We start from the raw sequence: 120372 nt of genomic DNA, 5'->3' as shown, positions 1-120372 counted from the left end.
ATTAGATTTAGAACATGTTGTCTTCATTGTCCAAATCCTCTATATAGGTAACGTGTTTTTCGGGCCGAGCTGTCTGGGAACGAGCTGGAGCAGCATTGACAACCTGGGTGAATATGGCAAGAGCCTGAGATGTAGGGTGAATGAATCACCAAATTATTTGTGGAATTCCCAGTGAGACAATGGCACTATCTACCAGTAGCAAAAATTGTGGGTGCACGTAACCCCAATATATTCTTTGAATTCCCAGTCAGACAATGGCACTGTATAGCAGTAGCAAAAATTGTGGGTGCACGTAACCCCAATATATTCTTTGAATTCCCAGTGAAACAATGGCACTGTATAGCAGTAGCAAAAATTGTGGGTGCACGTAACCCCAATATATTCTTTGAATGCCCAGTCAGACAATGGCACTATATACCAGTAGCAAAAATTGTGGGTGCACGTAACCCCAATATATTCTTTGAATTCACAGTCAGACAATGGCACTATATACCAGTAGCAAGAAATGAGGGTATTTGTAACCCCAATATATTCTTTGAATTCCCAGTCAGACAATGGCACTATATACCAGTAGCAAAAATTGTGGGTGCACGTAACCCCAATATATTCTTTGAATTACCAGTCAGAAACTGGCACTATATGGCAGTAGCAAGAAATGAGGGTATTTGTAACCCCAATATATTCTTTGAATTCCCAGTCAGACAATGGCACTATATACCAGTAGCAAAAATTGTGGGTGCACATAACCCCAATATATTCTTTGAATTCCCAGTGAGACAATGGCACTGTATAGCAGTAGCAAAAATTGTGGGTGCACGTAACCCCCATATATTCTTTGAATTCCCAGTCAGACAATGGCACTATATAGCAGTAGTAAAAATTGTGGGTGCACATAACCCCAATATATTCTTTGAATTCCCAGTGAGACAATGGCACTGTATAGCAGTAGCAAAAATTGTGGGTGCACGTAACCCCCATATATTCTTTGAATTCCCAGTCAGACAATGGCACTATATACCAGTAGCAAAAATTGTGGGTGCACGTAACCCCACTATATTCTTTGAATTCCCAGTGAGACAATGGCACTGTATAGCAGTAGCAAAAATTGTGGGTGCACGTAACCCCCATATATTCTTTGAATTCCCAGTCAGACAATGGCACTATATACCAGTAGCAAAAATTGTGGGTGCACGTAACCCCAATATATTCTTTGAATTACCAGTCAGAAACTGGCACTATATAGCAGTAGCAAAAATTGTGGGTGCACATAACCCCAATATATTCTTTGAATTCCCAGTGAGACAATGGCACTATATACCAGTAGCAAAAATTGTGGGTGAACGTAACCCCAATATATTCTTTGAATTCCCAGTGAGACAATGGCACTGTATAGCAGTAGCAAAAATTGTGGGTGCACGTAACCCCAATATATTCTTTGAATTCCCAGTGAGACAATGGCACTATATACCAGTAGCAAAAATTGTGGGTGCACGTGACCCCAATATATTCTTTGAATTCCCAGTCAGAAACTGGCACTATATGGCAGTAGCAAGAAATGAGGGTATTTGTAACCCCAATATATTCTTTGAATTCCCAGTCAGACAATGGCACTATATACCAGTAGCAAAAATTGTGGGTGCACATAACCCCAATATATTCTTTGAATTCCCAGTGAGACAATGGCACTGTATAGCAGTAGCAAAAATTGTGGGTGCACGTAACCCCCATATATTCTTTGAATTCCCAGTCAGACAATGGCACTATATAGCAGTAGTAAAAATTGTGGGTGCACATAACCCCAATATATTCTTTGAATTCCCAGTGAGACAATGGCACTGTATAGCAGTAGCAAAAATTGTGGGTGCACGTAACCCCCATATATTCTTTGAATTCCCAGTCAGACAATGGCGCTATATACCAGTAGCAAAAATTGTGGGTGCACATAACCCCAATATATTCTTTGAATTCCCAGTGAGACAATGGCACTGTATAGCAGTAGCAAAAATTGTGGGTGCACGTAACCCCCATATATTCTTTGAATTCCCAGTCAGACAATGGCACTATATACCAGTAGCAAAAATTGTGGGTGCACGTAACCCCAATATATTCTTTGAATTCCCAGTCAGACAATGGCACTATATACCAGTAGCAAAAATTGTGGGTGCACGTAACCCCAATATATTCTTTGAATTCCCAGTCAGACAATGGCACTATATACCAGTAGCAAAAATAGTGGGTGTATATAGGGGGGGCACACCGTTGGAACGGGGATTTGGGGTGTATATATGGGGTATACGGGAATACACTGTCAGTGTGTTCCATTCAGGATCCTGGGAAAGCTGGGTTGCGGCGAATGAGCCCGTCAGTGCCACGTTACACTGACAAGCTTCTCCCTGGAATTGAAGTTATATGTAAGCCCAATATATTCTTTGAATTCCCAGTGAGACAATGGCACTATATACCAGTAGCAAAAATTGTGGGTGCACGTAACCCCCATATATTCTTTGAATTCCCAGTCAGAAACTGGCACTATATACCAGTAGCAAAAATTGTGGGTGCACGTAACCCCAATATATTCTTTGAATTCCCAGTCAGACAATGGCACTATATACCAGTAGCAAGAAATGAGGGTATTTGTAACCCCAATATATTCTTTGAATTCCCAGTCAGACAATGGCACTATATACCAGTAGCAAAAATTGTGGGTGCACGTAACCCCAATATATTCTTTGAATTCCCAGTGAGACAATGGCACTATATACCAGTAGCCACAATTGTGGGTGCACGTAACCCCAATATATTCTTTGAATTCCCAGTCAGACAATGGCACTATATACCAGTAGCAAAAATAGTGGGTGTATATAGCCCCAATTCTATTGCTAGGGGACTTGCAGGGTATTTCTGAGGTGAAGGTGGGGGGGCACACCGTTGGAACGGGGATTTGGGGTGTATATATGGGGTATACGGGAATACACTGTCAGTGTGTTCCATTCAGGATCCTGGGAAAGCTGGGTTGCGGCGATTGAGCCCGTCAGTGCCACGTTACACTGACAAGCTTCTCCCTGGAATTGAAGTGATATGTAACCCCAATATATTCTTTGAATTCCCAGTGAGACAATGGCACTATATGGCAGTAGCAAAAATAGTGGGTGTATATAGCCCCAATTCTATTGCTAGGGAACTTGCAGGGTATTTCTGGGGTGAAGGTGGGGGGGCACACCATTGGAACGGGTATCGGGGGTATATATCGGGTATACGGGAATACACTGACAGTGTATTCCATTCAGGATCCTGGGAAAGCTGGGTTGCGGCGATTGAGCCCGTCAGTGCCACGTTACACTGACAAGCTTCTCCCTGGAATTTAGCTCTTATAAGAGCTGTTGGTTGTCTTCTCCTTCCTATCTAGCCTGTCCCTGCCTACCCAGAATCTAACCCCTAGCTAGCTGGACGGAAACCTCCGTCCCCGGTGAATTGCAAGCTCAGAATGACGCGAACCTGGGCGGCGCTGTTCTTTTAAATTAGAGGTCACATGTTTTCGGCAGCCAATGGGTTTTGCCTACTTTTTTCAACGTCACCGGTGTTGTAGTTCCTGTCCCACCTACCCTGCGCTGTTATTGGAGCAAAAAAGGCGCCAGGGAAGGTGGGAGGGGAATCGAGTAATGGCGCACTTTACCACGCGGTGTTCGATTCGATTCGAACATGCCGAACAGCCTAATATCCGATCGAACATGAGTTCGATAGAACACTGTTCGCTCATCTCTATTCCCTTGTGAATTCATGTCTCTGTTAGGCCAGTTGCAGCCGGTCTGCCGTGAAATAAAAAGTATGGGCTGCACGGAGGGGATATACCCATGTGCCGCTTGTGCACAGGCCATGCCTCTGCAGCTCATTTCATTAAACAAATAGGATATGTCCCATCTGATGCGGCCCAGACTGTGAGCCCGCATACAGGACCGTGAATACCAGGGTTGTGTGTACGGGCCCATACAGTGGCATGTGTGTACGTGTGTGCACAGGCCCATACAGTGGCTCCGTGGTGAACTTTTGACATGCCGTTGAAGACCCTGACCAACACCCCCCCTCATTCCTGCGTCGGCCTTCTTTAATGACGTCTGGGACGTCACATGACCGGGACCTGCGTTGCGGGTCATGTGACGTCAGGGAGCATCCAGAAGTAGGCCTGAACCTGCCCAGAGCATGGAAAGGTAAGTAACATGTTTTTTATGTTCTCTTACCTTTCCAGGACCTCCAATATGAAAAGACCGCTGAGTATAATAATGATGTTTTATGGGGCCCGTGGCATCACTTACCGATCCTGGCCACTGCCAGGATCGATAAGTAAATAGGGCCGTTACTGCCTGGAGTTACTCCAACCGGTAACGGGGAAAAAAACCTGCAGCAGTAGCGGCTGTCGCTGGGCCCCTAATGTCCCGGGCCCTGTGACAGCCGCCCCTGCTTCCCCGGTAGTTACGCCACTGGGCTCATAGAAAAGAATGGGTCAGTGTTCTATCCAGGAAATACACGGATTGCACACTGACCCACACCATGGTCGTCTGCATGGGGCCTAACCAAGATATCACCATTATAGCCATTATACAAATGAATTTTTTGAATCAATAAGGGTGTTACGGCTTTTCTCTTTGGCGTAATGGCAATGCCTTTGTTGCTCCATAAAGCACATTTGCGTATTGTAAAATGGCAATATCTCGGTAACCAAGGCACCAATTCACAAGGTGAGAAGAACTCTGTGCCCTTTTGTACCATATTCATGATCTGTTGCCTCCCAACCCATTTGGTCCACATAGTTCTTGAGAAATTTTGTCTCACTCTAAGGATAAGTTCACACAGGGTTTTTTGGACCAGAACCTGAGGTTCCTATCCAAAATACGGGCAGCTGCGACTGGATGTCGGTGCACTGCACCGGCATCCAGCCGCACACTCCACTCCGGATTAGGCCGAAATGAATGGGCCTAGTTGGGGTGGAGGAGGGAGTGTCTTCAGGCTGATGTCGCGAGGTGAATCCGCCTGAAGGAATGAGCACCTTACTTCTTTTTTTCTGGATGCTGGAACAAACAGCTCCAAGAAAAAAAGAACTGACCAGCTCCCATTGATTTCAATGGGAAACATCTTTTTGGTCAGGATTTTGATACTGATACGGACTCAAAATCCTGACCAAAACACCCCGTGTGAACTTTCCCTTACTATATGCCTTTCTCTGCTTCATCCTGTTGACATCTTCATCTAAACCTTTCTCAGATTTCACAGATAAATCCTTTCTGGACATCGTGTTCTCACACCGAATATACTGGTTGTACAAGTTCTCACACAAGACAACTAATCTCCCCACCCTGTGTAGACAGGTCTACTATTAGACACGGTGTAAAGCTGCTATTACATTACCTTTTATATATATTGGATCGTTCTTGGATTCTGAGAATTTAATTACAGGAATGCACAGATTAAATACTAAGAATTATTTGATATCATCACAATAAAGAGCTTATGGCGATTCTCACGTTGAGTACAGTCTTATGGTTACGCAACACAATAATAATTTGCTTGCCCATATTGATTCATAGCTTTGAAGGGTAACCAATGAGGGCACAATATTTGAATTGATTTTTAAATGGAGTCTGTCACCAGGTCTGACCATATGAAACCAATCCCACTACATTGCTCAGGCTCACATTCCTTTTGCAAAGCTCCTTTCTCAAGATATTCATTTATTTCCGAACATGCAAAGGAGCAGTTTGGAGGACCAAGGGTGTCAGTGTTCCTCTTGTTGCTCCAAAATGCTACTGTCCCTCTACTCAGGAATACCCTCCCTATCACTGCCTAACAGGCCCTACAAGCTGCACGCGGATCTCAAGTCTGTTCCCACGTTTGTGCTGCTGCAACAATTTTTTGGCACATGCATAATCCAGCTAAATCTGAAAGACTAACCTCAGAGCTTTTACGTGCATGCACCAAATGTCACTGTGTTGGCCTGAACACAAGAACACAGGCGCAGGTAAAATCCAAAGCTACCTGGTCCAGTTCCTGATCAGAGGGAAAATAGCTTTTTGGTTAAATGCCCTCAATTCTCCAAATTGCCTTAGCGGTTACCCTGGGAAAATGATGTCACAGAAGAGCGCCAAATGTTACCAGAAGGAGGACACAGAGTGAAAATAGGCCCAGAAGATGTAATGGATGTTTAATATAAATGTTTTATTTTATATCTGTCACCTCCCGTGGGGCTCCAGCTACTATATTCTGGGTACTGAAGAGACTATCCCCATAGCCTGTCCCCACAGATTGATTTCAATTTAGCATTGCCATTCTCGAATTTGCTTAAAAAAAATGTGTAGAGGAAAATCCTGCAAGTGGACCTGAAGAACGCAAAGTCGAAAGCTACTATGAACCTAGGGTCAAGATAAGCAATGGGAAGCTATATAGGGCCACTTTGTGTTTGGGCTACTAAACATGTCCTGTCTCTCTATAGGGACATTAAGGGAACTTTATCACTGTATAGGAGAATAAGGGACCACAAACACCATGTAGGGGGACTTAGGGAGCACTATCACTATGTAGGGGGACTTATGGAGCACTATCACTATGTAGGGGGATTTAGGGAGCACTATCACTATGTAGGGGACTTATGGAGCACTATCACTATGTAGGGGGACTTAGGGAGCATTATCACTATATAGGGGGACTTAGGGAGCACTATCACTATGTAGGGGGACTTAGGGAGCACTATCACTATGTAGGGGGACTTATGGAGCACTATCACTATGTAGGGGGACTTAGGGAGCATTATCACTATGTAGGGGGACTTAGGGAGAGGATGTGACTAATCTAACTCAGACTTCTTTAATGAAAGCTATGAGAACAGGGAGCATGCAAAGTGCAGACCCACCTGAGTTGAACTTGAGGGTGTTTAAAGTATTGCACATGTTTTCTTCACCTGTTTATCCAGTCTATACAATGAGGCATGCTGTAGAAAGGTGGAGCTAGAGTGTCAGTAAGGAGTCAGGCTTGCATTCCCTTGCCATATTCACCTTGTATCAGCTCTGGTCACAGCAATGGATTTACAGCTCTCTTTAGCTTCTTACTTTGTGCTCTTTTTGAGTCTTTTATATCTTCTTAATGTTCTAAAAAGTTGGAAGAAAAGGAACACGGCAGATTTCCCTCCTGGACCCAGAAGTTGGCCCCTTATTGGAAATTTACATATATTGAATTTTAAAAAGCCTCAGGAAACTTATTTTAAGGTAAGGACGTGCCATATCTGTAAGAATCTACTGGTTTTTATATGGAATAAGGCTTTCTTCACACTGTGTGTGGGTCCTAGTGGGAAAGATCTCAACTAGGGTTGAGCGATCGGGATTGGAAAAGATCGGATTCCGATCGGCGATCGAGTAAATTTCACGATCGCGATCGGAATTCCGACCCGATCTTTTCCAGTGGGATCAAGTTCGGAGGTTATCTCAGGATTGGCTCAACCCTAAAAGTGACTTTTCCCATAGAAAAGCATTGACTAGGGTTGAAGATCGGGATCGTAAAAGATCGGATTCCGATCGGCGATCGAGCAAATTTCATGATCGAGATCGGGATTGAGATCGGCTGGAAAATGATCGGAAATCGGATTTTAAAATCGATCTTGAAATCTCAAGATCGGCTCAACCCTAATCTCAACAAAAACATCAAAGGTTTCCATAGGACATGATACAAAAAGATTGTTGAGTGTTCTTTTGGCCTCAACTATATATCAGTATACCAGTTATTTTGACTCTATAGCAAAGAGTAGTCATCTTCAACCTTCTATACAGAAGAATAAAAAAAAATACTGAATAAAGTAGATTTCTTTAGACGGGAAGTTAATGGACAATATATACACCAAAACCTTCCATAAGAGGTGTATATAGCGCATTTATTCCTGAAATATATAGTACTGGGCAAGTGTTTTAGGCAGGTGTGGAAAAAATGCTGCAAACTAAAAACGCTCTAAAAAATTAAGTGATCTTGGATGGATTACATCGTGCAAGTCTGTGGGTCCATGAAAAAAGACTGTAGGGCATCCATGTGTCATCCATTCCTCAAAGAATAGGAAATAAAATTCAAGAAAAGTTGATCTGTTTTTCATAGATGTGAAAATGGATCAACATCCGCAAATACGTTGTTGGTAGCCCTCATTTAAAAACCCACAATGGGCACAGAAATAACTTGGATTTGACAAACTGGAATTTGCCAAACTACATATTGACAAGCCACAAAGCTTCTGGGAGAATGTCTTATGGACAGATGAGACAAAAATTAAACTTTTTGGAAGGCACATCATCTCTAGGTTCACAGATGGAAAAATGAAGCATATCTTGAAAAGAACACTGTCACTACTGTGAGACATGGAGGAGGCTCTGTAATGTTCTGGGGCTGCTTTGCTGCATCTGGCACAGGGTGTCTTGAATCTGTGCAGGGTACAATGAAATCTCAAGACTATCAAGGGATTCTAGAGAGTAATGTGCTGCCCAGTGGCAGGAAGCTTGGTCTCAGTCACAGGTCATGGGTCTTGCAACAGGATAATGACCAAAAACACACAGCTAAAAACACCCAAGAATGGCTAAGAGGAAAACATTGGACTATTCTGAAGTGGCCTTCTATGAGCCCCAACCTAAATCCTATTGAGCATCTTTGGAAGGAGCTGAAACATGCCGACCGGAAAAGGCCCTCTGCAAAACTGAGACAACTGGAGCAGTTTGCTCATGAGGAGGGGGCCAAAATATCTGCTGAGAGGTGCAGAAGTCTCATTGACAGTTAAAGGAATTGTCTGATCGCAGCGATTGCCTCAAAAGGTTGTGCATCAAAATATTAAGTTACAGGAACCATCATTTTTGTCCAGGCCGTGTCCTGAGGTTTATTTTTTTTAAAAAAAAATCATGTTGAAAAGCAAAGTCTGACTTTCAATTGTTCATTTTCATAGAATTTTTATTTATTATTACTTTTGTCAGATTCAAGTTATTTATGTGACCATTGTGGGTTTTCCTTTCTTTAAACGAGGAAACCAACAATTTTGTCCACGTGTGTATATAATGTTACAGTTGATGTGACTGTACAGTATTTAAAATATTGTATTTTAGCTTGCAGAGAAATATGGCCCAGTCTTCACTTTTCATATGGGACCCAAGAAAATGGTGGTTCTTGCTGGATATGAGACTGTGAAAGATGCTCTTGTCAACCATGCTGAAGAGTTTGGGGAAAGGGCAGGGGTCAAAATGTTCCAGAGCATGGACAAAGGAATGGGTAAGATATTGATATATTTTTGTTACAAGTATTGTTACATTTATATTTTACCAGCATTTTTATTGTGCTGCACAATTTTGTCCTCTAGGCATTGATTGATTTATTTTTTAGGAAAATAAAGACCTAAAATTGGAGCATGATCAGAGGTAACAGTAATACAGTATGGGTACATCTGCATTAAGTGAGTTATTTTTACTCCATCTCACAATTTTACACACGTGTTATGGAGGAGTAGGGTTGAGCCGATCTTGAGATTTCAGGATCGATTTTTAAAACCCGATTTCCAATAATTTTCCAGCCGATCCTGATCGTGAAATTTGCTTGATCGCCGATCGGAATCCGATCTTTCCCAATCCCGATCGCTCAACCCTATAGAGGAGGTATCAACATTAGAGATGAGCGAGTAGTACTCGATTGAGTAGGTATTCGATCCAATACTACGGTATTTGAAATACTCGTACTCGATCGAATGTAAAAGTTCGATGCAGAACCAGCATTGATTGGCCGAATGCTATACAGTCGGCCAATCAATACTGGTTCTTCTCCTATCTTTAGAAGTCTTCTCCGTGCAGCTTCCCCGCGGCGTCTTCCGGCTCTTCATTCACTCTGCCAGGCATCGGGCTTGGGCAGAGCCAACTGCTCATGTCTGCTTGTAGTGCGGACATGCGCAGTCGGCTCTACTCAGGCCCGATGCCTGGCAGAGTGAATTCAGAGCCGGAAGATGCCGCGAGGACGCTGCACGGAGAAGACTTCTCAGAGAATCCAACCCGACCCTCACTCGTGGACTTGGTAAGTATAATTTGATCGAACGTTGCCTACCCCTGAAACGAGCATTTTCCCCCCATAGACTATAATAGGGTTCAATATTCGATTAGAGTAGTCGAATATTGAGGGGCTACTCGAAACGAATATCGAACCTCGAACATTTTCCTGTTCGCTCATCTCTAATCAACATATATCCACACTGCACTTTTGTAATTTGGGCGTATCCTCTGGTCCTCTGTGCATCACAATCTGTAGTCTATGTTATCTGGGAGCTGGTGTAGATTTCATCTATTATTTCAGACTTCATTTTTGGCGTAAATTATAGTAAACTTATCAGGCTGTCGTGACCCCCGGCCAAGGAAGGAAATTGGGAGAAGGCACACTGGGGCAGATTTATCAAAACTGGTGCCAGTCTTCATAATCTCGGAGCTGGCATGGTTTTGACAAAACTCACATCTCTTCATAACTAAGGCGTATCCTCCCCGGGCAGTGCACCTTCTGGAAAAATCTATGCCAGTGTATATTTCCTGAACCATTTATGCAAGATATCTGGCATGGATAATGACAAAGCTGCCAGCTACCAGCTGAACGCCCTTGCCATAAATGTGGCTCAGAAATCAAAAAGTCCTGATTATTTTGTGCAATTTTATTATCTTTTTTTTTTTTTTTGCCATGTACTCCTGACATCTGGTGTATAAGGTGAACATAATTAATCTGCCCCACTGTTTATGCACAAATAGAACAAAAATTCTCAAACCACAGCTTTGCAACTTTTTGATTCCCGAAAACAAAGGGGGCATTCACATGATGTGATGATGCACAATAACTCGCGTAAGAATCTGCAAAACAGAATCCCATTGACTTCAATGGGTTCCGTTTAATGAGCATGACACATTGAAATCAATGGAAGGCTTTTTAACTAGTACGCGCTGATATCTATTTTTAACCCATCGATTTCAATGTGTTATGCACTTTAAACGGAACCCATTGAAGTCAATGGGATTCTGTTTTGCAGCGCTGATTCTTACCCGAGTTATCGTCCAAGAGCCAGTGCCTTACATCGTGTGAATGCACCCAAACATGTGCAAATGTTTAATCCCGTTGGCACAAAGGCTTTCAGAGGACTAAATATCTCAGATTTTGGAATGACATGATCCAGGGGTAAATAACAGAAAAAAAATGAAATATGCAAATTTATTTTCTATATTCTTGAGAATTTGATGTAATTATTTTATCTAATAAAGCAAACATTATAGCACAGTATAATGCTCTCATCCTGATGTGAATGGAAATACCACATAGCTGTGCTTTACCTAACTTACAGTACGGGGAACAAATCTTAGGCAGGAGTTGAAAGAATCCTGTAGATTAAGGCCCCACGGGCAGCGGCAAAGCATTGCGACTCTTCCCACAGCGCTTTAAACAGAAAGTTTTGCAAACTTTTCCTCCGTGGACTTTCTGTTACCATTATATCTATGGGAAACTGCCAGTGTTACCATAGATATAATTCACATGCTGCTATATCCAAAACTGCGCCGCTTTTGGAAATTACAGCGTGTCCGCATAGTGGTTTCTCCCGCAAAGTGGGCATGGTATTCAAGCAAATCCCATCCTCTTTGCCTGTTCTGTAAAACACCCTGATTTCTCCCATGGTGTTTCTACAGCGGGCAAATCGCGACGTTTCCAGCCCATGGGGCCCCGGCCATAAAGCAAAAATGTTTTTTAAAAAAATAGAAATGTTTAAAATTTATTTTTGTTAATAATTAGAGATGAGCGAGTAGTATTCGATTGAGTAGGTATTCGATCGAATACTACGGTATTCGAAATACTCGTACTCAATTGAATACTACTCGCTATTCGAATGTAAAAGTTCGATGCAGAACCAGCGTTGATTGGCCGAATGCTATACAGTCAGCCAATCAATGCTGGTTCTTCTCCTACCTTTAGAAGTCCTCTCCGTGCAGCGTCCCCGCGGCGTCTTCCGGCTCTGAATTCACTCTGCCAGGCATCGGGCCTGGGCAGAGCCGACTGCGCATGTCCGTGCTACAAGAAAATGGTCGCTTTGACTATAAGCGGCCATTTTCTTGTAGTGCGGGCATGCGCAGTCGGCTCTGCCCAGGCCCGGTGCCTGGCAGAGTGAATTCAGAGCCAGAAGACACCGCGGGGACGCTGCATGGAGAAGACTTCTCGGAGGATCCAGCCAGACCCTCACTCGTGGACTTGGTAAGTATAATTTGATCGAATGTTGCCTACCCCTGAAATGAGTATTTTCCCCCCATAGACTATAATAGAGTTCGATATTCGATTCGATTCGGGGCTACTCGAAACGAATATCGAACCTCGAACATTTTATTGTTCGCTCATCTCTATTAATAATAAATAGAGATGAGCGAACACTAAAATGTTCGAGGTTCGAAATTCGATTCGAACAGCCGCTCACTGTTCGAGTGTTCGAATGGGTTTCGAACCCCATTATAGTCTATGGGGAACATAAACTCGTTAAGGGGGAAACCCAAATTCGTGTCTGGAGGGTCACCAAGTCCACTATGACACCCCAGGAAATGATACCAACACCCTGGAATGACACTGGGACAGCAGGGGAAGCATGTCTGGGGGCATAAAAGTCACTTTATTTCATGGAAATCCCTGTCAGTTTGCGATTTTCGCAAGCTAACTTTTCCCCATAGAAATACATTGGCCAGTGCTGATTGGCCAGAATACGGAACTCGACCAATCAGCGCTGGCTCTTCTGGAGGAGGCGGAGTCTAAGATCGCTCCACACCAGTCTCCATTCAGGTCCGACCTTAGACTCCGCCTCCTCCGGCAGAGCCAGCGCTGATTGGCCGAAGGCTGGCCAATGCATTCCTATGTGAATGCAGAGACTTAGCAGTGCTGAGTCAGTTTTGCTCAACTACACATCTGATGCACACTCGGCACTGCTACATCAGATGTAGCAATCTGATGTAGCAGAGCCGAGGGTGCACTAGAACCCCTGTGCAAACTCAGTTCACGCTAATAGAATGCATTGGCCAGCGCTGATTGGCCAATGCATTCTATTAGCCCGATGAAGTAGAGCTGAATGTGTGTGCTAAGCACACACATTCAGCTCTACTTCATTGGGCTAATAGAATGCATTGGCCAGCGCTGATTGGCCAGAGTACGGAATTCGACCAATCAGCGCTGGCTCTGCTGGAGGAGGCGGAGTCTAAGGTCGGACCTGAATGGAGACTGGTGTGGAGCGATCTTAGACTCCGCCTCCTCCAGCAGAGCCAGCGCTGATTGGCCGAATTCCGTACTCTGGCCAATCAGCACTGGCTAATGCATTGTATTGGCGTGATGAAGCAGTGCTGAATGTGTGTGCTTAGCACACACATTCAGCTCTACTTCATTGGGCTAATAGAATGCATTGGCCAATCAGCGCTGGCCAATGCATTCTATTAGCTTGATGAAGCAGAGTGTGCACAAGGGTTCAAGCGCACCCTCGGCTCTGATGTAGCAGAGCCGAGGCTGCACAAGGGTTCAAGCGCACCATCGGCTCTGATGTAGCAGAGCCGAGGGTGCACTTGAACCCTTGTGCACCCTCGGCTCTGCTACATCAGAGCCGAGGGTGCGCTTGAACCCTTGTGCAGCCTCGGCTCTGCTACATCAGAGCCGAGGGTGCGCTTGAACCCTTGTGCAGCCTCGGCTCTGCTACATCAGAGCCGAGGGTGCGCTTGAACCCTTGTGCAGCCTCGGCTCTGCTACATCAGAGCCGAGGGTGCGCTTGAACCCTTGTGCAGCCTCGGCTCTGCTACATCAGAGCCGAGGGTGCGCTTGAACCCTTGTGCAGCCTCGGCTCTGCTACATCAGAGCCGAGGGTGCACTTGAACCCTTGTGCAGCCTCAGCTCTGCTACATCAGAGCCGAGGGTGCGCTTGAACCCTTGTGCACACTCTGCTTCATCAAGCTAATAGAATGCATTGGCCAGCACTGATTGGCCAGAGTACGGAATTCGGCCAATCAGCGCTGGCCAATGCATCCCTATGGGAAAAAGTTTATCTCACAAAAATCACAATTACACACCCGATAGAGCCCCAAAAAGTTATTTTTAATAACATTCCCCCCTAAATAAAGGTTATCCCTAGCTATCCCTGCCTGTACAGCTATCCCTGTCTCATAGTCACAAAGTTCACATTCTCATATGACCCGGATTTGAAATCCACTATTCGTCTAAAATGGAGGTCACCTGATTTCGGCAGCCAATGACTTTTTCCAATTTTTTTCAATGCCCCCGGTGTCGTAGTTCCTGTCCCACCTCCCCTGCGCTGTTATTGGTGCAAAAAAGGCGCCAGGGAAGGTGGGAGGGGAATCGAATTTTGGCGCACTTTACCACGCGGTGTTCGATTCGATTCGAACATGGCGAACACCCTGATATCCGATCGAACATGTGTTCGATAGAACACTGTTCGCTCATCTCTAATAATAAACATAAAACCAAAAATAATAGATACAAGATGAATCTAAGATGTGACCTCTGCCCTTTGCCTTCCATCAGTTCTTCTCAGGACTTGCAGACAGTTTTTGAAGGAACTCAGTAAGGAGGTTGTTCCCGCCATCTTGGAGAACTAAGCACAGATCTTCTGGGAATATAGGCTTGCTCCAATACTTATGTCCTCTCAGACAGACTGGTGTTGTTGAGATCAGGGATATATCTATGGGGGGACCATATCATCACTTTCAGAATTCCAAAGCGCACTTTTCTTCATTCATTTTGCATTTATTTATATTAACTCTTCTATTTCTGAAAGCATTCTTACTTTGCAGCATTTCTTCACATCTGCCTAAAACTATTGCAGAGCCTGAAACTTGAATAAATAATTTGGCCCATCCAGTTGATCCTATTATCCTGCATTATTGATCCAGAAAAAGGCTAACACTTCATTAGCATGAGTTGGAAGACAATTTTCATTATTTTAGCAAAAAATTCCTCTAACTCAAAATCTTACAGCCACAATAAATCCCTCGATCAATGTCCCAGCATCAAAAATTCAATGCCTATAACTAGAGAAGAGCAAGTAGTACTCGATCGAGTAGGTGTTCGATCGAATACTACGGTATTCAAAATACTCGTACTCGATCGAGTACTACTAGCTGTTCGAAGTTAAGATTCGATGCAGAACCAGCGTTGATTGGTAGAATGCTATACATTGCCAATCAATGCTGCTTCTTCTCTTACCTTTAGAAGTCTTCTCCCTGCGCAGCGTCCCCGAGTCCTCTTCTGGCTCTGCATTCACTCTGCGGGCATGCACAGTTGGCTCTGCCCAGGCACGATGCCTAGCAGAGTGAATTCAAGGCCAGAAGAGGACGCAGGGACGCTGCGCAGGGAGAAGAATCCAGTCCGACCCTCACTCATGGACTTGGTAAGTAGAATTTGATCGAATGTTGCCTACCCCTGAAACGAGCATTTCCCCCCCATAGACTATATTGGGGTTCGAAACTCGTTTAAACAGTCGAACAGTGTACGGCTATCCGAACATTTTAGTGTTCGCTCATCTCTACTCTTGACAGCTTCGTCTTGCAAAGAGTTCCGTTGTCTCGTTGCTCTTTTTGTAAAGAATCCCCTGTTTTGTCTATGTAAAAATCTTCTTGCCTCTAAGTGTACAAGATCCCCCTTTGTTGCAGTTATACTCCTGGGCATAAGGAGATCCTGGCAGAGATCTCTGTACAAGTCTTTGATATATTTAAACATAGTTATTAGGTCGCTCCTCAGTTGTATTTTTTCCACCCATTCGATTTATTTAGTTATTAATAGAGATGAGCGAACACTAAAATGTTCGAGGTTCGAAATTCGATTCGAACAGCCGCTCACTGTTCGAGTGTTCGAATGGGTTTCGAACCCCATTATAGTCTATGGGGAACATAAACTCGTTAAGGGGGAAACCCAAATTCGTGTCTGGAGGGTCACCAAGTCCACTATGACACCCCAGGAAATGATACCAACACCCTGGAATGACACTGGGACAGCAGGGGAAGCATGTCTGGGGGCATAAAAGTCACTTTATTTCATGGAAATCCCTGTCAGTTTGCGATTTTCGCAAGCTAACTTTTCCCCATAGAAATGCATTGGCCAGTGCTGATTGGCCAGAGTACGGAACTCGACCAATCGGCGCTGGCTCTGCTGGAGGAGGCGGAGTCTAAGATCGCTCCACACCAGTCTCCATTCAGGTCCGACCTTAGACTCCGCCTCCTCCGGCAGAGCCAGCGCTGATTGGCCGAAGGCTGGCCAATGCATTCCTATGTGAATGCAGAGACTTAGCAGTGCTGAGTCAGTTTTGCTCAACTACACATCTGATGCACACTCGGCACTGCTACATCAGATGTAGCAATCTGATGTAGCAGAGCCGAGGGTGCACTAGAACCCCTGTGCAAACTCAGTTCACGCTAATAGAATGCATTGGCCAGCGCTGATTGGCCAGAGTACGGAACTCGACCAATCAGCGCTGGCTCTGCTGGAGGAGGCGGAGTCTAAGGTCGGACCTGAATGGAGACTGGTGTGGAGCGATCTTAGACTCCGCCTCCTCCAGCAGAGCCAGCGCTGATTGGCCGAATTCCGTACTCTGGCCAATCAGCACTGGCTAATGCATTGTATTGGCGTGATGAAGCAGTGCTGAATGTGTGTGCTTAGCACACACATTCAGCTCTACTTCATCGGGCTAATAGAATGCATTGGCCAATCAGCGCTGGCCAATGCATTCTATTAGCTTGATGAAGCAGAGTGTGCACAAGGGTTCAAGCGCACCCTCGGCTCTGATGTAGCAGAGCCGAGGCTGCACAAGGGTTCAAGCGCACCATCGGCTCTGATGTAGCAGAGCCGAGGGTGCACTTGAACCCTTGTGCACCCTCGGCTCTGCTACATCAGAGCCGAGGGTGCGCTTGAACCCTTGTGCAGCCTCGGCTCTGCTACATCAGAGCCGAGGGTGCGCTTGAACCCTTGTGCAGCCTCGGCTCTGCTACATCAGAGCCGAGGGTGCGCTTGAACCCTTGTGCAGCCTCGGCTCTGCTACATCAGAGCCGAGGGTGCGCTTGAACCCTTGTGCAGCCTCGGCTCTGCTACATCAGAGCCGAGGGTGCGCTTGAACCCTTGTGCAGCCTCGGCTCTGCTACATCAGAGCCGAGGGTGCGCTTGAACCCTTGTGCACACTCTGCTTCATGCATTGGCCAGCGCTGATTGGCCAATGCATTCTATTAGCCCGATGAAGTAGAGCTGAATGTGTGTGCTAAGCACACACATTCAGCACTGCTTCATCACGCCAATACAATGCATTAGCCAGTGCTGATTGGCCAGAGTACGGAATTCGGCCAATCAGCGCTGGCTCTGTTGGAGGAGGCGGAGTCTAAGATCGCTCCACACCAGTCTCCATTCAGGTCCGACCTTAGACTCCGCCTCCTCCGGCAGAGCTAGCGCTGATTGGCCGAAGGCTGGCCAATGCATTCCTATGTGAATGCAGAGACTTAGCAGTGCTGAGTCAGTTTTGCTCAACTACACATCTGATGCACACTCGGCACTGCTACATCAGATGTAGCAATCTGATGTAGCAGAGCCGAGGGTGCACTAGAACCCCTGTGCAAACTCAGTTCACGCTAATAGAATGCATTGGCCAGCGCTGATTGGCCAATGCATTCTATTAGCCCGATGAAGTAGAGCTGAATGTGTTTGCTAAGCACACACATTCAGCTCTACTTCATCGGCTAATAGAATGCATTGGCCAGCGCTGATTGGCCAGAGTACGGAACTCGACCAATCAGCGCTGGCTCTGCTGGAGGAGGCGGAGTCTAAGGTCGGACCTGAATGGAGACTGGTGTGGAGCGATCTTAGACTCCGCCTCCTCCAGCAGAGCCAGCGCTGATTGGCCGAATTCCGTACTCTGGCCAATCAGCACTGGCTAATGCATTGTATTGGCGTGATGAAGCAGTGCTGAATGTGTGTGCTTACAATGTGACCATTGTGGGTTTTCCTTTCTTTAAACGAGGAAACCAACAATTTTGTCCACGTGTGTATATAATGTTACAGTTGATGTGACTGTACAGTATTTAAAATATTGTATTTTAGCTTGCAGAGAAATATGGCCCAGTCTTCACTTTTCATATGGGACCCAAGAAAATGGTGGTTCTTGCTGGATATGAGACTGTGAAAGATGCTCTTGTCAACCATGCTGAAGAGTTTGGGGAAAGGGCAGGGGTCAAAATGTTCCAGAGCATGGACAAAGGAATGGGTAAGATATTGATATATTTTTGTTACAAGTATTGTTACATTTATATTTTACCAGCATTTTTATTGTGCTGCACAATTTTGTCCTCTAGGCATTGATTGATTTATTTTTTAGGAAAATAAAGACCTAAAATTGGAGCATGATCAGAGGTAACAGTAATACAGTATGGGTACATCTGCATTAAGTGAGTTATTTTTACTCCATCTCACAATTTTACACACGTGTTATGGAGGAGTAGGGTTGAGCCGATCTTGAGATTTCAGGATCGATTTTTAAAACCCGATTTCCAATAATTTTCCAGCCGATCCTGATCGTGAAATTTGCTTGATCGCCGATCGGAATCCGATCTTTCCCAATCCCGATCGCTCAACCCTATAGAGGAGGTATCAACATTAGAGATGAGCGAGTAGTACTCGATTGAGTAGGTATTCGATCCAATACTACGGTATTTGAAATACTCGTACTCGATCGAATGTAAAAGTTCGATGCAGAACCAGCATTGATTGGCCGAATGCTATACAGTCGGCCAATCAATACTGGTTCTTCTCCTATCTTTAGAAGTCTTCTCCGTGCAGCTTCCCCGCGGCGTCTTCCGGCTCTTCATTCACTCTGCCAGGCATCGGGCTTGGGCAGAGCCAACTGCTCATGTCTGCTTGTAGTGCGGACATGCGCAGTCGGCTCTACTCAGGCCCGATGCCTGGCAGAGTGAATTCAGAGCCGGAAGATGCCGCGAGGACGCTGCACGGAGAAGACTTCTCAGAGAATCCAACCCGACCCTCACTCGTGGACTTGGTAAGTATAATTTGATCGAACGTTGCCTACCCCTGAAACGAGCATTTTCCCCCCATAGACTATAATAGGGTTCAATATTCGATTAGAGTAGTCGAATATTGAGGGGCTACTCGAAACGAATATCGAACCTCGAACATTTTCCTGTTCGCTCATCTCTAATCAACATATATCCACACTGCACTTTTGTAATTTGGGCGTATCCTCTGGTCCTCTGTGCATCACAATCTGTAGTCTATGTTATCTGGGAGCTGGTGTAGATTTCATCTATTATTTCAGACTTCATTTTTGGCGTAAATTATAGTAAACTTATCAGGCTGTCGTGACCCCCGGCCAAGGAAGGAAATTGGGAGAAGGCACACTGGGGCAGATTTATCAAAACTGGTGCCAGTCTTCATAATCTCGGAGCTGGCATGGTTTTGACAAAACTCACATCTCTTCATAACTAAGGCGTATCCTCCCCGGGCAGTGCACCTTCTGGAAAAATCTATGCCAGTGTATATTTCCTGAACCATTTATGCAAGATATCTGGCATGGATAATGACAAAGCTGCCAGCTACCAGCTGAACGCCCTTGCCATAAATGTGGCTCAGAAATCAAAAAGTCCTGATTATTTTGTGCAATTTTATTATCTTTTTTTTTTTTTTTGCCATGTACTCCTGACATCTGGTGTATAAGGTGAACATAATTAATCTGCCCCACTGTTTATGCACAAATAGAACAAAAATTCTCAAACCACAGCTTTGCAACTTTTTGATTCCCGAAAACAAAGGGGGCATTCACATGATGTGATGATGCACAATAACTCGCGTAAGAATCTGCAAAACAGAATCCCATTGACTTCAATGGGTTCCGTTTAATGAGCATGACACATTGAAATCAATGGAAGGCTTTTTAACTAGTACGCGCTGATATCTATTTTTAACCCATCGATTTCAATGTGTTATGCACTTTAAACGGAACCCATTGAAGTCAATGGGATTCTGTTTTGCAGCGCTGATTCTTACCCGAGTTATCGTCCAAGAGCCAGTGCCTTACATCGTGTGAATGCACCCAAACATGTGCAAATGTTTAATCCCGTTGGCACAAAGGCTTTCAGAGGACTAAATATCTCAGATTTTGGAATGACATGATCCAGGGGTAAATAACAGAAAAAAAATGAAATATGCAAATTTATTTTCTATATTCTTGAGAATTTGATGTAATTATTTTATCTAATAAAGCAAACATTATAGCACAGTATAATGCTCTCATCCTGATGTGAATGGAAATACCACATAGCTGTGCTTTACCTAACTTACAGTACGGGGAACAAATCTTAGGCAGGAGTTGAAAGAATCCTGTAGATTAAGGCCCCACGGGCAGCGGCAAAGCATTGCGACTCTTCCCACAGCGCTTTAAACAGAAAGTTTTGCAAACTTTTCCTCCGTGGACTTTCTGTTACCATTATATCTATGGGAAACTGCCAGTGTTACCATAGATATAATTCACATGCTGCTATATCCAAAACTGCGCCGCTTTTGGAAATTACAGCGTGTCCGCATAGTGGTTTCTCCCGCAAAGTGGGCATGGTATTCAAGCAAATCCCATCCTCTTTGCCTGTTCTGTAAAACACCCTGATTTCTCCCATGGTGTTTCTACAGCGGGCAAATCGCGACGTTTCCAGCCCATGGGGCCCCGGCCATAAAGCAAAAATGTTTTTTAAAAAAATAGAAATGTTTAAAATTTATTTTTGTTAATAATTAGAGATGAGCGAGTAGTATTCGATTGAGTAGGTATTCGATCGAATACTACGGTATTCGAAATACTCGTACTCAATTGAATACTACTCGCTATTCGAATGTAAAAGTTCGATGCAGAACCAGCGTTGATTGGCCGAATGCTATACAGTCAGCCAATCAATGCTGGTTCTTCTCCTACCTTTAGAAGTCCTCTCCGTGCAGCGTCCCCGCGGCGTCTTCCGGCTCTGAATTCACTCTGCCAGGCATCGGGCCTGGGCAGAGCCGACTGCGCATGTCCGTGCTACAAGAAAATGGTCGCTTTGACTATAAGCGGCCATTTTCTTGTAGTGCGGGCATGCGCAGTCGGCTCTGCCCAGGCCCGGTGCCTGGCAGAGTGAATTCAGAGCCAGAAGACACCGCGGGGACGCTGCATGGAGAAGACTTCTCGGAGGATCCAGCCAGACCCTCACTCGTGGACTTGGTAAGTATAATTTGATCGAATGTTGCCTACCCCTGAAATGAGTATTTTCCCCCCATAGACTATAATAGAGTTCGATATTCGATTCGATTCGGGGCTACTCGAAACGAATATCGAACCTCGAACATTTTATTGTTCGCTCATCTCTATTAATAATAAATAGAGATGAGCGAACACTAAAATGTTCGAGGTTCGAAATTCGATTCGAACAGCCGCTCACTGTTCGAGTGTTCGAATGGGTTTCGAACCCCATTATAGTCTATGGGGAACATAAACTCGTTAAGGGGGAAACCCAAATTCGTGTCTGGAGGGTCACCAAGTCCACTATGACACCCCAGGAAATGATACCAACACCCTGGAATGACACTGGGACAGCAGGGGAAGCATGTCTGGGGGCATAAAAGTCACTTTATTTCATGGAAATCCCTGTCAGTTTGCGATTTTCGCAAGCTAACTTTTCCCCATAGAAATACATTGGCCAGTGCTGATTGGCCAGAATACGGAACTCGACCAATCAGCGCTGGCTCTTCTGGAGGAGGCGGAGTCTAAGATCGCTCCACACCAGTCTCCATTCAGGTCCGACCTTAGACTCCGCCTCCTCCGGCAGAGCCAGCGCTGATTGGCCGAAGGCTGGCCAATGCATTCCTATGTGAATGCAGAGACTTAGCAGTGCTGAGTCAGTTTTGCTCAACTACACATCTGATGCACACTCGGCACTGCTACATCAGATGTAGCAATCTGATGTAGCAGAGCCGAGGGTGCACTAGAACCCCTGTGCAAACTCAGTTCACGCTAATAGAATGCATTGGCCAGCGCTGATTGGCCAATGCATTCTATTAGCCCGATGAAGTAGAGCTGAATGTGTGTGCTAAGCACACACATTCAGCTCTACTTCATTGGGCTAATAGAATGCATTGGCCAGCGCTGATTGGCCAGAGTACGGAACTCGACCAATCAGCGCTGGCTCTGCTGGAGGAGGCGGAGTCTAAGGTCGGACCTGAATGGAGACTGGTGTGGAGCGATCTTAGACTCCGCCTCCTCCAGCAGAGCCAGCGCTGATTGGCCGAATTCCGTACTCTGGCCAATCAGCACTGGCTAATGCATTGTATTGGCGTGATGAAGCAGTGCTGAATGTGTGTGCTTAGCACACACATTCAGCTCTACTTCATTGGGCTAATAGAATGCATTGGCCAATCAGCGCTGGCCAATGCATTCTATTAGCTTGATGAAGCAGAGTGTGCACAAGGGTTCAAGCGCACCCTCGGCTCTGATGTAGCAGAGCCGAGGCTGCACAAGGGTTCAAGCGCACCATCGGCTCTGATGTAGCAGAGCCGAGGGTGCACTTGAACCCTTGTGCACCCTCGGCTCTGCTACATCAGAGCCGAGGGTGCGCTTGAACCCTTGTGCAGCCTCGGCTCTGCTACATCAGAGCCGAGGGTGCGCTTGAACCCTTGTGCAGCCTCGGCTCTGCTACATCAGAGCCGAGGGTGCGCTTGAACCCTTGTGCAGCCTCGGCTCTGCTACATCAGAGCCGAGGGTGCGCTTGAACCCTTGTGCAGCCTCGGCTCTGCTACATCAGAGCCGAGGGTGCGCTTGAACCCTTGTGCAGCCTCGGCTCTGCTACATCAGAGCCGAGGGTGCGCTTGAACCCTTGTGCACACTCTGCTTCATGCATTGGCCAGCGCTGATTGGCCAATGCATTCTATTAGCCCGATGAAGTAGAGCTGAATGTGTGTGCTAAGCACACACATTCAGCACTGCTTCATCACGCCAATACAATGCATTAGCCAGTGCTGATTGGCCAGAGTACGGAATTCGGCCAATCAGCGCTGGCTCTGCTGGAGGAGGCGGAGTCTAAGATCGCTCCACACCAGTCTCCATTCAGGTCCGACCTTAGACTCCGCCTCCTCCGGCAGAGCTAGCGCTGATTGGCCGAAGGCTGGCCAATGCATTCCTATGTGAATGCAGAGACTTAGCAGTGCTGAGTCAGTTTTGCTCAACTACACATCTGATGCACACTCGGCACTGCTACATCAGATGTAGCAATCTGATGTAGCAGAGCTGAGGGTGCACTAGAACCCCTGTGCAAACTCAGTTCACGCTAATAGAATGCATTGGCCAGCGCTGATTGGCCAATGCATTCTATTAGCCCGATGAAGTAGAGCTGAATGTGTGTGCTAAGCACACACATTCAGCTCTACTTCATCGGCTAATAGAATGCATTGGCCAGCGCTGATTGGCCAGAGTACGGAACTCGACCAATCAGCGCTGGCTCTGCTGGAGGAGGCGGAGTCTAAGGTCGGACCTGAATGGAGACTGGTGTGGAGCGATCTTAGACTCCGCCTCCTCCAGCAGAGCCAGCGCTGATTGGCCGAATTCCGTACTCTGGCCAATCAGCACTGGCTAATGCATTGTATTGGCGTGATGAAGCAGTGCTGAATGTGTGTGCTTAGCACACACATTCAGCTCTACTTCATCGGGCTAATAGAATGCATTGGCCAATCAGCGCTGGCCAATGCATTCTATTAGCTTGATGAAGCAGAGTGTGCACAAGGGTTCAAGCGCACCCTCGGCTCTGATGTAGCAGAGCCGAGGCTGCACAAGGGTTCAAGCGCACCCTCGGCTCTGATGTAGCAGAGCCGAGGGTGCACAAGGGTTCAAGTGCACCCTCGGCTCTGCTACATCAGAGCCGAGGGTGCACTTGAACCCTTGTGCAGCCTCAGCTCTGCTACATCAGAGCCGAGGGTGCGCTTGAACCCTTGTGCACACTCTGCTTCATCAAGCTAATAGAATGCATTGGCCAGCACTAATTGGCCAGAGTACGGAATTCGGCCAATCAGCGCTGGCCAATGCATCCCTATGGGAAAAAGTTTATCTCACAAAAATCACAATTACACACCCGATAGAGCCCCAAAAAGTTATTTTTAATAACATTCCCCCCTAAATAAAGGTTATCCCTAGCTATCCCTGCCTGTACAGCTATCCCTGTCTCATAGTCACAAAGTTCACATTCTCATATGACCCGGATTTGAAATCCACTATTCGTCTAAAATGGAGGTCACCTGATTTCGGCAGCCAATGACTTTTTCCAATTTTTTTCAATGCCCCCGGTGTCGTAGTTCCTGTCCCACCTCCCCTGCGCTGTTATTGGTGCAAAAAAGGCGCCAGGGAAGGTGGGAGGGGAATCGAATTTTGGCGCACTTTACCACGCGGTGTTCGATTCGATTCGAACATGGCGAACACCCTGATATCCGATCGAACATGTGTTCGATAGAACACTGTTCGCTCATCTCTAATAATAAACATAAAACCAAAAATAATAGATACAAGATGAATCTAAGATGTGACCTCTGCCCTTTGCCTTCCATCAGTTCTTCTCAGGACTTGCAGACAGTTTTTGAAGGAACTCAGTAAGGAGGTTGTTCCCGCCATCTTGGAGAACTAAGCACAGATCTTCTGGGAATATAGGCTTGCTCCAATACTTATGTCCTCTCAGACAGACTGGTGTTGTTGAGATCAGGGATATATCTATGGGGGGACCATATCATCACTTTCAGAATTCCAAAGCGCACTTTTCTTCATTCATTTTGCATTTATTTATATTAACTCTTCTATTTCTGAAAGCATTCTTACTTTGCAGCATTTCTTCACATCTGCCTAAAACTATTGCAGAGCCTGAAACTTGAATAAATAATTTGGCCCATCCAGTTGATCCTATTATCCTGCATTATTGATCCAGAAAAAGGCTAACACTTCATTAGCATGAGTTGGAAGACAATTTTCATTATTTTAGCAAAAAATTCCTCTAACTCAAAATCTTACAGCCACAATAAATCCCTCGATCAATGTCCCAGCATCAAAAATTCAATGCCTATAACTAGAGAAGAGCAAGTAGTACTCGATCGAGTAGGTGTTCGATCGAATACTACGGTATTCAAAATACTCGTACTCGATCGAGTACTACTAGCTGTTCGAAGTTAAGATTCGATGCAGAACCAGCGTTGATTGGTAGAATGCTATACATTGCCAATCAATGCTGCTTCTTCTCTTACCTTTAGAAGTCTTCTCCCTGCGCAGCGTCCCCGAGTCCTCTTCTGGCTCTGCATTCACTCTGCGGGCATGCACAGTTGGCTCTGCCCAGGCACGATGCCTAGCAGAGTGAATTCAAGGCCAGAAGAGGACGCAGGGACGCTGCGCAGGGAGAAGAATCCAGTCCGACCCTCACTCATGGACTTGGTAAGTAGAATTTGATCGAATGTTGCCTACCCCTGAAACGAGCATTTCCCCCCCATAGACTATATTGGGGTTCGAAACTCGTTTAAACAGTCGAACAGTGTACGGCTATCCGAACATTTTAGTGTTCGCTCATCTCTACTCTTGACAGCTTCGTCTTGCAAAGAGTTCCGTTGTCTCGTTGCTCTTTTTGTAAAGAATCCCGTTTTGTCTATGTAAAAATCTTCTTGCCTCTAAGTGTACAAGATCCCCCTTTGTTGCAGTTATACTCCTGGGCATAAGGAGATCCTGGCAGAGATCTCTGTACAAGTCTTTGATATATTTAAACATAGTTATTAGGTCGCTCCTCAGTTGTATTTTTTCCACCCATTCGATTTATTTAGTTATTAATAGAGATGAGCGAACACTAAAATGTTCGAGGTTCGAAATTCGATTCGAACAGCCGCTCACTGTTCGAGTGTTCGAATGGGTTTCGAACCCCATTATAGTCTATGGGGAACATAAACTCGTTAAGGGGGAAACCCAAATTCGTGTCTGGAGGGTCACCAAGTCCACTATGACACCCCAGGAAATGATACCAACACCCTGGAATGACACTGGGACAGCAGGGGAAGCATGTCTGGGGGCATAAAAGTCACTTTATTTCATGGAAATCCCTGTCAGTTTGCGATTTTCGCAAGCTAACTTTTCCCCATAGAAATGCATTGGCCAGTGCTGATTGGCCAGAGTACGGAACTCGACCAATCAGCGCTGGCTCTGCTGGAGGAGGCGGAGTCTAAGATCGCTCCACACCAGTCTCCATTCAGGTCCGACCTTAGACTCCGCCTCCTCCGGCAGAGCCAGCGCTGATTGGCCGAAGGCTGGCCAATGCATTCCTATGTGAATGCAGAGACTTAGCAGTGCTGAGTCAGTTTTGCTCAACTACACATCTGATGCACACTCGGCACTGCTACATCAGATGTAGCAATCTGATGTAGCAGAGCCGAGGGTGCACTAGAACCCCTGTGCAAACTCAGTTCACGCTAATAGAATGCATTGGCCAGCGCTGATTGGCCAGAGTACGGAACTCGACCAATCAGCGCTGGCTCTGCTGGAGGAGGCGGAGTCTAAGGTCGGACCTGAATGGAGACTGGTGTGGAGCGATCTTAGACTCCGCCTCCTCCAGCAGAGCCAGCGCTGATTGGCCGAATTCCGTACTCTGGCCAATCAGCACTGGCTAATGCATTGTATTGGCGTGATGAAGCAGTGCTGAATGTGTGTGCTTAGCACACACATTCAGCTCTACTTCATCGGGCTAATAGAATGCATTGGCCAATCAGCGCTGGCCAATGCATGAAGCAGAGTGTGCACAAGGGTTCAAGCGCACCCTCGGCTCTGATGTAGCAGAGCCGAGGCTGCACAAGGGTTCAAGCGCACCATCGGCTCTGATGTAGCAGAGCCGAGGGTGCACTTGAACCCTTGTGCACCCTCGGCTCTGCTACATCAGAGCCGAGGGTGCGCTTGAACCCTTGTGCAGCCTCGGCTCTGCTACATCAGAGCCGAGGGTGCGCTTGAACCCTTGTGCAGCCTCGGCTCTGCTACATCAGAGCCGAGGGTGCGCTTGAACCCTTGTGCAGCCTCGGCTCTGCTACATCAGAGCCGAGGGTGCGCTTGAACCCTTGTGCAGCCTCGGCTCTGCTACATCAGAGCCGAGGGTGCGCTTGAACCCTTGTGCAGCCTCGGCTCTGCTACATCAGAGCCGAGGGTGCGCTTGAACCCTTGTGCACACTCTGCTTCATGCATTGGCCAGCGCTGATTGGCCAATGCATTCTATTAGCCCGATGAAGTAGAGCTGAATGTGTGTGCTAAGCACACACATTCAGCACTGCTTCATCACGCCATCACAATGCATTAGCCAGTGCTGATTGGCCAGAGTACGGAATTCGGCCAATCAGCGCTGGCTCTGCTGGAGGAGGCGGAGTCTAAGATCGCTCCACACCAGTCTCCATTCAGGTCCGACCTTAGACTCCGCCTCCTCCGGCAGAGCTAGCGCTGATTGGCCGAAGGCTGGCCAATGCATTCCTATGTGAATGCAGAGACTTAGCAGTGCTGAGTCAGTTTTGCTCAACTACACATCTGATGCACACTCGGCACTGCTACATCAGATGTAGCAATCTGATGTAGCAGAGCCGAGGGTGCACTAGAACCCCTGTGCAAGCTCAGTTCACGCTAATAGAATGCATTGGCCAGCGCTGATTGGCCAATGCATTCTATTAGCCCGATGAAGTAGAGCTGAATGTGTGTGCTAAGCACACACATTCAGCTCTACTTCATCGGCTAATAGAATGCATTGGCCAGCGCTGATTGGCCAGAGTACGGAACTCGACCAATCAGCGCTGGCTCTGCTGGAGGAGGCGGAGTCTAAGGTCGGACCTGAATGGAGACTGGTGTGGAGCGATCTTAGACTCCGCCTCCTCCAGCAGAGCCAGCGCTGATTGGCCGAATTCCGTACTCTGGCCAATCAGCACTGGCTAATGCATTGTATTGGCGTGATGAAGCAGTGCTGAATGTGTGTGCTTAGCACACACATTCAGCTCTACTTCATCGGGCTAATAGAATGCATTGGCCAATCAGCGCTGGCCAATGCATTCTATTAGCTTGATGAAGCAGAGTGTGCACAAGGGTTCAAGCGCACCCTCGGCTCTGATGTAGCAGAGCCGAGGCTGCACAAGGGTTCAAGCGCACCCTCGGCTCTGATGTAGCAGAGCCGAGGGTGCACAAGGGTTCAAGTGCACCCTCGGCTCTGCTACATCAGAGCCGAGGGTGCGCTTGAACCCTTGTGCAGCCTCGGCTCTGCTACATCAGAGCCGAGGGTGCGCTTGAACCCTTGTGCACACTCTGCTTCATCAAGCTAATAGAATGCATTGGCCAGCACTGATTGGCCAGAGTACGGAATTCGGCCAATCAGCGCTGGCCAATGCATCCCTATGGGAAAAAGTTTATCTCACAAAAATCACAATTACACACCCGATAGAGCCCCAAAAAGTTATTTTTAATAACATTCCCCCCTAAATAAAGGTTATCCCTAGCTATCCCTGCCTGTACAGCTATCCCTGTCTCATAGTCACAAAGTTCACATTCTCATATGACCCGGATTTGAAATCCACTATTCGTCTAAAATGGAGGTCACCTGATTTCGGCAGCCAATGACTTTTTCCGATTTTTTTCAATGCCCCCGGTGTCGTAGTTCCTGTCCCACCTACCCTGCGCTGTTATTGGTGCAAAAAAGGCGCCAGGGAAGGTGGGAGGGGAATCGAATTTTGGCGCACTTTACCACGCGGTGTTCGATTCGATTCGAACATGGCGAACACCCTGATATCCGATCGAACATGTGTTCGATAGAACACTGTTCGCTCATCTCTAGTTATTAATATTTAATTTCAAAATTGAAATCAGAAATATGCTTCTGTTCTGTTTCTCATATTCTTCAGGGATCCTCTTTTCTCAAGGTGAAAACTGGAAGGCGATGAGACGATTTACAATAAGCACCTTACGAGATTTTGGCATGGGAAAGAGTACAATCGAAGAAAAAATTGCTGATGAATGTGTCCACCTGACAAATGTCTTAGCTTCTTTTAAAGGTATGTTTAATGCCTGAGATTTGTGTTCGCCACATACTGCATTTCTTAGCAGACCTTTTTTTACTGGCTACCTTTGTGTTCTGTTCCTGCTTCTGTCTCTTTAAATATTATTATTATTATGGGGCCACACGGTGGCTCAGTGGTTAGCACTGCAGCCTTGCAGCGCTGGAGTCCTGGTGTTCAAATCCCACCAAGGACAAAAAAAACATCTGCAAGGAGTTTGTATGTTCTCCACGTGTTTGCATAGATTTCCATCCCATATTTTAAAAAAGACATACTGATAGGGAAAAAAATGTATATTGTGAGCTCTATGTGGGCTCACAATCTACATAAAAAATAAATAAATATATATATATATATAATTATTATTTGCACCTGCTAAACTTCCTCTTGCCTACCCCTGTGTGTTTACATCTACAATATACAAATGCTAGGAGATTGCTAGAGGAGCAATTACCTAGTAGCTTCTGGTGAATCCTGGGGAAAGGGGCATGACAAGACAATGAGCCCTAAGCTAACCCCCTCCCCCATCCCTGCCTCCTTGCCTGAACTGTCCTTGGCGTCAAACGACAACTGGGCAGCCAAACCCTTCCTAAATATAGGAGAGAACATAGAACTCAAACAAAGCAAACAGCAACAAAAGGGAGGTCAGATAGCCAAGGGTTCGGTAACAGTCGAGTAACGTAGTACAAAATCATAATACAAGAGAATAGTCACAGGTAAAGCCAGAGATCAGAAATAACAATACAGGTAACAAAACAGCAAGAGAAAATAGCCAGCAAGCACAAGGCAATAGAAAGCACCAATGTGAATGAGAGCAAATAATAAATAGGAAGGAAGAACCCACCCCAGACCTGATAGGAAGATAAGCTGTCAATTAAACTGGCAAAGCTGTCATTAACTATTAAGGGTATGTTCACATGTAGTTTTTTGGAGCGGATTTTGAAGCGGAATCTGCCTCAAAATCAGCCTAAAAAAAACCACTCCAATTGACAAGGGTTGAGCAATCGGGATCGTAAAAGATCGGATTCCGATAGGCAATCCCGATCTTTTTCAGTGGGATTGAGGTCTCACATTAGTTCTCACAATGCTTGGCTACTGGCCAATCATTGTGGGAAAAGCTAACATTAGGGTTGAGCGATCGGGAAAGATCGGATACCGATCGGCGATCAAGCAAATTTCACGATCGGGATCGGCTGGAAAATTATTGAAAATCAGATTTTAAAAACGATCCTGAAATCTCAAGATTGACTCAACCCTAATGGGAGCCGCTAGCTTCTTTTTTTTTTCTAGCTAGTAGCAGAAAAAAGAAGTGAGCTGCCCTATCTTGCCGTGGTTTCCGCAGCTGACTCATCTGCGGCATCCATGGCGCGAGGCTCCCTCCTGATTAGGCCCATTCTTCGGGTTGACTATATTGTTATCCCTTTGAAGAAATCAATAGATGGTCCTTTTACTATCAGTATCAATAATGGTTCCCATTGAGTGTTGGGTGAATGAGTAATGTTATGATTTTCATATCTCATCACTAAATTTGGTTTATTTTTATTTCATTTAGGAAAACCATTTGAGTATACGATGATCCTGAATGCTTGTGTGGCAAATATAATCGTATCAATATTACTCGGATATAGAATGGACTACGATGACCCCCAATTTCTGAGACTAATGACTCTAATAAATGAGAATGTCAGACTAACAGGATCGAAAATGGTTTCGGTAATATCCCCGACCTCCTACATATCTTTATACTGATGATGATAAAATACAAGTCTGGAAAATACAACATGGAAAATACAAAATTTTGAAGGCTGGGTATTTAGGTGCAAGTCATTATTTAGAGAATAGGGGTGTACCTATACGGGGCTGTTGCACATGAGTCCTTGAGTCGGAGAGAGATGTGCTGTGTTTATGGAAACATAAACAATAGAATATTCTGATAATTGAGCATTTGCTCATTTGTTGAGTGGTTAGGTGTTACGGTTGGCAGGCTTGCTTAAAAAAACTAAAATAAACAAAGCCTACAGAGCCCAACTGGACTCTGAACTGTAGAGCACACTGGTGTGAACATGGCCAGACAGTTAGCCTCACTGCCGGGCTACACCACAAACTAAATGCTCCCTGTTACCTCACAGGGGAGCTGCCACTGCAGAACAAAGCAGGCGCTTAAATGAAAACTGAAGTCTTGCAGTTACACCACTGCAGGACAACCATAAAGTATGACCGTGTGCTCCTAGTAGCTTTCTGGGCAGCACCCACTACAGCTACCTGCAGTTGCAGCATCACAGGTAACAGCCTGCCTTAGGTAGGAGATTCCACAATACTAAATAAAGGAGAGATTGCCACAATTTTAACTAAAAGGGTGGAGAGTCTCTCTACCTACCTAACTGAGGCAGCTAGCGTCAAAACTAGTGTCTTGCACAGACTTGCACATATGGCATTTGGAATTTGAGGCTAGAGCAACGGGCTGCCAAAACCTGCCTAATTAAAAGCATGATCAGCCAGCCCAGGTGCCCAAACCAGGTGCTCATAGGCTGACACCAGTGTCAGTCAGCAGACTGACCGCGCCCGAAGACTGCAAGGGAATTAACCCCTGCTATGCTGGAATGAGCAGTGACAGCGGAACAGGCTGTGACCCTGCTCTCTTGGCCACCCCTGCCTCACAGTCCTAACATTAGGGACATGCTTACAGGGTCCAATGAATAGGAGCAAGAATATCTGTTATGGCTCGTTCCTGTTGCTCAACCTGAGTGATAGGGCCATAACAAATTAGATGAGTGATGTCATCTCAGCCCACGGCTGCAGAATACAGTAGGACTTCACAAGCAATAAGAAATTAAAAAAAGTAATGACTGCTAAGCTATAATGAAATATTTCTTTGCTCGTTCCCTTTTTACCCCAATTGTAATAGAAAGGCGTAGATTTTTTGAAAAATTTTTGTTTCTTCATTTATTTTTACAGCTTTATAACATGTTCCCATTTCTGGAGATTTTCCCCGGAAGTCATAAAACAATGCTGCGGAATGTAGAGGAACAATGTAAGTTTATTACGAAGACATTTGTAGAACATCTGAAGAACTTGGATGAGAACGATCAGAGAAGTTTTATTGACGCATTTCTTGTAAGACAAAAAGAGGTAAGGAGTCCATATAAGTTATCTTAAGGTAGCAATTCTTAAAGTGGATGCCATGGCACCCAAGAGTTGTGTAGAAACCTGAAGGAATGCCAGAATGCTCTGGAGGAAAGATGGCTGTATGTCATCGTTCAACATTAACCTTAGGATGCAGATATGTTAAATACAACGGTGAGTAGGATGTGTTCAGCTTCTGGATCTGTCTGTTAGGATTTGGTCCCGCAGGGTTCCCGTCCAGCGCACAGCGCCACCTGCGGGCCACTGCAACCCTCGGCATCGTGCAGTGAAGTGTCTGGAGTCTAAGTCCAGCTTTCGTCCCACTGAGCATGCTCAGACATTTTGGAGCCGCTCAGAGGCTAAGTCCCATTTTGCCCGTACTGAGCATGATCGGTGACATCATGGCCACCGCCCTACTGGGCGGGGACTAGCCTTTATATGGACGCCCGCCCGGTGCTCACACTTTGACTAAGTATCTTAAGACAGGAGGTTAGGGCCAGGTTCCAGTTAATTGTAGCAGCAGTCTCTAGGGATCTAGGTAGGATTCCTTGGCTCTGCCAGTGGGAATCAGTAGCTTATTTAACTGTCTACTAATTTATTAGCAGGGGTGAACCTACCCCTTTTCGCCGCCCGAGGCGAATGACAGAAAGCCGCCCACCCCCTGGAGGAGGGGGCGAAGCAAAGGGGGCGGGGCTTAGCGGCGTTCGCAGGCAGAGAGCAGGCACGGAGAGGACCTGCTCTCTGCCTGAGCGTGAGGGGAGGCTGTTGGAGCAGCGCTGCTTCAGCGGCCTTCCCAATCCACCGCTCGGTGCTAAGCCAATCCAGGACAGCAAAAATGCCGCGCTCCCTGGGGCCCTGACATAGCGCCGCCTGAAGCGGTCGCTTCAGGTCACCTCATGGGTGGTGCGGCGCGAGTGACCTATATGTAGCAGAGGAAAGCGAGTGACCTATATGTAGCAGAGGAGAGCGAGTGACCTATATGTAGCAGAGGAGAGCGAGTGACCTATATGTAGCAGAGGAGAGCGAGTGACCTATATGTAGCAGAGGAGAGCGAGTGACCTATATGTAGCAGAGGAGAGCGAGTGACCTATATGTAGAAGAGGAGAGCGAGTGACCTATATGTAGCAGAGGAGAGCGAGTGACCTATATGTAGCAGAGGAGAGCGAGTGACCTATATGTAGCAGAGGAGAGCGAGAGACCTATATGTAGCAGAGGAGAGCGAGTGACCTATATGTAGCAGAGGAGAGCGAGTGACCTATATGTAGCAGAGGAGAGCGAGAGACCTATATGTAGCAGAGGAGAGCGAGTGACCTATATGTAGCAGAGGAGAGCGAGTGACCTATATGTAGCAGAGGAGAGCGAGTGACCTATATGTAGCAGAGGAGAGCGAGTGACCTATATGTAGCAGAGGAGAGCCAGAGACCTATATGTGGCAGAGGAGAGCGAGTGACCTATATGTGGCAGAGGAGAGCGAGTGACCTATATGCGGCAGATGAGAGCGAGTGACCTATATGCAGCAGAGGAGAGCGAGTGACCTATATGTAGCAGAGGAGAGCGAGTGATGTATATGTAGCAGAGGAGAGCGAGTGACCTATATGTAGCAGAGGAGAGCGAGTGACCTATATGTAGCAGAGGAGAGCGAGAGACCTATATGTAGCAGAGGAGAGCGAGCAACGTATATGTAGCAGAGGAGAGTGAGTTACCTATATGTAGCAGAGGAGAGCGAGTGACCTATATGTAGCAGAGGAGAGCGAGTGACCTATATGTAGCAGAGGAGAGCGAGTGACGTATATGTAGCAGAGGAGAGCGAGTGACGTATATGTAGCAGAGGAGAGCGAGAGACCTATATGTAGCAGAGGAGAGCGAGAGACCTATATGTAGCAGAGGAGAGAGAGTGACCTATATGTTGCAGAAGAGAGCGAGTGACATATATGTAGCAGAGGAGAGCGAGTGACCTATATGTAGCAGAGGAGAGCGAGTGACGTATATGTAGCAGAGGAGAGCGAGTGACGTATATGTAGCAGAGGAGAGCGAGTGACCTATATGTAGCAGAGGAGAGCGAGTGACTTATATGTAGCAGAGGAGAGCGAGTGACCTATATGTAGCAGAGGAGAGCGAGTGAGCTATATGTTGCAGAAGAGAGCGAGTGACGTATATGTAGCAGAGGAGAGCGAGTGACGTATATGTAGCAGAGGAGAGTGAGTGACCTATATGTAGCAGAGGAGAGCGAGTGACCTATATGTAGCAGAGGAGAGCGAGTGACCTATATGTAGCAGAGGAGAGCGAGTGACCTATATTTTGCAGAAGAGAGCGAGTGACGTATATGTAGCAGAGGAGAGCGAGTGACCTATATGTAGCAGAGGAGAGCCAGAGACCTATATGTTTCGGAGGAGAGCGAGTGACGTATATGTAGCAGAGGAGAGCGAGTGACCTATATGTAGCAGAGGAGAGCCAGAGACCTATATGTAGCAGAGGAGAGCGAGTGACCTATATGCAGCAGAGGAGAGCGAGTGACCTATATGTAGCAGAGGAGAGCGAGTGACCTATATGTAGCAGAGGAGAGCGAGTGACCTATATGTAGCAGAGGAGAGCGAGAGACCTATATGTAGCAGAGGAGATGGAGAGACCTATATATTGCAGAAGAGAGCGAGTGACCTATATGTAGCAGAGGAGAGCGAGTGACCTATATGTAGCAGAGGAGAGCCAGAGACCTATATGTTTCAGAGGAGAGCGAGTGACGTATATGTAGCAGAGGAGAGTGAGTGACCTATTTGTAGCAGAGGAGAGCCAGAGACCTATATGAGCAGAGGAGAGCGAGTGACCTATATGTGGCAGAGGAGAGCGAGTGACCTATATGTTGCAGAAGAGAGCGAGTGACGTATATGTAGCAGAGGAGAGCGAGTGACCTATATGTAGCAGAGGAGAGCCAGAGACCTATATGAGCAGAGGAGAGCGAGTGACCTATATGTGGCAGAGGAGAGCGAGTGACCTATATGTAGCAGAGGAGAGCGAGTGACCTATATGTGGCAGATGAGAGCGAGTGACCTATATGCGGCAGAGGAGAGCGAGTCACCTATATGTAGCAGAGGAGAGCGAGTGACCTATATGTAGCAGAGGAGAGCGAGTGACCTATATGTAGCAGAGGAGAGCGAGTGACCTATATGTAGCAGAGGAGAGCGAGTGACCTATATGTAGCAGAGGAGAGCGAGTGACGTATATGTAGCAGAGGAGAGCGAGTGACGTATATGTAGCAGAGGAGAGCGAGTGACCTATATGTAGCAGAGGAGAGCGAGTGACCTATATGTAGCAGAGGAGAGCGAGTGACCTACATGTGGCAGAGGAGAGCGAGTGGAGAGACAAAAAGAGTTGAAGGGGCATGCCTATGGCCGAGTGTGTAGAGCAGGGGTGCCCAATACGTCGATCGCGATCTACTGGTCGATCGCAAAGGACATATGGGTCGATCGCGGGATGCAGGGATCCCCGGTGTCTGCTTGTTCACAGTGCAGGCTGAGAGTCATCTCCGGACACTGGCAGGCGGGGCTGCCACAGTGTCCAGAGATAACTCTCAGCCTGCGCTGTGAACAAACAGACACCGGGGATCCCTGGGCAGCCACAGAACGCCGCTGTTTCCTGCTCTCACGAACCCACCCACAGACACGCCCGCCCCACTGGCGGCCTCCCCAATCCACCGCTCGGTGCTAAGCCAGTCCAGGACAGCTAGTCCTGGACTGGCTTAGGTAAGCAAAAATGCCGCCCTCTCCGGGGCCTTGACATAGCGCCGCCTGAAGCGGTTGCTTCAGGTCGCCTCATGGGAGGTGCAGCGCTGCTTATTAGCTCCTAGCTATTGCAGAAGAATGTTTTGTTGCTGACCTGGGGTGAAGTTTAACCCTTGGCAACCTTGCTGTTTCAACTATAGTGTGCACCTGTCCAGTGAGGTTAACTGGCAGGGTTTTGTTGCAGCTCGTTCACATTGTATACCATGCCACATGACTTCCAGTGCAGTTTAACTGGTAGCATACTGTTCAGACCTTACAGCTGCCCATCTGGGCCTGTGGACGTCGCTGCAGTGCCTTGCAGACTAGCGGGTCTGTCATTTAAAAATATTATTTTTAAATATATACACAGAACCGTAACACTGTCATTCAGGCATCTGCTATTGATGTCTGTGGCTCAGTACAGACCTGCTGCAGTGAGGCGGATACAAGAAGAACTGAATACTAGAGAGCTTTGGGAGATCCAAGATGGTAGAAGAAAATTAAGAGAAAAATAAATTGTGTAAAAGACCAAGGTGGGCAAAGATTGAGGCAGATAATTATTGTCAAGGAAGGTAAAAGTAATCCAAAATTATTTTCCAGCTACATAATTAATGAGAAACTAAAAACTGACAATGTTGGCCCTCTTTCTGAAATAATCTGGGTGTAATGGTGGAGGAGGATGAGGAAAAGGCACAACTATTAAATGCCTTCTTACCTAAAGTATTTACATAGCAAATTCCAAATACCAAAGACATGACATGTAAATTCTCTTTTTTACTTTTTTTTTTTTTTTTTTTCTTTTGGTAGAGTTGGAAGGGACCTCAAGGGCCATCGGGTCCAACCCCCTGCGAGTGCAGGTTTTCCTAAATCATCCCAGCTAAATGTTTATCCAGATTCCGCTTGAAGATTTCCATTGATGGAGCGCCCACCACCTCCCGTGGCAGCCTATTCCACTCTCTCACTACCCTCACTGTCAGAAAGTTTTTCCTAATGTCTAATCTGTATCTCTTTCCTTTTAGTTTCATCCCATTGCTTCTTGTACTTCCTTGTGCTAATGAGAATAGGGTAGATCCCTCTGCACTGTGACTACCTTTCAGATATTTGTAGACTGCTATTAAATCTCCCCTCAGCCTTCTCTTCTGCAAACTAAACAATCCCAGTTCTTTTAGCCGCTCCTCATAGGACATGGTTTGCAGACCTTCCACCATTTTGGTTGCTCTTCTCTGGACTTGCTCCAATATATCGATGTCTTTCTTGAATTGAGGCGCCCAGAACTGTACACAGTATTCCAGGTGTGGTCTGACCAGGGAAGAGTACAGCGGAATAATGACCTCTCTTCATCTAGATTCAATGCTTGTCTTAATACATCCCAGAATTGTATTAGCCTTTTTTGCAGCAGCACCGCACTGTTGGCTCATGTTGAATTTGTGATCTACTATTATGCCCAAGTCCTTTTCCCCTATGCTATCACTTAGTTCTATTCCTCCCATACTATATATGTTTTTTACATTTCTGTTACCCAGATGTAGAACTTTGCATTTGTCCCTGTTAAATACCATTTTGTTCGCCTCAGCCCATTGTTCCAGTGTGTCTAAGTCCTTTTGAATACACTCTCTCTCCTCTCTAGTGTTGGCTATTCCTCCTATCTTCGTATCATCTGCAAATTTTATGAGTTCCCCAATAATTCCATCGTCCAGATCATTTATAAAGATATTAAAAAGTACTGGGCCCAGAACAGAGCCCTGCGGCACCCCGCTTTTGACTTTCTTCCAGTTCGATGTGTAGCCATTTAGTATTACTCGTTGTGCCCGATCATTAAGCCAGTTGTGAATCCACCTAACTGATTTTTTGTCAAAGCCATACTTAATCATTTTTTCAATAAGAAGGTTATGTGATACTTTATCAAATGCCTTACTGAAGTCAAGATATACTATGTCCACGGCATTCCCTTGGTCCAACCATTCAGTGATTTTGTTGTAGAAGGAAATCAGGTTAGTCTGACAAGATTTATTGGTCATAAAGCCGTGCTGGCTCTGGTTAATTAATGCCTTCTCATCCAGGTACCGAAGTAAATGTTCTTTGACAATTTGCTCAAAGATTTTTCCTGCTATCGAGGTCAGACTTACCGGCCTGTAATTTCCTGGATCGTCCCTTTTCCCCTTTTTGTAGATGGGGACAACATTTGCCCTTTTCCAATCTAAAGGGACCACTCCTGTTTCCCATGACTTACCGAAGATTATAGCAAGGGGTTCTGTTATTTCCTCTGCTATCTCTTTCAGGACTCTAGGGTGTAAATCATCTGGTCCTGGGGACTTGGTTTCCTGTAACTTGGCTAAGTGCTCTCTTACCAGACCTTTGCTTATAGTCAGCTTGGAGTCCTCCTTCCCCTCATCTCCATCACCATTAATGTCGATATTTCCATTAGATTCTTGGGAGAAGACGGATACAAAATATGAATTTAGTAGCTCCACCTGCTGTTCCACCATGTTAACTGTTTCTCCTTTGTCATTCTTCAGGACTCCAATGGTCTCCTTCACTTTTCTTTTGCTTTTAACATATCCCCAAAATCCTTTTACCTTACTCTTTGCCTCTTTTGCAAGCTTCAATTCGTGTTCAGCCTTAGCTCCTTTGATGCTTGTCTTGCAGAGTCTGCAGACTGCTGTGTACTCTTCCTTAGGTATAGTTCCCATCTTCCACTTTTTGTATGTTTCCTTTTTCCTTTTTAGCAGGTTATGTAATTTTTTGGTCATCCATCCTGATATTTTTAGGTGCTTCCCATTTTTCTTCCTTCTAGGTATTGTTAGTTCCTGTGCTTTAATGATTTCCCTACGGAAGATTTCCCACCCTTCATGTGCATTTTTGTGCTTAAGAATTTTGCACCATGGAATTCTGCTAACCCTTGCCTTCAGGCTCTTGAAGTCTGCCCTGCTAAAGTCGAGCCTTGAAGTCTGTGTCTTCTCAGGTCTTCTTCTTCTTGCAACCCCAAACTCAAGTATAGCATGATCGCTGAATCCCAGTGTCCCTGCTACCCATAGTCCCTTAACCATGTGCTCTTTGTTGGTTAGGACTAGGTCCAAAATGGATGTTCCTCTCGTGTTTTCTTCTACTAGCTGGGCAATGAAGTTGTCTGCTAGAGAGGATAAAAATTTGATGGAGCTTTTACTCTTGACTGTGTGGGTTTCCCAATGAATGTCAGGGTAATTGAAGTCTCCCATGATCACTATTTCATGTTTCTTTGAGAGCGTGGTCATTTGCTGTGAAAAAATCTCATCCATGTCTTCTGTCTGTCCTGGTGGTCTGTAATAAACGCCTAGTATGATGTCCTTATCATTGTTTTTCCCTTGAATTACTACCCAAATAATTTCCAGTAGATTATCATTCTGTAAATGTCACCTGTTTAACTCAGGAGGAAGTGCGGAGTCGCCTTCAAAATTCTAAAATAGAGAAATCACCAAGGGCAGCAATAGACAGACCCTTACTGTATATCTAATACTTAAGGATTCAGTAATGACGGTCTGTTCCATAGAACTGGTCCATAGCAAATGTGGTGTCAATAGTCACAAAGGGGTCTAAAAGTGAACCTGGGAACTATAGGTTAGTAAGTTTTACTTCTGTGGTGGGAAAGATATTTGAGGGCTTTCTAAGAGATGCTATCCTGGAGTATCTCAATGTAAATAATCTTATAACACCAAATCAGCATGGGTTTATGAGGAATCGGTCCTGTCAAACTAATCTGATCAGCTTCTATGAGGAGGTCAGTTCAAGGCTGGACATGGGGAATGCAGTAGACGTGGTGTATCTGGACATGGGGAATGCAGTGGACGTGGTGTATCCAGAGATGTGTAATGCAGTAGACGTGGTGTATCTGGACATGTGTAATGCAGTAGACGTGGTGTATCTGGACATGGGTAATGCAGTGGACGTGGTGTATCTGGACATGGGTGATGCAGTGGATGTGGTGTATCTGCACATGGGTAATGCAGTAGACGTGGTGTACCTGGACATGTGTAATGCAGTAGACGTGGTGTATCTGGACATGGGTAATGCAGTGGACGTGGTGTATCTGGACATGGGTGATGCAGTAGACATGGTGTATCTGCACATGGGTAATGCAGTAGACGTGGTGTACCTGGACTTCTCAAAGGCATTTGATTCTGTATCACATAAATGGTTGTTATGCAAAATGAGAATGTTGACTTCGGGAAAATATATGCATTTGGGTTCCCAACTGACTCACTGATAGGAAACAAAGGGTACTTGTTAATGGTAAATATTCAGACTGGGCCACAGTCACCAGTGGGGTGCCACAGGGGTCAGTATTGGAGGGGTCACAGTCACCAGTGGGGTGCCACAAGGGTCAGTATTAGGTCCTCTCTTGTTTAATATCTTTATTAATGACCTGGTAGAGGGTTTACAAAGCAGGGTGTCCATATTTGCAGATGATACTAAACTTTGTATGGTAATTAACAATGAGGAGGACAGTAGAATATTACAAGGGGATCTAAGGAAACTGGAAGCATGGGCGGAGACTTAGCAAATGAAGTTTAATCTTGACAAATGTAAGGTAATGCACTTTGGTTGACAAAATAAAATGTATGACTATGTACTTAATAGTAAATTACTAAGTAAGACTGCCACTGAAAAAGACTTTGGGATTCTGGTTGACAGCAAGCTTACCTTTAGTGACCAGTGCCAGGCAGCTGCTGCCAAGGCAAATAAAATTATGGGATGCATACCAGAAAATATTGCATTCAGTCGATGGTCATTTTCCAATACTACCTCATATCCAGTAACCTAGTCTCTGTCAGTGAAAGTGATTGTTAGGACATATTGTCTAGTAGCATCTTATTCTGGATATACTGGAACTCACTTTGTATACTGGATTATATTGCAGGAGGCTGGGAACTCCCAATCCTACTTTCACAATGGCAATTTGACAAGAGTTGTAAGGAACTTGTTTTCTGCAGGAATGGAGACATCTTCCACAACACTGCGCTGGGGACTTCTACTGATGATAAAATATCCAGAAATCCAAGGTATCTAAAGTGTTTCATATTAAAAGGATCCTATCATTAAAACTCATTTTTTTCTGCCTACCACTTAGGAATAGCTTTAAGAAAGGCTGTTCTTCTCCAACTTTAGATGTCTTCTCCACACCGTCGTTCCATAGAAATCCCGTTTTTTGTTGGTATGCAAATTAGTTCTCTCACAGCACAGGGGGCGGGCCCCAGCGCTCAAACAGCACTGGGGGCGTCCCCAATGCTGCGAGAGAACTCACCAGTGCCGTCTCTATCTTTTTCAGGAACGAGTCAACTGGAAAATTGTATATCTTTTTATTGTACATTTGTTTGTCAACATTGGTCTGAAAGTGGCCGACCCCTTTAAATCTGTCTATAGGAACAGGCGCCCACTCCTGACTTAATAGTACATTGAGGAGAATGGGCTACAGAAACAGTCAAAAATATGCTGGATTTTATTTGAGTGTTATTTTTTTCTTTATTTTACTTAGAAAAAGTTCAGGAGGAGATATCAAGAGTCATTGGATCTGCACAGCCCATGTACAGCCACCGAGGACAGATGCCCTTTACAAATGCAGTAATACATGAAATCCAGAGGTTCGCTGACATTGTGCCCATGAATCTGCCTCATGAGACAACCAAAGATGTCACCTTTAAAGGATATTTTATTCCAAAAGTAAGAAATATTTTTTTGAGGTCGGTGAGCTCGGCTCTTTCCATAAACCAACCATTGCAATGGCCTGGATTTGTCAGTATTACAAGGCGAATTGGGAACACATCAGGGATGGTCCTTCCACAGATAGGGCAGGTTCAAAGCATGACATATCTTGCATATGTCCTATAAATGTCTGTGATGGGAATACGATTTTCTAAGATTTTGCTGTTACATACTTGAGGTTCTTCTGCTTTCTTCATAAAATGATCCAGCAGATGTTTTTTTAGTACTTGTAGGAAGAAGCTGCTTCTAGTTTGAGATGGGTGAACCTCACCAAATGTAGAGGTCACATGTGTCAAATCCAAAGTATATGGTCAATAGAGCAGGGACAGTGCAATTTTCAAATGAACAGGCACTCAAAGAGTGCCTATTCAATAATAACCAAATTGTATGCAATAGGATGCCAAACCTAATTCACAAACTATTGCCAAGTCCATCTCCAAAGACCTGAATGTTCCTGTGTCTACCATGCGCAGCGTCATCAAGAAGTTTAAAGCCCATGGCACTGTGGCTAACCTCCCTAGATGTGACGAGAGATTTCAACGCAAGATTGTGCGGATGGTGGATAAAGAACCTCGACTAACATCCAAACAAGTTCAAGCTGCCCTGCAGTCTGAGGGTACAACAGTGTCACCCCGTACTATCCAGCGTCAGCGTCTGAATGAGAAGGGACTGTATGGTAGGAGACCCAGGAAGACCCCACTTCTTACCCAGAGACATAAGCCAGGCTGAAGTTTGCCAAAACTTACCTGAGAAAGCCAAAAACGTTTTGGAAGAATGTTCTCTGGTCAGAGGAGACAAAAGTAGGAAAAGGCCTCAACATAGAGTTTACAGGAAAAAAAAAAGAGGCCTTCAAAGAAAAGAACACGGTCCCTACAGTCAGACATGGCGGAGGTTCCTGATGTTTTGGGGTTGCTTTGCTGCCTCTGGCACTGGACTGCTTGACCGTGTGCATGGCATTATGAAGTCTGAAGACGACCAACACATTGTGCAGCATAATGTAGGGCCCAGTGTGAGAAAGCTGGGTCTCCCTCAGAGGTCAGGGGTCTTCCAGCAGGACAATGACCCAAAACACACTTCAGGTCAGCACTAGAAAATGGTGGTGAGAGAAAGCCCTGGAGACTTGTAAAGTGGCAGCAATGAGTCCAGCCCTGAATCCCATAGAACACCTGTGGAGAGATCTCTTGATGGCAGTTTGGAGAAGGCCCCCTTCACATCTCAGGGACCTGGAGCAGTTTGCCAAAGAAGAATGGTCTAAGATTCCAGCAGAGCCTTGTAAGAAACTCATTGATGGTTACCGGAAGCGGTTGTGCGCAGTTATTGTGTCTAAAGGTTGTGCTACCAAGTATTAGACTGAGGGTGCCAATACTTCTGTCCGGACCAGTTTTGGAGTTTTGTGTAAAATGATCAATGATTTGACTTTTTTCATTCTCTTTTATGTTTTTTAATTGCAAGCAAAATAAATGAAGATATTACCAAAGAGTTTGTGCTTGCAATCATTTTCTGGAAGACAACGAGTATTATCTGACAGAATTGCAGGGGTGCCAATACTTTTGGACAACACTGTATATTGTAATGGAGTACCGTATGTGGTCAGGTGTAGTCCTACTGAGAGAAGTAGTTTAGTACAACATAACCTACTCTTAGGCCCAGTTTATATCTGCGTACAGAAATGCGTTTTGGGAGTCCGCATGGGGACCCCTCAAACGGACTACCGAACGCGGTGAGCAGTGAAAGCACATGGACTTCATAGACTATAATGAGGTCCGTGTGCTTTCCGCGTGGCCTCCACACACATGGCCTCCACCACGCGGTAAGCACACGGACCCCATTATAGTCTATGGAGTCCGTGTGCTTTCATAAGCTCACCGCTTGTCAATGCGTTTGGTAGTCCATTTGGGGGTCCCCATGTGAACTCCCTAAACGGATTATCGAACGCAGATGTGAACCGGGCCTTACTACTCTTGAAAACTTTGTATTTTTTGTATTAATTTTTGTATTCATTGTTAATACAGGGGACCTTTATAATCCCACTATTGTCATCTGTATTGAGAGACAAGACGCAGTTTGAAAAACCTGATGATTTTTATCCAAACCATTTTCTTGATGGCAATGGACACTTCATGAAGAAGGAGGCCTTCATGCCATTTTCTGCCGGTAAGTTTTTGTTACGTTTTAACACCTTAACAAAAATCTAAAACTTTGAAAATAAAATTTGCTTGGAGTTGCCCTATTCTGACACGTAATGTTTTATATTTCCAAATACGGGTGTAGTTTTTTTGCAGGGTCAGTTTACTTTGTATTTATATCATTTTGGGGAATGTCTGACATCACTTCTGTTTCAGGTCGCAGAGCTTGTGCTGGGGAAACACTCGCCAAGATGGAGCTCTTCATCTTTTTTACAAGCCTACTCCAGAAATTCACCTTCCGCCTCCCTCCGGGGGTGACTAGTGTGGACCTGTCATCTATTGTCGGAATAACAAATGCACCAAAACAGCAAATGATGTGTGCATTGCCTCGATTTTAGAGTAGATATGTCAGGTTGTGGTGATACAAGTGGCCTTCCAATGTAATATAATGGGGGGCAATACAAGTCCATTTACTAGTAGAAATGTTCTAGAATGTTCTAGAGTTTTCTAGTTCTATTATGTAGATAATCCCATAATTATACCCATCAAATACATAAAGTATAACTCTAAATGGATGTAACCTAGCTATGGCCAATAAAAGAAGACAGTGACTTATTGGCAAATCCGTGACTAGCCTTGATTTCAATTCTGGCTCCAAGCCAAGGCCTCTTAATAATTCTGACACATCTCGGGCCAGAGGAGGAATTGGTTAAGACTGTCGTAGGAAATACCCATCTCCACAAATTTCCTCCCAATAAATGTTGGGAATACAGCTGATAATTTCCTCCCGATCCCTTTTATTTTCATCATGTTAAAGATGTAAGACCCGGTTCACATGGAGTAATTTAGAGAAGAATTTGTCACAATTTTTGCCCTCTAGAACACATGGTGGGAAGTCGTAACTCTGTCTCTTGCTCACTGATTAGCATCAGACACAATAGGCCTAACCAGTGTGAGACTTGGCCCGTGGCTTCAGCAGGGAGACTGAGCAAGTCAATTCTTTTTACTCCTGAGCCAGAATTGAGTTGATTTTTGAGGTAGAATCAAAATCAGTTTCAAATTCCTCCATTTATGCCAAAGTAGTTATTGTCTGCTAAAGTAGTATAAGCGGTGGGGCAGAGCTTCTGCTGCTGCCAGGTGCCTTACAGCCAGGCAGAGGATTGCTGGAACTAAGAGTTGGAACATGTCTTATCTCCTGGGACAAAAATTTACAACATTTACCAACATTTACATGGACTGTTGTTGAAATAAACTTTGGAAAAACAAATATACCTAAATGTAAAAAAAACAAACAAAAAAAAAAACCTTTGTAATCTTATTAAAGAAAAATGTTTTTTTCTTCTTCTGTAAGACTGCTCCCCCTCCTTCTCCTAAACTGACTTTAACTCTGAAAATCACTGTTCTGTCGATCTGGGGATAGATTTCAGGTCACATGACTGAGATGAATAATGTCTATAGAAGACTATGGAGATGGGAAGGGATAGGATTAAACAGGAAAAACAGAAGACAAGAGAAGACACTTTCACCTTACTGAACATGCTTAGACGTATTGGAGCTGCTCACAAGCTAAATGCCATTTCTCCCCTATTGAGCATGAGCGGTGAGGTCATGGACACCGCCCCTATTGGGCGGGGACTTCCCTTTAAATAGTGTGAGCCGACGCCCACCGGGTGCTCGCACTTTGTCTAAAATTTCCTCAAAGTCCACGGAGTGAATGACAGTAGTTTGTAGGGATAGGCTCCAGTACTCAGGCAGGTTCCAGACTAGGCCTCTGTGTGGGGTTCCTCTGCTTCTCCTGGGTGCTGTTAGGTAGGACCTGTAAACCCTGAACTGTCAGCTCTACACCAGGGCTAGGAGCGGTAGACGCCGTTCCAGCTTGTAGATCTGCAGCAGGTATGGTCTCTGAGATAGCCTATGTGTACTGTCTGACTTCATGTATGGCTCCTAGCTGTGTGCGGGAATATGCAAACTTCCCTGGTAACTCCAAGCTGTGTGCAGGAGAATGTTCTAAACTTCCGTGGTGGCCCCTAGCTGTCGCAGGGGTAAGTGTGTGTGTTTGCTGGCCTGGGGTGAGTGTTAACCCTTGGCAGCCATGTGTGTTTCACTTGTATTGGTGCACCTGGCCAGTGAGCTAAACTGGCAGGGTTTTAGTTGCACCTTGTTCACATTAAGTTCAGGCTGCAGTGTCTTTGCAGCTGTTCACATTAAGTACTGCACTGCAGTGTCTTTGCAGTAGTTCACATTGAGTTCAGACATACAGCCACCCACCTTAGGGCCTGTGGACCTCGCTGCAGTGCCTTGCAGCTAAAAGGTTCTAGAGCTCTAACAATATGTCATGCATGATCCTGGGGCTGTTTCTGAGAAAGATACAGTCATAGAGCAGATTCTCCTCTACTCACTGTGTATGGTAGCTAGTCTACACACACTAGTTCAAGTTCAAGCCTTCTTATGACACCTCTTGCCTAGAGGTCATTATCAAAGCATCAGTTGATCCCCTGTACAATAGATCTACAGTCACTTGTTGCCCACTCTGGCCTCCAGACCAATATTACTCTCTTGCGATAAAGAAGCTGCTCTAGTTTCAGCAATTAGATCATTATATAGGCCAGTAATAGGTTTTACAGGCTTTCTACCTCTGAGGAAGCAGCCAAACGGCATAGGCACTCTAATGGGAAAGTTTGTATGTGGAGTACTAAGAAGGTGCTATCACTGTGTATAGGCACTAAGGAAACACTATTACTATATAGGGGAAACTAAGGTACACTATTGTAGGAACACTAAGGAACAGTAAGATGGCACTTTGTAAATGGGGCACTAAGGGGCCATATCACTATGTTAGTATGCTATACAGTGCACTACCATTGTATAGGGGCACTGAGGGAGTATGATCAGTGTATAGGTATAAGGAAACTAAAGAGCACAATCATTGTATAGGGAGCACAGTGAATGTGTAGTGGTGGTAAAGGGACTGTGTGTGTGGTGTACTATCACGGTATTTATTTAGTTAGTTAGTTATTTGTCTTGCTTATAGTGCCATCATACTTTTCAGTGATTTATAGATTAGGGGGTGCCGAAATGCATCTGCACAGGCGGACTTCCTTTATATACTGCAGTACACGTATATACAGTACATGCATCGAGGGCTCTGCAAAAACAAAATGACATCCAGAAAGTCCCTCCAAATCTATACTCCAAAAGCTAAAAAGTGCAATGCTCCTTCCTTCCTGTGTTCTCAAGCAGCAGTTTATACCAACATTTTTGGGATAGCCCACTTAATAGATTTAGAAGTGCGTGTCTCTGATGACACAAAGCAGGCGGCACAATATATCGGGCACTGAAATGTCATATACGATTTGAAAATTACAATTGTCCTTCTGTACCATCTGCTGTGCAGTACCATTTGGAAAAGCTGGTGGGGTCAAGATGCTCACTGTACCCCTAGATGTATTCCTGCTTACTGAACACCGTTTTTATACGACTCTACTGATCCTGTAACCGACTCTGTCTGCCTGACGTTCCCTTTGGATTTCATGTACTGTACTACATTGCCCTCTCGTTGATGACTCGGACTGTATGAATACGCTTTGCTACCTGCTACTCACCCGCCACAGCCTTCTCAATCCTTGGACCCGCACCACTACCCAAGACACTTGCTGGTAAGAGATCTCAATGTTGTATTCTACTGTGATTTGTGGTTTTCTGTGTGTTTGAGGTTTCCAGACCCGTTCTGCTCTGCCCAGTAGTGCTGCCAAGTCCATCCCCACCATCTGGGACTCTGGTGAACACCATTGCAGGGTTGGAGTTGGTGCAGCCCGGGGTGGGGTGTTGGCCACACAGTGTAATATTGACCATTTTGATCAGTATATCTAGTACTGGTTCTCACTATTGACTCAGATCTGCATCTGCTATCCTAACAAAAACATGTAGAAATTTCAATTCCATTTTGAATTAATTCATGTGGGACACCTAAAGGGTTAACAAGGTTCCTATACAATGTTTTGAATAGTTTGAGGAGTACAGTTCCTAAAATGGGGTCATTTATATGTGTTGTAACATCTCTGCCTGTTTGGGTCAATGCGCCACCCTCTGTTTGCATGCTGCGGAGCAGGAGGCGTGAGCAGTTCCATTCCTTGCTTAGAGTTTTTGGTTGCACTGTGTGAACATGGCTCTATTTCTGTAATTGATTTTCCATCACACCCGTCTGACTTCACCTTCATTTCCCTCTGTTCCTCCTTTTTAGGCGCCGCCCCCTGAGAGGCTGGCTGCCTTTGATGCAGTGCTCCAAGCTGGGAGCAAACTTTTTCTTTCCTTTTTCACTCTTTTTCTCTGTATCTTCAAGAATCCGGTAACCAAGCAATCTAGCACTATGAATTTAGCAACTATAAATCGAATGGAAGACCCTGTGGAGTTTTTTGTTCCTTTTGTTTCCATTGTAAAGCATGGACTCAAGACCTGGTTCAGCTGGTTTCCACATGTGCCTGTTACCATCCCCCCAGCTAGGACAGCATGGCTCAACATGCGGCATGGAAGAGAAACCTACATGGAAATGCGGACTTCTTCGTTCAAGGAGATGATTTCTGGCGTCAATTGCTAATGTGTGAAGATGCTACAGCTGACTGGTATTTCTTTCTATTACTGTGGACACGTGGGACTCTGTTACAACCTGGGAACCTACCATCACCCACCTACCCCAGGAGTTATGGAAGCTTGGCAAGAGAGCAGCACCATGTATACCTGGATGGTCTCTGACTTCCTTGGGGCAGTAGAACACTGTGGTAAGGAGGAGGAGGAGGGCTTGTGATGAAGGACATTTGGGGCATTTTTTGTGGTTAAAAGGACAATAGTGCTGATGCAAGATACCGAACTATCAGCTGTGAGCAGGAGATCTCACCACCTACCAAAGGAACTGCCACATGTTATCATGATAGCTGCTTATGTCCCCCACCTCTGCAAAAATTTCTGCTTGTTATATCCACATGCTGTGACCCCCCTCCTCGTGTCCTACAACCAAGTCGGCTGTATTATTATTATTATAATTATTATTAACACCAATCTGCACAGAGAACTAAATGATCCTGCAGTGTGTCTGTGTTTCTTTCTTTTTTAGTTGCTATGATTCCTAGGATTTCTCTATCTGCCATGAGCTTCTATGTGTTTCTCTCTTGTTCTATACTACTGTACCATCTATGAAACTGTATCACTGAAATTTCCCCATTGTGGGACTATTAAAGGAATATCTTATCTTATCTTATCTTATCTTAATAGTTACGTTTAGCCTTGCCCCGTGATCGACAGCCTATTTGTCTGCCAACTACAGGGCGAGTTCTTCCTCCCTATTTATTCTTAGCTCTCATTCACATTGGTGCTTGCTATTGCCTTGTGCGTGCTGGCTTTTCTCTTGCTGTTTATTCTGTATTCTGATTCTTGACCTCTGGCTTTCCCTATTGACTACTCTTTTGGATATCGATTTTGACTCTGCATTGCTCGACTGTTACCGAACACTTGGCTTGCTGACCTCCCTTTGTTGTTTGTCTTGTCTGCATTTCGTGTTTCACGTATATAGGAAGGGATCGCCTCCAAGTTGTCACCTATTACATAGGATAGGACCAGGCAAGCAGGAAGGGACAGTGGGAGGCTTCAGCTTAGGGTTCACTGTCTCTTGTGCCTCTGTTCCAGGGTTTCCAGCAGTTACTGGGGAATTGCTCCTATTTCAATTCCCTTACAAGTGTTTTCCATTATATAGGCCCCTCAAAATCACTTCAGTACTGAATAGATCCTTAGCAAACAGAACCTTAACATTTTCTTGAAATTTCGGAGAATTTGCTACTAATTTTTTTTTTTTTAAATTGTAGATTGTGAGCCCCAAATAGGGATCACAATATACATTTCTTTCCTTTTTTTTTCCTATCAGTATGTCTTTGTAGAATGGGAGGAAATCCACGCAAACATGGGGAGAACATACAAACTCTTTGCAGATGTCGCTCCTGGGGGATTCGAACCCAGGACTCCAGCGCTGCAAGGCTGCAGTGCTAACCACTGAGTCACTGTGTTGCCCCCAATTTACTACTAAGTTTATAAGCCTTCTAACATCCTAGAAAAGTAAAATGACATTAAAGAAACAATACACATATAAAGTAGACATATGGTAAATGTTAATAATTAAGAATGTTATATTGACTTTCCATTTTCAGTAAATTGTCCTTTTTTTTTTAACAAAGTATAATGACTAGAGATGAGCGAACAGTAAAATGTTTGAGGTTCGATATTTGTTTCGAATAGCCCCTCAATATTCGACTACTCGAATCGAATATCGAACCCTATTATAGTCTATGGGGGGAAAATGCTCGTTTCAGGGGTAGGCAACATTCGATCAAATTATACTTACCAAGTCCACGAGTGAGGGTCGGGCTGGATCCTCCGAGAAGTCTTCTCCATGCAGCGTCCCCGCGGCGTCTTCCGGCTCTGAATTCATTCTACCAGGCATCGGGCCTGGGCAGAGCTGACTGCGCATGTCCGCTTGTAGTGCGGACATGCACAGTCGGCTCTGCCCAGGCCCGATGCCTGGCAGAGTGAATGAAGAGCCGGAAGACGCCACAGGGAAGCTGCACGTAGAAGACTTCTGAAGGTAGGAGAAGAACCAGCATTGATTGGCCGACTGTATAGCATTCGGCCAATCAATGCTGGTTCTGCATCGAACTTTTACATTCGAATAGCGAGTGGTACTCGATCGAGTATGAGTATTTCGAATACCGTAGTATTTGATCGAATACCTACTCGATCGAGTACTACTCGCTCATCTCTAATAATGACCAAAGATTACCACCAACCTAAAATACAATGTGGCACGAAAAAACAATCTTGCAATCGCCTTATAGGTAAATACCTTATGAAGCTGTTCTCACATAAAGTAAAAGATGTCATACAGGGGTCTGAGCATTAAGGATCAAACTACCCGGTACCCTGTCCTTAAGGGGTTAAATTATTATACACATTTTTCTCCACCTGTATAGCCAGTCTAGGCAGTACCTCTATTTTGTCAGCGAGGCATGCTGTACAAAGGTGGAGCTAGAGTGTCAGTAAGGAGTCAGGCCTGCATTCCCCTGACACATTCACCTTGTATCAGCTGTGACCGTAGCAATGGATTTACAGTTCCCTTTAGCTTCTTACTTTGTGCTGGTTTTGACTCTTTTATATCTTCTTTACTTTCTGAAGAGTTGGAAGAAAAGGAACACGGCAGATTACCCTCCTGGACCCAGAAGTTGGCCATTTATTGGGAATTTACCTATATTGGATTTTAAAAAGCCTCAGGAAACTTATCTGAAGGTAAAGACGTGTCATTTCTGTAAGAATCTACTGTATGGAATATGGAATAAGGCTTTGTCCTGTATTATACAAATTGCGGCGTTTACGTCCCGTGTGGGCCCTAGCCTTAAAGTGTTTAGCAACTGTCTACGTAAAAGTTGGATTCTTTTAGATATTTGTACATGGACTAACTAGCAATCGGAGCCTGGTGCAAATTCACCTCTTTTATGGAAGACTCAGACTTGATATCAACAGAGCTGTAAATTGGTTGCGCTCAATAAGAAAAATATTGCCGATGGGTTGTGCTTGGAATTCCTTGTAGGCCCCACTTACCTGCATTGAGGTTTCCGGTCATAGGAACGAGGCCTTAATTATCTCCCGACTCTGTCCTTGTTTTCTCAGTTTGGTCATGGGATCTTCCCCTACGTACCAGCGTTTGGTTATTGGTGTTCCACTAATGGGGACCATTGTAGGACTGACACATTGCATATGCTATTTTTATGGTTATGACTGTTCAGTAAAATATTGTATTGTAGCTTGCAGAGAAATATGGCCCCGTGTTCACTTTTCATATGGGTCCCAAGAAAATGGTGGTTCTGGCCGGCTACGAGACTGTGAGAGATGCACTTGTCAACCATGCCGAAGTGTTTGGGGAGAGGGCACGGATCAAACTCCCTCATAAAATGGACAAGGGAATGGGTAAGATGACAGTAAGAGTATAAATGATATATAACATAATATATATGTATGTACCCATTAGGTGAGCTACAAATTTTAGCCTATTTAATAATATATTAACTTTTTGAGAATATATTTGAGTGTAGGTCCAGGGTACAGTGCCATAGAGTCTCTTTAAAAATGTATATTGTATATGAGTTTCTCTTTTTCTGTTATTATCTATTCCGGCCAAGAATCATTAACTTACGTTTCTGTACTTTAACCACCAAGTTAAATACAAAGAGAAGACGACATACTGTAACATTCAGTGGCATATAGAATGCCTATAGCTAGAGTGTTCCTAACCTTGTAACAAACTAGTCAGAGGCTACAATTCTGGACCTTGGTACAATGATGTCTTTGTCTCTTCGACCCCCTTCCCTTTGCCAAAGAATACTGACTATACAAAATTTTAAGCTTTTGTAGAGTTCATTTAAGTCTATAAAATTGTCTACCACAGGTACCCCAATGTAAAAACTCCATGAAAGAGTCAGTCATTGTGTCACCATATCAGCAGGTAAAGTGGAACCTACTGCCACACCTATTCCAATCCACTATATATGGGATAAGTTGCAAATCGGCAGACGTCCAACCACTGTGACGCCCACTGATCCAGACTAACCAGTCTGAATGGTGCTGTGGTCGGAAAGGCGCCCCCTACTCCTTTCACTTTATGACCACCACTCCATCCAGACTAGGAGTAAAAACAAGTTCTCTTAGGGTCCTTACAGGCAGACCCCACTGAACTGCAACTTTTCCCCTATCTTAAGACAATAAGTGACTGAGGTGGTAAAACCCCGTCCTTGATAGGTTTGACTTTGGGAAGACGATCTTCAGATGCACCTTTCCTTTGCCATATAGGATAGGACTTTTTTTGCTTGCACACAAGTTACCAATGCCTTGCAGCGCACAGGAAAATTACTTTAAGATCCTGACTTATTGGTATCACTTCCAGACCTCCTTGACCAGTTGTATATCGGTGTTTCTAATCGCTGTTGGCACTGCGGCATAGAAAGCGACACTCTTTCATATTCTGTGGAACTTTTGTGCTCCTAGATCCTTCTGAGACTTTGTATTCATATTGTACACCAAGGGTGGAGACCCTAGCAGCAGATGTTTCCACTGACTCCTCCAAATTCGAGGCTCTGTGGCTCCTATGGGTCCTGTTCCAAGAGACTGGTGTATATTTTACTTTTTTTCTGATCCCTAGGCTTTGTGATTCTTCTCTGTTGTGTACCCCTATGGTTCCGCCATGTTCCTTCCTCTCTCTTTTTTTTTTTTTTTTTGCCTATTGACTATGTATGTGGGTGCCTAGTGCTGTCCCGTTTCAGAAGTTTTTTTGGTTATTATTACTGTTTGGACGCTTGAGTGCCGTCTGTTGCTATTGTGTCTCCATATTTCTTGGTACTCATGTCTGGACTCCATCTGTTTTGATGGGTCAGGTTTGGCCCATGTACCTATGGTTTTCTATTTGCCTTGTTATTTGTATTGCTTGAGAAAAAATTCATGAAACTCAGATTCCACATAAAACTGGAAAACATAACTGTGAACTTAAAATGACAGCGGCTAGGGATCTTATTTCATCAACTATTTGCCATTATGGGTGATTGACTCAATTTTTGGTGCCAAATAGAAACATGTATTCCCCCGGGCTGCCAGTACAATCCCTGCTGTTAGGGTTGAGCCGATCTTGACTTTTCAGGATCGATTTTAAAATCCGATTTCCGATCATTTTTCATTCGAACTCGATCTCGATCCCAATTCCGATCCCAATGCAAGTCAATGGGATTTTTTTTAATTAATCGGAGATCGGATTTTAAAAGCAATCCTACCCCCTGGTGTCCACTTACCTCCAGAGATGGCTGGTCCTGTGCCCCGTGCCTTCATTCTTCGCCTCGCTGCTGCTCCATGCTTCTTTTCTTCCTTCGCTGCCCCCTCCCTGCCAGGTTAGGAGAGTGTGGGCGGGTTAGGAGAGTGTGGGCGGGTACTGGGAGGAGAGACGTCACGTCTCCCAGCCCTGTACCCGCCCACACTCTAAGCCACAAGCCCCGCCTACCTAGCGCTTTAAACACTAACCTGGGAGGCGGGGCAGCGAGGCAAGAAGAAGGAGGGCACCGGAGCAGCCATCTCTAGAGGTAAGTAGCTGCTAGAGATTTAGTTTAGCCTTCCATTCGAATGAATGGAGGCAGCCGGCGCGCAGGGGGTCAAGGCTGTGTGTTGGCTGCTTCCATTCATTCCTATGGAACTGCAGCGGAGCCTTCACACTGAATATACATCGTATACTCAGTGTGAAGGCTAAGCAAAGCATTGTGGGAAAAGATCACCGATCTCGATCCCACATAAATAGATCGTGTTCGGAATTCAGATGGCGATCGTGAAATTTTCTTGATTGCTGATCAGAATCCGATCTTTTCCGAACATGATCTCTCAACCCTACCTGCTGTCCCTGGCTATCTCATTGATTTCTAACTGAGATTACCCTAATAATATTCTCAGTTCCCTCACCATAGCATTGGTTATGTAAAGAATCTCCACAATATTGCCATGTACTGGCATCCTCAGGGGTGAATGGCGAAGTGTGTAACACTACACTGTTTTAAGCCAATTTAAGGTGTGATTCATACCAAACTTGTTCAACCCAAAATGAATCGGCAACCAGAACCCGAAACAAATCTTGAGGGGTTTGCCCAACTCTAATTGCTACTCTCAAGAGATATCTCTATACTGACCTGTGATATAGTTATACATTTATATCCATATTTATTAGGTATCTTTTTTCCATACTAAACAACAGAGATGAGTGAACACTAAAATGTCCGAGGTTCGAAATCCGATTTGAACAGCCACACACTGTTCCACTGTTCGAACGGATTTTGAACCCCATTATAGTCTATGGGGGGAAATGCTCATTTCAGGGGTAGGCAAAATTTGATAAAATTATACTTACCAAGTCCATGAGTGACAGTCGGGCTGGATTCTCCTTGAAGTCTTCTACCGGCGCAGCGTCCCCGCGTCTTCTTCCGGCTGGAATTCACTCTGCCTAGGCATCAGGGCCTAGGCAGAGCCGACTGCACATGCACGGCCATGTGTGGACATGTGCAGTCGGCTCTGCCCGGCCCGACGCCTGAGCAGAGCCGACTGCGCATGCGAGGACATGCCTGCGCATGCGCAGTCGGCTCTGCCTAGGCCGGATGCCTAGGCAGAGTGAATTCCAGCCGGAAGACGCCGCGGGGACGCTGCATGGAGAAGACTTCTAAAGGTAAGAGAAGAACCAGCGTTGATTGGCAGAATGTATAGCATTCTGCCAATCAATGCTGGTTCTGCATCGAACCTTAAACTTCGAACAGCTAGTAGTGTTCGATCGAGTACGAGTATTTCGAATACCGTAGTGTTCGATCGAACACTACTCGCTCATCTCTACTAAACAACCCTAGTTGACCATTGGCTATAGTCAACCATTTAAAATTGAAATTGGAACGATAGATCCATAATTGAGGTTTTGTTTCTTATTTATTTCCAGGTATCATTTTTTCTCAAGGTGAAAACTGGAAGGCGATGAGACGATTTACAATAAGCACCTTACGTGATTTTGGGATGGGAAAAAGTACAATCGAAGAAAAAATTGCTGACGAATGTGTCCACCTGACAAATGTGTTGGCTTCTTTTAAAGGTATGCTCTACCGATGACCCTATTCTTGGACAACTAACAAACAATGATTTTGTATTTTGGGGGTCAATTAGAATTGTAAACCCTTACACCCGGACCACACAATGTCATCATTGATATGTCTTGTTAATGCTTTTTGGGATTTACTTGTGCCATTGGTTAGAAAATAAACTAATTTCTGTAAGATCAATTGTAACTTGTGCTGTTAAGGCCCCGCATTGCAACTAGGCCCACCCTATGTCCCTACCTATTTGCCTCAACTGTGCTAATGCCAGGGGCAACTGGACGACAAACCCTATTCTAGATAAGCAAGAATTCTAGAGATTTCTAGGTTCTAGAACAGGAGAAGACAACACAACACAAAAAAGGAGACCGTAAGCCAAGGGTCAAACCAGAGAGACAAAACAGTACCAAATCGTAATCTAAAAAAGTAGTCAAAAAAGTCAAAAAGCAGAGGTCAGTAAATACAATACAAGAGTAAGAGTAACCACTTAACAAGCTCAGAGAAACAGTAGCCAGCAACCATGTGTGGACTGATGGTCAATTTAAGTCTAGAACCCGCCCCTCCCCAGGCTTGATTGGCAGATAAGCTGTCAATCACAAGCACACAAAAGTTTATTCCAACAGTGTCAACACATGACGTAGGGAGGAGGAATATAGTCCATTCTTATCCATCCTCTCCCATTGCACTCCCCTGACATAACAGTTGCACACCCATAAACTATTATTATGCTCGGGGGTCTTTTCAGACCCCCGAGTATAATAATCGGAGCCACAGGGGAAGTGAGAGAACATAATAAACAATGTTACTTACCTCTCCGGGTTCCAATGTTAATCCTAGCAGGATTCGGGCCTATAGGGTAATGTCCCAGACGTCACATGGTCTAGGATATTACCACATAGGCCCAAAGCCCGTGCTAGCAGTACCATACAGGCCCAAAGCCTGTGCTAGCAGTAACAGGCTATTACTACTAGCACAGGCTTCGGGCCTATATGGTACTGCTAGCATGGGCTTTGGGCCTAATTGGTAATATCCCAGACCACATGACGTCTGGGATATTACCATATAGGCCTGAAGCCTGCTAGGATTAACATTGAATCCCGGAGAAGTGAGTACCACTGTTCATTATGTTCCCTCACCTCCCCTGGGGCTCCGATTATTATACTCAGGGGTCTGAAAAGATTCCTGAGTATAATACTAGCGGTAGTAGGATCGTGGCCTGGGCCCAGGCCTATTCACTACCGCCCTCCGTGGCCTATAGCAGAAGGGGAAACGGGGGCGGCAGTGAACAGGTCTGGGGAGTTTGGTAAATAGGCCGATACTCCAGCAGGTAGCAGCCTATTATAAAACAACAAAAAAAGTTATTTTACTTACTGACCTCGCTGTTGCTCCCACTGCAGTTCTCCTGCATTAGTTCAGAGGAAAAAAATTTAAAAAAAAAAAAAAAAAATCACCCGTGCTGCTGCCCCCTCTGCAGCGCCGCCTGAGGCTGTCTCCTCACCTCTCCTCATTAGAGGTGCGGCGCTGCCGCTGCAGCATTTTTTCTTCGCCCATTTGCCTTAACGTACTACACTATATTACCACTCAGTGTTCCTCTGTTTTCTTTTCTCCAAGTCATTAGAAAGGGTCTATACAAGTATGAGAAGATAACCCAGACACAATAAGGACATCATGACTGGGGTGACTCTGAGTAATGTCGTCATTTTCATATCACAGCAATAAATTTGTTTCTTTGCTATTTCTTTTAGGAAAACCATTTGACAACACGGTGATCCTGAATGCTTGTGTGGCAAATATAATTGTATCAATTTTACTTGGATATCGAATGGAGTATGAAGATCCCCAATTTCTGAGACTAATGACTCTAATCAATGAGAATGTCAGACTAGCAGGATCGAAAATGGCTTTGGTAATATCACCGACCTCCAGTATTGTATATATCTTTACACTGATGATGAATATACATTGTCGATATAAAATGCAAACCTGGTAAATTTCCGGTTACAGAAAATAGAAAATGATGGGGGCTGGTTATTTAGGGAGAAGTCATAATCTTGAGAACAGAGGTGTAGTTATTAGAGATGAGTGAGCAGTGAAATATTTGAGATTGGATATTCGTTTCAAGTAGAGCCTCAATATTAGACTACTCGATCAAATATCGAATCACATTATAGTCTATGGGAAAAAATGCTCGTTTCAGGGGAAACCACTATTCAACTAAAGGAGAGTCACCAAGTCCACGAGTAGCAGGAGGAGAGTGTTTAGGAGGAGCGCTGTGCAGTTAAAGCACAAGGACCCCATTATAGTGTATGGGGTCCGTGCGCTTTAACTGCACAGTGCTTGCAGTTGCACTGATATTCCGTTCGGGGGGGGGGGGGGGGGTCCTCCTGTGGACTCCTTCCGGACGGGAGGCAAGCGCTAATGTGAACCGGACCTTATTTGTCCTGCAGAACCAGGATTGATTGTATGACTTTGTATAGAATTTGGCAAATCAATGCTGGTTCTGCAGCAGGCTCGTCCTTGCTAGTTGGGAGAGCTGGCAGCTTGCGGTTATGCAGGAGCTGAATTTTTCTCATAGGAATGCATTGACCAGCGTTGATTGGCCGAATGCAATACAGTGTACAGCATTCGGCCAATCAACGCTGGTTCTGCCGGAGGCTCGTCTGTTAGGAGGCGGAGTCTAAGATTGGACCACAGCAGTCTCCATTGTGGTCCGATCTTAGACTCCGCCTCCTCACAGACAAACCTCCAGCAGAACCAGCATTGATTGGCCGAATGCTGTACACTGTATAGCATTCAGCCAATCAACGCTGGTCAATGCATTCGTATGAGAAAAAGTCAGCTCCTGCATAACCGCAAGCTGCCAGCTCTCCCAACTAGCAAGAACAAGCCTGCTGCAGAACCAGCGTTGATTTGCCGAATGCTATAGCATTCGGCAAATCAACGCTGGTTCTGAATCGAATCTTTAATGCGAATAGCAATAGTATTTAAATGAGTACGAGTATTTCAAATACCGTAGTATTCGTTCAAATACCTACTCGATCAAATACTACTCGCTCATCTCTAGTAGTTATAGAGGTGGTCATCGCACCTGGGTCCTGGAGTCTGGGAGGGGTAAAGGGCTTATCCTCTGTATAAGAACACATTATTATTGTAAATATGGAGATTCTATTACAGATTTTTGTATTGGAACTTCAAATTAAGCCTCCATTAATAGAGATGAGTGAGTAGTACTTGATCGAGTAGGTATTCGATCGAATACTACGGTATTCGAAATACTCGTACTCGATCGAGTATCACTCGCTGTTCGAATGTAAAAGTTTGATGCAGAACCAGCATTGATTGGCCGAATACTATCCAGTCGGCCAATCAACGCTGGTTCTTCTCCTACCTTTAGAAGTCTTCTTCGTGCAGCTTCCCCGTGGCATCTTCCGCTCTGAATTCACTCTGCCAGGTAATGGGCCTGGGCAGAGCCGACTGCGCATGTCCGCTTGTAGTGCGGGTATGCGCAGTCGGCTCTGCCCAGGCCCGATGCCTGGCAGAGTGAATGAAGAGCCGGAAGATGCCGCGGGGACGCTGCATGGAGAAGACTTCTAAAGGTAGGAGAAGAACCAGCGTTGATTGGCCGACTGGATAGTATTCGGCCAATCAACGCTGGTTCTGCATCAAACTTTTACATTCGAACAGCGAGTGATACTCGATCGAGTACGAGTATTTCGAATACCGTAGTATTCGATCGAATACCTACTCGATCAAGTACTACTCACTCATCTCTATTAATGGAGGCTTAATTTGAAGTTCCAATACAAAAATCCAGCCCGACCCTCACTCGTGGACTTGGTAAGTATAATTTGATCGAACGTTGCCTACCCCTGAAACGAGCATTTTCCCCCCATAGACTATAATAGGTTTTGATATTCGATTCGAGTAGTCGAATATTGAGGGGCTACTTGAAACGAATATCGAACCTCGAACATTTTACTGTTCCCTCATCTCTATCCATTAAGAATGACTTTGCACCCCACTACTTACCTGCGATGATCTTGCTGGGAAAACTTTTAGCTTTGGCAGGGCTTTATGGCTACAGTGTAGCTCTGAGCTACATTGTATGCTTAACTCTCATAGACTTCAATGGGAGTTATGGAGACAGCCTATCTCAGTTATGCTTTTTCCACATAGTTAGACCCTAACGGAAAGTCTTCCCAACAAAGTCACTGTTGGGCAAAAAGCAGAGAAGGAAGGCTGGTGGGAGCTCATTTTAGAAAAATCTCTATAAAAAATGTATGGCACATCCTATGTTAGGATATAATATTGCAAATACAAGAGCAAAGCTACATTCAAACAGGGATCAATGTACCCAAGTCCTTTCAATTGGTGGAATTTGCAAGAGATGGACCCCTCAATGATCCCACAATTATCTTAGAACCTGCGGAAGGTGATAAATCTTTTTGCAGGCCAAACCATTTAAAGTCTTTGTACAAGTTTTATAGAGCCAAAAAACAAAATTGGACAACTGTAAACATTCATTCCTGATCATCAACTGGACTAATAGGACCATAAGAAATGGGGACAGAGACTCATGTGATAGTACATAGAGCTGTAGAATATATTAATTTCTAGAGATGAGCGAGTACTGTTCGGATCAGCCGATCCGAACAGCACACTCGCATAGAAATGAATGGACATAGCCGGCACACGGGGGGGGGGGGGGGGGGGGTGTTAAGCGGCTGGCCGCTGTCAAAGCGGAAGTACCAGGTGCATCCATTCATTTCTATGGAGCGTGCTGTTCGGATCGGCTGATCCGAACAGTACTCGCTCATCTCTATTAATTACAGATAAACTACCACAAAAATATTTGTTACCTCATTCCCTTTTTGCCCTCACTGATGTAGTATACATACATTTGGGATTAGGGTTGAGCAATCATGTTCGGAAAAGATCGGATTCCGATTGGCGATCGAGAAAATTTCACGATCGCAATCAGAATTCCGAACACGATCTTTTTAGGTGAGATCGAGATCAGTGATTATTTCCCACAGTGCTTTGCTACTGGCCAAGCATTGTGGGAAAAGCTAACAATGTTAGCCTTCAAACTGAGTATATGAATGAGCGAAGCGTATACTCAATGTGAATGCTCCGCTGCGGTTCCATAGGAACGAATGGAAGCAGCCAGCACACAGCCTTAACCCCCTGCATGCTGGCTGCGTCCATTCATTCTAATGGGAGACTAGCTAACATCTCTAGTAGCTACTTACCTGCAGAGATGGCTGGTCCGGTGCCCGGTGTTCTCGTTCTTCTTCGCCTCGCTGCCGCCACCTCTCAGGTTAGTGTTAAAGAGCTAGGAAGAAGGCAGGGCTTGTGGCTTAGGAGAGTGTGGGCGGGTACTTGGAGGGGAGACGTGACTCTCCTAGCCCGCCCACACTCTCCTAACCTGGGAAGCAGGGGGCAGCGAGGCGAAGAAGAAGAACACCGGGCACCGGACCAGCCATCTCTGCGGGTAAGTGGACACCAGGGGGGACTAAGTAGCCAGAGGATTTTAAAAAAATTCTCTGGCTGCTTAGTGATTAAAAAATATCACTACACAGCATGGATTCTAACAATTAAAGCGTTCAATTGTTAGAATCCATGCTGTATAGTGAATAGGATTGTTTTTAAAATCCGATCTCCGATTAGTAAAAATCCCATTGACTTGCATTGGGATCGGAATTGGGATCGAGATCGGGTTCGAATGAAAAATGATCATAAATCGGATTTCAAAATCAATCCTGAAAAAAAAGATCGGCTCAACCCTAGTTGGGATAGACCCAATTTCACAAATCGGAGCATTATTCTGATATAACACTTCTTCCACCACATTACATATTCGTTTGAGGTCTTACCTCTCATTGTTACTTTTACAGCTATATAACATCTTCCCATTTCTGGATCTTTTCCCCGGAAGTCACAAAAAAGTTTTGGAAAATGTTGCAGAACAATGTGAATTTATTACAAAAACCTTTGTAGAACATCTGAAGAACTTGGATGAGAATGATCAGAGAAGTTTTATTGATGCGTTCCTCGTAAAACAAAAAGAGGTATGAGATCTATATACATTATCTTATGATGATATTGCTTTCATTAAAGGGGTTGTACGACACCCCATATTGTTGACATATCAACCACTGGACCTCCCACCACTCAGCTGATCCAACCATTGAAAATTGTACACAGTGTCTATGGATGGAAGTAACTTCTACTCCAGTGAATAGGAGAAAACCTGCAGGTCCCCAGAACCACCACTATGACTCCATACACTGAAGAGGTAGCAACTGCAGCTCTGCTCGGTTCACACTAGTATTTGGGGACTATGTGTCCCATTCCACTGAAAATAGAGAGAACAGTCCAGCAAGCAGGACTTTTTAGAAATGGTGATCAAATGGTGACCAAATTATAGTCTATGGGGTCTTTGGGTTTCCACTAGTCACAGTTTTTTAAGCAGATAGTTTCAATTTTTTGTGTCCCCAAGCAGACCCAAAAAATGGAAACCTAAACACTAGCATAACTCAGATTATAATCGTTTGAATTAAAATAAAATCCAGCTTTGTTTCACATTACTGAATGATACATAAAGAGTAGGGTTGAGCCGATCTTGACTTTTCAGGATCGATTTTAAAATCCGATTTCCGATCATTTTTCATTCGAACCCGATCTCAATCCCAATTCCAATCCCAATGCAAGTCAATGGGATTTTTTTTTATTAATCAGAGATCGGATTTTAAAAGCAATCCTATTCACTATACAGCATGGAATCTAACAACCTGCCAGGTTAGGAGAGTGTGGGCGGGTTAGGAGAGTGTGGGCGGGTACTGGGAGGGGAGATGTCCCTAAGCCACAAGCCCCGCCTACCTAGTGCTATAAACACTAACCTGGGAGGCGGGGCAGCGAGACAAGAAGAAGAACACCGGGCACCGGAGCAGCCATCTCTAGAGGTAAGTAGCTGCTAGAGATGTTTTGTTTAGCCTCCCATTCGAATGAATGGAGGCAGCCGGCGCGCAGGGGGTTAAGGCTGTGTGCCGGCTGCTTCCATTCATTCCTATGGAACTGCAGCGGAGCTTTCACACTGAGTATACAGCGGATACTCAGTGTGAAGGCTAAGCAAAGCATTGTGGGAAAAGATCACCGATCTCAATCCCACATAAAAAGATCGTGTTCAGAATTCCGATGGCGATTGTGAAATTTTCTCGATCGCCGATCGCTCAACCCTAATAAAGAGTCATCTACTAGAATGTATTGAATTGATGATCAGCCTCCATTATAAGCTCATACAGTGAAGTCATTCCAAAATAACACCCACTCCCTACCCAGACGCCATTTTCTGTGACAGATTTTCAGTTTTTCAGTTTTCCATATCAGCCATCTTCTTTGAGAAGACAATCTCTCTAGATGAACCATTTATCAAGCAATTTTGTGTGGTCATCTCCAAAAGGCTTCACTGTATGTAGCCATTGATAACCCAGTCTAGTCCAGTGAAAGAGATTGCTAGGTCTAATAAAAAATTATGTAATGGAGTATTGCACTGTATGTATCTGTTACGATGAGCAGCATGGTGGCTCAATGGTTAGTACCAATGCCTTGTAGTGCTGGCGTCTTGGGTTGCATCTGCATGGAGTTTGTAGGTTCTCCTCATCCTTTCATGGATTTAATATGAATACTCCAGTTTCCACACACAATCCAAAGACCTATTGATAGGGAACTTAGATTGCAAGGTCTACTTGGGACAATGAATGGTGACAATATCTGTAGAACACTGCAAAATATGTTGGTGCTATGTAAGTGAAGACAATAAATAAATTCTGCAAACTTACATTCTATACCTGATTTTTATGCAGGAGGCTGGGAATCCTCAATCCTACTTCCACAATGGCAATTTGACAAGAGTTGTAAGGAACTTGTTTACTGCAGGAATGGAGACAACTTCGACAACACTCCGCTGGGGACTTCTACTGATGATAAAATATCCAGAAATCCAAGGTATCTAAGATTTTTCATATTTTAACTCTCAGACCAGGAGTTCTCAAACTAAGTACCTGTATGACTTGCAGCGGTGTAATGATCATGGTCCACAGGGGCCTAGACATCTAAGGGACCCATGCCATCTCCATGTCATCCACAGAACATTAGCAGGAATTAGCTGGAGTCCAGAGCAGCACATTTTGTAGACCAAAGAAGCAACTGTTGAGTAAAGTATAGGGTTAGGACAAAGTTCTTCAATTTAATCTCATGACAAGTTCACATGTGGGTTCTGTGCTCTGGACTCAATTGCTGTGCCTATAGGAATGTGAGTGAGGCAGGGGTTGTATACTGAAGTTTAAGTATTGTATACTGACTTCTTATACCAGCCTAGAGAATACTAGGCAATGGTGTCCATTGTTGACTGCATGGAGCTTAGACCATTGATGCCCCTTGTGGGTGGGTTTGAGGTGTTTTGGATTTATGTGGTCCTTAACTGTATTTTGACAGGAGTGATAGTCTGCAGGTAAATGTCCGGGTCCTGAATGCATGCTGGCAATGGTGCGATGAGGGTAGTGCCAGTCCAAAATTTGCTTTGGGGTCCACATAGCTCTAGTTATGCCACTAGTGCCTTTTTTGCACTTTTAGTTTCACAACAGATGCAGGGTTACAGGTTGAAGACCACATGGTAAAGATCTTTAATACACTTTTTGAATTTGCAACTTTTGTTTTACAAAATTCTGGTGAATCTGGATCAATCTCACAAGTGATAACCATTAAAATATTTTAACACTGTAAAAGCATTGGGGACAAAGGGCCTTGGCCAACCAAAGTACTGTGTGAATGCATGGACCCACAGCTCTGCTCCTAGTCATACAATCAATGACAAGCTTATTTATCCACCAAACCAACCGTAGACCTTTCCTGGTTCATTTTGCTACCACCTTGGGCCTGTATACTTACTGGATGGGAGTATCGGACCTTTACTACTGCTAACAACCACACACTGGTCTGTATGATCCCATTTACTCCTTTGGCTTACATACAAGTATCCTGCAATAATGGATCTTGTAACACAGATCAAGTCACCAAAGTTCAGTTGGTTACTTGCACATCCATGGCCACAACCTCTTTTTAGAACCTGATCCACCTAAATTCCATTGCAGACTTGTAAGAGGAACAGGATAATGGGAACAGTCAAAAGCAAATCTCAATATCGGGTAACATCTATCTGGACGAAATATCAAAATCGATTGAATAGGCATATAGAGGTCTCCAAACCAAACCATTAGACCAACAAACTAGACAAACTCACAAATGAAACACTTGGAACCTTGAATTTTTTGTTTTTGTTTAAGATATTTAAAAAAAAATGTAGGAACACTGTGATAAAGAACATTACCAAAGTGTGCAAACACTCTCCAATAAAGTGGGTGACTTGAAGATATGGTTATTGGAGTACAGTAGAGATGAGCAAACACCCAAATGTTCGAAGTTCGAAATCCGATTCGAACAGCCGCTCACTGTTCGAGTGTTCGAACGGGTTTCGAACCCCATTATAGTCTACGGGGAACATATACTCGTTAAGGGGGAAACCCAAATCCGTGTCTGGAGGGTCACCAAGTCCACTATGACACCCCAGGAAATGATGCCAACACCCTGGAATGACACTGGGACAGCAGGGGAAGCATGTCTGGGGGCATAAAAGTCACTTTATTACATGGAAATCCCTGTCAGCTTGCGATTTTCGCAAGCTAACTTTTTCCCATAGGAATGCATTGGCCAGCGTTGATTGGCCAGTCTCCAGAATTCGGCCAATCAGTGCTGGCTCTGCCAGAGGAGGCGGAGTCTAAGATCACTGTACACCAGTCTCCATTCAGGTCCGACCTTAGATTCTGCCTCCTCCGGCAGAGCCAGTGCTGATTGGCCGAATTCTGGAGACTGGCCAATGCATTCCTATGGGTATGCGGTGATGAAGCAGAGCTGAGCTCGGCACACACTCACCTGTGCTGTGCAGAGACTCAGCAGACTTGGCAATGCAATGAACTCTTAACTACGTGTAGGGGGAAGCATGTCTGGGGGCATAAAAGTCACTTTATTACATGGAAATCCCTGTCAGCTTGCGATTTTCGCAAGCTAACTTTTTCCCATAGGAATGCATTGGCCAGCGTTGATTGGCCAGTCTCCATAATTCGGCCAATCAGTGCTGGCTCTGCCAGAGGAGGCGGAGTCTAAGGTCGGACCTGAATGGAGACTGGTGTACAGCGATCTTAGACTCCACCTCCTCCGGCAGAGCCAGCGCTGATTGGCCGAATACTGGGGAATCGATTCTAATCGAACAGAGCGAACAGCGTGATGTCCGATCGAACATGTGTTCGATAGAACGCTGTTCGCTCATCTCTAGAGTACAGATCTCTCATGTTACACCATCAAAAAGTAGGAACATCTCAAAGGTTAACTGGGGCAAGCATGTTTATCATATAAAAAGATGAGCATTTCACTAAGAATTGATTTTTTAAAAAAAAAAGTTGGATTCTAGAACTTTTGTGGTTTAATTTTTTTTTTTATTTTACTTAGAGAAGGTCCAGGAGGAGATATCAAGAGTCGTTGGATCTTCACAACCCATGTACGGCCACCGAAGACAAATGCCCTTTACAAACGCAGTAGTTCATGAAATCCAGAGGTTCGCTGACATTGTGCCCCTGAATCTGACTCATGAAACAACCAAAGATGTCACCTTTAAAGGGTATTTTATTCCAAAAGTAAGAAAGATATATAATTTTTTTTTTATAATATTTTGCTAGATTCAGTGAAGTAGTCAAGAGAAGACATACATGACCATATTATCACCCTATATTGTATAAATCTGTAAAATGGGCCCATAAAATACTAAAGACCCATACTCCTCTGAAACAGAAGAGCAGTACAATGAAGTATTTGAAGGCGTCATATTGTGAAACTGTTAGTAGGCCTTCTAGCAACAATGTCAACCTCTTGTAAACTGAAATCTTGTCTTTGGGGTCAAGGTGGTGAGATATAGGACCTTCCTCTCTTAAGACTTAAATGCAATGATAACTACTGATCACAGCATCTAAGGGGTTGATCTGCTGAAATCGGAGGTGCTTCATAAATTTTCATAGACTTTCGAGTTACAAGACCAGTACCTATGGTGTTTCTGTAGAGCTCAGCTACAATCTGGATTTGGCTGTCAATAGAATGAGGTAAATCAGGATGGGTTCTGGAGAAGGACCTTCTAGACAATCCCACCTCTGGGACCTTCACCTATTACACATGTATCTTCTGTTTATTTCATAAATTTCTATATGAAAAGTTTTACTTCTAGCAAAATTGAAAAAAGATGAAATTATAGTCATTTTTCAAAAATATCTCTTGTGATCCACTCAATGTTTTTAGTATTAGGTAGAAGAATCTGCTAGAGATGGAAGATCCCCACTAGAGATGAGCAAGTACTATTCGAAACGGCCGTTTCGAATAGCACTCGCTCATCTCTAAACCTCATGAGATTTGTTTCATCAATGTTCACGAGGTTCACCCACGAGTATTGTCTTAAACGTTCAGATCCAAAAGTGTAATAATTGGAGACCCTGGAATGGTGTGCCGACATAATAAACACTGATACTCCCCCACCTCTTCTGTGTTCCCTGGTAGAGATGAGCGAACACCAAAATGTTCAAGGTTCGAAATCCGATTCGAACAGTCGCTTACTGTTCGACTGTTCGAACGGGTTTCGAACCCCAATATAGTCTATGGGGAACATACAGTGGGGCAAAAAAGTATTTAGTCACCAATAGTGCAAGTTCCACCACTTAAAAAGATGAGAGGCGTCTGTAATTTACATCATAGGTAGACCTCAACTATGAGAGACAAAATGAGAAAACAAATCCAGAAAATCACATTGTCTGATTTTGTAAGAATTTATTTGCAAATTATGGTGGAAAATAAGTATTTGGTCAGTAACAAAATTTCATCTCAATACTTTGTTATATATCCTTTGTTGGCAATGACAGAGGTCAAACGTTTTCTGTAAGTCTTCACAAGGTTGGCACACACTGTTGTTGGGATGTTGGCCAATTCCTCCATGCAGATCTCCTCTAGAGCAGTGATGTTTTGGGGCTGTCGCTTGGCAACACGGACTTTCAACTCCCTCCAAAGGTTTTCTATAGGGTTGAGATCTGGAGACTGGCTAGGCCACTCCAGGACCTTGAAATGCTTCTTAGAAAGCCACTCCTTCGTTGCCCTGGCGGTGTGCTTTGGATCATTGTCATGTTGAAAGACCCAGCCACATTTCATCTTCAATGCCCTTGCTGATGGAAGGAGGTTTGCACTCAAAATCTCACGATACATGGCCCCATTCATTCTTTCATGTACCCGGATCAGTCGTCCTGGCCCCTTTGCAGAGAAACAGCCCCAAAGCATGATGTTTCCACCCCCATGCTTTACAGTAGGTATGGTGTTTGATGGATGCAACTCAGTATTCTTTTTCCTCCAAACACGAAAAGTTGTGTTTCTACCAAACAGTTCCAGTTTGGTTTCATCAGACCATAGGACATTCTCCCAATACTCTTTTGGATCATCCAAATGCTCTCTAGCAAACTTCAGACGGGCCCGGACATGTACTGGCTTAAGCAGTGGGACACGTCTGGCACTGCAGGATCTGAGTCCCTGGCGGCGTAGTGTGTTACTGATGGTAGGCTTTGTTACATTGGTCCCAGCTCTCTGCAGTTCATTCACTAGGTCCCCCCGCGTGGTTCTGGGATTTTTGCACACCGTTCTTGTGATCATTTTGACCCCACGGGGTGAGATTTTGCGTGGAGCCCCAGATCGAGGGAGATTATCAGTGGTCTTGTATGTCTTCCATTTTCTAATTATTGCTCCCACAGTTGATTTCTTCAATCCAAGCTGGTTGCCTATTGCAGATTCAGTGTTCCCAGCCTGGTGCAGGGCTACAATTTTGTTTCTGGTGTCCTTTGACAGCTCTTTTGTCTTCAACATAGTGGAGTTTGGAGTCTGACTGTTTGAGGGTGTGCACAGGTGTCTTTTTATACTGATAACAAGTTTAAACAGGTGCCATTACTACAGGTAATGAGTGGAGGAAAGAGGAGACTCTTAAAGAAGAAGTTACAGGTCTGTGAGAGCCAGAAATCTTGATTGTTTGTAGGTGACCAAATACTTATTTTCCACCATAATTTGCAAATAAATTCTTACAAAATCAGACAATGTGATTTTCTGGATTTGTTTTCTCATTTTGTCTCTCATAGTTGAGGTCTACCTATGATGTAAATTACAGACGCCTCTCATCTTTTTAAGTGGTGGAACTTGCACTATTGGTGACTGACTAAATACTTTTTTGCCCCACTGTATACTCGTTAAGGGGGAATCCCAAATCCGTCTCAGGAGGGTCACCAAGTCCACTATGACACCCCAGGAAATGATACCAACACCCTGGAATGACACTGGGACAGCAGGGGAAGCATGTCTGGGGGCAGCTTGCGACTGTCGCAAGCTAACTTTTTCCCATAGGAATGCATTGGCCAGCGCTGATTGGCCGAATTCTGTACTCTGGCCAATCAGCGCTGGCTCTGCTGGAGGAGGTGGAGTCTAAGATCACTCCACACCAGTCTCCATTCTGGTCTGACCTTAGACTCCGCCTCCTCCAGCAGAGCCAGCGCTGATTGGCCAAATTCCGTACTCTGGCCAATCAGCGCTGGCCAATGCATTCTATTGGCGTAATGAAGCAGTGCTGAATGTGTGTGCTTAGCTCAACTATGCTGGTGGAGTAGTTGAGCTAAGCACACACATTCAGCTCTGCTTCAATCAGCGCTGACCAATGCATTCTATTAGCATGATGAAGCAGAGCTGAGTGTGCACAAGGGTTGAAGCGCACACTCGGCTCTGATGTAGCAGAGCCAAGTGTCAACAAGGGTTCAAGTGCACCCTCGATTCTGATGTAGCAGAGCCAAGTGTGCACAAGGGTTCAAACGCACCCTCGGCTCTGATGTAGCAGAGCCGAGGGTGCACAAGGGTTCAAGCGCACACTCAGCTCTGATGTAGCAGAGCCGAGTGTCAACAAGGGTTCAAGCGCACCCTCGATTCTGATGTAGCAGAGCCGAGTGTGCACAAGGGTTCAAACGCACCCTCGGCTCTGATGTAGCAGAGCCGAGGGTGCACAAGGGTTCAAGCGCACCCTCGGCTCTGATGTAGCAGAGCCGAGGGTGCACAAGGGTTCAAGCGCACCCTCGGCTCTGCTACATCAGAGCTAAGGGTGCACTTGAACCCTTGTGCACATTCGGCTCTGCTTCATCACGCTAATAGAATGCATTGGCCAGCGCTGATTGGCCAGAGTACGGAATTCGGCCAATCAGCGCTGGCTCTGCTGGAGGAGGCGGAGTCTAAGGTCGGACCTGAATGGAGACTGGTGTGGAGCGATCTTAGACTCCGCCTCCTCCAGCAGAGCCAGCGCTGATTGGCCGAATTCTGTACTCTGTGGCCAATCAGCGCTGGCCAATGCATTCCTATGGGGAAAAGTTTATCTCACAAAAAACACAATTACACACCCGAAAGAGCCCCAAAAAGTTATTTTTAATAACATTCCTTCCTAAATAAAGGTAATCCCTAGCTATCCCTGCCTGTACAGCTATCCCTGTCTCATAGTCACAAAGTTCACATTCTCATATGACCCGGATTTGAAATCCACTATTCGTCTAAAATGGAGGTCACCTGATTTCGGCAGCCAATGACTTTTTCCGATTTTTTTCAATGCCCCCGGTGTCGTAGTTCCTGTCCCACCTCCCCTGCGCTGTTATTGGTGCAAAAAAAGCGCCAGGGAAGGTGGGAGGGGAATCAAATTTTTTTAGAGTTTTCCATGTGATGTTCGATTCTAATCGAACAGAGCGAACAGCATGATGTCCGATCAAACATGTGTTTGATAGAATGCTGTTCGCTCATCTCTATTCCCTAGCCATCTCTAGCATTCTATTGAAGTTTATTTGATCATCTTCTGACCACTTATAGCCACATGAATGATGACATAGGCCCCATGGGATAGCTGAGGCCTGTGATTGAGTCTCAGAGGTTGGAGAATGCCAAAATAACAATGCTTTGACCAAATAATACATAGTTCCACCAATTACCCTTAACAAATCTATAGTCTAGGTAATCGATGTCCATGTGATCTGGCCATTATATTGTCCATATCTTGTAATGGAGTACTGTATGTGGTCAAGGCTAGTCCTTCTAGGACCAGTACTTTAGTACAATATTAGTACTACTATTGAATGCTTATTGGATTACACTACATGCTAATTTAAGTTTTCTTCAACCATTGTCACAGGGGACCTTTATAATCCCACTATTGTCATCTGTATTGAGAGACAAGACGCAGTTTGAAAAACCTGATGATTTTTACCCTAATCATTTTCTTGATGGCAATGGAAACTTCATGAAGAAGGAGGCCTTCATGCCATTTTCTGCTGGTAAGGAGTATATGTATAAAAATAATCCTGTCTATTAGTTTGGGTTCTTTATTGTCATTGGTTTCCAGAGAAGGTCAAGAAAAACAAAATGGAAGACCCTCTGAATGACAAAGACTCTCTATTAGAGACATCTACAGCCTGTTCTGGAAAATTTAGGTAGTAGTAGAAGGGATTGGTCAGTAATTTACTATGTATGATTTACTATGAGTAAATTATGTCTTATGGGCCAGCTTGGCACTCCCACTGACCAATTGCTTTTAGGTCTTTCTGGTGTTGGAGGTATACAGTATACATAGATGGAACTAGGAGACTCCACACAAGTTTCAGACCCTTAATTATTTTGCTTACTTATATAGCGCCATCACTTTACAGATCTAGTCAGAAAACCTAAGAATAGCTAACAAATATCACTTTCCAAGAAAACCTCTTGAGGCTCGGTTTACACAGGGATTTTTAGACCAGATTTTGACGCAGAATCTGCCTCAGAATCCGGTCCAAAAAAATGCCTCCCATTGACCTGCCCTTTTCTTGCTGTGGATTCCTTGGTGGAATCTGCCGCAGCGTCCATGGTGTGATATCTCCTCCTTGACTAGGCCCATGCACTGCATCGGCATCCAGTCGTAGCTAGCCATTTTTTTGGACCGGATTCTGAGGCGGCCTCCACTCAAAATCCGGCCCAAAAAAACCCCATCTGAACTTACCCTTAGGCTGAGGCCATACTTTGCAGAAATTTTGTTTCAGATTTTTTGAGCCAAAGCCAAGAGTGGCTTCAAAGAGAGTAGGAAATATAAGGAAGTAGTTATACTTCTTTCTTCTGCTATATCCAGTCTTAACTTTGGCTGAAAAACAGCAAACATTGCGACAAAAACACTGAATTTCTGCAACGTGTGGCCTTATTGTGCATGCTTATCCTATTTTATTTTAGCTATGGGCAGAACCACACTAAACAATATTTATCAGAGACCTTTAGCTAATGCTAAAAGGAAATGGATAAAGTTTTTGGTTCCTTAGCAGAAAAAGGAACCCATTGAAGTCAATGGGAGGCTTTTTTTTCAGCATTGAAATTCCTCACCATTTTCCTCCATGGGAATGAACCCTGATAACTACTGAGCCACCCCGCAGTCCTGTCTATGCGGTCTATCAGTATTTTGAAGTCACATTACAATCCCATTACTTGTTTTCCTATTTCAGGTCGCAGAGCCTGTGCTGGGGAAACACTCGCCAAGATGGAGCTCTTCACCTTTTTTACAAGCCTACTCCAGAAATTCACCTTTCGCCTCCCTCCGGGGGTGGCTGACGTGGATCTGTCTTTTGTGGTTGGAATAACAAAAGCACCAAAACAGCAAATGATATGTGCATTGCCTCGATTTTAGAACATATTTGTCATGGTGTGGTGATACAATGTAACACAATGGAGGGCCATATAAGACTCTTCACTAGTAGAAGCATTATATGTCTATCTGCTCCTCATCCCCAGTCCATTGGGTTTACTGTAACTCACCCCAGAAAATTAGTATGTCATACCTTAGACCTCTGCCACTACCTGAGCTTCAGCTTTCTGCTGTGGGTTTGAGTCTTGTTTAGCCTCACACGCAATGGGCTAATCCATATATGATACAAAGTGAACAAACCAGTTTTCCGTGTTTTCTATGATAGATGATGTCTGGAGTTTCCTCATCCACCGAGCACTCTCATCTCCTCCAATTCCAACCATTTTGTATTTATTGTTACTAAGAATGGGCAAACTTTGTTTCAGTTCATGTTCAGTCCAAAGATATGTTTTGGGTCGAACAAGTTCTGAAAGAACGGAAAGAGAAATTATTATTCTCTGGTGACTCTTCAGAACACAGAGTATAATAAGAGGACCCAAGGGGAGGTGTAAAAATAGCAAACAATTATACTCACCTCCTCCGGATCTCCTCGTGCCATCCTTCTGGTGAAATCATGTGCCCGGGGACAATTCGAAGGCCTGTGATTAGGCCTTAGTGGTCACTTGGGGTATAGTCCCATTCACAGGCCTTAGAAGTGACTCTGTCTACATGACATTACCCAGAAGAGGACTGATAGAGAGCCAAGGATGATAAGGTGAGGGAAGGTAAGTATAGTTTGTTATTTTTTTCACCTCCCCTGGGCCTCCACTTATTAAACTTTGGGGTCTGAAGAGATCCCAGAGTTTAATAATTTCACTTTAAGGTCACAACCAACTTGTCCATCTCTAATTGTTACAATGAGGCAAAACCAGTGTGAACCTCGCACCGTAGGTTCTGTGGTTGAATCAACTAATCGACCAGGAAACGGGAAGCATCTGCCACTGCCTTCCATTGTTGTTTCCAAATGGAATGACCCCTTAATGTTAGGGTATAGCAATCGTTGTTAAAATAGCAACAGAAGTTGGTGGATCTCTAGTTCCCTTACAACCAGACAGAGGATTGTCAGAAATAAGTGATGGAACATGTGTTGTTTATTTTAATGTTTTACATAGTTTATATGCAATATGAGACAGAATATAATCAAACATTAAGGTTATGAGATAGACATAACGAATTTGGGGAGGGGAGTCAGGATTAGGGCTGTGACGATCTTGAAATTTCAGGATCAATTTTAAAATCTGATTTCCGATCATTTTCCAGCCGATCCCGATCGTGAAATTTGCTCGATCGCTGATCGGGATCCGATCATTCCTGATCCCGATCGCTCAACCCTAATTGTATATTATATATACGATAGGGTTGAGCCGATCTTGATATTTCAAAATTCGATTTTCGATCATTTTCCAGCCGATCCCGATCATGAAATTTGCTTGATGGCCGATCGGGATCCGATCTTTTCTCAACCCTAGTCAGGATATATTTAGGGTTGTGTCAGAGGCATAACTTGGAACTCTTGGCCCCACTAAAAGTCTGTATTTATGTGCTATGTACAAGGCTGGTCTCTTTGTATGTTGTAGAGAGTTTTTTGGTCCCCTATTAGTAAGTTCACATGGGATTTTTTGGACCCTATTTTGACACGGAATCCGCCTCAGAATCCTGCTCCAAAAAACGGCTACCATTGACTTCAATTGGAGCCGTTCACTTCCTTCACTTCCACTCACAGAAAAAAATAAGTGAGCTGCCCTTTCCTGCCGCACCACCACGGTGCGACACCTCCCTCCTAACTGGGCCTATTCATTTGACCTATTCCGAAGTGGAATGCCACGACTGGGTGCCGGTGCACTGCACCGGCATCCAGTCGCAGATACCCATTTTTTGGATCAGATTCGGAGAGCGAAATATACATACTGTATAGTGATCACCAAAAGAACATCACAATATTGCATGCTACATAATTATACGAGGTACATGTATGCAAAAACGCATAATCAATAAAAATATCTATAATTTAGACCAAAGTCTATGTATTACTATTTCAGATTATAAATATGAATGCTTTTATGTTTTTTTTTTTTTGTTTTGTTTTGGAGGTTTTTTTTTGGGTGTTTTTACACATATCTATAGTTTTATTTTAATAGGGAATTTTATGAAAAAAGTGCTACAGACTGTAACAAACTTTACATGGTACTGTTCTCATAAATGAATAATACAGGCGAACTGCCTCTTGTCCGGCCAGGCTGTTTACCAGTCCCCTCCTTCTGTTAAATTGCCTTTCATTCGGTAACTCTATCTATCTGGAGACTGACTGCAGGTTACACGACTCAGCTCATGTCTATAGAAGTCTATGGAGAGAAGCAGTGTGCAGGGAATGCAGGCGATAATAGAAGAAAGACACTGTATGGAAGCTTTCTATCACAACCAAAGCACCTCATTCACATCAGTACAGGTGAGTACTTCTCTATTTTTACATGATTGTTGGGTTGTTGATAAGGAAGAGAAACATTTATAAAACAGATTCTCCTCTTTTGTTAAGGGGTTACAATGTAAACAAAACCATATACGACTAAGGCCCCACGGGGTGATATGCAATGCTTTAAAGCGCTGCGGGAAAAACTGCGGTGGGAGTGCATCGCGGTTCTTATCACAGCGCTTTGAACAGAAAGTTCATGGAGTTTTCCTCCGCGGACTTTCTGTTACCATTGTATCTACGGGAAAGCTGCCGGCATTACCGTAGATATAATTTGCATGCTGTATTGCAGCGTGTCCGCGCTGTGGTTTTAAATGCAAAGTGGACATGGGATGTACGTGAATCCCATCCACTTTGCAGTTACTGTATAATGCCACGATTTTTCCACCACGGGCAAATCGTGGGAACTCGGCCTTTATTAGGTATCCTCGGAATAACACAAAAAACATAGAATACAGGTCACATCCCTTTTTTGGCTGCACAGTGAACAGCATAAAACTGAATCCCATAAAAAAAGTTGCAACAATGCAGTTTTTTCTTCAAATCCACCCCATTCTGATTTTTTTTTTCCAGCTTCCCAGTACATTGTACAGAATAATTAATGGTGGCATCATGAAGAACAATTTGTCCCACAAACATTAAGACCTCATATGGCTCTGAGAGTGGGAAGGGGGGAGTCAAGAACGAAAAAAAAAAAAAATCAAAAAATGCCTGTGGGGGGAAGGGGTTAAAGTAACATACTTTGCCTTTTGCTCATCTCCCTTTACAACGTGCACTAATGCTGTCCATACACAACCTTTGTCCCTCACTGTTCTTAAAGTCTTCTACTTGTTTCCTCGACTTGTATATCCAGTCAATAATTGTATTATGTTAGTGGGGCATTCTGTACAAAAGGTGGAGCTAGAGAGTCAGTAAGGAGTCAGCCCTGCGTTCCTCGGCCACATACAGATCTGGTTGTAGCAATGGATTTCCAGCTCTCTTTAGCTTCTTACTTTGTGCTGGTTTTGACTCTTTTATATCTTTTTTATGTTCGGAAGAAAAGGAACACGGCAGATTTCCCTCCCGGACCCAGAAGTTGGCCCCTTATTGGGAATTTACATATAATGGATTTTAAAAAGCCTCAGGAAACCTATCTCAAGGTAAGGAGGTGCCATATCTGTAAGAATCTACGGTATGGAATATGGAATAAGGCTTGGGTCACACTGTGTGTGAGTCCTAATGGCAAAGTTCTCAACACATAGGTCAAAGTATCCATAGGACGTCATCTAACTGGTGGTGTGAAAGAGGGCCCAATGTTCTTTAGCTCTCTGCTATACATCAGTATACCAAGTGTTTTTTTTGTAAAGACTAGTTCTCTTAATGCAGTAGAATTCCATTATATCTGTACATCAAACCAAAGAAGGCATATCAATCAGTAGAGTCATAACAATGGCCGTATCCCTGTTTATACAATACTTATGGTGTTTTAGATGTTATAGATAGAGAGGAACAAACTGGATTCAACAAAAATGTTCAAAAAGTTTTGGATTTGACCTGAACCCCAATCTTCTGGTTGTTTGTTTTCCTAACTATAATAAGTGGAGACTCGGGAAATTTGGAAACTTAGTAAAGAGTTATACTTACCTTCCCGTACCTCTACTGGGTATCTTCATGGTATCCAGCACTAACTCAGGGTTCTCTACTATCCTCCTTGATAACATCATGGGCCTCATCACATAACTGTCATGACGTCAACGCGCCCAATGTCACCGCTAAACTCAGCCCTAAGCAGTGACCCCTGGGCCTATGATGATACCCAGGAGGCCAGAAAAGCCAAGAAGAGGACCTTGAAGGCACCATGACGGTGGTGAGTATAACTGTTTGTGTGCACATCTTCACCGGACCGCCACTTATTTTACCCAAAACATTTGAACCATCTGATCTGAAATGAACCTTTAGAGGTTTGCCCAAATCTAATGTCTAGGAGTCTATGAATAATAGTAATGATACAACAATAACATAAAATGTCTCACTAAGCCATCCCCTGTCTCTGTTCCTGTATGCTCTAATAGGACCCATGGACATATTAGTGAAGGAACCTTGTCAAGTCATGGGATCTTCCCCTATAACAGCTTTTGGTTCCAATGTGGACCATTGTAGGACCGGCACATTGTAATGTGGGACACAATGGGACATATTTATCAATAGAAGTCCAGCACTTTTCTATCTTCTTTTGCTCCAAAATTTATAGCATGCGGCATTTCCGCCATATATTTATTAAAAGTGTGCATCGGAAGGAACAGAGAAATAGGACAGGTATAACACTTTTGGAAAATATGCACCAGAGTGGACGTAGTTTATAATGGGTGGGGGTTTGGAATTGTCTAACCTTATGACACATTCATGAAACAACAAACATGGCGCAGATTTCTTGCGCAAAGTAGACCAAGTTGGTTAAAATGGCGTAAAGAATTTATGATGATTTACTTTGTGCACCAAAAATTCCCATTGGGTGCCAAATATTTTTCTCGTCAATGCAAAATAATTTGGATCTGCTTATGTTGTGCCAAAAATTGTAGGGGTTTTGTGCCAAATATTTGTTCCTTACAACAATCGAGGTAAGAGGTAAATTCTCCAGATTTTGTTACATTTCGCATCAAATATTTGTCTCGATACTTTTTGCCAGATGGTATTTGAATTCTTGCCCTATATTTTGGAAGGTCCATAACACAGGTTCCTAAAAATGTCTAAGACTACAAACAACAGTATTGATAAATGTGCCCCAATATGTACATCATTTTTTTTTCAGTTGTATGGTGTATATTGTATTTTAGCTCGCAGAGAAATATGGCCCAATCTTCACTTTTCACATGGGCCCCAAGAAAATGGTGGTCCTTGCCGGATATGAAACTGTGAGAGATGCTCTTGTCAACCACGCCGAAGAGTTTGGGGAAAGGGCAGGCGCCAGAATGTTTCAGAGAGTGGACAAAGGAATGGGTAAGATATCGATAAAAGTTATACTTTCATGTGTTTTAATCCCACTGTTAGCTAGTACAGACATAGCAACGTGTAAAATCACACTCAAGATGTTGACAACACTGTGGCAGATAGCGATGAATCTGCACTAGACTGAAAAAATCAGGGTTTTGCTGGAACTTTTCCCAATTTCAGCTGCATGGTCCACGGCACAAGACTAACAAGCAATGGCAGCAGCACGTATGTCACAATGAGCAATAATCAGTATGTGGTTGAGTTAGTAATGGGGTGGGGGTGTATATTACCCGGCCAAGAGTGGGGACCATAAGGGAGGAGTTAAAGGGTACACAAGGGGCTGTAGAGGTCAACCCTCATTAAGACACCGGTTATGGTGACTGCACATCAGGAGTAGCCACCAATGAGACTAAATCTTATCAAATTTTTGGAAAGGATTTATGATTGTGGTATATGAACCTTTCATAAAATTGGAGGCCTGGCAACTATCCAGGGTAGAGAAATGGCTTTATAAGCCATAAAAAGAAATTCCCTTAGGAAGAATTTTTGGTGGTGGAATCACACGTCTTCAAATACTACTCTAAATAGGTACAATGAAGGAGCTGAGGGCATAGGTACTTCAATCACATGTGAAAGACAATGGATCACCTCAGACAAATGGGTGGACTGGACCAAATCATGTGCTAAAATTCAGAATTCTCAGATCCATAAATCAGGCAAATCGAATCGAGTACAATAGCCATTTTTTCAAGATCAGGTCGACCAGTCTGGAGACACCAATAGAGGACCAGAACTCCCAGCTAGGGAGGTTGTAATGTTCAGGTATGATGACACCTATGTAATCTTTTTGTTGATCTATGATTGCTCCATCCCCTCTGGTGTAAACTTAGTTAAAGTTTAAATTGAGACAGAATTTTGGAGCCCAAGTGTAGAGAAAGATTTTTTGGCCCACTGGAGAAGTAAGCCAGAATTTTGATGGGTCGGAAATGAAGGAAGATTTATGAAAAGGCCATATAATAGATTCATAAATATGTCTAATACTAGGAAAAGGATTCGTAGTGCAAAGTTCGACAGTATTCTATAAATTTGCCCCAATGTCTCAGATTTTCTGGAGTGTCGTTTTAAGGAATCAATCAGGAATATGTTTGAGGTTAGGTCCCCAGTAAAGCACTGAACCATATGTTGGTGAGTACTTTCTCCCTAAGTTATGTTTTCTCCCCAATTCTATTCTAAGAATTGAAGGAATATTATGTAGCTTTATTTTCTTATACTTAACTTTGCAGTAAGTTAATACTTCCATTTCTGTTCTTTAACTGCAAAGTTAATTATAAAAAGACCATTACATAATGTTCCTACAATAGTGTTCCTGGCTCTTCGGAGATAATGTCAGAGGCCACAATCCTGGACCCTGCGACAATGGTTTAGTTGCGCCACCACCACCCATTGCCAAATGTTGACTACAGCAAATTTTTCAGTTGTTCATTGTCCGTATACCTTTATATAATTTTCTACCACCATAATCTCATTACAGAGTTAGCTATAATATGCAGTCATGGTGCCAACATTTCAGCAGTTCAAGGGGCTCTATCATTAGATTAACATGTTAGGAGCTAAAGATATGCCTGAATACTCGTTTTGTTTCTTACCGTGGAAATCAATATGCAAATGAGCTCAATCGTGGACGGTGGGCGTTCTGTGCACCCCTTAGCATCATAGCTTCTGGACGCCCACCACTCTTCCTTGTGCCTCCAAGCCCCCCTCCTCCTGCTTATTCACCGCTTCCATCATCGGCGGTTTTTATTGAACTCACGCACCCCTCTGGCGCGCTACTGCACCTGCTCCAGCGCCAGCTTGAAATGTTTTCTATGGAAAAATGGTTAATACGATTCCGATTGTTAGAACCCCCATGAAATATAAGAAAAGTAGTGTGTTTCCTGCCAGTCTGAGGTCACCTTTCAGGTCTGTGATTGGGCCTCGTGGGTCACATGAAGTGCACTGATGTCATGATGCTTAGGTGCATGCTTATGCATAGGTGCAACCCATAGGACTGCTGAGGCCCAATCACAGGTCTGAATGGTGAACCAGTGGTGCATAACGTCAACCAGGAGGCTAGGACAGGTTGGAAGAGGAACCCAATGGATAACTCAAGAATAGTTAGTTGAGGTGAGGAAAAGTGAATAGAAATGTAAATTGCTTTGTTTCTACACTATTAATGTTGCGATGCAAGGTCAAATTACAGCAAAAACAGAAACGGGCTGATAACAGCGAGTAGAACAACCTATTTAAAACTAGTACAGATAGACACAGACCCCCAAATGCCTTCATCAGCATTAATGTATTGTAAAACCGAAAAATTTTTAATCTTAAAGGGGTTGTCCCATCACAAGGATCCTATCTATACTGCTTGTTAATGTGAATGTAAGACTTTTCCTAAATACGTTGCTTCAGCAAAACTGCTTTGTTTGTCCACTATATCACTTTATTCATTTTTTTTTTTTTGACACATCCCTTGACTTATCTGGTCATAAGTCAAGTGATGTGTCCGCTGTTTTATGGGGGGAGGGAGGAGGGGCTAAGTACACGGGAGCGAGCCTGGTGGGAGGGGGAGTAGTTTACCCTTTGGGAGGAAGGGACTGCCAATACAGACTGTGCTGGCGTCTACACTCCCCGGCATCTGCCTCTCTATTGACAGCGGATGCCGGGGAGTGTAGATGCCGGCACAGATGCCTGCAACATCGCTATGTGCCTGCCCTGCATGAAGCCAGCAGCAGCAGAAGCGATGCTGCTATTCCAGAGGGGAGGGGGAGGCGGAGGAGCGGAATAACAGGAGCTCCTGCCGCTGCTGGCTTCATGCAGGGCAGGCACATAGCGATGTTGCAGGCATCTGTGCCGGCGTCTACACTCCCCGGCATCCGCTGTAACTATTACAGCGGATGCCAGGTCTGTAGTTGCACTGTGAAGGCTACCCTGGTCTCACTAGCATCTCGCCGCTGGCTTTGCATATGTAACCCCGCCCACCAATGACGCAACAAAGCCAGAAGACAGAAGAATTTACAGCAACGAAGACTGGTGAGTATGCGACGTGTGAATACCCCTTTAAATTCTGAAATATATTCCTGTTCTGTCTCTTACACATTTTAGGACTCCTTTTTTCTCAAGGTGAAAACTGGAAGGTGATGAGACGATTTACAATAAGCACCTTGCGTGATTTTGGCATGGGAAAGAGTACAATCGAAGAAAAAATTGCTGATGAATGTGTCCACCTGACAAATGTCTTAGCTTCTTTGAAAGGTAGGGAATTCTCATGACCCCGATGATCCAGAATTTTGTGAGTAAGATTCTGCAACAACTAAACCGTTTGGGCTCCAATATAAATCCTAAGGTTAACAAAGTGTAAAGTGAATACATTTGCTCCCTTTGGAATCCACTTCTTTGACTAAAAAATATGTTGACTTGTGTGAGCTGAGACTTATAGGATGCTTTCCATGATGGTCCCTGAAGAGGAAGCTTCTGGCATCCTGTTGTCATCTACTCATCCAGGTTCCCTGCTCTCATGGCATTGTCTCTTCAGCTGACTGTGCATGGTTATTTCTTTGAACAGATCATTACTCGACCCTCTCACTATCATCATTGGCGGTGTTTCCTGTTAAGTATTGGATGACTCTAAGTTAGATCAAAATTTTCTTACATCATCTCTAAAATTGTTTTTTTACTATCACTTTTAGGAAAACCATTTGACAATACGATGATCCTGAATGCTTGTGCGGCAAATATAATTGTATCAATTTTACTCGGGTATCGAATGGACTATGATGACCCCCAATTTCAGAGACTACTGACTCTAATAAATGAGAATGCTAGATTATCAGGATCGAAAATGACTTTGGTAATATTAATGGTCTTCCATATTGTACATATCTTTACTTGCTGTTGATGTAAAATGCAAATCTGGTGAATTTCCTAAGACATTAAAAAAAATGTTAGAGGATGGTTATTTAGGAGAAAGTCATCATCTTGAGAATAGGGTTTTAGCTATAGCCCCCCACTCCCTGGTCCAAATAGTCTTCCCTTATATTATTAATATCTTATCTTAGGATAGAAATGAGTTTACCCCAGCCAGGCTCACATAATGTAGACTTCACAGCCATATCGGCTAGAAGTTTGTTCCAAGCCTCAACTACTCTTTCCAACTAATATTTACTGACATTCCTTCTGACGTTTCCCCTAAATTTATTTACAAGTTTTTATCATGTCCCTTCTTTCCCAGGGCCTTATATTAAATTCTTTAAGTTTCTTCTAATATGTTTTATGTCTAAGGGCCCCTTCACACGGCTGATACGCTGGCTGCTTTAGAACGTGTAAACGTTCCGTAGCAGCGGCTTCTAAAGCAGTTCCCATTGTTTTCTATGGCGAGCGCGCGTCTGCCGGCTCCCATAGAAAACAATGCGATCTGCTTTAGACGCCGCTGCTATGGAACGTTTACACGTTCTAAAGCAGCCAGCGTATCAGCCGTGTGAAGGGGCCCTAAGATCCTCGACTATTTTTGTAGCCTATTTTTGCTCCCATTCTATTGTATCTGTGTCTTTTTGTAAGTGGGATCTTCAGAGCTGAGCACAATGTTCTAGATGTGGCCTCACCACTTCTCTATACTGTGGGTTCCCAATCTCTCTGTTCCTTCTGGTTATGCCTCTAGCTATACGACCTCTAGCTCAACCTCTATCCTCTAGCTATATAGTTAAGCATTCTACTGGTTGTACCTCTAGCTATACAACCAAGCATCTTACTGCCTATATCTCTATCTATACAAACAAGCATCCTACTGGTTATACCTCAAACTATACAGTCAAGCATCCTCCTGACTATAAAGCGGGATCCCAATCTCTCTGTTCCTTCTGGTTATGCCTCTAACTATATGGTCAAGCATTCTACTAGTTGTACCTATATCTATACAAACAAGCATCCTACTGGTTATATCTCTAGCTATACAACCAAGCATCTTACTGTCTATATCTCTATTTATACAAACAAGCATCCTACTGGTTATACCTCGAGCTATACAGTCAAGCATCCTCCTGACTATACAGCAGGATCACAATCTCTCTGTTGTTTCTGGTTATGCCTCTAGCTACATAGTCAAGCATTCTACTAGTTGTACCTCTAGCTATACAACTGAGCATCCTACTGGTTATATCTCTAGCTATACAACCAAGCATCATACTGGTTATATCTCTAGCTATACAACCAAGCATCCTAATGGTTATATCTCTAGCTATACAACCAAGCATCTTACTGTCTATATCTCTTTCTATACAAACAAGCATCCTACTGGTTATACCTCGAGCTATACAGTCAAGCATCCTCCTGACTATACCTATAGCTATACAACTGAGTATCTTACTGGTTATATCTCTAGTTATACAGCCAAACATCCCACTGGGTATACTTCTAGCTATAGAGCCTCACATTCTACAGGTTTTATCTCTAGCTATACAATTGTGCATCCTACTGTTTATATCTCTAATTGTACAGCCAAGCAACTTACTGGTAATATCTGTAGCTATACAGTTGAGTATGCTATCAGGCCTGACTGTACTGTCTCATTTTGAAAACTGGTTGCTATTACAGAGTATTGAAACCATACCTGTGAGTGGAGACTTTGGTGCTAAAACCGGTCAGGTCATCCAGGTCATCTCGTTTGTAGACTAGTCAGGGGCACTGGGAAAAAGTGTTCCTGTAAATGCTCATTCCTGATCATTGACTTGGGTAATAGAGCCATAAGAAATTAGACAATGTGATCCATTGAGTCTGATGTGATAACCTTAGTATAGAGCTGCAGGATAAGTAAGGGCTACACAAACAATGCAGTTGTAGTATTTAGAATAGTTCCAGTTAGATCAATCTGAACAATATTCCGATGACACTTATTCAAGCATATTTTTGATATTTTATTTCTCATTTTATTTTTCCAGCTATATAACATTTTACCATTTCTGGAGCTTTTTCCTGGAAGTCACCAAACAATTCTGAAAAATATAGAGGAACAACGTGAGTTTATTACAAAGACCTTTGTAGAACATCTGAAGAATTTGGACGAGAACGATCAGAGAAGTTTCATTGATGCATTCCTCGTAAAACAAAAAGAGGTACAGATCCATATACAGTACGTCATCTTATGGCATGATGTTATATTAACCCAGAGAATAAATGGCTGAAGTAAAATGAAATCCAGTTCAGTTGTGTGTGTGTGTGTGTGTGTGTGTGTGGGGGGGGTGACACACTATGTATCTATCACTATTAGATCTACACTCAGTTCTGGGGCTACACGGGCTGACACAGTGATTCATTCCAAGCTTGCAACCAGGCTCCTAGGCTAGGTGGCCCCACAGGCCCTCCTTGCAGAAGACTACGTGTATGTGGTGGGGCGCTCTCAGTGAACTATTACCTATGGGGGAATATTACCTGTGTTGGGGAGACAATTAGGGCGCTATAACCTATATGAAAGGCCAATATTACCTGTAGGGGGCACTATTACCTATACAGAATATTACCTGTGGGAGGCAGACCCTATTAGGAGCAATTACTTTTGGGGAGCTATTACATAATAGAACTGGGCCCTATTAGGAATGATTAGCTACGTGGGTTGGGGGAATATTAACTGAAGGGTGCACTACTGTGGAGAAGATTATTGCTTGTGTGAAGGGTACAAGGAGGGCATTATTGCTTTGCTGCATCAATGGGTCACTTAAGAAACCCAGCAATGCAACTGAAACTTAGGCTAGCGTTATACATCAATTTTGGAAGCAACTCCCATTACAGGACCAAAGACTTTACCTCCTTCACTAATGTAAGTGAATAGAGTTGCATTACGATTCTGAGGGTGCTACGACTGCTGTTTCTAGTCCCAAAAAGATTGAGCAGTGCATGGTTGCAAGCTGCAACACAATGTGACTCCATTCACTTCCATTAGTGAAGGGGTTACGATATTTGGTCATGCTTTGGAAGACAAGGCATGACCAGACAAGGACAGTTGGAAGGAAGTAGGTGGTGGTGGGGGGGGGATGAGCTGAACCTTCGCACCCATGATCCTTTAGTCATGCCCCTGTTGATAACCCAGTCAGTGAAAGTGAGTGCTATGTCTAATAATACATTGTCTCATGGCAGGTTTGTACTGTATAGATTTATATCTGTTAGATGTATAGATCATAACTTTGTATACTGGATTATATTGCAGGAGGCTGGGAACCCTCAATCATATTTTCACAATGGCAATTTGACAAGTGTTGTAAGGAACTTGTTTTCTGCAGGAATGGAGACATCTTCCACAACACTGCGCTGGGGACTTCTACTGATGATAAAATATCCAGAAATCCAAGGTATCTAAGATGTTCTCAACTTTTGGTTTACCAATAGAGATGAGCGAACAGTAAAGTGTTCGAGGTTCGATATTCGTTTCGAGTAGCCCCTCAATATTCGACAACTCGAATCGAATATCGAACCCTATTATAGTCTATGGGGGGAAAATGCTCGTTTCAGGGGTAGGCAACGTTCGATCAAATTATACTTACCAAGTCCACGATTGAGGGTCGGGCTGGGTCCTCCGAGCAGTCTTCTCCTTGCAGCGTCCCCGCGGCGTCTTCCGGCTCTTCATTCAATCTGCCAGGCATCGGGCCTGGGCAGAGCCAACTGCGCATGCCCGCACTACAAGAGGACATGCGCAGTCTGCTCTGCCCAGGCTCGATGCCTGGCAGAGTGAATTCAGAGCCGGAAGACGCCGCGGGGAAGCTGCACGGAGAAGACTTCTAAAAGTAGGAGAAGAACCAGGTTGGCCGACTGTATAGCATTCGGCCAATCAACGCTGGTTCTGCATCGAACTTTTACATTCGAACAGCGAGTGGTACTCGATCGAGTATGAGTATTTCGAATACCGCAGTATTCGAACGAATACCTACTCGATCGAGTACTACTCGCTCATCTCTACTTACCAACTGTTCCAAAATAATGAATACAAGAGAGACTTGATGAGGTGTAATAATTAGAGATAAGCGAATCAAAGCTGATGAAGTGAACTTTGATCCAAATTTCAGGAAATATTCGATTTGCATCGAATCCGTATTTCCTCATGCTTAGTGGTAACAAATTGCATGTTTTCCTAAAATGGCTGCTACATATGTTAGGACATGGGGCAAGGAAATCTGGGAATGTGACGTCACCCACAATGCTATGCATGCTGCCAATCAGCAGCCAACCCTTTAACCCCTTCATGATTGCCCATGGCATTGGGAGTGGGTGTTAGCTGTTACATAACTCCTGGTCGGAGAACAGCTCCGATTGTGGGTTTTAACCCACTTGGATGCCACAGTCAAACATGAACGCGGCATCTAAGGGGTTCCACCATGCTTCATGTCTCCCTCTGCACCCCTGCTGCAAGATTAAGGGGTACCAATATGTATCTTCTGCAGCCCAGGGTCTGGCCAGTGAAACTGGGCTGCTAGAAGCCCCCTGTACCTGGTTGATACTGCCCAGAAGTGAAGAGGTCAGACAATGCAGATGCATAGGCTGACTTCCTCCATAGAATGCAATACATGTGTATTGTAGTCTATAGCGCTGATCCAGCAGATGAGATCGTTAGTCAAAGACCTGGAGAACATCCACGTTTAATTGGTGACTTACGCTGGGTTCACACCTGCGTTTGGGGTCTCCGTTCTATGGTTTTCGTCTTCTGCATGCCAGAAGACGGAAACCATAGACCGGGTCCGGCCGTGCGCGGCGGTGAGCGTTTTAGGCTCTCCGCCGCGAAACCGGAATTTTTATCCGGACACAGAGTACTGCATGTCCGACTCTGTGTCCGGATTATAAAACCCGGTTTCGCGGCGGAGAGCCTAAAACGCTCACCGCCGCGCACGGCCAGACATCTCTCTCACCCATTCAAATGAATGGGTGAGAGAGACTCTGCAGGTTTCCGTATCCTGCCTGTGTTTTAGGCAGGAAACGGAAACCTAAGTACGGAGTGCCGGGCCGCAGATGTGAACGAGCACTTACACAAAGGTACTGAGTCTTCATTTGGGACAAAATCTACAAAAACTTTGGCTCTCTGAGACATTTTCAGGTTTTTTCATTCTCTAATGCACATCAACCATACATTGTTGTAAGATAGAAAAATTTAAAAACAACTCTGAGAACTGATTAAAAAGACCTTAAAAAATAGTAGATTTTAAAATTTGTATGATTTCCTCTTTATTTTACTTAGAGAAGGTCCAGGAGGAGATTTCAAGAGTCATTGGCTCTGCCCAGCCCTTGTACAGCCACCGAGGACAAATGCCCTTTACAAATGCAGTAATCCATGAAATCCAGAGGTTCGGTGATATTGTGCCCTTGAGTCTGACTCACGAAACAACCAAAGATGTCACCTTTAAAGGATATTTTATTCCAAAAGTAAGAACCATATTCTACTTGCTTTATTTTTAGCTTATTATCAATGAAGATTCAAGAGAAGCCCTATTGAAGATTTAAGAATATTACCGGCCTACATTGTATAAATCTGTAAAATGGGCCCATAGAGTCCTAAAGACTAGAGTTGAGCGAGTAGTTAAAAACTCGATATTCGTTTCGAGTAGCCCCTCAATTTTCGACTACTCGAATATTGAATCCTATTATACTCTATGGGGGGAAAATGCTCATTTCAGGGGTAGGCATCATTTGATCAAACTGAAGTTACCAAGTCCACGAATGAGGGTCGGGCTGGATTCTCCGAGTCCGAGAAGTCTTCTCCGCGCAGCATCCCCGCGTCGTCATTCGGCAATGAATTCACTCTGCTAGGCATCGGGCCTGGGCAGAGACGACTGCGCATGCCCGCACTACAAGAAAATGGCCGCTTACAGTCAAAGCGGCCATTTTCTTGTAGCGTGGGCATGCGCAGTTGGCTCTGCCCAGGCCCGATGCCTGGCAGAGTGAATTCAGAGCCCGAAGATGCCGCAGGGACGCAGCGAGGAGAAGACTTCTAAAGGTGGGAGAAGAACCAGCATTGATTGACCGACTGTATATCATTCGGCCAATCAATGCTGGCTCTGCATCGAATTTTTCCATTCGAATAGCTAGTGGTCCTCAATCGAGTACGAGTATTTTGAATGCCGTAGTATTCGATCGAATACCTACTCGATCGAATACTGCTCGCTCATCTCTACTAAAGACCATAGAGCCAGAAGTGGGACCCATATCTATCAGACATTTATTTGGGTTCAGTGCGGTTCTCAACCTTTATAATTGGTGTAAAACCCATTTGCTGCTGCGGGTGTATTCACTGATGGTGGTGGTGGACATCCTGCAGTGGACCCGCCATGTGTGGCCTTAGTCTTAAAGATACTCAGATATAAAGAAAGTATGGAGGAGCGGTAGATCATGAAGTGTCTAAAAGCTTATGCCACATCTGTGAAACACATTGGCCTGGTCAGCTGTATACCTCAAATGAATGGGTGACCAAATAATACATGGTCCACCAAATCCCCTTGCCAACAATTTTCCAGTCTGGCTAATTGATGTCAATATGTTGTGGTTATTATAGTGTCCATATATTGTAATAGAGTCCTGTGTATGGTCGGGGTAGTCCTGCTAGGACCACTACCTTAGTACAATGTAGCCCCAAGTATTACTACTCTTAAGAGCTTATTGGACCATTTTATACATTAATTTATAATTTTTTGATAACCATTGTCACAGGGGACCTTCATAATTCCATTGTTGACATCTGTATTGAGAGACAAGACGCAGTTTGAAAGACCGGATGATTTCTACCCAAATCATTTTCTTGATGGCAATGGAAACTTCATGAAGAAAGAGGCCTTCATGCCATTTTCTGCCGGTAAGAAATATGGCGTTTGTGAAAGATAAACTAAAATAAAAAATAATAATAATAATAATAATAATAATAATAATAATAATAATAATAATAATAATAATAATAATATTATTGAAACCAAGTACAGGTAAGTTGTGTTTTCTCATTTGTTGGCATCACCTTTAAAGGCTGGGGCCCATGAACTTAGGGGGTCCGATGCTGCTCCAACAAGTAATGACCAAGTTCACTTACCTTCCCCAGCTGCCATCCAATACAGTAAGAACCCATGTTACAGGCTCCCATACTGTAATGACCCCTATTGCAAGCCCCCTATACATTTAAGACCCCTGTTATAGGCCCACATACAGTAACACTAACAGGGGCATTTACTGTTTGGTGGCTTGTGTCACAAAACAGGACTTGCACCTCTACATCAGATGAGCGGGGGGGGGGGGATTATGAATAACCCTCAGCCTTAATTCTTATCTTATCTAAGTGCAAACCACATTATTAGAGATGAGCGAGTAGTATTCGATCCAGTAGGTATTGGATCGAATACTACAGTGTTCGAAATACTCGTACTCGATCGAGTACCACTCGCTATTCGAATGGAAAAGTTTGATGCAGAACCAGCATTGATTGGCCGAATGCTATACAGTTGGCCAATCAACGCTGGGTCTTCTCCTACCTTTAGAAGTCTTCTCCGTGCAGCGTCCCCGCGGCGTCTTCCGGCTCTGAATTCACTCTGCCAGGCATCGGGCCTGGGCAGAGCCGACTGCGCATGCCCACGCTACAAGAAAATGACCGTTTTGACTGTAAGCGGCCATTTTCTTGTAGTGCGGGCATGCACAGTCGGCTCTCCCCAGGCCCGATGCCTGGCAGAGTGAATTCAGAGCCGGAAGATGCTGCACGGAGAAGATTTCTCGGAGGATCCAGCCCGACCCTCACTCGTGGACTTGGTAAGTATAATTTGATTGAATGTTGCCTACCCCTGAAACGAGCGTTTTCCCCCCATAGACTATAATCGATATTCGATTCGAGTAGTCGAATATTGAGCGGTTACTCGAAACGAATATCAAACCTCGAACATTTTACTGTTCGCTCATCTCTACACAGTATACAATATTTATCAATATCGTGTCAATGTACGCTCAAAGTCAATGGCTCAAATTTATGGTCAAATTAGAATGTTGAAGTTGAGTGTCACTACAATGTAACCACTGAGCCACCCTGCGGGCCTGAATGTGCGGTCTGTTAGTATTTTCAGGTCTCAATATAAACCTGTGACTTATCCTTCTGTTTCAGGTCGCAGAGCCTGTGCTGGGGAAACACTCGCCAAGATGGAGTTCTTTATCTTTTTTACAAGCCTACTCCAGAAATTCACCTTCCGCCTCCCTCCAGGGGTGACCGATGTGGACCTGTCATCTATTTTTGGAATAACGAATGCACCAAAACAGCAAATGATGTGTGCATTGCCTCGATTCTAGAGCAAATTTGTCAGTGGGTGGTGATACCAGTGGCCTTACAATGTATTATAATGGAGGACAATACAAGTCCATTCACTAGTAGACATATTATACAGGATGTTCTAGACATTTGTAGTTCTAATACTTAGAGGTTCATATAATTGTATCCAAAAAAATAGACCATATATTTCTCATCTTAAAGGGACACTGAACCTAGAAATGGACAATAAAAGACAGAAGATTTCCACCATGATATTGAAACAATGGGATGAAATGTGTTACGTCATCTATGTCAGAAAACTGGTGACTAGGGTTGAGCGATCGGGATTGGAAAAGATCGGATTCCGATTGGCGATTGAGTAAATTTCACAATCGCGATCAGAATTCCGACCCGATCTTTTCCAGTGGGATCGAGATCGGAGGTTATCTCAAGATCGGCTCAACCCTAAAAGTGACTTTTCCCATGGAAAAGCATTGACTAGGGTTGAAGATCGGGATCGGAAAAAATCGGATTCCGATCGGCGATCGAGCAAATTTCACGATCGAGATCGGGATCGCCATTCTGGTGATATTCCCAATTTTCTCCATATGCAAATGAGTCTCCAGACAGCACTGGGGTCGGTCCCCCTGTGCTCAAACAGCACAGGGGGCATCCCCTGTGTTGCCTGAAGACTCTCCAACGACACCCTTCTTCGACAGCCACACGCGTCCTTCTGTGTCTTCTTCCGCCGAGACTGCATTCCCTCATGTAGCAGCCACAGGAAAATGGCCAACAAGACATATGCAGTCGGCCCTGCTTTCGGCAACAGTCAACTGCGTTTGTCTTGTCGGCTATTTTTCTGTCGCTGCTACATAAGTGTACTGCGCATGCACAGTATGTTCGTGCAGTTCTATGGAGTACTGAGCATGCTCAGTAGCTCTGTACCAGCATCACTTATTCGTTGAATGCCGTTACAGAGCAGTCTCGCTGGAGCAAAACACAGCAGGACGCACAGCTGTAGAAGAAGAAGAGCATCACTGGAGTGTCTTTAGGCAGCACAGGAGACCGCTCCCTGTGCTGTCTGGAGACTCTCAAGAAAACCCGGAATATCACTGGAACGGCGGCTCTGAGGAGAATTCTAAAGGTAGAGGAAGAATAGCCTTTCTTAAGGCTATTTCGATGTGGTAGTACTGAAATAAGGGATTCTAATGATAGAATTCCTTTAATAATTGTGGTGTATTTTGCATTACTCAATGAATGGATCAAGACTGGTGTAGAAAACAGGGCATAGAAGTTCTAAGGCAATAGCATACCTCCCAACCGTCCCGATTTCCGCGGGACAGTCCCGATTTGGGTGACATGTCCCGCGGTCCCGGTTGGAGGGAGGTATGTCCCGATTTCAACTCAGATCTGCGTCCAGAGACAGAGATGTAGACGCGATGTACAAGCCAGGAGCCGGCGGCAGCGGCGAAGCGAGGAGCTGACACAGGTCAGCTCCTCGCTTCAGCCGCATGTGTCAGCGAGAGAGAGACGCAGCGGCGAAGCGAGCACGCGAGCAGCTTCAGCCGCATGTGTCAGGGAGAGAGGCGGGCAGCGGCGAAGCGAGGAGCTGACCTGTGTCAGCTCCTTCCTTCAGCCGCATGTGTCAGTGAGAGAGGCGGGCAGAGAGCGGCGAGGGAGCGGAGGAGAAGGTAAGTTTAATGTGGAGGTGGAACGTGAATCTGGGGGCAGATGAAGGAGAGGACAGCATGACACTGGGGGAAGAGATGGAGAGGACGGCATGACACTGGGGGCAGAGATGGAGAGGACATGAATCTGGGGGCAGAGATGGAGGGACAGGAATCTGGGGGCAGAGATGTGGGGACATGAATCTGGGGGCAGATATGGAGGGACATGAATCTGGGGGCAGAGATGGAGTGGACATGAAACTGGGGGCAGAGATGTGGGGACATGAATCTGGGGGCAGAGATGGAGGGACATGAATCTGGGGGCAGAGATGGAGTGGACATGAAACTGGGGGCAGAGATGGGGGACATGAATCTGGGGGCAGAGATGGAGGGACATGAATCTGGGGCAGAGATGTGGGACATGAATCTGGGGGCAGAGATGTGGGGACATGAATCTGGGGGCAGAGATGGAGAGGACATGAAACGGGGCAGAGATGGAGGGACATGAATCTGGGGGCAGAGATGGGGGACATGAATCTGGGGGCAGAGATGTGGGGACATGAATCTGGGGGCAGAGATGTGGGGACATGTACTATGTCCCACTGTGGACACCCATAAACAATTATTATACTCTGGAGTCTTTTCAGACCCCAGAGTATAATAATCGGAGACCAAGGGGGAGAAAAACATAAAAAAACCTGTTACTCACCTATCTCCCGGCTCCTACGATGTCGGCCTCCGAATGACATCAAACATCACATGACCTGGGACGCAGGCCAGGGTCATGAGACGTCAGACGACTAGGCCAAAGTCTGCACGAATCGTGGAGAGGTAAGTAACAGTGTTTTTAATGTTTCTTACCTCTCCCGGTCCACCAATCATTATACTTGGGGGTCCAAAAAGACCCCTGAGTATAATGATAGCAGCGGTAGGGCTGTCACCGGGTCTCTAATGTCCCGGGCCCTGTGGCAGCTGCCTCTGCTGCTATGGCGGTAGTTACGCAACTGTATATACCCTACTAAGAGTTAGGGGTAAGGAATAAGAACTTGTTGGTGTTAAATAGAAACTTGCTCTACCACCACGTTGTGGAAGGTAGTTTCTTGTAGATCAATGCATGGTTTTCATAAAACCTAATAACAATAATAAGAGTCCCTATTGCCTTTGGTTTGGAGAAGTTATTTTGGCTGGGTTTATATTCCCGGATGATGCTATTAAGTTTTATGAAAACCATGCATTGATCTATAGGGAGCTACCTTCCAAAGCCCACAAAACTTTAGTTACGCCATTGGCCATGTCTATTAGTTTAAGTCACTGGGGCAGATTTATTAAGTCTAACGCAAGGAAATTAAAGATTAATGAAGAGTTTCTGACCTCATAAATCAGATGCATGTCCGAGTGCCTGAATGGAGATCTACATGTGCAAGTAAGGGCCTTGTGTAAAATTTACCCTACAATATCTCCTCTATACACCAGCAAACTAGTAAAGAGGATTTGATACATTCCACTCAGTGTTCTATAAATTTAGAAGATTATTTTGCCAGTGATTCCAATTTAGGTTCCACCAGAGACAGAAAGAGTTAACCATTCACAGTGCACTAAGTTTAGCAATTTGGTACTTTTTAGTTATGAGGAATTGTTAATTATTGAAATGAGAGCGAAAGACAACCCCCACGTGTCTGGTAGATCATTCCAACATGGGAGCATTAAAGACCCAATACAGTTCACTGGTTACGTATTATTTATTTACTTACACTGTTCACTGACCTGCCCTTTCTTGATGCGGATTCCACAGTGGAATCTGCCGCAGCGTCCACGGTGCAACGCCTCCCTCCCAACTAGGCCCATTCATTTGGGCCTAATCCGGAGCAGAATGCCGCGACTGGATGCCAGTGCACTGCTAGCCATTTTTTGGACCAGATTCTGAGGCGGCCTCCGTGTCAAAATCCGGCCCAAGAAACCCTGTGTGAACCCAGCCTCACTGAACCTAAAAATAGCCATCAATAGTGTCAATTCCCACCCAAATAGTGTCCCAAGCTTATGCCTCCATTTCTATGGAATGGATTAGTTGTTTAATTGTTCTACTACCGAAAAAACGGTAAACCATGAGTTGTTATAAACTGATGTATCAGTGGCAGATGTATCACATCATGTGTATGGTCTTGATGTGCCATATCAGTGATTTTTCGGTCGACTGGTCAATGTTTAAGACGGTGGTTGGGGCAGAGCGAGAAGGAAGCAGGCCGGTCAGCTCATCATACTTACTCAGTTCATACCAGAAGCCTTGGCATGAGTTATATACCTGAAATCTACACCAATCCCCATTTGGGAGAGATTCCAGTTCAGGTGCGCACTACCTTCCAAGGTGAAAGGGAAGAACCTCCCAGGATTTTTTTTCCTTTTGGGTTCTGATAGAACCATACGTCTCTTCATTTCCTAGAGTATAATAAGTCTAGAGGAAGTGAAAAAAAATAAGACATTTTTACTCACCTTCTCTCACCTCTTTTGTGCCTCCTCAAGGCATCCAGCTCTCTATCGGTCTAGTGATATCAAGCGTTGGAGTTCACCACTGAGGCCCAATAATGTAATGATGCTCACCATGCCCAGGTGACTGCTGTGGTCCAATCCCAGGCTTCAGCAGTTACTCTGGCACATGACATCACCAGAAGACAACACCATATGCCTTAAAGGGATTCTACCATTAAACTATCTTTTTTTCTAATGAACACGTTGGAATAACCTTAAGAAGGGCTATTCGTCTCCTACCTTTAGACGTGGTCTCCGCCGCGCCGTTCCGTAGAAATAACGGTTTTAACCGGTATGCAAATGAGCTCTCCGCAGCAATGAGGGCTGGCCCCAGCGCTGAAACACCGATGAGCGCGTCCCCATTGCTGCCCAGAGCTCTTTCCTGCGCCGCCCCCTTCTTCTGCAGCAACTCCGCCTCTTCTGGCTTCTCTTGCTTTTGTAGTTCGATACAGGAGCATAGAGAGGTCACCCCAAAATGGCCGCCGGCCAGCTCCTGTATTGAACTGCAAGAGCGGCTACCCCAAAATGGCCGCCGGCCGGCTCCTGTATTGAAATGCAAGAGTGGCTACCCAAAAATGGCCGGTGGCCATTTTTGGGTAGCCGCTCTTGCAGTTCAATACAGGAGCCAGCCGGTGGCCATTTTGGGGTGGCCTCTCTATGCTCCTGTATAGAACTACAAGAGCAAGAGAAGCCAGAAGAGGCGGAATTGCTGCAGAAGAAGTAGGCGGCGCAGGAAAGAGCTCTGGGCAGCAATGGGGATGCGCTCATCGGCCTTTCAGCGCTGGGGCCCGCCCTCATTGCTGCGGAGAGCTCATTTGCATACTGGTTAAACCGGTATTTCTACGGAACGGAACGGCGGAGATCACATCTAAAGGTAGGAGACGAATAGCCTTTCTTAAGGCTATTACGACGTGGTAATTAGAAAAAAAAGTAGTTTAATGGTCGAATCCCTTTAACCACTTCCGGACCCCCCATAGACTATATACGTCCGGGAAGTGGTTGTCTAGTTCTGCCAGGACGTACCTGTACGTCCATCAGAACACAGCAGCTGGACGGAGATCGTGCAGTTGCTTTCACTAGGAGCCACCTGTAACTTCAGCCGGAGCTCCTAGAGAGAAGACAGGGAAGATTTATTACCTCCCCTGCCTTCTCCATCGCTGTGTATACAGCGCTCAATGAGTGCTGTATACACGGCTATGGACGCAGCCATAAATCAGCTGCCCTCTGACCCGGCAGACACGTGATCCGCTGGGAGCAGAGTCTTACCAGAGCTGCTGGGTCCTACAGGACTCAGATCAGCTCAGTAAGCTGTATATACAGCGTGCAGGATGCTGGATTCCTCCTGTATCTGGGGTTAAATGTACCAGCCCCAGTTATAGGAGAATCAGCCTCCAGTACAAAAAAATAAGTGATCAGATGTCCCCAAAGGTCTCTTATCACCTTATGGGGACACAATCTGGAAAAAAAATAAAATAAAAATATAATAAAAAATAAATAAATAATACGCTAATAAAATGCCGTTATTAAAGGTTATAGCCCCGCCCCCGACGACACCATACAAAATAAAAATTACCGTAACGGAGAGGAAAAACTATTTTATAAAGTTTTTCAGTGACACTTTGTGTTATTAAATTTAAAAAAAAATTATAAATTGAAAACCAGACACAATTTCCCTCCTATTTTGTTTATATTTTCCTGGATATAAAAAAAATTAAAACACATTTGAAAATAAAAATAACATAAAAATAAAGCCCTACGTGTCCCCGAAAAAAGACGCAAAAATTAGTTGACTAAGACATTCGAGAAAAATTTTACAGACCTCAAAACCGCACATACAAAATAAACCTAAAATGTGTCTGGTCCTGGACCACAAATTGGCCCGGTACTGAAGTGGTTAAGGAGGCCAAAAAGAGGTGAGGTAAGATGAGTAGAAAGGTTTATTTTTTATTTTTTTACATCTCCCCTTGGCCTCCACCTATTATACTCTTGGGTATGAAGAGTCCATAGAGTATAATCATTTACAGCAATGCATGACGCAGTGGCCATTTTAGTTCATCCAAAATAAATTACCAATTGTTCGGTTTTGTTATAAGACAAACCATTTGGAATATTTAGGTTGAATCCAGCTTGGAATGAATCACCTCCTAATAATTTGCTGTATCTCGCAAGAACGAAGGAATGGAGGGACTAGCGTAGAAATACTAGTCTTAAAAAAATCCCCCCTTATGTTTTCTCTTGAGACTCTCAGAGGAGTTTCTAGTTTTGAAGACATTTTTATTCCTTTGTCGCTTTAAATAAAATACACTAGAAGGGCCCAAGACAGCCCCGTGTATTTAGCCATCGGTGCATGTCCTAACCATGTCCTTATGCAGCCAAGTCTTTAGAAAAGGACTTTGGATTCACCTTTGTGTTAGAGAAGGTTCTTCATTTCATAAATCTTTTCTCTATGACGTGAGAAAGTATAAATAATGGCTCCAGCGCACAAAACCAGAGCAACGTGAGAAAGTCAGAGGCTGCATCACCTACCGAGAGGAGCAGAGGGTCAATTCTACGGAACAGCTCAGATAACAGTGCTGATCTGGAAACCAGAACAGGTAATGTGTCCATAAGGATTTCTATGCTTGGATGCGCCAGTGTACAAGACTTGTTTGACTAGGACTGCCTTGTGTGCATTGTAATTTTATATACCCAATGTAGCCCATTATTCTAGGGTTGAGGGGAGATCGTCACTCCATAGGGAGAGAACCACCATTTAGGTGTTTGGAGTCTTATTAAGCCATGAGCGCTCCACTGTGCAAAGGAACATGGGAAGAACATGCAAATCTGACTTCCATGATGTCATTAGGAAGCCAGTGCCTCAAGAATGCACACCAATAGAGGGCGCTCACTGAGAATGTGCAAGTCTATCTTCCATGATGTAATTAGGAAGACAGTCTAAGTCTCACTCAAGCAAACCAATAGAGCGTGCTCCCTTTAACATCATGCCAACCTTCTGAGAGGCCTTTGTTTGCAATGATGTTGGGATTTTACCAGGTACAGTCTCTCAGCCAAGGACAGCCGTTTCAAATCGTCACTCCATAGGGAGAGAACCACCATTTAGGAGTGACAATATCCCCTCAACCCTGACTAAGCCTCTCACCTCTGCCAGGTCAGTCCTCTCTGCACCAAGCTGATGAGATGCAACACATTGAAACAGCTGTCCTTGGCTGAGAGACTGTACCTGGTAAAATCCCAACATCATTGTAAACAAAGGCCTCTGAGATGGTCGGCATGATATTAAAAGTAGCGCCCTCTATTGGTTTGCTTGACTGAGACTCTGTCTTCCTAATTACATCATGGAAGATAGATTTGCACATTCTCAGTGAGCGCCCTCTATTGGTGTGCATTCTTGAGGCACTGGCTCCCTAATGACATCATGGAAGTCAGATTTCCATTATTCTAGTGAGTGAACTGTAAAAACACATTTATGCCAAATAACTCAACCAACTACATTTGTGACAAACCTAGTTCAGCTACCTCTGCTGATTTGGTTCTGTTACTACTCATCTTTTTAAAGGGGTACTGATAAGATATGAAGTTATATCCTATCAACAGTAAAAGGAATCCCATCATGATCAGTGGGTATCTGAGAATAGGGTTCCGGTTTTCCTGTTGTGAAAAACCTTCTTGGCTGAGAACTATTACAAAAATGTTCCCTGTCTATAAAGGAGCCTGGCTGCCAGACTCTCCATCTGGTTACTTCAAACGGGTGGCACAGTTACCTGGTTTGTGGGTTCAGGTCACACACGTCAGCTTTGTCAATGTGGTGCCACAGCTCCTAGTACTGACACACAGTCTATATTAGACCTTAATTGGTCAGCCGACCTCGCAGCTGTGAGCTTCTACAACACATCCTTTAGCTGCCTGGCTAGAAAGTACCTGTTCTTCCACACCACACCATTCACTTTCTCACATACCCTCCCCCTCAAATCTGACCCCTCGGGGCAAACTCTAGACAATAAACAATAGGTCCGGGACAAGGCATCCGCCTTGCCTTGCAGTTTCCCGACTCTGTGCTTCACTGTGAACTTAAAGTTCTGAAGGGACAAGAACCATCTAGTGACCCTGGAATTCTTGTCTTTGGATCTGCTCATCCAATGAGGGGTGAGTGGTTGGTCACTAAACTGAACTGTCTCCCAAGTAAGTACCTCAGGGCCTCTAATGCCCATTTTATCACCAGACGCTCTTTCTTTACTAAGATGTAGTTCTTTTCTGCTAGCATGATTTTCCTGCTCAGATAGATAACTGGATGTTCTTCTCCATTCACCTGCTGAGACAGGACACCTCCCAGCCCTACATCTGATGCGTCTATTTGCACCATAAACTCACTGGTGAAGTTGAGTATAATGAGAACAGGAGAGCCACACAAGGCCACTTTTAACGCTTGAAAAGCACTTTCTCCCTGATCCTTCCACTACACAATAATCTTTTACCCTTTAAAAGGTCCGTCAGGGGAGCAGATACCGTGGCAAAGTTGGGTATAAATTGCCTGTAATACCCAACAATGCCCAGGAATGGCCTAACTTGTTTGGTGCTCAGAAGTCGAGGCCTTTCCCAGATACTGTTGACTAGAGATGAGCGAACAGTGTTCTATCGAACACATGTTCGATCGGATATCAGGGTGTTCGCCATGTTCGAATCGAATCGAACACCACGTGGTAAAGTGCGCCAAAATTCGATTCCCCTCCCACCTTCCCTGGCGCCTTTTTTGCACCAATAACAGCGCAGGGGAGGTGGGACAGGAACTACGACACTGGGGGCATTGAAAAAAATTGGAAAAAGTCATTGGCTGCCGAAATCAGGTGACCTCCATTTTAGACGAATAGTGGATTTCAAATCCGGGTCATATGAGAATGTGAACTTTGTGACTATGAGACAGGGATAGCTGTACAGGCAGGGATAGCTAGGGATAACCTTTATTTAGGGGGGAATGTTATTAAAAATAACTTTTTGGGGCTCTATCGGGTGTGTAATTGTGATTTTTGTGAGATAAACTTTTTCCCATAGGGATGCATTGGCCAGCGCTGATTGGCCGAATTCCGTACTCTGGCCAATCAGTGCTGGCCAATGCATTCTATTAGCTTGATGAAGCAGAGTGTGCACAAGGGTTCAAGCGCACCCTCGGCTCTGATGTAGCAGAGCCGAGGCTGCACAAGGGTTCAAGCGCACCCTCGGCTCTGATGTAGGAGAGCCGAGGGTGCACTTGAACCCTTGTGCACCCTCAGCTCTGCTACATCAGAGCCGAGGGTGCGCTTGAACCCTTGTGCACACTCTGCTTCATCAAGCTAATAGAATGCATTGGCCAGCGCTGATTGGCCAATGTATTCTATTAGCCTGATGAAGTAGAGCTGAATGTGTGTGCTAAGCACACACATTCAGCTCTACTTCATCGGGCTAATAGAATGCATTGGCCAGCGCTGATTGGCCAGAGTACGGAACTCGACCAATCAGCGCTAGCTCTGCTGGAGGAGGCGGAGTCTAAGATCGCTCCACACCAGTCTCCATTCAGGTCCGACCTTAGACTCCGCCTCCTCCGGCAGAGCCAGCGCTGATTGGCCGAAGGCTGGCCAATGCATTCCTATGCGAATGCAGAGACTTAGCAGTGCTGAGTCAGTTTTGCTCAACTACACATCTGATGCACACTCGGCACTGCTACATCAGATGTAGCAATCTGATGTAGCAGAGCCGAGGGTGCACTAGAACCCCTGTGCAAACTCAGTTCACGCTAATAGAATGCATTGGCCAGCGCTGATTGGCCAATGCATTCTATTAGCCCGATGAAGTAGAGCTGAATGTGTGTGCTAAGCACACACATTCAGCACTGCTTCATCACGCCAATACAATGCATTAGCCAGTGCTGATTGGCCAGAGTACGGAATTCGGCCAATCAGCGCTGGCTCTGCTGGAGGAGGCGGAGTCTAAGATCGCTCCACACCAGTCTCCATTCAGGTCCGACCTTAGACTCCGCCTCCTCCAGCAGAGCCAGCGCTGATTGGCCGAATTCCGTACTCTGGCCAATCAGCACTGGCTAATGCATTGTATTGGCTTGATGAAGCAGTGCTGAATGTGTGTGCTTAGCACACACATTCAGCTCTACTTCATCGGGCTAATAGAAGGCATTGGCCAGCGCTGATTGGCCGAATTCCGTACTCTGGCCAATCAGCACTGGCTAATGCATTGTATTGGCTTGATGAAGCAGTGCTGAATGTGTGTGCTTAGCACACACATTCAGCTCTACTTCATCGGGCTAATAGAATGCATTGGCCAATCAGCGCTGGCCAATGCATTCTATTAGCGTGAACTGAGTTTGCACAGGGGTTCTAGTGCACCCTCGGCTCTGCTACATCAGATTGCTACATCTGATGTAGCAGTGCCGAGTGTGCATCAGATGTGTAGTTGAGCAAAACTGACTCAGCACTGCTAAGTCTGCATTCGCATAGGAATGCATTGGCCAGCCTTCGGCCAATCAGCGCTGGCTCTGCCGGAGGAGGCGGAGTCTAAGGTCGGACCTGAATGGAGACTGGTGTGGAGCTATCTTAGACTCCGCCTCCTCCAGCAGAGCCAGCGCTGATTGGTCGAGTTCCGTACTCTGGCCAATCAGCACTGGCCAATGCATTTCTATGGGGAAAAGTTAGCTTGCGAAAATCGCAAACTGACAGGGATTTCCATGAAATAAAGTGACTTTTATGCCCCCAGACATGCTTCCCCTGCTGTCCCAGTGTCATTCCAGGGTGTTGGTATCATTTCCTGGGGTGTCATAGTGGACTTGGTGACCCTCCAGACACGAATTTGGGTTTCCCCCTTAACGAGTTTATGTTCCCCATAGACTATAATGGGGTTCGAAACCCATTCGAACACTCGAACAGTGAGCGGCTGTTCGAATCGAATTTCGAACCTCGAACATTTTAGTGTTCGCTCATCTCTACTGTTGACCTTGTTGACCTGGGGTTTGATTACATCACGGCCAATCACATAGCCCAAATAGTGTGTCTCCTCCATCCCCAAAACACACTTTTTGGGGTGAGTGGTCAGGCTGGCTGCTCTCAAAGAATCTACTACAGCTTGTACCTTGGACAAGTGTCTCTCCCAGTCATTGCTGAAAATGATGATATCATCCAGATATGCCGAGGCGTGTTTTCTATGAGGTTTTAACACTATGTCCATTAGCCGTTGGTATGTGCCTGGAGCCCTGTGGAGCCCGAACAGTAACACGACATAGTGAAAAGGTCCCTGAGAGGTGATAAAGGCAGTCTTTTCTTTGGTGCTATCCATCAGGAGTACCTGCCAGTATCGCTTAGTGAGATCAAGCGTAGAGAAGTACCGGGCCCCTCCCAGTCTCTCAATAAGTTTGTCTACCTGATGTATGGGCATCAAACTTAGACACCTCGTTTAGTTTCCTGAAGTCGTTGCAGAAACGCAATGTCCCATCTGGTTTGAGAACTAGGACAATGCAACTGGTCCATTCACTTTTGGATTCCTCAATGACCCCAAATTTTAACATTTTCTGCACTTCCCCCAAAATGGCTTGTCGACATCTGCTTGGCCAAGAATTGTTAGGTCTCCTATTGTGCTGCATTAGCCTCTGCATGTCTCTGCTGCAACTGTTGGTTGGCCAGTACCAGCTCCTCCATAGCTGTGGCTCTCTGTTTCAGTGCCATTGGCCACCAGAACAAGCAGCCCATGTATATCTCACTGCTCTTATGTCTGCATCTGAAGCACCATATGTGGGGAACCATTCATTTGGGCCTAATCCAGAGCGGAATGCACCAGCATCTAGGTGCGGCTAGCAGTATTTTGGACCAGATTCTGAGGCGGCCTCCGTGTCAAAATCTGGTCTAAAAATCCCTGTATGAACCCAGCCTAATCTCCATGCTGTGGGCTTCTACCACACAACATTTAACTGCCTGGCTGGAAAGTACCTGTTCTCCAAAACCACACCCTTCACTTTCCCCTACAGTCTAAAATGCAATGTGTATGTCCAGCTTTACTCTATTTAGAACAATGTAGAGTCAAGAATAGTTATTGCTGCCCAGTAGGCTGGTATGGTACAGTGCATACCTTTAATAAAGCATACAGTAGATGGATACCTGGTAGTCATATGGCACTTGATGAGAAAACAATTTCTCCTAGTTACAGTACTTTTTTCCCTCTTTTTTATGAGTTGGATGAGAACAGTCAGGAGGAAAACATGACTGTTGGTGCAGGTAGGAGGTGGGGGTAGTGGCATGGAGGTTGGTGTGGGGAAACTAGGGGGAAATCTGGAGATTGACATTATAAGGGTGTGCAAAAATCCCATGGCCATGAAGCTCTGCTTCATCTCCGGTGTAACCGAGCTGAGTGCACGGCCAGCACTGCTACATCTCGGCATAGGAATGCATTGACCAGCGTTGATTGGCCGAATGCTATACAGAGTACAGCATTCGGCCAATCAACGCTGGTCCTGCCGGAGGAGGCGGAGTCTAAGATCGGTCCACAGAAGTCTCCGTTCTGGTCTGATTTTAGACTCTGCCTCCTCACAATCAAGCCTCCGGCAGAACCAGCGTTGATTGGCCGAATGCTGTACTCTCTATGGCATTCGGCCAATCAACGCTGGTCAATGCATTACTATGGGAAAAAGTGAGCTTGTGCATATCGCAAGCTGACAGGGATCCCGACCAGATAGAGCCCCAAAGAGCTGGGTGAGTAACATTCCCCCCTAAATAAAGGTAATCCCTAGCTAACCCTGCCTGTAGATCTGTCCCTGTCTCACAGTCACATAGTTCACAGTCTCATATGAACCGGATATTAAATCCACTGTTCGTATAAATTGGAGGTCACCTGATTTAGCCCGCCAATTACTTTTTCCGATTTTTTTTATGCCTCCGTTGTCGTAGTTCCTGTCCCACCTCCACTGTGCAGTTATTGGTGCAAAAAAAGCACCAGGGAAGGCGGGAGGGGAATCAAATTTTTAGTGAGTTTGCCACCTGGTGTTCGACTTGAATCGAACATCTCAAACAGCCTGATATCTGATCGAACATGTACTCGATCGAACACTGTTCGCTCATCTCTAGTGATAAGGTGACATCAGATGAAGTAGGCAGTGGCAGAGTCCCAACATCCCAGGGGAGACCTAGGGGAAGTTCTCTAAATAGAGGTGAATGAAAACTTTGGCTAATATTTTCTATTTTCCATTTCAGGAACAAAGAAACCATGTTTGCTATTGACCCCGTCACAATTCTCCTACTGATTTTATCTTGCCTATTTTTCATAAAGTTTTTCAATAAGCCGAAAGATGAGTTTTCCAAAAACTTCCCACCTGGACCCAAACCCTTACCAATCATTGGAAATTTGCACATAATAAACCTGAAGAGGCCATACAAGACTTTCATGGAGGTATCATAATAATATTACTGTGCTTTACTATGCAACCCCTGAGCGGGCCCTTATTGAAAAAAAAAAAAAAAACATGTTTTTTTTAAGATCTGATCATCACATACCATGTTACCTTCTCTTGATTATGAATACTCAGACTATAATTTTGCCCCATTCTTTTTGATACACCCTCTTTCTCTTTCCCATTCACAGTTCTCTAAAAAATATGGCTCAGTGTTTAGTGTACAGATCGGAAGCCAGAAGACTGTTATACTCTGTGGCTATGAGGCCGTGAAGGACGCTCTGGTCAACCACGCTGAAGAATTTTCCGAACGACCCTATATCCCCATATTCCACGAATTATCAAAAGGATATGGTAACCTTTATTTTCAGCCTCTTAACCCTTTCGTATTCACAACCTAGAATGAAACAAACGTATTGATTAAATCAAAGAGGATATGCCATGGAGAGACAAGCTTTGTCGAATATGGACGTCATAGAGGGAGGTCCAAACGTCAGGGCCCCTTTCTAATTCAAATTCAAGACAATGTTACATAATGATATCTAAAACCTCAAAGGGGTTCTACAGTTTCTAATATTTAGCCTCAATATTTGACTACTCGATTGAATATCGAACCCCATTATAGTCTATGTGGGAAATGCTCGTTTGAGGGGTACGCAAAATTCGCTAAAATTATACTTACCAAGTCTACGAGTGACGGTCGGAATGGATTCCCCTTGAAGTCTACTCCCGGCGCATGCGAGCCGACTGCGCATGCGTGGGCATGCCCGCGTATGCGCAGTCGGCTCTGCCTAGGCTGGATGCCTGGCAGAGTGAATTCCAGCCGGAAGATGCCGCGGGGACGCTGCACGGAGAAGACTTCTAAACGCAAGAGAAGAACCAGCGTTGATTGGAAGAATGTATAGCTTTTTTTTTGTATTATATTTAATTCAGGATTAATGATTTCATATAAGTCCTTTATCTACAAGTTACTTTCCAGGTATTGCTTTTTCTCATGGTCAGAACTGGAAAACAATGAGAAGATTTGCAATCTCAACATTGAAAGATCTGGGGATGGGGAAGAAATCCATAGAAGACAGGATACTTGAAGAATGTGACTCCGTAGTAAAGAAGTTTCAATCCTATGGAGGTTAGTCATGTGGTTTTGATCTTAATGTTTTGCACCGTGGTCGAAATGATTACGCAAATGATGTTCTTCTCTGATTTTCCTAACTGGTCGATGCAAAGGACAGTCAGTATAATATTGAAATTTCCAATTGTTAGAGGACAAATCACGTTTTATTGGACAAACCTCACATTGATAACATTTCCAGAAATTAAAAAATCTAAATCCACTGTTCCAATTTTTTCCGCGCAGCTGAGTTTCTGAACATTTTATAGATTTTAAAGAATCAAAAATGGTTATTTATTGAATTTGCAAAACTAGAGGTCACAAAAAACATCATAACAGGCCAAGTTACATGTTACTATAGGAGCCCTTCTTTGATATCACCTTTAAAATTCTCGCATCCACTGGACTTGTGAGTTTTTGGATAGTTTCTGCTTAGATTTATTTGCAGAATGTCAGAATAGCATCCAGGAGATAATCTTTTGATGTGAACGGTTTCCCACCCTCATAGATCTTTTGCTTGAGGATACTGCAAAGGTTCTCAATGGTGTTGAGGTCAGGGGAGGATGGTGGCCACATCATGAGTTTCTCTCCTTTTATGTCAATGGCAGCCAATGACTCAAAGCTCTTCTTTGCTGTATCTTAAAAACAAAAGTAGGAGAGACACCAAGCGGCCCGTTGGGTAGTATTGTTGGAGACAATAGCGATACACAGAAAAATATATATAGGCTCTGTCACGGAGCAAAGGTATACGTCTTCCTCCGGAAGGTCTTTTGAATCAACACGGACGCAAGAGGTCGGGAGACAACAGCAATTTATTGTAATCCACAAAGTTAGTAGCCGGCGGCGGTCACATCAACCGTAATAACAATAAGTCCACAGAAGTCACAATCCAATGATAGCTTTGGCTCCTTGGTCCTGTAACTAAATCCTGGCTCTCTACAGAGCTGTGCACAGGCCGGCTAACACATACTAACTGCCAGCTACAACTATATACTAAGACTGTTACTTCCTATATCTGTGGGTGGGAAGGGCTGAGTCACAGATCCTTCCCCCCTCACCTATGCCAAGGAGAGCAGACTCCCTGTCTCTTTTGAACAATGCACCGTCCAACATCTGCTTGGAGACACTGATCAGATTATCTCCACCCATTGTCCTCACTGGTCCTCACTAGTTAGAGGTATTTGCATACAATGTGCTAACACACTAGACCCTAATCAGCCAACTACACACTGATGTTTACAACAGGTTAGAGAATACATTCCACATGAAATATATATTACACATTGCCTATTGCCGGACTCTAACCATCCCGTGACAACCCCTCCCCCTCTCAAAACATGTGCATGACACAATTGGCCTACACAGGTAAATTGGGGAATGCACATCAGTCTCTATAGCTCATATGTCCTCCTGCCGGGATAACCCATCTGCGTTCTGGTGTTGGTTCCCTCGGCGGTGCTGAATGGTAAAGTTGTAGGGTTGAAGGGCTGGCATCTGTCAGAAAATCTGGTGGATCCATGTTGGCATCTCTCTGAGCTTGGCTTCGGGTCACTGCTCCCACAAAGTGGCACTGTAGATTTCCAACATCGTTGCCTAACAGAACATCGGCCGGCAGCCCGCTCATCACACCAATTGTGCATCGTTTTGGTCCATAACCATAGTCGAGTTCCACGGTAGCTTTAGGAATACGTCTTTGAGTACCCCCTGCCAACTTGATAGAAATGCCAGGGCCCTACTCTAGGGCCTCGGGTCGCACAACTCGGGGGTCCGCTACCGTTAGGAAAGCTCCCGAGTCCCGGAATCCAACAACTGTTCGGCCATCCAGTAGGACCTCCTGCAAGTGCTTCCGCTGAAGGTTTGCAGGATGTGTGGCAGAAGGCTGAATCCCATAGACCCCTGGAGGTGGAACAGATGGGTCATTCATGGAGTCATCTGGAAATGGGGCCAAACTTTCTGTCCTAGGGGTGGTTCCCAGGTAGTGAATAGGCCGAGATGCCACGGTGGCCCGTGCCCCCATGTTAACAGGGCAACTAGCTTGCAAATGTCCAGGCCGCCCGCAACCAAAACATCTGCGCTCTAGCATTCTTCCAGTAGGTCGTTGTCTAGGGACAGGGTTGTTCATAGCTGGAGGCCGATGGGCTGGGGCAAGGGTAGAGGGGGAATTGTAATCCTGAGGCCGGGCACGAAAGGTGGGTGGCTGGCTGAAGGGTGTCTGGCGGACTGTGGTAGTTTTCCGCTCCTCTGCAAACAACCCCTTCCACTGCGGCTTGATGGTCAGGCCCTCATCTGCAAGAGAAGCAGCTTGCTCCACGGTGGCTGGGTTCCGTTCCAGCACCCACTCACGGATCTCAGCGGGGCACTGGGAAAAGAACTGTTCCTTAAGTATGACTTGGAGGATCTTATCGACTGTGACAGCCTCCTCTCCTTCTAGCCAGCGCTTGCATGCTTGCTTCAACTTGTGGGCGAACATGTGGAAGGAGCTTCCCCCATTGTAAGACAAAGAGCGGAACTGAACTCGGTAGATCTCTGGAGTGACTGCATAATACTTCTGCACCGCTCTTTTAATGGCCTCATAGTCCCGCTGATCACTAGGGTCCATGGCTCTGAGAGCTTCCGCAGCCCCATCTCGTAGATGCCCCACCAGATACCGGACCCAATCCTTCTCTGGGACTTCCATCAGGCGGCACTGGTGTTCGAAGTCCTGAAAATATCCATCAACATCCCCAGCCGCTTCATCAAAGGTCTTGAAGTGTTTATGGGAGACATATGGTGGTTCTCTCACTGTTGGGCTGGGGGTCGACGTTTGATTATAATTCCGCGTAGTTATCTCAGCCATTCGCATTTCATGCGCCATTCTTTCCTTTTCATGCGCCATTCTCTGTTCTTCCTTCTCCGTTTCCTGAGCCCTCTGTAATGCTCTACTCCTTTGCTCTGCAGTTGCTCCTAGCCCCAGCACTGCCAATTCCTCCTCATACAAAACAACCCATCTGCTCTTTTGGGTCTGTACCTGCCACTCTCGTATCTCTCCAGTCTCCTGGGGGCAGCCCTCCTCATGGTCGCTTTGCAGGGTCATCTCCTCCAGTGCCTCGATCAGTTGCTCTTTCGTTCTTCCCTGGTAACTCAGGTTTAGTTCCCGGGCCCTTACTTGTAGACTTGCCATAGTCCAGTTCCTGTATTCTGAGGTTGTGGCTCCATTAATCGCTGGGCTGCTGTAGTCCATCTCGCTGTCCTCTGTTGATCCCACCGCTGCCAACCAGTTGTCACGGAGCAAAGGTATACGTCTTCCTCCGGAAGGTCTTTTGAATCAACACGGACGCAAGAGGTCGGGAGACAACAGCAATTTATTGTAATCCACAAAGTTAGTAGCCGGCGGCGGTCACATCAACCGTAATAACAATAAGTCCACAGAAGTCACAATCCAATGATAGCTTTGGCTCCTTGGTCCTGTAACTAAATCCTGGCTCTCTACAGAGCTGTGCACAGGCCGGCTAACACATACTAACTGCCAGCTACAACTATATACTAAGACTGTTACTTCCTATATCTGTGGGTGGGAAGGGCTGAGTCACAGATCCTTCCCCCCTCACCTATACCAAGGAGAGCAGACTCCCTGTCTCTTTTGAACAATGCACCGTCCAACATCTGCTTGGAGACACTGATCAGATTATCTCCACCCATTGTCCTCACTGGTCCTCACTAGTTAGAGGTATTTGCATACAATGTGCTAACACACTAGACCCTAATCAGCCAACTACACACTGATGTTTACAACAGGTTAGAGAATACATTCCACATGAAATATATATTACACATTGCCTATTGCCGGACTCTAACCATCCCGTGACAGGCTCACCTTTGGAAGTTGTGAAAAACACGACTTTACATAAGTTTTGGGAACCATTGACAGAGGCTTCTCTGTGGTAGAGCAGCAAGGTTCCTGGTGCCTCACGGGTGCAAAAGTATACAACAAAGGACCGACACTGAATCAAGATGATGAACCAGTGTTGAAGAAACCGCGCTCAACAGGTGAGGAGATCAACGACTTTATTAAATAGTTAAAGCACGACGCGTTTCAGGCGTACACTTCACCCTTTCTCAGGTGCAAACAACTAAGTGGTTTCCCAGACTCTCTCTGCTCCTGGTTTCTTCAACACTGGTTCATCATCTTGATCCAGTGTCGGTCCTTTGTTGTATTCTTTGCTGTATGACATGGTGCATTGCCATGCATGAAGATGATTTTGCTACAAAAGGCCAGGTTTTTCTTTTTCTACCATAGAATAAAGTGATTAGTCAGACACTCTACATACTTTGCAGAGGTCATTTTCATGCCTTCAGAAGAACCTACCTGGTTTCTCCCCATGATGTCAGCCCAAAACATGACTTCACCACCTCCTTGCTGATGTTGCAGCCTTGTTGGGACATGGTGGCCATCCACCATATATCCACTACTCTATCCATGTAGAATAACCAGGGTTGTATGGCACTCATCAGTAAACAAGACAGCTTCAAAATTAGTCTTCATATTTGTCTAACAGCATTACAACAAGGCTATTTAGGACACTAAACCACCAGTTTATAAGGATCTGTGGGTGGTTTAGTGTCCCAAATGGTTATATGCATTGGAGTTGTCTGTGAGAATACTGTACAATATACCATCTCTAAAATTACCAGGAAAACCATTTGAAAACACCCTGATATTGAACGCAGCAGCAGCCAATGTCATTGTCTCCATATTACTTGGCCATCGCTTTGACTATGATGATCCCGTGTTATTAAGGCTCATGATTTTATTGAATGAGAACGTAAGACTATTAGGATCCCCAATGGTCATGGTAAGTTCTTTCCATTACCCATAACCATGTGTAGTCTTTTACTAAATGTTTCAATATGCAAATAAGCAATTGTGTTCAAGTGGTTGTATCTAGTATTTCACACAACCTATAATTACTAGAGATGAGCGAGTAGTGTTCAATCGAGTAGGTTTTCGATCGAATACTACGGTATTCAAAATAATCGTACTCGATCGAACACTACTAGCTGTTCGAAGTTTAATGTCCGATGCAGTGGCGTAACTACCGCCATAGCAGCAGAGGCGGCTGCCACAGGGCCCGGGACATTAGGGGCCCGGTGGCAGCCGCTACCGCTGCGTTTTTGTTTTTTTTAATAGGCCGTTACCGGCTGGAGTTACTCCAGCCGCTAACGGGCCCCATATACTTACCGATCCTGGCAGGGGCCGGGATCGGTAAGTGACACTGAAGGCCCCACAAGCACTATTATACTCTGGGGTCTTTTCGGCCCCCGAGTATAATGATCGGAAGTGCAGGAGAGGGAACTGAACATAAATAACAATGTTACTTACCTCTCCAGGCTCCGCGCAGGCTTCAGCCTACTTGTGTGACGTCTCAGACGTCACATGATTGGGGCCTGCGTCCTTATGCGTCGCGACGCAGGCTCCCGGTCACATGACATCCCTGACGTCATTGAAGATGGCCGCAAGCAGGGAGTCGGGAGACAGGTAAGTTACAGTGTTTTTTTTTTTTTTTTTTTTTTTTATGTTGTTCTTCCCCTGGGAACTCCGATAATTATACTCTGTGGTCTGAAAAGACCCCAGAGTATAATAATTGTTAATGGGTGTCCACAACGGGACATAATACTGTGTGCAGGGGCCACTATGGGGCGTAATACTGTGTTCAGGGGCCACTATGGGGCGTAATACTGTGTGCAGGGGCCACTATGGAGCGTAATACTGTGTGCAGGGGCCACTATGGGGCGTAATAATGTGGACAGGGGCCACTATGGGGCGTAATAATGTGTGCAGGGGCCACTATGGGGTGTAATAATGTGTGCAGGGGCCACTATGGGGTGTAATAATGTGTGCAGGGGCCACTATGGGGTGTAATAATGTGTGCAGGGGCCACTATGGGGCGTAATAGTATGTGCAGGAATGCGGGGGGAAGGGTCGGTCGGGGTTTTCGGCGTCGATCGGGGTTTTCAACGTCAGCGGGGGGGGGGGGGGGGCATGTCAAAGGTTCGCCATGGGGCCCCGCCATTCCTAGTTACGCCACTGGTCCGATGCAGAACCAGCGTTGATTGGCAGAATGCTATACATTCTGCCAATCAACACTGGTTCTTCTCTTACCTGTCACGTTCGTGTCTGAGTCCAGACCCAGATTCCGGACTGCAGATTGCATCGCTAAGGAAACAGGGGAAGGAGACTATCCCTGACACTATGGTGGCTAGCTAGGCCCTGCCTACGGGTGGTGGTCAGCTGCCCCCAAGCTAGCCTTGGCCCCGACAACTCCTGGCTCTCTAGCATGAAGACCTAGCAGACAGATAGGGCAAGAGCTACAAGAGAGCTAGGGACTGGGGATACTAAGGTGGTGACCCCTACAGAAATCAAGGTGCAGCTGCAGACAAACAAACAGGACGGGATGTGCTGGACAATGGACACGCAGCACAACACAATACAAAACAAGAGAATGAGGAGAGGGACAGTGGAGAGGTAAGGAAAGGGTTAACACAGGACTGGGGCAAAATAAACTGGAACCCACCTCCAACAACCAGATAGTGCCAAGCAAACAGAAGTGAAGGACAGGGCAGAGTAGAAGTGTGGAGGGAAACCAACTCACACACAAACAACACTCAAACTACTTCCTAGACAGTTGCAGCACAAGCAAAACACTCTTCCTCCTCCCAGGGCCACAAATTTTAGGTTGGGACCACAAAAACCAGCAATTAGTGGAGCCAGCCCTCTTCCTTATAAAGGCCCCAGAATCCTCCCATAGGTTGATGGCAATAATTAACACCTGAGGTTCGATTCCTGGAACCTCAAGTATGCTCAGAGGACTGACACCAAATACCAAAACCAATGGTCCAGTGGCAAAGAAACCACCAGTAGAACACAGGAGACCGGATCAAATCCCCAACCGAAACACACACCAACATATACAAATAATAAGGTCATGACATTAACTTTCTGAAATCTTCTCCGCGCTGCGTCCCCGCGTCTTCTTCCGGGTGGAATTCACTCTGCCTTGGCAGAGCCAACTGCACGGGCATGCATGTGCAGTCGGCTCTGCCTAGGCAGAGTGAATTCCACCTGGAAGAGGACGGGGGGAGAAGACTTCAAGCAGAATCCAGCCCGACCGTCACTCGTGGACTTGGTAAGTATGATTTTATCGAATGTTGCCTACCCCTGAAAAGAGCATTTCCCCCCATAGACTATAATGGTGTTCGAAATCCGTTCGAACAGTCGAACAGTGAGCGGCTGTTCGAATCGGATTTCGAACCTCGGACACTTTAGTGTTCGCTCATCTCTAATAATTACCTTGCCTCACCTCTCCTGGGCTCATTCTAGGAAACTATTGGTCCCTTGATGTCCTCTTCCTTCCTTCCATCATACTGGTTGATGTCACATGTCCAGGGGACCATAATGACCAGTGATTATACATTAGTTTGGGGGGTGTCAGCATTATGATGTTTAAAAGTATCCTGTTCCCCAGGGTGTGTGAAGTCAACCAAGAGGCCAGATGAGGCGGTGGGGGATACCAATGGGTCGACCATAACCGATTCATTATTTGTGTCCTCTGCAGTTATACAATACCTTCAGTTCTGTGGTTCGGTGGTTACCAGGAAGTCACAAAAAAGTGAAGAAAAATGATGCCGAGACCAAGAAATTTATTAGAGAGACCTTCACAAAGCACAAGGAGCAGCTGGACATAAATGATCAGAGGACTCTTATTGATTCTTTCTTTGTCAAGCAACAACAGGTACGGTACATAAGGGAATCTTAGGGCTCATTCATATGGTGGAAAATTTTTCCGCCGTGTGTTTTTTTTCATTCCGTTGCAGCATCCCGCTCCTGATTAGGCCCAAATGAATGAGCCTAAAGAGGAGCATGTCTCGAGCTGTGGACACTGCACAAAATCTACAGCAACATAGGTCATGTTACATATAGTTACATTGTAGATGAGGTTGGATGAAGACACCAGTCCATCAAGTCCAACCTATAACCCTACAATCCCCTAAAGTGTTGATCCAGGGGAAGGCAAAAAAACCCATGTCGCTTCCTTTTTCCGCTGCTAGCTAGCAGAAAAAAAAAGCGAGCGGCTCCACATCAAAATCCGTCTGCAAAATACTCCTTGTGAACATACCCTTAAAGGTAGATGTTCAGCAGGAAAACTGTAAAAGACATGTCAGTGGTTCTTAGTAGAGATGAGCGAGTAGTATTCGATCAAGGAGGTAGTCAAAATACTCGTACTTGATCGAGTACCACTTGCTATTTGAATGGAAAAATTTGATGCAGAACCAGCGTTGATTGGCTGAATGCTATACAGTCGGCCAATCAACGCTGGTTCTTCTCCTACCTTTAGAAGTCTTCTCCGCGCAGCATCCCCACGGCGTCTTCTGGCTCTGAATTCACTCTGCCAGGCATCGGGCCTGGGCAGAGCCGACTGCGCATGCCCGAGCTACAAGAAAATGGCCGGTTTGACTGTAAGCAGCCATTTTCTTGTAGTGTGGGCATGCACAGTCGGCTCTGCCCAGGCCCGATGCCTGGCAGAGTGAATTCAGAGCCGGAAGACGTATCACGGACTCTGCACGGAGACGACTGCACGGAGAATCCAACCCGACCCTCACTCGTCGACTTGGTAAGTTCAATTTGATTGAATGTTGCCTACCCCTGAAAGAGCATTTTCCTCCATAGAGTATAATAGGGTTCGATATTTGATTCGAGTAGTCGAATATTGAGAGTAGTATTTAACTACTCGCTCATCTCTAGTTTTTAGCTGTGTTTTGCTACATTGGACCTTAAACAAACAGAACTCTAAGGTACTGTGTATACCTCTTATTGCAATTTTCCTACTGACAGACTCCCTTTAGCAGAGAGAGGTTGCTAACATACAGTACATATCCAATACAAATGCACACGATCCAGTGGATTATATTTCTACAGTTAGTGTCAGAAATCTCCAATTCTACACAAGAATGTGACAATATAGAAAATCTCCGCACTGAGCCCTCTTGTGACATCACCAATGTAGTGTCAAACAGAATTGACATATCCGGGAAATGCCCAACGGAGGAGATTAGGTTTGAGCGTGTTCGTAAAAGATCGGATTCCAATTGGCGATCGAGAAAAATTCATGATCGTCATCAGAATCTTGAACACGATCTTTTTAGGGGGAATCGAGATTGGTGATTATTTCCCACAATGCTTTGCTACTGGCCAAGTATTGTGGGAAAAGCGAACAATGTTAGCCTTCACACTGAGTACACAGTGTGAAGGCTCTGCTGCAGTTCCATAGGAATGAATGGAAGCAGCCGGAACACAGCCTTAACCCCCTGCGCGCCGGCTGCGTCCATTCATTCTATTGGGAGACTAGCTAACATCTCTAGTAGCTACTTACCTGCATAGATGGCTGGTCTGGTGCCTGGTGTTCTCATTCTTCTTTGCCTCGCCCCCAGGTTAGTGTTTAAAGAGTTAGGAAGAAGGCGGGGCTTGTGGCTTAGGAGAGTGTCGGCGGGTACAGGGCAGGGAGACGTGACATCTCCCCTCCCAGTACCCGCCCACACTCTCCTAACCTGGGAGGCAGGGGTCAGCGAGGTGAAGAAGAACGAGAATATCGGGCATCGGACCAGCCATCTCTGCAGGTAAGTGGACACCAGGGGGGACTAAGTAGCCAGAGGATTAAAAAAAAATCCTCTGGCTACTTAGTGATTAAAAAAAATCACTACACAACGTGGATTCTAACAATTAAAGCGTTCAATGGTTAGATTCCATGCCGTGTAGTGAATAGGATTGTTTTTAAAATCCGATCTCCGATTAGTAAAAAAATCTCATTGACTTGCATTGGAATCAGAATTGGGATCGAGATCGGGTTCAAATGAAAAATGATCAGAAATCCGATTTCAAAATCGATCCTGAAAAGTCAAGATCGGCTCTCAGAGGAGATTTATTAATACCGTATAATATGCCATATGGACTCTCTCTGTTGTTTCATCCACTCTTTTGTGAGTTTACACTTATTTCAGGAAAAATCGGAACTGACACCGTATTTCCACAATGAAAATTTAACAGTCGTTGTCGGCAACCTGTTCTCTGCTGGAACGGAGACAACTTCAAACACTCTACGATGGAGTCTTCTTCTAATGATGAAGTACCCTGAGATCCAAAGTAAGGAACTACGAATGACTCAAAAAGTTGTCCGATTCTATATTAAAAAATCATTTTTTTCTTTAGACCTGCCCCCTTGGAAAATAACTTTTTATGTCAAAAATAGTTTAAACCCTTTTTATGCACAAACATTTACTTTTCAATGTCTACTGTGAAAAAGTCCATGTGCACCTTCTATACTGTATACTGTATATAGTAATGAATGATGCAGATTTTTTTTTTTTTTTACATTTAGGAAATGTTCAAAGTGAAATAGATAAAGTTATCGGGTCATCGGAACCTCACTCAGAACATCGGAAGAAAATGCCTTACACCAATGCCGTCATTCATGAGGTTCAGAGATTTGCCAACATAGTTCCAACTAATATCCCCCATGCCACTACCCAGGATGTCACATTCAGAGGTTATTTCATTCCAAAAGTAGGTAACATCTGTTCAATTAGTATTTAAAAAGGGGGGTCCTGTTACCTCCAATACTGACATCTACAGGGCGGTGAGCTGGGACCAAGATAGTGAAGTTGGAGTGGAGTAGAGTCAGTTGGTAGAAACAGAGGTGTAACTTGAAACTCCTGAACCTCAATGCAAAATCTACAGTTCCGACCTTGTGCCCTTTGGGATAGTGGCCGATTTTATGGGGCAGAGAGTCCTTTGGGGGGGTCCCTCAGAGTCTAGGGCCCAGCAGAAATAATATAGGCACATAAATTATAATTATAGCTCATCCATTTATGAAGTAGTCACAAGAAGTGGTGATGGTGGATTCATTAAACAAGTTCAAAGAGGGCCTGGATGCCTTTCTTGAAGAGAACAATATTACGGGTTATGGACTCTAGAATATAAGGACATGTTGATCCAGGGTGTTATACTAACATCCGGATTGGAGTCAGGAAGGAATATTTTGCCTGAAATGGAGCATTTGGCATAAGCCTCATGGGTAGGGGGGGGGTTGCCTTCCCCTGGATCAACACTGTAGAGGACTGTAGGGTTATAGATTGGTCTTGATGGACTGATATCTTCATCCAACCTCATCCACTATGTAACAACTAGATTGGTGGGTGGAAGTCGAATTTTTGACATAAAGGGGTTGGCAAGGAATTTTGCATTTTTATTTATGGGCTGTCCTTAGACTTGTATTGGGGTAACAGTTATGCTACATTCTCTTTTTCAGGGTACATATGTCATACCCTTATTGACCTCTGTTCTTTGGGATGAAGCCCATTTTGAGAAACCCAATGAGTTTTACCCACAACATTTCCTTGATTCCAAAGGGAATTTTGTGAAGAAAGAAGCATTTTTGCCATTTTCAGCAGGTAATTTAATATAAGGTTTTATGGAATGGTAGAAAATTCAGCTGATAATCCTCAAAACATTTACACTGTGGGTAAAACCTATACATTTGTTTTCTGGTAGCAACCTCTTATGTTGGGTTGTATGCCCTTTATTAGCATGTATGTTCCTCTTTATTTATAGGGAGTCTGTCACCAGGTCCAACCATATTAAACCAACCCCATTATTATATAGGTTCACCTGATTCACTTGTAGTCTTCACCATGATTTTTATGACTCCATTCCCAAGGTATAGTTTCATATTGGAATATGCAAATTAACCGTTTAGAGCAACAATGGAGTCCTTGTTGCTCTTTTTGGTTTAAAAGCTATGCCCCTAACTGCTCATGAATGACCTCAACGCCTGTTCTTGCCAGGGCCAGTGAGCCTACCTGAAATCTCACCTCATTCACGTTGCTGCTATGCACAAGTGTTGGTTATGTGATGGTGAAGAGAGTCCTTATGGGGCCCATACTCATCTACAGTACTGATGCGTTTTGTCCTTTTGTCCAGGTAAGAGAAGTTGCGCTGGAGAGATCTTGGCTATGATGGAGCTGTTCCTCTTCTTTACAAGATTGCTGCAGAACTTTACATTCCAGGCTCCACCTGGCACTGAGTTGGACCTAACTCCAGCTTTTGGATTGGCTGTACCTCCGTTGCCCCATCTGATTTGTGCCATACCTCGAGCATAGGAACATATCTATGGGATAGCAGTCCACTAGCCAATAATGAGAACTTTTATTGTAGCACTGTTTTTTGTAATGGATCTATACCGTAGACCAATTTCCTTTGGATACGCTGGAAGTTTGGTGACTACCACTGGAATGCCAAGGTTGAAGACCACTACAGTAAAATATAACTGTACTAGTGATCCTATTTCCTATTGCTTTATATTTTAAAGTCATTTTAATGTTACGTTGTAGATTATTTCTAATTCTATAAATAAAGGATCTCACTGGCTGCATTTTACTTTTTCACCATTAGGTTACAGCTGTGACTTGAGAGTCCAGCTCATCTATATTATCCAGTGGAAGCCTAAAGTAGGCTATGTACAAACACAATAAGCTTGAAGATTGTAGGTCACACTTGGTGATATAAACCTTTTTCTTCACATTCGAGCAGTCCTGTACCAGGACAAGTGGCCCATGCAATATTTCACAGGTTCATCTAATGTCACATTGCTATCCCCTTGCAACAGCCTCACCATTTATACATATACAGTAGTTACACAGTAGATGAGGTTGGATGAAGACATCAGTCCATCAAGTCCAACCTATAACCCTACAATCCCCTACAGTGTTGATCCAGAGGAAGGCAAACCCCCCTCCCCATGAGGCTCATGCCAATTGCCCCATTTCAGGGGTAGTACATTGTTGTACTACTCACTTCATATATATTTGTCCAAGCCTCCTTTGGTCCTTGCCAGGCTATTACCTGGGGGGGCATATCCTGAAGCTCCAACCAGAGAGAACTTGGTCAACGCCATAACCGCAGTGGAGATGGTCAGAACCGGCAGGGATAGATCCCGGGATCCTCTGAGCACACCCAAGGTCTTGAAATTACACGCTGACTTACAGCAATTTGTTAGAAAGAAGAGCTCGCTGTCTCCCCGTGCTTCACTTAAGATGACGCCGATGCCGAAAGCTGTGGCTGACTATGCCGAGGATTCCGATGGAGAGAGTGTAGCAGACGGAGACGGCAATGAGGCAAGTGCTGCTCTGATTACACGCTCCTTTTTGCAAAAGGCCCTGTCTAAAGCACTTACATCTATTCTAACAGAGCTGGCCGAAATGAGGGCAGACATGGTGTCTACAGGCCTTAGACTGGGAGCCCTGGAGGAATCGTACACGTCAGTGCAAACGTATGCTGAATCGGTCTTTGACCACCTGAAACAACATAGAGATCTCCTGGATAAATCACTCTCTCTCATTGAAGATCAGGAGAATAGAAATAGAAGGAGAAACATAAGAATTAAAGGCCTACCTGAGTCGGCAGTTTCAGAGGATCTTCATAAGATGGCTATGTCTTAGATGGCAGATCTCCTAGGCCCTGACCATGCAGATAAAGTTGACATTAGATAAAGATAATGTATAATGATAATGCAGATAAAGAGACATTATATGCGGTCTTCTGCCGTTTGTCGACACTCATGTCATTTTAAATGCAGCTACAGAAAAAGATCATATTGAAGTAGATGGCAAAGAGATTTCCATTTACCAGGTATTTGCGCCCTCTATTCTGGCAAAAAGACATTTGGTAAGACCACTATTGGAAGAACTCCGCTCCAGAGGCATGGAAACAAACGTTTCACTGTCCACTCACCTGCGGATCTACAGCAAGTTTGGACATTGCTAGATATTGAGCCACTTGAGATTCAGTCATGGCTACCTACTGGCGGCCTTGAATTACCTCCTCAGCTTCCTCCTTTAACCTTGGGGACTTCTTCCCTCAGGCACCGTTCTCCGAAATAGAGGAAGAACATTCTGAAGAACAAGCTGGACACACACTGATTGGCTATGTTATGAGTCACGGTACTGTGAGTTGGCCCAATCTACTGTTACCTTCCACATCTTGATATAAACTTGTCCGAGAGATAGTTAAATTTACTACTTCTACGTTTATTCCTCGGACATTTATCAGGTCTGTCTTCTGAATATTAATATGTGAAGAGGACATTGTTATACCAGTTGGCATTCTCTAGATTTTGTTTCACTATTTGAACTCTATATTCAGTGATTGAGTGTTTTTTTTTTTTCTTTTTTTTTTTTTAATTTAAGGCGACCAGATCTTCAGAAAGGTGTTTCTACTCCTCCTGGACCAGCTAAGAATTTCCTCAAATCTTGCTAGTTGGTTGGATTTGGCTAGCCAGTGGGCAAAAGTGGGAACTTCTGTTTGCTTCCATAAGGCTGGTATCAGGGCCTTAGCTGCAGAGAGTAGGTGATAAATCAGTTTCTGCGAGTGAAAAGGAACGTCCGGAATGGGTAGGAAAAGTACTAACAAAGCAGGGGTGAGTTTGAATTCGTCCGTGCTGACAGATTGTATCTTGGATTCTACTGAGAGACAAAATTGTCGAATGTGAGGGCAGGACCACCATATGTGTAATAGGGTACCTGGTTCCTTGCTACAATTTCAACAAATGTTGGATGTTAAAAGACCATGATAGGCCAGCCATGATGGTGTGCGGTACCACCTTGAGGGCAGTTTGAAATGATTTTCTTAAAGGCGGGAGCAGGTCGACATCCCATGGGCTCTGGATAGTACCATCTTCACATCTGCAGAGTGTTAGGATTGGGTCCCGCAGGTTGCTATCATAGCGCACAGAAACCACCTGCGGGTTAGTCTAACCATCCAGCTTTCACCTTACTGAGCATGCTCAGACGTATTGGAGCTGCTCACAAGCTAAGTGCCATTTCTGCCCTACTGAGCATGAGCGGTGAGGTCATGGCCACTGCCCCTATTGGGCGGGGACTTCCCTTTAAATAGTGTGAGCCGACGCCTGCCGGGTGCTCACACTTTGACTAAAATCTCCTCAAGGTCCACAGAGTGAATGACAGTAGTCAGGGATAGGCTCCAGTATTCAGGCAGGTTTCAGACTAGGCCTCTGTGTGGGGTTTCTCTGCTTCTCCTGGGTGCTGTTAGGTAGGACCTGTAAACCCTGAACTGTTAGAGCTACACCAGGGCTAGGAGCGGTAGATGCCATTCCAGCTTGTAGATCTGCAGCAGGCATGGTCTCTGAGATAGCCTATGTGTACTGTCTGACTTCATGTATGGCTCCCAGCTGTGTGCGGGAGCATGGGTGTTTGATGGCTCCAAGCTGCGTGCAGGACCATGCAAACTCCTCTGGTAACTCCCAGCTGTGTGCAGGAGAATGTTCTAAACTTCCATGGTGGCCCCTAGCTTTCGCAGGGGTAAGTGTGTGTGTTTGCTGGCCTGGGGTAAGTGTTAACCCTTGACAGCTGTGTGTGTTTCGCTTGTACTGGTGTACCTGGCCAGTGAGCTAACTGGCAGGGTTTTAGTTGCACCTTGTTCACATGGC

General features: G+C 44.8%; 4 protein-coding genes across 4 annotated transcripts; all 4 read left to right on the top strand.

Annotated features, from left to right (window-relative positions):
- The first annotated feature begins 7064 nt into the window (after positions 1 to 7064).
- LOC142198311 (cytochrome P450 2K1-like) lies at positions 7065 to 44300 on the top strand. Its single transcript, XM_075269283.1, has 9 exons — positions 7065 to 7250; positions 9114 to 9276; positions 28981 to 29130; positions 30686 to 30846; positions 32089 to 32262; positions 40906 to 41047; positions 41521 to 41705; positions 43760 to 43901; positions 44090 to 44300. The coding sequence occupies exons 1-9, from the start codon at positions 7065 to 7067 to the stop codon at positions 44269 to 44271; spliced, it is 1485 nt and encodes a 494-aa protein (XP_075125384.1). The 3' UTR covers positions 44272 to 44300.
- Positions 44301 to 51010: 6710 nt separating this feature from the next.
- On the top strand, positions 51011 to 72437 carry LOC142198310 (cytochrome P450 2K1-like). Its single transcript, XM_075269282.1, has 9 exons — positions 51011 to 51196; positions 51712 to 51874; positions 55413 to 55562; positions 57309 to 57469; positions 61461 to 61634; positions 63429 to 63570; positions 66127 to 66311; positions 70901 to 71042; positions 72234 to 72437. Exons 1-9 carry the CDS (start codon positions 51011 to 51013, stop codon positions 72413 to 72415), a joined length of 1485 nt encoding a protein of 494 aa, XP_075125383.1. The 3' UTR covers positions 72416 to 72437.
- A 3404-nt stretch (positions 72438 to 75841) lies between these two features.
- LOC142198316 (cytochrome P450 2K1-like) lies at positions 75842 to 90167 on the top strand. Its single transcript, XM_075269287.1, has 9 exons — positions 75842 to 76018; positions 77693 to 77855; positions 80991 to 81140; positions 81575 to 81735; positions 83819 to 83992; positions 85081 to 85222; positions 87097 to 87281; positions 88563 to 88704; positions 89986 to 90167. The coding sequence occupies exons 1-9, from the start codon at positions 75842 to 75844 to the stop codon at positions 90165 to 90167; spliced, it is 1476 nt and encodes a 491-aa protein (XP_075125388.1).
- Positions 90168 to 103544: 13377 nt separating this feature from the next.
- Positions 103545 to 117028, top strand: LOC142198321 (cytochrome P450 2K1-like). The gene is made up of 9 exons (XM_075269293.1): positions 103545 to 103727; positions 103920 to 104082; positions 104708 to 104857; positions 109511 to 109671; positions 112432 to 112608; positions 114872 to 115013; positions 115249 to 115433; positions 116179 to 116320; positions 116850 to 117028. The coding sequence occupies exons 1-9, from the start codon at positions 103545 to 103547 to the stop codon at positions 117026 to 117028; spliced, it is 1482 nt and encodes a 493-aa protein (XP_075125394.1).
- The last annotated feature ends 3344 nt before the right edge of the window (positions 117029 to 120372 follow it).

Source organism: Leptodactylus fuscus, chromosome 3 (genome assembly GCF_031893055.1).
Source record: "Leptodactylus fuscus isolate aLepFus1 chromosome 3, aLepFus1.hap2, whole genome shotgun sequence".
NCBI lineage: Eukaryota > Metazoa > Chordata > Amphibia > Anura > Leptodactylidae > Leptodactylus > Leptodactylus fuscus.
Note: the sequence above shows the minus strand (reverse complement) of the source record. Positions and strands in the feature narration are given on the sequence as shown.

Excerpts from the sequence above, each read along its gene's own strand:
- LOC142198310 (XM_075269282.1), top strand. The coding sequence starts at position 51,011 with ATGGATTTACAGTTCCCTTTAGCTTCTTACTTTGTGCTGGTTTTGACT. Across the intron at positions 55,563-57,308 it reads TGTGTTGGCTTCTTTTAAAG|GAAAACCATTTGACAACACG; the intron begins GTATGCTCTACC and ends TATTTCTTTTAG. Across the intron at positions 63,571-66,126 it reads AAAATATCCAGAAATCCAAG|AGAAGGTCCAGGAGGAGATA; the intron begins GTATCTAAGATT and ends TATTTTACTTAG.
- LOC142198311 (XM_075269283.1), top strand. The coding sequence starts at position 7,065 with ATGGATTTACAGCTCTCTTTAGCTTCTTACTTTGTGCTCTTTTTGAGT. Across the intron at positions 29,131-30,685 it reads TGTCTTAGCTTCTTTTAAAG|GAAAACCATTTGAGTATACG; the intron begins GTATGTTTAATG and ends TATTTCATTTAG. Across the intron at positions 41,706-43,759 it reads AAGGATATTTTATTCCAAAA|GGGACCTTTATAATCCCACT; the intron begins GTAAGAAATATT and ends TTGTTAATACAG.
- LOC142198321 (XM_075269293.1), top strand. The coding sequence starts at position 103,545 with ATGTTTGCTATTGACCCCGTCACAATTCTCCTACTGATTTTATCTTGC. Across the intron at positions 104,858-109,510 it reads GAAGTTTCAATCCTATGGAG|GAAAACCATTTGAAAACACC; the intron begins GTTAGTCATGTG and ends TAAAATTACCAG. Across the intron at positions 115,434-116,178 it reads GAGGTTATTTCATTCCAAAA|GGTACATATGTCATACCCTT; the intron begins GTAGGTAACATC and ends TCTCTTTTTCAG.
- LOC142198316 (XM_075269287.1), top strand. The coding sequence starts at position 75,842 with ATGGATTTCCAGCTCTCTTTAGCTTCTTACTTTGTGCTGGTTTTGACT. Across the intron at positions 81,736-83,818 it reads CAGGATCGAAAATGACTTTG|CTATATAACATTTTACCATT; the intron begins GTAATATTAATG and ends TTATTTTTCCAG. Across the intron at positions 87,282-88,562 it reads AAGGATATTTTATTCCAAAA|GGGACCTTCATAATTCCATT; the intron begins GTAAGAACCATA and ends CCATTGTCACAG.